General features: G+C 48.0%; 12 protein-coding genes across 17 annotated transcripts; 8 read left to right on the forward strand and 4 right to left on the reverse strand.

The window, feature by feature from the left end:
* Positions 1–8,957: 8,957 nt before the first annotated feature.
* On the reverse strand, positions 8,958–9,665 carry LOC120678206. Its single transcript, XM_039959356.1, has 2 exons — positions 9,559–9,665; positions 8,958–9,459 (listed from the first exon to the last, which is right to left on the reverse strand). Exons 1-2 carry the CDS (start codon positions 9,663–9,665, stop codon positions 8,958–8,960), a joined length of 609 nt encoding a protein of 202 aa, XP_039815290.1.
* A 4,156-nt stretch (positions 9,666–13,821) lies between these two features.
* LOC120678762 lies at positions 13,822–17,901 on the forward strand. Of its 2 annotated transcripts, none has more exons than XM_039960090.1 (3): positions 13,822–14,006; positions 14,252–14,454; positions 14,556–17,901. In XM_039960090.1, exons 2-3 carry the CDS (start codon positions 14,343–14,345, stop codon positions 17,570–17,572), a joined length of 3,129 nt encoding a protein of 1,042 aa, XP_039816024.1. In that variant the 5' UTR covers positions 13,822–14,006; positions 14,252–14,342; the 3' UTR covers positions 17,573–17,901. The 2 variants fall into 2 exon arrangements, with proteins under 2 accessions (XP_039816024.1, XP_039816025.1); XM_039960091.1 differs by having other exon boundaries at positions 14,255–14,454.
* A 949-nt stretch (positions 17,902–18,850) lies between these two features.
* Positions 18,851–28,454, reverse strand: LOC120678763 (RNA cytosine-C(5)-methyltransferase NSUN2-like). 4 transcript variants are annotated; one of them, XM_039960093.1, is made up of 16 exons: positions 28,130–28,449; positions 27,727–27,815; positions 27,171–27,237; positions 26,970–27,085; positions 26,205–26,271; positions 26,035–26,083; positions 25,815–25,900; positions 25,326–25,579; positions 25,187–25,242; positions 24,864–24,949; positions 24,205–24,297; positions 20,467–20,827; positions 20,174–20,332; positions 19,809–20,092; positions 19,449–19,677; positions 18,851–19,379 (listed from the first exon to the last, which is right to left on the reverse strand). In XM_039960093.1, the coding sequence occupies exons 1-16, from the start codon at positions 28,379–28,381 to the stop codon at positions 19,213–19,215; spliced, it is 2,415 nt and encodes an 804-aa protein (XP_039816027.1). In that variant the 5' UTR covers positions 28,382–28,449; the 3' UTR covers positions 18,851–19,212. The 4 variants fall into 4 exon arrangements, with proteins under 4 accessions (XP_039816027.1, XP_039816026.1, XP_039816028.1 ...); XM_039960092.1 differs by having other exon boundaries at positions 19,809–20,332; positions 28,130–28,448; XM_039960094.1 differs by having other exon boundaries at positions 18,856–19,379; positions 19,809–20,332; positions 26,970–27,080; positions 28,130–28,442.
* Positions 28,455–33,363: 4,909 nt separating this feature from the next.
* LOC120678764 lies at positions 33,364–36,790 on the forward strand. The gene is made up of 4 exons (XM_039960096.1): positions 33,364–33,607; positions 33,934–35,001; positions 35,373–35,659; positions 35,972–36,790. Exons 1-4 carry the CDS (start codon positions 33,513–33,515, stop codon positions 36,718–36,720), a joined length of 2,199 nt encoding a protein of 732 aa, XP_039816030.1. The 5' UTR covers positions 33,364–33,512; the 3' UTR covers positions 36,721–36,790.
* A 2,114-nt stretch (positions 36,791–38,904) lies between these two features.
* Positions 38,905–41,941, reverse strand: LOC120678901 (phospho-2-dehydro-3-deoxyheptonate aldolase 1, chloroplastic-like). Its single transcript, XM_039960345.1, has 5 exons — positions 41,430–41,941; positions 40,824–41,101; positions 40,282–40,558; positions 39,937–40,182; positions 38,905–39,324 (listed from the first exon to the last, which is right to left on the reverse strand). The coding sequence occupies exons 1-5, from the start codon at positions 41,859–41,861 to the stop codon at positions 39,037–39,039; spliced, it is 1,521 nt and encodes a 506-aa protein (XP_039816279.1). The 5' UTR covers positions 41,862–41,941; the 3' UTR covers positions 38,905–39,036.
* A 20,151-nt stretch (positions 41,942–62,092) lies between these two features.
* Positions 62,093–63,660, forward strand: LOC120678519 (serine/threonine-protein kinase TAO2-like). The gene has a single exon (XM_039959750.1). The coding sequence runs from the start codon at positions 62,404–62,406 to the stop codon at positions 63,385–63,387; it is 984 nt and encodes a 327-aa protein (XP_039815684.1). The 5' UTR covers positions 62,093–62,403; the 3' UTR covers positions 63,388–63,660.
* A 1,015-nt stretch (positions 63,661–64,675) lies between these two features.
* LOC120678520 lies at positions 64,676–68,389 on the forward strand. 2 transcript variants are annotated; one of them, XM_039959751.1, is made up of 4 exons: positions 64,676–64,913; positions 64,994–65,418; positions 66,673–66,783; positions 67,738–68,389. In XM_039959751.1, the coding sequence occupies exons 1-4, from the start codon at positions 64,706–64,708 to the stop codon at positions 67,921–67,923; spliced, it is 930 nt and encodes a 309-aa protein (XP_039815685.1). In that variant the 5' UTR covers positions 64,676–64,705; the 3' UTR covers positions 67,924–68,389. The 2 variants fall into 2 exon arrangements, with proteins under 2 accessions (XP_039815685.1, XP_039815686.1); XM_039959752.1 differs by having other exon boundaries at positions 64,678–64,877.
* Positions 68,390–72,249: 3,860 nt separating this feature from the next.
* Positions 72,250–73,546, reverse strand: LOC120680015 (protein EXORDIUM-like 2). The gene has a single exon (XM_039961665.1). It carries the CDS (start codon positions 73,494–73,496, stop codon positions 72,495–72,497), a length of 1,002 nt encoding a protein of 333 aa, XP_039817599.1. The 5' UTR covers positions 73,497–73,546; the 3' UTR covers positions 72,250–72,494.
* A 4,015-nt stretch (positions 73,547–77,561) lies between these two features.
* LOC120680141 (putative nuclease HARBI1) lies at positions 77,562–78,764 on the forward strand. Its single transcript, XM_039961759.1, has 2 exons — positions 77,562–77,861; positions 77,937–78,764. The coding sequence occupies exons 1-2, from the start codon at positions 77,585–77,587 to the stop codon at positions 78,392–78,394; spliced, it is 735 nt and encodes a 244-aa protein (XP_039817693.1). The 5' UTR covers positions 77,562–77,584; the 3' UTR covers positions 78,395–78,764.
* Positions 78,765–100,832: 22,068 nt separating this feature from the next.
* Positions 100,833–102,590, forward strand: LOC120677366 (alpha carbonic anhydrase 7-like). Its single transcript, XM_039958521.1, has 5 exons — positions 100,833–100,974; positions 101,302–101,513; positions 101,609–101,986; positions 102,061–102,114; positions 102,324–102,590. The coding sequence occupies exons 1-5, from the start codon at positions 100,872–100,874 to the stop codon at positions 102,420–102,422; spliced, it is 846 nt and encodes a 281-aa protein (XP_039814455.1). The 5' UTR covers positions 100,833–100,871; the 3' UTR covers positions 102,423–102,590.
* Positions 102,591–118,145: 15,555 nt separating this feature from the next.
* Positions 118,146–119,903, forward strand: LOC120677378 (alpha carbonic anhydrase 7-like). The gene is made up of 4 exons (XM_039958531.1): positions 118,146–118,287; positions 118,615–118,826; positions 118,922–119,299; positions 119,374–119,903. The coding sequence occupies exons 1-4, from the start codon at positions 118,185–118,187 to the stop codon at positions 119,503–119,505; spliced, it is 825 nt and encodes a 274-aa protein (XP_039814465.1). The 5' UTR covers positions 118,146–118,184; the 3' UTR covers positions 119,506–119,903.
* Positions 119,904–123,297: 3,394 nt separating this feature from the next.
* Positions 123,298–124,235, forward strand: LOC120677420. Its single transcript, XM_039958580.1, has 2 exons — positions 123,298–124,001; positions 124,076–124,235. Exons 1-2 carry the CDS (start codon positions 123,321–123,323, stop codon positions 124,169–124,171), a joined length of 777 nt encoding a protein of 258 aa, XP_039814514.1. The 5' UTR covers positions 123,298–123,320; the 3' UTR covers positions 124,172–124,235.
* Positions 124,236–140,320: the final 16,085 nt, after the last annotated feature.

Here is a 140,320-nt window from a genome sequence, read left to right on the forward strand (position 1 = left end):
CATTACCTTCATGCAAATCCACCTTGGACTCATCACGATCCACAATATATCCACCACCATAGCCAACTTGGCTTCTAGTGTGACCAAACAATATGCTGAACTGAACCATGGTGTATGTGAACCTTTTTCCTCCAATGAGAAACTAAAAGATCTGTCCACAGTCACTAATATGAAGTGTGGCATAGAATTGAGCCACAATTTCCTCATTCCAGGGACAAGAAAAACTCATGATATCAATCAAATCCATTTCCTGGCAATGGTCATATACATCATCAACTACTTCTTTAAGTGGTGAAGCTAACCCCTTCAAATAATTCCAATCAATCCACTTCACCTCTGTGGTGACATGCTTCTTGGTCATGATGACTGACTTATACCAGTCGGCTTGATGAGGAAACCAAAAGCGAGAATCACCACGAAAGCTACACTCAACCTCAGCTGGATCCTCACTATATCTCAAGTGATCAACAATATTTCCACCCTTCTTATAATTAACCATAGGAGGATCACGATGGTCACGAGTTGGTTAAGCAATAGTGGCCATGACATTCTCAAGATATGAAATATCAATATCATTATCTGGCTCAATTCTAGGATTACTAAGATCAGCTAGAGCAGAGCTAGATTTCCCTTTAGAAGTTCTCCCAGTACCTCTGCCTTGTCCTGGAGAGTATGCTGCACCACGACCCCTTACATTTCTCTTGGTCACCCCCTTCTTGGTGCTTTGCTTGGGCCTTGCGTAGACTTCCTCTTCAGAGCTCCTCCTATAATCATCATCACTGTCTGAATCAGTGAGAGGACCCTTCTTCTTGCTCACTTTGGTTTTCACCATCTAGAGAACAAGATAAGTAACCAAGATTTAGGATATGATGGAGAAAGAATGAAAAATTCAATGAATAAGTAGTTCTTTCCTGGGCATAGCCGGATCATCCGGGTATGCTCCAGATCATATGGACCTGTCCAGGTCCGGATCATCCGGCTCTGCTCAGGATGAACTCCAAAGTCATGAATCCAAGGATTTAGCCAACGAAATCTAATGAAACTCTAGGCATGACCTCTAGAAAGATAAAGAAGATGATTCACTGGAGGAAATCCCCTAGAACTTCCTACATTGAGAGATTGGGGCGAGAGGATTTTGAATGAAATACCTTTGATATTCCCGCGTGAATTGAAGGAGTTCCGGAGGGGTCTGGATCTTCTGAGATGTGGAGAATCAAAGGAGCAAGAGAGCTCGAAGAAATCCCGGTCGAAAAACGAGATCACCGCATGGAGCTTTTGGGGAGAAAAAGTGGCGGTGGTGGAAAAAGAAACAGGGGTTAGGGCACCCCCGCCGCCGGGCCTATATATAGTCTGACTGTCAGGGCCGGATGATCCGGGGTAAGGCCGGATCATCCGGACTTGACTAGAAGGTTTTGGTCGCAGGGGGCCAGATGATCCGAGTCAGGACCGGATCATCCGGGTTTGTGCAGAAATTATTTGGCCAATTGGACCGGATGATCCGAGGTAGGTTCGGATCATCCGGGTTCTACCAGAGAGATTTGCCAATTTAGATGAATTTGATGAGAGACATTTGATCTGAAGTGATAGAAAAAAAAGTATGGACATATAAAAGCCTTAACTCAAAATGATCAGGCACAATCAACAATACATAACAATGATCATTTGAGGTAAGGAATGATCCAACGATCACAACATCAAAAGTTTTGAAAATGACTCACACAAATAGCATTTTTCTCTAGTCTAGGCAACAATACAAGATATGTGCAACATGTCAAGCCAAGTTACAAGAATCCAAGATATTTAGCTCACTCCTAAGAAAATAGAACCTTTTCTCATCGAAGGGCTTTGTGAAGATATCGGCTAGTTGCTTATCGGTACTCACATGACTTAAAGTGATATATCCTTTGGTTTCGTGGTCTCTAAGGAAGTGATGTCTTATGTCAATATGCTTGGTTCTTGAGTGTTGGACGGGGTTGTTGGCTAGTTTGATAGCACTCTCATTGTCACACAAAGAGGGGTATCTTTTTATACTCACAACCAAAGTCACTCAAAGTTTGCCTCGTCCAAAGTAGTTGAGCACAACAAGCACCGGCTGCAACATACTCGGCCTCGGCAGTGGATAGCGCAACGGAATTTTGTTTCTTAGAGCTCCAAGACACCAAGGACCGACCAAGAAATTGGCAAGTCCCCATTGTACTCTTTCGATCAACTTTGCAACCGGCGTAATTCGAATCGGAATAGCCAAGCAAATTAAAAGTGGAGCCCTTGGGATACCACAAGCCAAGGTTTGGAGTTAACACTAAATATCTCAAGATTTTTTTAACAGCTACCAAATGGCATTCCTTAGGATTAGCTTGAAATCTTGCACACATACACACTAAGCATAATATCCGGCCCAGATGCACAAAGGTAAAGCAAAGAACCGATCATGGAGCGATATACTTTTTGATCCACAGAATTTTCATCTTAATTTAGATCAAGATGTACATTCACGGCCATGGGAGTCTTAATGGGTTTAGCATTGGCCATGTCAAACTTCTTGAGCATATCATATGTATATTTAGTTTGACATATGAAAGTCTCTTCCTTTATTTGCTTGATTTGAAAACCAAGGAAGAACTTCAATTCACCCATCATGGACATCTCAAATCTCTTGATCATGATCCTACTAAACTCTTCACAAAACATTTCATTAGTACAACCAAAGATAATGTCATCAACATAAATTTGACACACAAAGAGATTTTTATCTACTTTTTGTGTAAAGAGAGTAGAATCGGCTTTGCCGATTATAAAACCGTTCTTGAGAAGAAATTTCCTAAGGCATTCATACCATGCTCTAGGAGCTTGCTTAAGCCCATAGAGCGCCTTATGGAGCTTGAACACGTAGTTGGGATGCTTAGGGTCTTCAAAGCCCGGGGATTGCTCTACATAGACTAGCTCGGAGAGTGGTTCATTCAAGAAGGCACTCTTGACATCCATTTGATATAACTTGAAATCATGATGAACGACATAGGCTAGCAATATCCAAATTGATTCAAGCCTAGTCACCGAAGCATAAGTTTCACCAAAATCCAATCCTTCAATTTGAGCGAAACCTTAAGCAACCAATCTAGCCTTGTTTCTTGTGACAATGCCATGTTCATCTTGCTTGTTCCAGAAAACCCACTTGGTTCCAATGACATTTTGCTTGGGTCTTGGTACTAATTCCCAAACTTCATTTCTTTTGAAGTTGTTCAACTCTTCTTGCATAGCCATTACCCAATCCGGATCACCAAGTGCTTCATCTACCTTAAGAGGTTCCAAAGAGAAAACAAACGAGTAATGTTCATAAAAACTTGCTAAACGAGAATGAGTAGTTACCCCTCTTCGGATGATCCCAAGAATATTGTCAACGGGATGATCCCGTTGTACACTTTGATGCACTCTTGAATGAGACACTTACGTTGTGGTTGAATAAGTTCACCATCATCATCTCTTTCAACTTGAGCTGCTTCTTCTTGAGCTTCTTCACCTTGTGCTCCCCCTTGATCCATGACATGATTATGATCGCCACCATAATTATGACTTTGATCTTGAGGGACTCGAGAGCTTGATGGCTCAACTCTAGTGGATGATGATGTGTCGTCATTTCTTACTTCAACCGTAGCATTGCACCTTTCTTCTCGTGGCCTTACTTCACCTAAGCCCATCCTCATGATTGATAGATTTGGAGGTTCTTCATCATCTACAAAGCTCATATCAACTTGCTCTACTTGAGAGCCGTTGGATTCATCAAATTTCACATCTACCGTGGTCTCAACAACACCGGTGATTTTGTTGAAAACACGATAGGCATGATCATTAGTACCATAACCAAGTAGAAAACCTTCATCAATCTTTAGTGCAAACTTTGAGCTTTTAGCTTTTTTGTTAAGTATTTAATATTTGCAACTAAAAACTCTAAAGTAGTGCACCTTAGACTTGTTACCGGTGATTATTTCGTAAGGTGTCTTGCCCAAATACTTGTGGATATCCGGAGTCTTGTACTCATCAAGCATGGTTCTTGCGGCTTCAATCAATATCCTATTCTTCCTTTCCACAATGCCATTTTGTTGAGGTGTATATAGAGCGGAGAATTCATGCTTGATTCCTTATTCATCAAGAAATTCTTCAACATTGGTGTTTCGGAATTCTGAGCTGTTGTCACTCCTAATATTCTTGATCTTCAACTCAAATTCATTTTGAGCTCTTCTAATGAATTTCTTGACAATTCCTTGTACTTCGCTTTTGTCATGCACAAAGAATACCCAAGTGAAATGAGAAAAATTATCAACAATAACAAGACTATATTTATTACCGCCAATGCTAATGTAGGTGATTGGCCCAAATAGATCCATGTGTAGAAGCTTCAATGGTCCTGATGATGTCAAGATGTTCTTGGGAGGATGTGGAGCACCAACTTGTTTCCCAGCTTGACATGCACTGCACAACCTATTTTTCTCAAATACAATATTGGTTAGTCCTAAGATATGCCCACTCTTTTGAAGTTTGGTCAAGTTCCTCATGCCAACATGGGCTAGACGACGATGCCAAAGCCAACCCAAGTCAGATTTTGCCACTAAACAAGTCTTGGGATCAATTATTTCCTTAGAGAAATCAACAAGATAGACTTTGCCCTTTAAGTGACCCGTAAAAGCAACAGAGGAATCCTCCCTTCTAGTGACAGTCACACCCTCGTTAGTAAAGAGACAATTATAGCCCATCAAACAAAGCTGTGACACGGACAACAAATTATATCCCAACTTTTCAACCCAATAAGGCTCAAGGTTTATGTACCCAAACTAGTTTGGGTCCTTGGAGGTTAGTATAAGCCATCTTGGGCACCCACACACTCCTCAACTTCCTTGTGTGAGCACCAATATACTTGACCACCATCTTCCCATTTTGAATCACCACGGTGTAGTCAATGGTGTAGTTGCGTGAAATGGGAGGTGACACATTCTTGTTGCTTGTGTTGACCTTCGTTGTGTTCTCAACCTTGTTCTTATCTTGGTCAACACTCGTCTTTGTGTCACGGTGAGCCATGTTCATCAAGTCACCAAGGTTTGGTCCTTTCTTCCAAAGTGGGATGGACTTGCCATTCACAATCTTAGAACCATTTGCATTATTTCCTCTTGTGTGATCAAGTAAATCATGAATGCTTGGAAACCTTTGAGCCATGTTATAAGCCGGGTGTGACTCAAAATCACTCATTGGCTTAAGGTTTCCCTTTCCAATTAGCATGTTCAACTTGTAGATTTGAGCATCTTCGGCCTTGATTGCTTCTTCTAGCTTTGGTAGGTTAGTAACACAAGCATTTATATCATGATTATGACATTTCAAGCACCCTTTGCTAGTGGAGGCATTAGAGTCAAGAGTAGCTTTGGAATTAGACTTGGTTCTCTCCCAAAGAGTGCTATAGTTCACCTCAAGATTTTTGTATATATCTTCAAGGTGTGAATGCCTCTCTTGAAGTTCACTATGAGCATTCTTTAGGTTAGCAAGTGAATCATTTGCTAAGGCATGATCCTTTGACATCCTCACATTTGAGTTATTGGCAAGAGACAAGTCCGTTGCCAATTTCTCAATCTTATCTTTTTCCTTGGCTAAAGATTCTTCTAGAATAAGGTTTCTCTCCTTCTCAAGGATGAGTAATTCTTCTTGTTCTCTAAGAATCTCTTTCTTTTTTTCTAATTTCTCCATAAGTTTTTTAATTTATTTATAACCTAATTTGCCAAACTTCTTTATCATGTTTTTTTTTGAGTTGGGCCTCCTCTTCCTCTAAGTCATTTTCTACTTCACTAGATGTGGAGGTAGGGGAAGATGGAGGGTTGGCATAGTTTGATACCTTAGTCCCTTTGGCCATAAGACACATAGGGTCTTCATCTTCATCATCGGAGAGATTGTTGAAGAGTTTTGGTGTTGATGATGTAGAGAGCAAGCCGTGCCCTTATTGTCGGAGTCATCACTAGACTCCCATTCTTCACCAACATGAGCCTTGCCATGCTTCTTCTTGTACTCTTTGCTCTTTTCTTTGTACATTTTTTCCTTGTCATAACTCTTGTCCTTGCTCTTGCCCTTGTACTTCTTGTCTTCATTTTCATCATTGTCATTGAGATGACAATCCGCTATGAACTGACCCTTTTCACCACACTTATAGTATGTTCTTTGTTTGGTCCCTCTCTTGAAGTTTCTTTTCTTCATGGCCACATATCTTTACGGCTAAGGAGTGGGAAATCTTTCTCCTGTTACACAAATCAAAGCCGTAGCGCGCGCCCTATAGTTTTGAAGCGGAAATGAAATAGTTTCTAGTGATAGGTGCTGCTATGAGTTAGCATAGCCCCAAAGGGCTAGCAACTGGTTCACCAGGAGTATGCAATAAAGGCAAAAGCACTACGAATTATTGATTTAGGAATGGAAATTGAAAGGGGAAGTAGTAGCTAATAAAGCTATCTTTGCACTATTAGACAGTGGGAGCACCCACAGCTTTATCAACCCAGTGGTGATTGATGGGATTAAGTGTAAATTACTGAAATAAACTTCTTGAAGTTTTTGACCATCATGGATATTTCTTCATCGGTGCTATCTCCATCACTTGACTCCACTTTTTTCTTTTGCTTTGGTGGCTTCTCACTTGTTTCAACCGTCTTGCTTGGTTCGGCCTTGAGAGCAATAGTCTTGACTTCATCTTGACCAATTGACTTGGCAACATGTAGAGCATTCATCTCATGAAATTGCAACTCATTCAACAAGTTGATTGGCTTTATCTTTCTATATGATTCTTTGCCTCTAATGTAAGTTGCCAACATTGGATTTTTTGGTGCATATGCTCTGAGCATCTTCTTAGTGACCTTGAAATCATCCCAATCTTTGCTACCAATAGTTTTAATCTCGGTAACTAGAAGAGTGAGCCTATCATGCATTTGTTTAAGGGTTTCATCCTTTTTCATGACAAATGCTTCCAACTCTTCTTGAAGAAGATTCATCTTTCCTTCCTTGACTTCATCATTGCCTTCATGTGACATTTGGAGAGTTTCCCAAATCTCTTTTTCACTTATATCATTCCTCTTACTTTGTTGTACTCCATTGTGCAAAGAGAACTTTTAATGACTCTCACGGCTTGGGCATTGCAAAACAAATCATGCTCATGTTCCGGAGTAACCACTTCGCCTTCTCCAAGTTGAGGCACACCAACACACACAATGGTCCAAAGATGTGGGTTAAGTCCATATAAATGCATTTGCATGTCATCGCTCCAACGTGCATAGTCGGTTCCATCAAAGTGAGGAGGTTTGCCCATTGGAACGGTAGAGAAAGAAAGGTTGGAGGAGTGAAAATTTGAACTCTCATATGTATGAGACATTGCGTGAAAATCTTGTTGACTCTTTTTCTCATTTTCTAACTTCATCTTTTCATTGAAAAGAGCTAGATTCTTCTTTTCAACTCTCTCATTCATCTTCTTCTTTATCTTCTCTTTTCGCTTGGTTGCCCTTTCTTCCTCAGTCATGTCACCTTCAACATCGCTAACTTTGAAGTCACTATCATTGACTTCGTACGCGGAGGGAGCACCACTTTCAAACGTCTCACCGGCCATAGTGTTTTCTCTTAGCGGTTAAACCTTAATCAAGAGATTAGGCTCTGATACCAATTGAAAGGATCGACACTAAATCTAGAGGGAGGGTGAATAGGCCTGTTTAAAAATTTCTTGAAAAACTTGGCAGAAAAACGTCAGGCCCGGATGATCCGGCCCTATGTCGGATGATCCGACAGGGGGAAAGAATCTATCATGAGATTTGAAATTTACTTAGCTTTTGACGATTCTCTTTGAATACAAAGTTGACAAATAAAGTAACCAAAGCCTGTGAATCACTTTAGTACAAGAGGAAAGCAACTAACAAGTAGATCAAGTGAAGATTAGCTCAAGAACAATAAATACAATAATAAATGGAAGGGACACAAGATTTATCCCGAAGTTCAGTCCACAAAGGAGTTACGTCTCCGTTGAGGTGCTCACAAAGAGTAGGATTGCCCTTTAACCCTTTTCCTCACTCAATCAACCACTTAGGAGGATTGAGATGCTCACTAGCAAATGTCCACAAAGGATGGATAATACAAACTTTCGGAGGCTCAACCACAAAGGAATGGAAGCTCACCGGCACCTCTAACCATCTAGGAGCCAAGCTCCAACAGTAACCAACGCGAATCGACGAATCAAGGTTGCTTCAAATGCTTTTTGAGATGAACAAGTGCTAGCTCATGGAGACCTCTCAAATCACACCTAAAATCTCACTTCCTCTCAATCCCTAGGTGTTTTCTTGCAAGAATCGAGCTCTAGGATGGAGAGAAGTGAAGGAATTAATGTTTTGGAGGCATGGTTGGTCGGGGAGAGAGAGAGGAATAAACAAAGGGGGTTAAGGGGTATATATACTCCCACCCCCGAAAGTGACCGTTGTGTGTTTTCTGGTGGTTCCCGGATCATCCGAGGTAACCTCGGATCATCCGGGGTAGTGACAGAATAGGCAAAAACACACTCGAATTCCCAGGTCCGGATCATCCGGTGTAGAGCCGGATCATTCGGCCCGGCCTCTTCCAGGCGCTCACAGAAGTCCAGGTCCGGACCATCCGGGCTAAGGCCGGATCATCCGACCCTGTGCAAAAACTTTGTGCAGAGTGTTTTGTGAGTGAAGTGTTTGACTCTCAAGAATATCATCTCAACAAGAAGCATTCTAACAACCTAAAATTCGATCAAATGCGTCCCCCTTGATAGTATGGTGAACCTATAATCAAATTCAACCCGAAAATTAAAATTAAAACTCCGATAGAATCCACCATGCTTAATTTGAAATTGGGGACCTTCTTTTCATCTTCTTCTTGATTTTCTCATTTTATTCCTGCACACACTTTCTTGAAAGCATCATATCCCCAAATTGTGATTGTCAAAAATCACCAAAATCATTTAGGGGCACAGATGCACTTTCTCCGCCGCCGCCCTTGGAGTTGCTGGTGCTGCCAGCAGGAGAGGAAGCGGTGGCCTGGGTGGCGACGAGGGCAGTCAGTGTTTCCGCCTGGTGCGCAAGGGTGAGTTCCTCCAAGCGCAGGGCCTCCTTAGCCTCTAGGAAGGAGGGGAAGGGTTGGCTCCACCGAAGGTGAAGGCCGATGTTGGCGAAGCGCTCGTTGAGGCCTCGGATGAGGTTAAGGACGAGAGTCCGATTTGAGATGACCTCGCTGAGCGCGCCAAGATCGGTAGCCATCTGCTGGAGATGCCTGCAGTAATCTATGATGGAGAGGTCACCTTGGGAGAACCCGCGGAACTCGGCGTCGAGGTAGAGGGCGCGCGTCTCGCGGTTGCTGAGGAACTGTGTCTCCACGGCAAGCCAGGCGTCGCGCACGGAGATGGTGCCCGCGGAGATGGTGTCGGCGAGATCATCGGAGATGGACCTGAGGATCTAGGACTTAACGATGCAGTCCATGCGCGCCCAGTCAGGTTGGGCAGCAGCAAGAGGGGCGTCGGAGAGGACGTGGTCGTGGAGGGAGAACTTGCCGACAACGAGGAGGAACTGATCCTTCCAGCGCGCATAGTTGCCGGAGACGTTGAGGACGACGGGGATCAAGCCCCGGATGTTCTGGACCGCCACCGCCTGCATGTGAAGGTTGACGATGGCCGCGGCTTCGTGGAGCAGCAGGGCGTGGTGGAGGTCGCGGGGGCCGGAGTAAAGGGGCGCCGTCGTCGTCCCGATCGTCGACGTCGGAGTCAGAGGGGAGAGCAGCGGCGTGCTCGCGCTCGGCACGCGCTAGGGCGTCGCGTGCACGAGCGGCGGCGGCGTCGCGCTCTCTAGCCGCCGCTGCGGCCTCCTCTTCCGCCTCAGCGGCGCGGGCTAGGCAGCCTCGCGCGCCGCTCGGCATTGGGCCTTGGCCGCGGCAGCAGAGTCGGCGGCGGCCTTGGCGGCTTCGGCTTCCGCGGCGGCGGCAGCGGAGGGCGAGAGGGAGCCGGCCATGGATGGCGCAGCGGCACAGCGAGGCTAGCGCGCGCAGGGGAGAGGGCACGGCGCGGCAGGGAGTCGCCGCTCGCGCAGGGGAGGGTGGACGCGGCGCGGGGGAACGCCGGCGCGTGGGCGCTGCACGACGAGGCCGTCACGGTAGGGCAGCAGAAATCGAATCTGGAAAACCCGGACTCGTGATACCATGAAAGTGAATATGGCTGGGAAAATTGTAGATGCATTCCAAAGGCAATGGTCGATTACATATATAGATAAGGAACCCTAGGGGTTTATGGAAATACCACCAATCAAGGGATCCTTGCCGTTTACATGAGGGAGCATCTAAACCTAGGGCCGGCACACACATCCAGTGTGGATGGCGGCCAGGCGCCATGGGCCCTGAAGGCCGAACCAAGCACAGCCCATTACGGGCACTACATAATCCTCTAACAATAGCAACGTCCTGATTTTAGTATCTACAAACTTTGCTGCCATTTGCTAAAAAAAACTTTGCTGCCAAGCATCAAAACCTTTCCAGAAATGAGAAGAAGCAACAGCAAGTGGCCACTAGAATACTTGTTCATCAATGGAAAGTGGGCAGCACAAGTATAGACATCATGCCCAAGACGGGCCGTGTCACTATCCCAGGCAACCGAGCAGGCCACACCACAGACAGCAACTTGTGAAGGAGAGAGATACCGGTGGACCTATACACACCACACCACTAGAATACTTTGGGGGTTGTGTTCTGTCCCCAATAGCCCATAGGCCTACTCAACTATGGGGTTGCACGCATGAGATTTTAGAGAGGCCAAGAATTCAAAAAATAAAAAAATAAAACGAGGTGCGTGATGCAGCGGGCCTAAAAAAGTTTCCGTGAAGCCTACAGAGGCCAAGTCAAGGCCCAGAAAAATGAAGCCCGGTGATGCCTGGATACCGAGCAACCTTTAAGAACGACAGTTCTATCCATCAGTCGGATGTTTTGTTCTGCTATTTTCACTCGTTTTTTACCACGGATGCAATTGATTGGAGATTTGTGAAGTTTGGTGGAAATTGGCAGGCTTTCGATGTTTGGTGGGTTGGTCTGTGTGTTCTTGCGTCGACCTTGTTTCATTCCCTCTGTCTCGTTTTTCTGATTCGGTTGCTTTTGCTCTCGACGACGACGACGACTAAGATGCTACAATTAACCACAACAAATTTTTTATCATAATTTTAGTCTCACATTTCAATAAGATTAATTCGATTTTAAAGGTCGGTTAACCGAAATAATCAAACGGATCAAATCTATTATCTTATTATTTAGTCAATAAACAGAGCCTCCACGTTCGCTCTCGAGGTCTAGAAATTTCCACGTTAATCGGAGAAAAATAAAAAAAATAAAAATGACCTACCACTGCCATTATGATAAAAATTAGCCTAAATACCCCTATGTCTAATTAAAAATTACCCACCAATGCCATTATGAAAACTTAAATATAAAGCAGCATTTAGCTATGTATCAGTGACAAACATATACTATTAAAAAAAATAAAACTAACAACAATCAATCAAAATAAAACGAAAATAAGAATAATTATATGCATAATATTACTAAAGCTCAACAAATCAAATTGTTGTTATAGGTAGATCATTTTGAATTGTTTTAACCAATAATAAGACATAATTTACAATAATAAACATGATGATCAATGGTAAAAAATAGTATAATCTTTAAGTAAGGATACAACGACATGTAATTTTTTTGAATTTTCAATACTAGCTGCGCAAATACGCGGTCTATACATCTAGTTACATAAAAAGGCTAAGAAGGCTAAGGAATATCTCCCTCTCAATTCCGATCATAGCCGCATCATTATATCAGCAGAAGATGGCGCAAGGCACTTACACATTCGTTTAGTTGCGACCACTATGCTAAAAAAGCTCAATATATAACAATGTTATTCCAAATGGTGGCCCAAAAGATATTGACTGTTTCAATATTTCTGAGAGTTTATTTCATCATTTGGTAGTAGCAAAAAGTCGCCGTCAGTTAAAACGTCATCTATATAATCACTAAATTAGACGGTTGCTTTGAACAATATACGATTATTTTTTTCTCAATCCCGAAAGGAAGTACGACTATGGTTAAAGGAGAGCCAATGTATAACGTGTTTGTTTTAGCTAAATAGAGTAATTCTAAAAAATGATCAGCTAATTTTATCATTCATCAATGTATAATATTAAAAATAAAAGGTAGGAATATATAAAAGGAGGAAGACAGGTACATGGAAAAAAACACGTCATGCTTGATGACTAATGCGGCTTAGCTTTCACGGCTGACTCCTCTTCGATTGGGATACCGGGAAACTTGAGGCTCACGAGCTATTCAAATTTGACTCTTTTTTTTTTGTGTGTGACTGACTCCCTAAAAATTTGATACAAGCTCGGCAATAATCAAGTTGAGCTCGAGCCTATCTTGAAGTTTACGAGTTTCAACAATACGAGATTGAGCTATTCGTTAAAGCTCCACTAGCGAAAGAGTGCCTAGCCGGATTGGTTAGGTGGCCTCAGTAGCACTCCTTAGGTTCTGGATTCGACTCCCGGTGGGAGCGAATTTCGGGCTGAGGTTAAAAAAATCCTCTCGCCTGCCTACACACCAAAGCACATAGAAATAGGTCTCAGCTCACTCCGGTCCGCTCTCACACGGGTTACGGTATGGGTTACGGCGCCCCTTGTAAGGGTGGGGCAGGGGTTCGAGGGTTTTCTCGGCCTGCGTGAGAGGTCTTCTTCTTACATTAATGCTCGGGGGCGGCTTGCCCCTCGCAGGTCGAGTTTTTTTTAAAGCTCCACTATTTTCTAAAGTTCGTGAGTTCCAAAAATCCGAGATCGAGGGTATGGGTTACGGCGCCCCTGTGTAAGGGTGGGGCAGGGGTTCGGGGGGTTTTCTCGGCCTGCGTGAGAGGTCTTCTTCTTACATTAATGCTCGGGGGCAGCTTGCCCCTCGCAGGTCGAGTTTTTTTTTAAAGCTCCACTATTTTCTAAAGTTCGTGAGTTCCAAAAATCCGAGATCGAGCTAAGTGATGAAATTAAAGTATTTCTGCTTGCATGGTGTGTCCGTATACAATTCATTATCTTGGTTTATTTTTCAACCATTCTAAGTTAAAATAATATAGTTGGAGACTGAGGCCTTGAAAACCTAATAGCTACCGAGCAATGGGCCCACAAATTAAGAAAGGTACTCCTGGAAATGTAAGGCTAAATTTTCTAATTATTAAATTAAATCCGTCTTTTATATGTCGTTGTATCGTGATCGGGACGTCGGGTAAGCACGCTCCTCTCGCTCTGCTGCCGTCCTGTCGAGCCGCGCTGAGTGTAAAATCGAGTCGAGCTCGAATCTTGGTGGCCCTGTGGTTTTGGCCCTGAGGAGTAGCACAAATTTTGACTGATAATTAGGATACTAAATAATTAATAATAGTTTATAAAACTAATTTCACAATTCCTGTGCTATTTCGCGAGATGAATTTAATGAGGTCTTTGACCGTACAATTAGAAAATTGTTATTGTAGCATTAGTGTAACGAACCATCGATTAATTACTGTCATTAGATTCGTGGCATCCGTAAAGAGATTTTGCAAATAGGCTTTGTTTATTAAGATTAGCACGAGTCACAATTCATTAGCACAAGCAACCAAACGGCCTATCGCGAACCGAGTTCGAGTTTTTTTTTTTTTTTTGGAAGTTAAGCATTTCTTTTAAAAAAAGAAAACTGTTCGAGCTTGGCGGTAGCGTCGGCGGGATCTCAGCCTCCTATCGCCTCGGCTCGGGATTGTGTCGAACACCAGCTTGAGGAGGCAGACCCGCTCGAGCTTGGCTCGTTGACAGCCCCTCCCCCCTCTGTTTTTTTCCCCTTTCCCTTCTCTCTGACTCTCCTCGCTTGGTCTTCATTCCCTGGCGGCCACGACTGGGCGAGCGGCAGCGCCAGTCGCCACGTCCTCGCCCAGCCCTTTGCCGGCGACGAGCATCCACCAGGTATGCCCGCCCCTTCTCTTTGCTTCTGCTGTGCGAGACGGAGCACCCCAATCCCTAACAGAACTATCTGTATTCGGATCCGATCCAGCTACAATATATCACCTACTAGCTTCGATTTCGTTTACAAAAATCATCGGGTGTACTTGTGCACACCCATGTCCCGTGCTAGGTCCGCCCCCGGTAGGGTTACGAGGGGGGTGCCTCAATAACTGAAGGAACTCATGCGCTGTCTTGTTTTTTTTTAGCAGGATATGTGTAACCTTCATTGCTGAGGCAGATTGACTGCTGTGCCTCTGCCTTCTCCAAGTGCCAGGGGCGCAAGGCAAGATCACGGCCATGGAACCTCATAAGCTTCGCTTTGTTAGATGCCCCAGATGCAACCAGCTTCTTGTTGAATACCCCTCCATTCCAGTTTACAAGTGTGGTGGCTGCGGCACTGTTCTCAGAGGTACATATCGTCCCCCTGATTTATGTCCATTTTACCTCATCCTGAAAATTCTATGGTATGGTTTCAAGAGCAATTTGATCATTATCGATTGCATCATGCAGCGAAAAATCGAGCTGTGCCTGTAGCACAAGCTGGCTCGGGATCCGATCAGTGCAACAGCTTTCCAAATAGCCTGCAAGGATCCCCTCAGAGTAGCAAATCAATTTGCTCTGATGAACAGAAAGCTGCCTCCACTGTTGATCAGTCTCGTGAAGCCATGGTTGATGGAAGCGTGCCCTCCACTATTGACAACAATGACCCCTGCAAGGTTGCAATTCCAAAACGAGCAATTTCCGCAGCAAACACTTTAACCCATGATGAGGATCTGAATGAGGAAGCAGGCTCCCTAATTGATGGGAACAAGAAAAACTCAGAAGAGGATATGGTCAAGGAGATACATGACAAAGACAGTGGCGCTGACAGTAGCTCAAATTTGACTGAAAAACTTGACACAAGTGAAAATCCAAATGGTGGTGAAGTAGATGGTTTTGCCACTAGTGATGTGAGTACACTGAATGGGAAAGAAGTTGTTCACAAGGAGGAGAGGCTACAATCATATGAAGGTATGCAAGTTGAATCACATGAAGCCCTGATTGAAGAGTTGGAGAGGTCTCTTTCATTCAGTAGTGATGATGGATACTTTTCGGATGAAGCAGAAAACGTCGGGCTTAGTGACGCTTTACGCAATCAGATGGGTAGCCGCAGATTTATGCTAGGGGTCAAAGTGAATGATGCCTCCCGGAGTGATCCACATGGTCGGTTGATTGAGGAACTAGAGATGTCTTTCAGCGATGCAGAAGAGCCAATGGAGCAGCATGCTGTTCTTGTAGAGAGAGTTCATGGAAATGTGCATGATATGCATCCACAGAACCTAGATGCTGAAAGTGCACATCCATGTGAAGAAAGCCTCTCATCATTAGACGATGGACATCTCAAACACGAACAAACTTCTCATCAAGAAATCAGGCTAATAGGTAATGACAATAAAGTAAAGGAAGAGTGCAATACTGAAGAAAACAGTGCTGCCAACCATGAAGCAGAGGACATTGCAAATAGTTCTAGTGAGAGTGCCAAGGATTGGCAATCCATTGATATTGAAATTGCAGATCCATGTGAAGTGAGCTCCTCTTTATTTGTTGACAGCAATATAAAAGATAATTGTAATGATGCAATGGAAGAGTGCCATACGGAAGATGACAGTACGGCCAACCGTGTTAATGGGAATGCACATAGTATGGTTGCAGATGAGGACATTGTAGAGGTATCTCATGAAAATGGTAAGGATCAGCAATTCACAGATGCTGAAAGTGCTCATCCCTTTGAAGGAAGTGTGTCTTCGATTGATGATGGGAATGAAAAAATTAAGCAAAGTTTTCAACAAAATGACCTGATAGCAGATGTCACTCAAGAAACAGAAGAAGAGTGTTGCATGGAAGATGAAAACGTGAACAGCTATGTTCATGGTATTGAGAATCTGATTATTTCAAAAGACGACATTTCAGATAGACCATGTGGTAATGAAGGGCTAATGGCAGATTGTCGTTATGGAGAAAATAAAGAGAGCCATATGGAAAATGAAAATATGGCTAACACTGTTGATGCGAATGAGAATGTGGCAGCTGCAGATGACCACATTGCAGAGAGAGTTGATAATAATGAAGCCCCTCTTCATTCAGGTGATATGGCTAACACTGATGGTAAGGATCAGCAGTCCCTGGAAGCTGAAGGTACAGATCTAGTTGAAGAAGTCCTCTCTTCACTTAACACCGGACATATCAAATCTGAACAATGTCTTCAACAAAATGAGCTAATATCTGATGGCTCTAAGGAAAAGGAAGATGCTGATATGGTAGACAGCAATGCAAGTGCAACTGTTGCCAGAATTTCAAGCTGGTCATACAAGAGGACGCAAAACAAAGTACCTAGCTTTAATAAGAACAAAGAAGAGATATCCTATGGATATAAAGCTAGTCAACTTCGCCAGGGACTGTCTCTTGATTCTGAAGACTCCAAGTCAATTCAAAACTTTATCGAGTCGCAAATTGATGGCACCTCAAGTTCTCATTCAAGTGGGTCTCCAAGTCAAGGGGTTTTGGTCCACAGGACATCAACCAAATTCAATAATATTGTTAGACATGAGCGCCTCAAAAAGATGGATGAACTAAGAGATCAGCTAAGTAGGCTTTCTAGTGAGAAAATCTCAGAGAAAAGTTATCAGAAGAGAGACCCGGACCCGGAGTACCAGCAACAATCCAATAGCTGCGATGTTGAACAGCATCTCCCAAGCGTTGATGGGGATTCCATTCGAAGCTCCCATGCTCTAGAATCCTATTATGGTCATGGAAGGCCACCAAGGTACCAACCATCCAATTCTTTCTCACCAACCCATACATACCCACACTGTCATTTTGGACACACCCAAACACGCATACCTCACAGCTATGACCCGTGGGAGTTCAATTCATATTATCAATCCTCATATGCGGAAAGCACAATTCTTGACTACGAGTCACTTAGATCAAGCTACAAGGAGCACAAACGAGTGGTGAGAAAGCATATTTTGCGGCCTCTGTCAGGTGCTTCCCCATACACTATCTGCAACAGATGTTTCAATTTGGTTCAAATGCCATCAGATGTCTACATATCAAAGGCCAAGATTGGCAAAATGCAGTGTGGTAAATGCTCCAAGGTTCTTGCAGTATCATTTCCTTCAGTACATCAGGCACATGCAAAGATCAGCGTGGATGTGGTCCAACCATCATACAACCCTAATTGCACAATCCCAACGAATGAGGATATTACTTCTTATTATGCTGAGTGCCTAACAGGGGGTCCTGTTAGTATCAGTGAAGATTATGAAGCATCATACACAAGAAGCTTGCCTACTCAAGCTGGATCTAGTAGCCTTGCTGCCACACAAAGTGCCAAGAAGGTTTCTGACTCGGCACTTCATCGACTCATGGGGTATGATTCAGCAAGCCAGTTGTTACGTCATAGCAGAGTGTTCGATGATGGCTATGAGAGCTTTGAGTCAATGGTGCCAGTTTCTACCAGAGTATCCAGAAGAAAGAACAAGTGAGGTCTTTCTCTGAAGTGTGTAACCTTTGGTCCCCTGCAATTAGGATGGGAGGGCCAAACAATTTTGGGGTATGTTTCAGCCGTACAAGTCTTTCTTATGATCATGAAGACAAGTAGACACCTTGCCTGCAAATAGTTTCAGAAGCTTTCCAGAGAACATAAAGTTATTTGAAGTATTTTAGCCTTTCAAATTCTTTAGTTGTGGTGTACAGACATTACTTATTCTTTCTGTAAATTTTGCCCATATTTCACATCCTACCATTCGTAAAGAAATAACTCCTACATCTTGAAACAAGACTGGGAAATGACAATTCTAGATATTAGCTAGGTTGACACTAAAATGGTTCTTCCTACTGATTCTCGCTTCTTTATTGCAAACTTTTCTCTTTGTATTAGAAATAATACTATGCTTTCCAAAACCGACGGTGGCATGCCACTATGCCAATAAATCAAAGACAGGTTGCACACGAATATCTCTGGTACATGTGGAGATGAAGCGGACTGTCCAACTACCAAATTTTGCTGGTCCATGTGCCTTGTCTGGAAAGACATGCATGATGTGTCTGTCTAATGATCACAGCAGACAAAGTTCATGTTGGATCTGATCGGAGTGGTCAGGATGACTTTGCACAGGCTAATACAGCCAATGCTGATGGTGTTGTGCCAATGTCATGGAAAGCAAGTCAATGCCATGATGCCAATGGGGCCACTGGCCAACAACTTTGATTATTCATGATGAAGTAGTTTCTTTCCAGTTTGTCCAATGAGTTGATCTTGTAAAAGGTAAAAAAAAATTGAAAGGCTAATACAACTGGAAGCAATGGGGCCTCCTGCAAGCCTGGCCATGAACAGCAGCCTGGCGCCCTGGCCTACTGATCAAGAAAATTGAGGTTCAAGGGACTGTTGTGATGGTTCAAAGTTTGGTCTTTCCTTTCTTTTTTGGTTTCTCATATGCTGTATACTTGTAACTTCAGACTCGTCCCAATCGAGCTTCTGTCGGCCATGCCCTAAAGAGGGAAAAAAAAACTTACCGACCTTCAATCATCTTCAGGAAGTTAGGCAGTTAGCTGGGCATTGTCACGTGAACACAGCTGCAGCGGGCCGTTCGCGCATGTTGTTGTTGCGGCCCGCTAGACCACAGCACGGATTTTTTTAATATAAATTTATTTCGTGTTTTGTAAAAATAAATGTTCGAACCAAAATTTGGCAAATCTACGTCGAAGTTGCACTCAGTGCATAGATCAATACTTCATCTATCCAACAAAAAAAAAGGAATCAATTTCATCAAAAAATTGTTTAGCTTTTGAGCTTTATAGCTATATGGACCAGATAACATTGTCAAAGCTTTATAGCTATACGGAGCGAGCTAATATTGTGAAACACAGATAACAGTAGATTTGTTTCTGCATCGGAAATGACTTGTTTACACGCAAGAATAACACAGAACTAAAGATTGTAAGTCAATGGATACTATTTGGATGGCCTAAAGAACTCTTCAGCATCCCCCAACTCTCCAACAGCATGCTGAAGTGCTATGTCAGTTCCTCTGTATACTTCCTTGTAGCTAGAGGTTCTTGATTGCCAGTCCCAATGCTGTAGTCATCTCCCCTGGTCTGATCAATTAATCTTACGACAAGATTTCTAATCTCCCTCCGTACAGGCTTCAAGACCAAAGCGATATGCCATCCTTTCAAGCAGATCCTTCCTATCCGGAGGAGAAACCATGACATTCATAGTCCCCTTCCCTCTCCAGCAAACAATTGCAACTGTGGAGGGATCCTTACAAATAGAATCTACATGCTTATGCCCTGAAAGTTTACAGAAAGTTAGATACCAAGTGATGGTTGCTTTTATCTTTGGATAGGGCATAATAGTACCTTCAAGTAAAACTACAACACAGCAACCAGGCATCAAGGATGCAGCTTCCTCCCCAAATCTAGCGTCAACAAAATAAGCAAAGTTGATGCTTCTGTACTGTAAAAGTCGGTGGAAGTCCAGTGGAGATGCATATAGTATCCTCTTGCTGATGTATGGAAGCAGTAGTGATAACCCCTCGTAGGACAATCTATATGCACATGAACTGCAATCCTTCGATCTATGACTTTCCTGAAAGAGAGCAGGGGCTGAGTACCTCACGATTTGAGTAAAATATGTATTCCAGTGAAAAAAAATTGAGTGTTACTAGGAAATCTTGAATCAGTAAAGAACATCATGCATTTAGAGCACTTTATACTTACAAACATCTTTATACCAAGCGAAACGATCTTAAGCTGCTCACCAACTTCTGTATTCAGCTCCAAAATATTTTTAACCGATTTTGATACATAATATATTCTCCTTGCATTATCAGTACTTCTAGTCACCAGATGACCTCGGAGTGGGAATGATTCCTTGATGCCAAAGAAGGATATTATGCTCTTTATCACCACTTCATCTTTGAAAAATAATACAGGATCGACCCCTTTCCACCTACTTTGCTTTTGCAACCTCATGCTGTCGCCTGATTCTGCTCGACTGCTTTCTACACCATTGAAAACCATTTCAACTTCAGTTGAGTTATCATTTGATGTTTGGTTGTCCATGCTTAAATTCTGTTGCCTACCCAGCACTTCAGCAGAATCGACAACTTTAGAAACAATGTTCTGTTGGCGTGTCAAACTAGTTTTATATAGTCTTGTTTCTGACTCAGGTTCTTTCTGAGGTTGCGCAGTTATGCCTTTTGCAAGTGGGTGCTGAATTTTAGTGCCCTGTATCTGACAGCCTGAAAGAATGTGGAGCGCATTCAAGAATATTAGTGGTCATAATAAGTATGCATATAGGCATATCAGACTATGTTAAACTTTCATGAAAAGTATCAAATGGACTCATCAAAAAGAAATTAAAGCATGTGATTACCGTTCAAGGGAGACAATTTATGAAGAACTGCGATGAAAAATGCCCCACTGTTTTGGTCATGAGGAACAATCCTCATGCACCGATGCAGTGGGAATTTTGAATTCAGTATGTTAGAAGTACAATCAAATTTTTTATTGGTATTGATAGGAAGTCCATCCATATCATGATTATTTTTGCTTGTTTCTTCAATGTTGCAATTTCTTAAGCTGCTCCTATCATCTATATTCACTTCAACATCACCACGCACTGTATGGCTTCCCTCAGTGCCATTACTTGAAGTAAACATGCTTGGCAATACTACATTCTTCTTATCATGTGGAACATCATCATGAGTCTGAAACCAACATCCGCGATCTTGTACCTGCAAGAGTTAGAAAAACAACCACTGAGATAACCAGAACAGAACGAGATCCGGTCACCTTGTACATTGTCAAAATGTCGTAGGGACTAACTGTTTGACTAAAACACCGAGATGCCCAAGGTTGATTCTAAAGAGAATCATAATTTTACCCAAAAAGTAAAGAGTAGCAATTATTGCTCCTTTTTTTTCTTGATAAGAAACAACTATTGCTCCTTGGTGACACAATTGTCAACTTCTAACTTGTAAACAAATTAAAACAATATGTGATGTGAATTGGATCAAAATGCTCATAGTAATATCATACACATAAATAAGTGATGGTATAGGCAGAATATATAGGGGCATCAAGGAAAACATCTCTGGAATCATGTATAAGGTATATGGTATGGTGAAAAGTGAAGAGTGTAAAATAAAAATGAGACACCTGTTCTGACACATGCTCAATATACTCCTTTACGTAAATTACAATTAGTAAACTAAAAATCATCCTATTACCAAAAGCAGTATGTTGCATTTGATAAGTGCCAAAATCATGAATCCAGACATACATACTCACCCCAGGGAAAAAAGAAAATATAATTAAGAATGAGCAACCTTATTGAATAAACTATTAGAGATATGTATAGCTGACTTGTCTTGTACTCTAAGTCTGACTTGTCTTGTACTCTAAGTCTACTTGACTCTTACTTGTACATCAAGCCGTCTCGGCTATATATATGAAAGGTCACCCCCCCCCACAATGGGTGTGTGGTGTTTCCCCCTCTCGCTATCTCTCTACATGGTATCAAGAGTCCGGGCCCTAATTCCCTGGCTACCAACCCCTCCGCTGCCCTAATTCCCGTGCGCCGCCACCCGGCCCGCATGGCCACCACCCCACCCGGCCGCGCCGCCTCCCTGGCTGCGCCGCCCCAGGTGCCGCCTCCCTGGCTGCGCCGCCCCAGGTGCCGCCTCCCTGGCCGCGCCGCCCTCTGGCCGCGCTGCCCCTACGCCGCACCGCTTCCCTGGCCGCGCCGCCCCTAGCGCCGATCAATCTGATCCAGCGCCATGTCGACGGATTCGTCCACCTCGTCGGCGTCCAGCCCTAGCTCCGGCATCGGCACGACTCCCGGCTCCTTCGACTCAGTCCTCCCGGTCTTCATCAATCCGTACGCCTCCGTCAACGTCAAGACCCACGTCCCCATCGAGCTCGACCTCCGGCTGCCAAACTACAACAAGTGGAACGCCTTCTTCACCGCCATGTGCGGCAAGTTCGGCCTTCTAGGACACATCGACGGCACCATCACGTCCCGTCCGACTGATCCCACCTGCTCCGACCGCGGCTGCGCCCCAGCCGCACCCTGCGGGACGCGAGTTCCGTTTCGTCTACAATCGTCGCCCGCCTCCAGCGCACATCAACGGTCCGCTGCCGCCTCGACGATCGTCCACGACTACCTCGCCGTCCCCGATCCCTCAGGCGCGGGCTCTCCAGTCCTCGCCCCGGGTGGTTGTTCCGCGCCCGCCCCCGGATCCACCTCGTCGTGTTGTGACGAGGGCGCAGACTGGCTCTCTTCCAGGGCCTGCTGATCGTCTGACGTACTCTGCCGTCCACGCCTCTCCACTTCCGGCTAACTACCGGAGTGCCCACGCCGATCCAAATTGGCGTGCGGCGTGCCGCGATGGAGGACGAGTACAAGGCGCTGATTGACAATGGCACCTGGCGTCTAGTTCCTCGACCACCTGGTGCCAACGTCGTCTCCGGCAAATGGATCTTCAAGCACAAGTACAACTCCGACGGCTCTCTTGCTCGCCATAAAGCAAGATGGGTCGTTCACGGGTTCTCACAGCAGTACGGCATCGACTACGACGAGACATTCAGTCCGGTTGTCAAACCGGCCACTATTCGGGTCGTCCTCAGCATCGCCGCTTCTCGCGCTTGGCCTATACACCAGCTGGACGTGAAGAACGCTTTTCTTCATGGTCATCTGGACGAGACGATCTACTGCCAGCAGCCGCCCGGCTTTGTCGACCCCACTGCACCTGATCATGTCTGTTTTTTGCAGAAGTCCTTATATGGGCTCAAGCAGGCACCTCGGGCGTGGTACCAGCGTTTCGCCACATACATTCGTGGCCTTGGCTTCGCAGCCTTGGCTACGGATACGTCTCTCTTTGTTTACAAAGAGGGTGCTGCCACTGCTTACTTGCTGATCTACGTCGACGACATCATCTTGACGGCGTCCTCGACGGATGTTCTTCGCTGGCTCACAGGGCTACTCCACTCCGAATTCGCCATGACCGATCTCGGGGATCTCCATCACTTCCTCGGGATTTCGGTCACATGCTCGTCGGATGGCCTCTTTCTGTCTCAGCGACAGTATGCGGTGGATCTCCTCCAGCGCACCGGCATGGCCGAGTGTCACTCCACGTCGACACCAGTGGACACTCGTGCCAAGCTGTCGGCCACAGATGGAGCTCCGATGGCCGGCTCCACCCAGTATCGGAGTCTGGCTGGTGCCCTTCAGTACATGACACTAACGCGCCCCGACCTCGCCTACGCTGTTTAGCAGGTGTGCCTCTTCATGTACGATACACGGGAGCCTCATCTGGCGTTGCTCAAGCGGATCTTGCGATATGTGAAGGGTACGCTGTCTACTGGCTTGCACATCGGTGCTGGTCTAGTTTCCTCCCTCACTGCATACTCAGATGCAAACTGGGCAGGCTGTCCAGACTCTCGGCGATCTACTACGGGCTACTGTGTCTTCCTCGGCGACAACCTGGTGTCTTCGTCCTCCAAACGACAGACTACTGTCTCTCGTTCGAGTGCAGAGGCCGAGTATCGTGCTGTGGCGCACGCTGTGGCTGAGACCTGCTGGCTTCGGCAGCTTCTTCAGGAGCTTCATGCGCCTCTATCTTCGGCGACGATTGTCTACTGTGATAATGTCAGTGCTGTATACATGACAGCAAATCCGGTACATCATCGGCGCACGAAGCATATAGAGATCGATATTCACTTCGTCCGCGACCAGGTGGCTTTGGGACAGGTTCGTGTGCTACGCGTTCCGTCGTCTCACCAGTTCGCGGATATTATGACCAAAGGCTTGCCTGTACAGTTATTTACTGATTTTATGTCCGGCCTTTGCGTCCGGGATCCTCCCGCTCAGACTGCGGGCGGGTATTAGGATATGTATAGCTGACTTGTCTTGTACTCTAAGTCTGACTTGTCTTGTACTCTAAGTCTACTTGACTCTTACTTGTACATCAAGCCGTCTCGGCTATATATATGAAAGGTCACCCCCCACAATGGGTGTGTGGTGTTTCCCCCTCTCGCTATCTCTCTACATAAACACATAAAAATAAGGTAACCAATAGATCAACCATGATATAGATATAAGCACACAGACCTTCCAAGTGCTAAGCCCAGGACGCCGGACCAATTCAGGAAGCTCACTAGAAACATCAAGGAGTTCAACAGAGTTTCCACTTCTTCGAAGGAGCTATATGATTTTGAGATATATGAATAACTTGCAATAAGAATTTATATTACAGAATAGGAATGTAGAAACTCAATAGCAAAAGGTATTTGTAGGTAGCAGCCTACAGGCAAGGTAACTGTATATAGTCAAGTTTTGAAATAAAAATACACAAAAGGAAATAAAAATGCTCTGTAAAACCATTAAGTTGCAAAGATCCAACTCCATGAAGTGGATCAGAGTAAAAAGCTGTTTGTACTCTACAGATCTTCTGAGTTCTGATAAAGCAGTTCAGAATGGGGCTTGTGCTTAAGCTGCCTCAAAAAATCCACATGCATAACCCTGTATCACGGTATGGCATACAAGGTGAATTTTCTGAGGCATCATTTTAGAGTTCTATAAGCTACTGTAATTGCCTTATTATACCATGAGCCAATAAGGCACCCGACAATATATGTCTAACAACTCCAAAAGGTCTTTAACAGTGCAGAGGTTTTGCTCTTTTTAGACTTCAAGTCGCAAGAAAATAACAGCTTTATGTTCAATAGCTAAAAAGTAAGAAGCTAAAGTGGATATTAGATACCTCATACCTCTGCTACAACAGCTTCATTTTCAACAGGATTCATTGAACAGGTAGAATAGACCATCCTTCCACCCACTTTAAGTAATGCAATACCTGATGGAATAAATAAAAATTTGGATATTACGGATTATTAATCTTAACACTTCACATTGTATTTTGCTCCCAAATCATATGCAGTAACATCAATAATTCAATGGTTCATATGATAAACATTACGGGGGAACTATGTAGAAAATTTCGAAGGAGTGTTTAACAACTCATGCTATACTGAGACTACTTGATTCATAGATTGATACCACCGCAACAAAAACAATATTAATAAACCATTACCACGCATAGCAATATTCACTTGCAGAAGATGAAGTTGGTTCCCCATGCCTGAGTTCCTGAACCACAAAAACAGGTTGTTACCTGAGGATAAATATAGGGAAGCATAAAAGCAGCAGACAACAAAAGATCCAGTTCTTACCACTTTCTCCACATTTCATGACCCTTGCGAATAGTCCCATCACCACTGCAAGGAACATCACAAAGTATGCGGTCGAATTCTAAACCTTGTGGCTTGCAGGTATCCTTATAAGCTTCTGAATAATCCTTTGCAAGAGAACAATCGGGGAAGTTTTGTGCTTCATGGTTTGTTACTATTAGGTTGGCGGTGCACATTCTCTTTGTATTATGGATAAGGAGATCACATCTTTGCACATAGAGATCGTTGGCCATCACCTAATCACATAGAGATCGTTGGCCATCACCTAATCAGTCTCACATGAGGAAGTGAGAATGTATAACTGAGGTATTCATTACTAATAAATCTGTGAAAATTATAACACAAATAGTTGTACTAGCTGGATGTAACAAATACTAGAAAATAATGTGACTAAGGTTTCATTTCCAAGAATCAGCCAGAGTTATAAGAATGATAGTTTTAGTGGCACATGTAGCTAAAGGATAAATGTACCAATGCTCCTGGAAGTAGTCCTGGTTCTTTTGATTGGTGAATCATCTCGAGTAACTGGAAAGTTTTAGAGCCTGGAGAAGCACACACTGACAAGGGTAGGCAAATAAATGTGAGTCTATATTATTGGATTATTTCGGCATCAATCCTGAAACAATAAGCCAGCTTCTATAAAAAGCACAAGATATTTGAGATAACAGAGGAGCATAACACATGGACATACTATCAAGAATATGGTGATCAGGTTGTACGTTCAGAAACAATGGTGGAACCTGCAGAAATATATTTTAATTATTGAAAATGAATTAATCTAAGAGAGATTGGAAAAACAACTAAGATATAAGATAACTGAGGTGAAAAGAATTCGTGAGCAAATTGGTACAAGATGCCCACCATGCTAACAGCCTCTTGCCTAGTTATGTTACCAACCTCACTCTCATGCTTTAGAAACTCATGAAAACTGGAATGCACAAAAGAGTGAACCAATAGAGTAGATTAATCAGAGCACATCAACGTAGCAACAGCAATTAATTGTTCAGGACTAGTTTTAAAGTGAAAAAACAATATCGCAAAGCTAACAACAGTGAAAGCAAGCATTGCTAATTCAACGATCAACTGAGCCCCTAACTTCCACAATTCTGTAAGCAGCCTTGATTATCATAGAACAAAGGTGGCTAATTACTGGCTCTATCTCAAAAAATTGATTCACTCTATTGAACTACTTTCCATTATCACTATGAAAACTCCTTAAGAAATATCAACATCAAAATGCAATATGAGATCAGAAATTGAAACCAAAATGAAAGATATGACAGGTTCTGATACCGATAAATGCTCTGTGTATTGCTGAGTTTCCCAGAACAACTTAAGCTTTTTGGAAAACTGGTTGGTCACAAAACCCAATACTATATAATTGTGCGACAAATATTTCCTAGACCAGACAAGATCTATTGGATACTTATTTGATACCTCAATAATTCTAACAAAATATAACTCAGTTTGAAGCCCACTTCAAGCTTGTCTCAGATATATCCACCCCAACCCCAAATCCCTACCGCATATCGACTGATGCAAGCAAGAATGTGTCATATTTGCATTAAATAGACCAACGAAGATTCGTGTCATGGCAAGATTCAAACATCATGCTGCAATCATTACCTCTCAAGTGCCTGATTTTTCCTCAGTTCCTTCCGAGAGAAATTCAGATGCCATGCAAGATTGCCTGGATACCAAGGCAGGGGCCTGATAGCATCTTCTCCATACTCACAGCTAACCTTTGCAATGCATTTTTAATAGTACATTAGAAAATGTCAAGGACCAAATATAGTGGAATTCAATATACAACAGAGGAAAGGCAACCTCACTCTCCAAATATCGCCTAAAATCATTTTCCAACTTTGAGCAGATATCTTTATAAAACTGGCAACTGAAAAGAGAAGTAAAGTGTTAACCTCCAGCTTACATGGTAAGCAATAGTAAAAGATGAATTAATGTATTCATGTACCAAATATGCAAAACCAAATACAGTCATTGTAAGAATAGCAAGATAAATAAAGTTTTGCATAAGCCTAATGTAAGGTTTGTTAATGGCTCTCCTGAAATTACCTTAAAACTGCATGAGTCTAATAGTAAGTAACAACTAAGTGGATGGTTTACAGGTTTTTTTATTCAATGAAGCCCTCGGACATGACTACTTGAATGGCAGATTAACCAGATATACAAGTCATGGAGCAGCCAGCTTTTGATAACCAAAGGCTTTGGGCCCCAGAAGAGGAGAGATGGGCATCAACTCCAAAAGCACACGAATATCATCGTTGACACAGTGGTCCATGCGGAAGTACGAAAACCAAGGAATCAAATAACTAAAGGAAAACCTAACTGGCAACCCTGATTTCATCTGACTAACCAACATTACCAGGCGTTGATCCTGAAAGTCGCAGGCAACGGTTTCCGTAGGACACTCATGAAGGCATCCCACTCCTCCTTGTGGACAATTTGCTGAACCTGCCCACACACACATGCAAGTCAGCAAGTGCAATCACACTCACACATCCAGAAGAACACTATCCTAAAACCATGTTCTTTTTTCTAAGCAATACTATAACTACAAATACGACGACTAAACTCACCTACAAGATTATCAGGTAACCATAGACCTAGGTTACCGAGTGTTTGTTGTTATGTGAACACATTTGTCATTCCTACGGCAACAAATCGTTCCAGTCCCAATAAGCAGTCACCCCAGAAACTGGAAAACTAATTCACTTCTAATCGCACTTCAACGCGTCAAGCTATGTGAAATGAAATAGGTACCGCACCTTATAGTACTCCTCGAAGGCAGCGTTCTCGAGTACTACTGGTGTCTGCCACGAGGATTTGGCATCACCGCCGGTAGCGGCGGCAGCGGCTGGACGAGGAAGGATCCGGGGGCTGTGCCTCCAGAGGCTCTCGAGCGCCTGCGTGAAATGGCGCCCCTGCGGCTTCCTTTCGCTTCCCCCGATACATCGCCTCCGCTGGCCGCCGGCGACGATGCGGTGGTGGAGCGAGACGGGGGTCCTCGAGGCTAACATGGCAGCATTTCGTGTTGGTGGCCTGGTAGGGTTTGGGTTTGGGCCATCGGGGGTGAGGTGGGTAGTTTGGGCCTTTGGGGACTTCGGGTTTGGCCGTTTGGAGCTCGTCCCTCATCCAGATAATGCCGTTGGTCGATGAGATCCTTGTCTGTTTTGGTTGGTGTTTGGTTGGGCTGAAGTCGCTGTGGGATGCAGCTGTGAAAAAAAAAAAAAGCTGATGTGGCCTGCGGTGAAAAGGTTGAAATTTATTTGGTTGAATTAGCTGTGACTGTGTAGGTTTGATATTGAATGCTTGTAATACTTTGAAGTTCTGAAAACTGTTTACATGCAAAATGACCTTAAAATACTGTACTGTTGAGAGATCCACATGTAAATAACTATTTTAGAAAGAAAACTAATTTGTTTAATTTTGCATCCACCATTAGCGTATTGTCCAAATTTTTGAAAGCATTTTGTAAATTCTCTTAACTTTGGGGTTTCTATAAAAATATCATGACACAAAAGTACATACTCCCTCTATCCGGTAAAGACTATTCATTCAACTTTTAAATTTTGTCCCGCAAATACTGTTTGTTTAGATTGTATTAAAGTCCATCTAATTAAAATAATATCAAATATTAAGAAAAAATTGGATTAGAAAGGGCATATAACCAATCAAATGTTTAAGTATATATTACTTTTTCTGATTCCAATGATTTTATTGAGGATATAGAAACCAAATAAATAGCACGGTATTCAATCACAACTGCTATAAGTAATTAGAGGTAAATAGTCATTTTTCACTACTAGTAATAACTGACATTTTTCTAAATTAACTGTCTTTGCACGCGGAGGGAGTATTAATTATAAGTTCTCAACGTTGGCCTCGTTGAAATCCCCAGGGACCCCAACCAAACGCTCACTACGTTGAATCTCAACTCAATGACTTGCAATCAAAGCTCCGTTAATATAGTGCAAATCCATTTGAGTACTCAAATTCTCAAATCCATTGAGGGATGAACCAACTCGAGGGCCCCCCCGCGGGGGAGATCGCGCAATCTTGAAATTTCTTGTACTCCCGCACCAGCCCTACGCCGAGCACCTCGGCGCGGCCGAGGGTGGTGCCGCCGGCCCTTGTCCACCGCCGGAGCCCCTCGCCGGGGGGCCAAGGCAGGCAGCACTTGCCCTACGTGCACCCCATGGACTTGTGGCTAGCATGCGCTTTATGAAGCTTCTCGTAATTTGATTGATTTATTTCTTTCTTTTCTACACGCAGAGGAAGAGGGCACTAGTTTCGAAGAAAATAAAAACAGATTTACTCCACCCCTTTTAACCTTTCAAAAAAGATTCACGAATCTAAAGAAAAACAAAAAAGGAATTCCATTGAATTGTATTTTTATTGATCAATTAGAATTGCCTTCTAGAACGTATAATTGTCTCAAAAGGGCCAATATACATACACTATTGGACCTTTTGAGTAAAACTGAAGAAGATCTTATGCGAATTGACAGTTTTCATATGGAAGATGCATATGCTAGCCACAAGTCCATGAGGTGCACGTAGGGCAAGTGCTGCCTGCCTTGGCCCCCCGGCGAGGGGCTCCGGCGGTGGACAAGGGCCGGCGGCACCACCCTCGGCCGCGACGAGGTGCTCGGCGTAGGGCTGGTGCGGGAGCAGGGGCGGATCCAGCGTGGGTGCTAGGGGGGCTCCAGCACCCCCTACATCCTTGCGCACCATGGAAAACTATAGGAGGTAGGAGGTAGAAAAAGAAGAGGATAAAGAAGAATAGGGGGGCTGAGGAAGGAAGAAGGAACTCAGCCCCCTCTTAATTTCTATCCTGGATCCGCCCCTGTGCGGGAGTACAAGAAATTTCAAGATTTGGGTCTCAATTCGTGAGCCTTTTAGAATTTACCTCCCTAACCTACATATTAATGATTCTGATGAACCCCACGTGTCATTGTGAATGGTGTCAAATTCTGAAAGGCCACTGTAGCCGTGGCGGAGCTCTACCCTGACTCAACGGGGCGGGAGTCCCAGGACGTGCATCTCATTGCCACGTGCTTCGCGAGGGTCCCAAAGCTCCACATCTTCGTCGTCTTCGACGGGCACGGCGCCACGGGTGCCACCTGCGCCGGGTTCGCCGGCGAGGGCTGGGTCGCTGGCCGCGGACCCCACCGCTGCGTTCCGGGAGGCGATGCCGAGCGCCAACACATAGATGCACGAGGCTCCACGTGGCAAACGTGAGGGACCCGTGCGCCGTCACCGGGGTGTGAAGGGCCGACCGGGGATGAAGAGGGCCGGGCGGGGCCAGAGCAGAGCGCTCCTTTTGCACGAATGGTCTTACTTCCACCAGCAGCATGATCAGCATCACCTATTGAACAAAGCTCACATGGTACTGCTTCCGAAAAGGGAGGATGCGCAGAAGCTATGTAACTTTCGACCAATCAGTTTAACTCATTCCATTGCCAAGTTGTTCTTGAAGATTCTAGCAACCAAGACTGGTGCCGAATGATTAAATCTCAAGATCACATAGTGTTTTCATCAAACGAAGGCGTATCAACACAACTCTCCAACTTTTTGTATACACAAAACTGATGCAGAGATCTGCAACGGAGAAAACAACCGGGCCTGTTCCTGAAGTTGGGCAACCAGCTCCACGTTAGTCCTTCTGAATGGTGCAAAAGGGAATTGGTTCAGACATTATACATGCCTAAGGCAGAGAGACCCATTGTCTCCGATGCTTTTCATCATTGATATGGAGCCTCTGCAACGGTTATTCGATATTATTGCAACAACAGATGGCTTGCTATCGCCCATGGGAACACACATGACAAAGCTGCGTGCCAGCCTGTATGCAGATGATGCGTCGGTGTTCCTGAACCCGATCAAGGAGGAGGTGCAAGTGGTTGCGAATATACTGCCTATGTTTGAGCAGGCTTCCGGCTTACACATCAACATTGATGAGATGATGGAAGGGTTTCAGTGTTCATTCAAGAATTTCCCCTGCTCTTATCTCGGTCTGCCTCTACACATAAGAGAACTGAGATGAGTTGATATTCAACTGTTAATTGACAAGGTGGCGAATCGGCTGCTAGCATGGAAAGGGAGCTTCATCAACAAAGCACAGCATTTGAAGTTGGTAAACAAGGTCCTCTCATCTATACATGTTTATTTACTTTTTGATAATGTTTGATCTCAAGAAGTGGGCGATAAAAAAGACGGAAAAAATGAGATGAGGTTTTCTTTGGAATGGCACCTCTGAAGCTAAAGGCAGGCAATGTCTGGCCGCCTAGAAGAAAGTCAAAAGGCCAAAATCATGTGGGGGTTTAGGTGCACTTGATTTGGAGAAATTTAGCAGAGCTCTGTGTCTGCGATGGCTTTGGTACAGTACAGGTGGGTGGATTCTGACCGCCCTTGGGTTACCTCTGTAGTCCCATGCTCAGAAGTTGATAGGCAATTGTTTAGGTGCAGCACATGAGTCGTAATTGGGGATGGCCGAACAGCCTTGTTCTGGGATTCTTCTTGGGTCAGTGGGCATGCTCCAAGGGATATTGCCCCACATCTGTATAAGCTGGCATGGAGAAAAGTGTTGACGGTCAGAGAGGAGGTAGAGATTCAGACTTGGACAAGGGGTTTGTGGAGGATGTCTACAGCCACGAAAATGGCGGAGTTTGTGATGCTGTGGAAGATGGTACAGGAAGTCCAATTTCGGAACTGCCAGACCAGATAGTTTGGAAATGGACAGCAAGTGGGGTGTACTCTTCACAATCAATGTATGATGTTCAGTTCACATGTTCTTATTGCACTTTCAACCGTTAGGCGATTTGGAAAGCGAAGACAGAAGCGAAACATCGTTTCTTTGCTTAGTTGCTGGTACAAGGGAAGATTCAATGAGTAAATAACTTAATACTGAAATTGATAGAATGTCACCCGGTTTGCTGTTTGTGTGATCAGGAATTGGAAACTGCAGCTCATCTTTGCCTGCATTGTTTTTTTTTTAAACCGATCTTTGCCTGCATTGTTGCTTCGCGCAGGAAGTGTGGTTTCTGGTAGACTCATGGTCAGAAGGTTTGATCAGTATTCCGGCGCAAGGGGAGGACATTCAACATTGGTGGAATTCAATGATTCAGAACACAAGTCGTGTGGCTGCCATCATGATATACACGGCGTGGAATGTCTGGTACACTCAAGTCGTGTGGCTGTTCAAGGGGTTTCACAAGCTCCGACTCGGTTGCTAGGATTGATCAAAGAAGAGATGGAGGTTCGTCGACAAGCGTGCGAGGCCCGGGAGGGCGTCTTAGTTTCTTAATGTATCTTTCTTATAAGAGTTTGAGTTGTTTATTAGTTATTATGTAATCACAACTATTGTAAGAACGGCATTATTATGTAATCACAACTATTGTAAGAGCAGGGCCAGCGTATGGTGAGGAAAAAAATCTAAGCGCCTGGACACATCACGTAGGAGCTCCAGAGTCACATGCAGTCTAGCATTTAGTCCAAGCGGTGGAGCTCTATCCAATAAAAAAATCATCTCCATCTCTCTCTGACAGCCCTTAGCACCGGGTGCAAAATAGAGCGGTGGTGCTAGGGTGGTGCTACGGAGCGCCCTCCTCCAGCGTGTGGCAGCAGGAAATCTTTCTCTGGCAGCTCTTAGCAGCCCCCAAAACCGCACGCTGGAGCTGCTCTTATATGATCAAGCAGCACTCCTGCCCTTAATTTCAAAAAAAAAACTCAGCCCCAGTTCTGATATCATCCTCGCCTGCTACGGCGGGTACATGCACACGGCGAATCATATGCGTCGCTTCTAATGACTGCAAGCAAATCAAAAGCAAAAGAGAATCTGTTCTGACTTGCACCCTGCAGCTTGCAGGAAAGGATTCGTTCCAACCTTGTGCTTGAAAGCAAGAAAAGAATAACGAAGAAGCATAATAAAACAGAACTAGTTCCAACCTTGTGCTTCAAAGCAAGAAAAGAATAACGAAGAAGCATAAATAAATGGAACTAGCTAGAATCACGTCGCCCTCTGGCTGCATTGCTAACTGTACTTAGTATATTTTGTTTCTTTAAGTTTGACTGCTGAGCTAGCTGCGGCCGTCTGCAGTGAGCTACTAATTAATACTGCAGCAAGACAGCAACATAGATATATGATGAGATGAGGACGCTGAGGGACAGTCAAGCCTGCGTCTGCGACCTGCGGTGGCGCGAGTTGAACTACCCTCCCGCCGCGGCTCAGGATCAGCAGCACAGGTAATTCAAACAAGAGAAATTTGAGAGGGATGCTAATTTTTTTTTAGTGTAAATCTGCTACCTCTAGAGGTATCGAGAGGTACTAATCAAATTTTACCCTAAAAATTTTGGTACCTCTCAGAACCTACATATTGCAACATCATTTTATGACATAATCAATCTTTTTTATTTGTGCTCTATTTATAGTTAAAAGTTAAAATATTTAACTTAGTATTTTGTTAAAAAATTATTATATTTGGGGACAGAGGGTCAGAGGGAGTATTATATTAGATGTTCTTCTCATGCAAGTAAATTATTGAAATATGCATGTATCTATTGAACTGCAGCTTGGTATCCCATGCACAACATCTGTGGAACGATTGGGAGATCCAATGCTTAGTGTTGGTGAGCTTCTCCCTACAGGTCTTCCTCCTCTTCTCCGCCGTCTTCCGAAAACGGCACCGCTCCGTCGTGCTCAGCGTGCTGCTCTGGCTGGCTTATTTATCAGCGGACTCTGTGGCAGTCTACCTCCTCGGCCGCCTCACGCTCCTTGTGGGTGATGACCCGCGCCACCAGATTGTGCTCTTCTGGGCTCCATTCCTGCTACTCCACCTCGGCGGGCAGGAGACCATGACAGCCTTCTCCATGGAGGATTGTGCGCTGTGGAAGCGTCACCTTCTGAACCTGGCCACCCAGGTGTCGCTGGCCGTCTATGTCGTGTGCAGGCAGTGGCGTGGAGGCACCAAGCAGCTGGTGGCTCCCACAACGCTCATGTTCATCGCTGGGATGACCAGCTATGCCGAGAGGATAGTGGCACTCAAGAGAGCCCAGCCATCGTCATCGATGTCTTCGTCGGAAAGCAGCAACTCTATACATACTTACAAAGAAGACCACGGTATCGCGCACAGAATGAATAAATACTATGACAAGCAAGCATCCATCATTTCACAGAAGCAAGAGAGAAATTTCAGTGAAGTCATGGAGCTTGCCACCTTTGGCTTCAGCCTAGGCTTGGATTTCTTGATGGATGTAGCGAAAGGTTATCTCGCAGATCCAACGGCTTTAATTGATTCTTTGGAAACTGAAGAAATAATGTTGAGCCGTCGATCTTCAGACACGGATGACATGTCATTCAAGTTGGCTGAGATCCATCTCTCATTGATCTACGACCACTTGTACACCAAGTTTGGAGGAAACCTCATGGCAGTGTGCTGCCGCCTGACCACATTTGCCCTAACAAGTATTGCCCTCGTTCTGTTTGTTGTATCCACCAGGCTTGATCACAAGGGGAACACCTACTATGAGACAGCAGACATAACCATATCTTACATATTACTTGTGGGGGCCATTGCATTGGAGATATCATCTGTCTTCCTGTGGCTCTTGTCATCGTATTCACCATGGAAATTTCTACGGTACAAACAAACACACTTGATCCCTATATATATTACTATTGTACTCTATTATTCCATATCTTGTTGTTTAAAACAAGAATTATATTTTTGTTTGTGTAAAGTAGCGTGCGCGCGCATGTGCTATTCTACACCCTAGGTCTGCACCTAGTGATCATTAATTTCTTTCATAATATACTAGCTATCAAAAACTACAAAGATGGCACCTAGTGATCTCACATGCATGTCATGGAATATATGCACATTTTTTTAGTTTAATTATTACTCATATATATATTAGAACGGGGGAGGATAAAATTATATTTTTGGAGAATTTAAATGTCACATTCTTGTGGCCGCATTTGAATGAATGCCCATGGGGTGTATGGATGCAGAACCTCGTCTGGTGCAGGCAGAGTGTTGTACAGCATCATCAAATATCTCGGTCGTCTAGAAAGCAGAGTGGAGTGGTCATGGAAGATGCAACAACTGAACATGGTTGACTGGTGCATCCAGGAGAGACAAACTACTGCAGGATGGCTTGAACGGATGAAGCGTTGTGTCGGCATTGAAGGACGAGCCTGCACCAAGCCTGTCGAAGTATCTGCAGACCTAAAGAATCTAGTCCTTCATAAAATGCTTAAGACATTACGTGGCGCTAGACCTTATTCAATTGCTCCCGGTAAAATTTTCGAAATAGATTTTTTTCATATTTAAAGTATTAAACATATATTAATCATAAAATTAATTAGAGAACTCATCTGTAAACTACGAGAAAAATTTATTAAAATTAATTAATTCATCATTAACGCATATTTACTGTAGCAATTTAGTGTCTAATCATGATCTAATTAGGCTCATTAGATTCGTCTCATAATTTACAAGCAAATTATACAATTGGTTTTCTACTTTATCCAGATTTAATACTCCATGCATGTGCCGCACACATTCGACGTGATAGTTTTGGAATTTTAATTTTTTGCATCTAATCCAGGCATTAGACAGTGGGTGTTGGACTTGACCAAATTCCGTGGCCAGTGGGCTCAAGTGTGGGTTCATGGTTACTCAATTAGCAACAGCAGCCAGAGGAGGCTGCCCCAAGTAGTGCAGCGCCTCACCGAGCTCCTCGCCAAAACAAAAAAGAGGGAAAAAGAAAGCAGTGCAGCACCTCAACGAGCACCTGAGATTAATAGTCAGTTCCAAGATTTGGGTTTTGTGAAGAGTGTTTTTCTTTGGCACCTAGTTACAGACCTATGCCTACTAGAGGATCAGGCTGACAATGACACTACTACTACTACCACCACTACTACTAGTAGTAAGAATTATAAGTTGAAAAGCTCGATCCGGGAGTTATCAAATTACGTCATGTATCTCCTTGTCAAGTGCAAAGCAACGGTCACTCTGTACGATATTGACAGTCTCAGTGGCATTCGACAATCAATGCTGCGTGCTTTCATCAGAAATGACCAACAAGTTGATCGGAGGTATATCCTCGAGAATATCCGTAAGTATGACGACGTGTACGGTGTGTTTGGAAAAGCTAACAGTATCGCATTGGAGTTGATTCAAGTGGGGAAGGAGGAGGAGGGTCTCTGGGACCTGATCGCTATAGTATGGGTTGAGATGCTCTGCTACATTGCCTTTAATTGTGATGCCGCTTTCCACACTAAACAGCTATGCGCTGGTGGGGAGTTTGTCACCCATGTCAAGATGCTTCTCCTCATTCTAGATTTTTCTTTTTAAACACGAACTATGATCAATTCTGTATGTAATTGATATTTCCTCCACTCATGATACAATAACCTTGATGTTTCTGAATATGTCTTCATCTACTAACTTATCCACCATAACTTGTGTCTCTAGCCTTTGCAGTGGCAGACAGAAATATTCTTATCCTATGTTTCAAACAATAAGTCGTTCTACCTTTTCTAAATACATAGCTTTTTCTACGAATCGTCCTGATTTTTCTAGACATACTCCCTTTTTCCCAAAATAGTTGTCATTCTCGCTTTTCGAGGAGTCAATCATTTTCAACTTTGATCAAATATATACAAAAAAATATTAATATTTATAGTACTTAGTATTATTTGATAGATCTTTGAATCTATTTTTATAATAAACTTATTTAGAGATATAAATGTTGTTAATATTTTCTTCAAATGTAGTCAAATTTGAAAAAGTTTAACCGGCACAAATACCATAGCATCAACTATTTTGGAGGGAGGGTTGGAGGTAGTACATTATATCTAGATGCATATCTTCTGCTATGTATCTAAAAAAGTCAGAATGACTTATAATTTGGAATTGAGGGAGTAACTTTGACCAAGTAACTAGTCTACTTGATTCAAGTAAGAAACTGGGAATCTTAAACAATGACCTGCAGACCGTAGAATATTAGGATAAATGTATAGCATGGCTTCTTGCACCACAAATTGTACATCACTTGTATTGCACATTGTACTACATTTGTACATGGCTATATATAAAAGACACCCCTATTACATGGCTATATATAAAAGCCATCCCCACAGTGGGTGTGTGGTGATTCCTTCAATATCTTTCTACTACCTTCATTTCAAATTATAATTCACCTTAACTTTTTAGATACATATATTTTGCTATGCATCTAGACCTGCACTATATCTACATACATGACAAAAATTATATATATTAAAAACCAAAAGGAAATGTAATTTGGAATGGAGGGAGTACATGATATTAGACTCAGACCCAGATCCTATCTCACCCCCACCCTAACCCTAGTGAGCCGCCGACCTAGCCACCGGCGTTTAACATACGAAAACTTTAAATAGAGACACGATAAAAACTTGATTACTGCAACAAAATGAATTACAAATTTTGTCATTGTAACCGAGAAAAAACCTGCAGGCATGCAACAAAATCAAGTATCTTCTCTGCTTTATTATTAGTGGATTTTAACCGTATATACTCCATATGTTGTTCCAGTCCAGCTAGGTTTTGCCAATCTCTTTGCAGGCTCAGCCTTGAGGGGGCGAGGGGGTGGCTGCCCTAGGTCCTAAAAGTAATGGACCCCGTCCTTATGTAGTATGCAGTAGTAAGCAGATGTATACGCCGTAGGTTTTTAGATTCGAGCAACAAAATAATGCATCTTCTCTGCTTTATTATTAGTGGCTTTTAACAGGATATACTCCATATGCTGTTCCAGTCCAGCTAGATTTTGCCAATCTCTTTGCATGCTCAGCCCTGAGGGGGCAAGGGGGTTGCTGCCCCAGGTCCTAAAAGCAATGGGCTCCATCCTCACATGCAGTAGTAAGTAGATGTATACGCTGCAGATTTTTAGATTCGAGCAACGAACCAATGCAGCGCTACTATGCACCCTTGAGTTTCCTATCTTCGCGATTCTATCTACGCATCCCCTCGGTTGTCCCTTGTTTTTCGTGCAATTGGCGTGGACGCCGCAGACACCCACACAGCATGTCGTGGCGGCCGATTGCGATTCACAGACTCATCGCTTGCCCTGGTGCCTTCACACTTTTTGTAGTAGATTTGATACCTTTGTAGTTTATTGCCAGCTAGCTAGCTTTGAACTACCTAGAAGTTTATTAAATTTTTGGAATAATTGTATCACCTATTCACCTGGAAGTTATGATAACTTTATGCTTATATGCATCTTGAAGAAGACATTGGATGAAATCGATATTATTGATATATATCATCAACAACTTCTTTGCATCTTCAAATATTAGATTAGGCTCTTAAGATAATATGTAGAAATTATCTTTTGTGCATAATGTTTGCCGTTGTCAGGACACCTTTTCATTCATATTCAAAGATAATCAACTTTAGCAAGTGTATAAACTGTTAAGACCAACTAGATAGATTGAGTGTATACTGCAGTTTTCGAGGGGGAAAATAGAATTAGTGCTTTATGAGTAGAAGAACCCGTGAAGGTAACTTGCATTTTATTTATATCACAATGGAAATCAAAAGGTTGTCTTGTTTACCAGGACATGCACAAAATTTGACACAGCAACTACAAGAAAACTGGACTGGTCCCTGACAGTGAAGTTATCACAGTTACAGACCCATTGATGGAATGGAACCCATCTGGTTCCCGTTCAAAGGCCATGAGGCGATCCTCCTTTTCCTAAGGCGCTCGGCGATGATGAACGCCATCTCCAGCGACTGTGAGGCGTTGAGCCTTGGGTCACAGTGGGTGTGGTATCGTGAGCTCAGATCATCAAATGTCACAGTGCGTGACCCACCAATGCACTCTGTCACATTCTGTCCGGTCATTTCCAGATGCACGCCTCCTGGGTGGCTCCCTTCTTGTTCGTGAACATCAAAGAAGGAACGCACCTCAGCCTGGTTTGAAGTTTGAACAAAGTAGCAATCAGAGTGAGTCCATTTATTATTCTGCAGTATGATGTTGGAGACGTAGAATTTATTCGGTACTTCTACCAAGCACTGAGTGTGACTATGAGCTCAACTATTTATCTTATCTTTGGCTACTAATTGATAATAATGGTAAAATAGATAGCCGAAGAATGAAACCACTTCATCCAAACAATTTGTAAGGATAGTGGGGCTGGAATATTCAAAGGTCCATGAAAAAGCAATAGGTTCAGACAAAGTTCCCTATCAATCACTTTCAACTTTTTTCAAGCACTTACCATTTCAATAGGATATCTGGATAGAGCCATGGACTTATTGTACTATTTACTCTAGAGACCGGAACAACCAGTCGGTGAAGCTATATTGCCTGTCCCTTGTAAACTCAAATCTGTATACTACATAGGCAATAATCTTTTTCTCGTAAGAACACTGCATAGGCAATCTGGCCCCAAATTCCCACAAAGAGATAATGACTCTCAATTGACTCAACAGAATACAGAGAGGTGGTAACAATGAGCAATATCACGATAAATAGAATTGCAAGAACCAATATTGAAATAGTATTGAAAGCAAAAGAATTACCAAAATTCTGTCGAAGGAGCGAGTTTTGAGTCCACAAGGGGCCTTCATGGTGTTACCATGCATTGGGTCAGTGACCCATGTTACTATCTGGCCAGACCCACGGACAGCACGTATCAGGTGAGGAAGTTTCACCCTCATGTTTTCAGGTCCCATTCTTGTGATGATGGTTATTCTCCCTGCCCTGTTTTCAGGATTCAAGATATCGATCAACCGCACAAGTTCTGCTGGGTCCATCTTGTCACTGACCTGTATTTCATCAGAAGTGAGGGTGAAATGTCTTTTGGAGAATGCTTGAAAAGTGCAGTGTTCGAACAGGAGTTGCTGAGTGTTTGGGCATTATATTACCTTGATACCAAGAGGATTGGCAATACCCCTAAGGAACTCCACATGGGCACCATCAAGTTGGCGAGTACGCTCTCCAACCCATAGGAAGTGGGCAGAGCAGTCATAGTAGAGGCCAGTGGTGGAGTCTTCACGAGTAAGCGCCTGCTCATAGGGAAGAAGAAGGCACTCATGTGATGTCCAGAATTCTGTTGTTGTCATTATAGGGTGATCTAAAGTGAGTCCAGCAGCTGCCATGAATCCCAAAGCCTCGTCAACGCGGTGAGCCAACTCCATGTACCTATTCAGCATTGTTCACAAGTAAACTAAGAATTGGGACAATTGAATAACATGGAGTGTTAAGCATGTTGCAGTCACTTCAAGTAAATCAGGAGATACCTAGTTTCAGAAAAGATTTCTGTTTCTTTATGTAAATAAATAGCTAATCACTCAGACCATCAAATGAACTAAAAAGTGCAGATATCTTTGCAAGAATTGTAGTTATAACTAAATTGCATGAATCAATGGGAATGGAGGTTAATCGCCGTCAATTCAAGGTAACCCACCTATCGCCCTGTTCACAATGTTGTGTGAAGTCAAGGTTCCACTGTGTTACCCTCTGCATTGCAGCATAACCTCCGGTAGCAAATGCCCGCAGCAAATTCAGTGTCGCTGCAGACTGTGAGTACGCCCGTATCAGGCGGTGTGGGTCTGGCAATCTTGACTTCTCATCGAATGTATCACCATTAATATTGTCCCCTCTGTAGCTTGGCAACTTCACTCCATCCCGCTCCTCAAAACCATCTGATCTTGGCTTTGCGAACTGGCCTGCCATTCTTCCCACCTAAACATCCGTGCAATACAGTAAATAACACAATTGTCTGAAACCATAATTTAGGAATACATCCGACACCATTCATTGTCTAACTATATTCCCCTTTCCCCGTATCAACAACAAAAATCCATACCACAAATTCGAAAAATGTTGTTCGATTCAGATTTAACAGACATATCGTGTGAAAGTATTGTCCTTCCATCAATCATACCCCATTTTTCTCTCGGCATACAGTTATTCAGAAATAATTCATACTTCCGACTAGAAAAAACAGAATTTAATTTAAACTTAGAACCTCGTATAGGCATCTGGCCAGTGCTTTGAGGCAATTTAATACCTTGACGATAGGCATCTGGCCTCCGAACATGAGCACGACGGACATTTGCAAAAGGACGCGGAAGGTATCCCTGATGTTGTTGGCGTTGAACTCCTTGAAGCTCTCGGCGCAGTCGCCGCCCTGGAGGAGGAACGCCCGGCCCACGGCCGCCTCCGCGAGTCGCTCCTCGAGGGTGCGCGCCTCCCCGGCGAAGACGATGGGCGGGAACGCCTCCACCGTCCGCAGCACCTCATCGAGCTCCGCCTTGTCCGGGTACTCCGGCTGCTGCAGCGCCGGGCGGTCCCGCCAGCTCCCCACCGACCACCGGCTCGGCGGCCGCGGCGCCGCGCGCACGGCGCGGGCGCGCAGGAGCGCCCTGTGGGAGCGCGGCCGCCCCGGCGAGGGGAGGGCCGGGTTGGGCAGCAGCGCGGGGGTTGATTGCGCGAGTGGCATTTTGGGGAATACGGGCGGTAGGGTCTTTCGGCTGCGGGGATCAGCGGATGGGGCTACGGCGGAATGGGTGCTGGAGGAAGGGTCTCGCGGGAGGTGGTGGGGTTGAACCGTTGAAGTACGCGCGACGCGGCTGCGGGTCCTCCGGGCGGGGTGCTCCAGTTCACAATTCACCCGTTTTTAGATGACTTCAAAATTCTAAAATTTTACAAAATTTTCTATCACATCGAATCTTTAAATACATGCATAAAGTATTAAATATAGCTAAATGTCAGGTATCAGGATTAGGGGCACTCTAATCAGGGGACTAAAATCGCCCTAAAAACGCAAACACATGCTGCTGGGCAACCGGGCCCACGAAAGCATACATGCTCCTTCCAATCTGGAAGAAAGGAAATGACTCAAAGAAGCCCAACACGCGGCCCACGTACGCAGTGCGGCCCATCCGTGCCCCCCCTCGGACCCGCGGGGTGATCTCCGCCTCGCTCGAGGGCTACCCGCCGAAGCCCTCGACCGCGCCCCGCGCCTCCGCCTCGCTCGAGGGTAGCGAGCCTACCCTCGGGGGAGCGGATCATCTCCGCCTCGCTCGAGGGTAGCGAGCCTACCCTCGGAGGGGCGAATCATCTCCGCCTCGCTCGAGGCCACCCCTCGACGAAAAAGACAAACGCCTCATCCGCTCACCCGCCTGCCGTACGGAGGCATTAAATGCCAACCACTCCTCCACAGCGCCCGGGTCTGACGGCGTCAGGCCGCCATTCCCCACAGTGGCTGTGACCGGAGTCTCGTCCGCCAACTCCGGTCACTGCTCCGCCATCCCGGACGCTATGACGACACTGTGGGAACCTGCGACGCAGTGCAAGACGTGCTCGGCACTGCTCCAGCTACTATACTGCCAACTCCCCATACCTCCTTCGTACTTTTCCTTCCCCGGAGCACTCGAACGGCATGGGCACGACCCTCGAAAGTAGCTCCGGCCTTGACCAGGACAAGACCCTGGCATGTAGGACCCTCGGAACGCCGCCACGCCACGCCTGGAGGACGGTACCCCCCACAGCAACGACCACGCCGCCCGCTGGAGCCGCCAGGACGCCGGCGTGGTCTCCGCAAGACCAAAGACGATGCCCAGGACGACTGCCACGCCCGGCGCCATACCCCACAGTGTACTTCCCACAGTGCTCGACCACTTCACCCCCGCGATTCGGGGAGAAGACGACGACTTTCACGATCCCCTGTGCATGTACACCGTCCCTCCTTGTGTTTATAAAAGGAGGAGGCGGGCTTTCCCTTAAGGGGGTCGGCCCATTCGGTAGAACACAACGCTCCGCACTACTCACAGAGCACATGCGCTCTTCTGAGCCCCGATATTAGCACCTGCCTCAATCAACCCCCCCTCTAGCAGAGACTTGGGAGCTTCCCTCCTTCTCTCGCCTCGCTTGTACCCCCTAGTACAGGTACCCCCGGTGCAAGATAGTACAGTGCTCTCGCACACCCCTTTGCTGGACGTACGGCCTCACGGCCGGAACCAGGATAAACCCATGCGTTACTGTGTTGCCTCTTGCATCAACATCTGGAATGAGGAACACGCAGAATCATCACTGGTTGGGTCCGGACCGCCGGGTCAGGACACCGACAGTTGGCGCGCCAGGTAGGGGCCGCTGCGTGACATTTCTCTTTTGTTCCCATTTGATCTCCAGGGATGGCGAGCAGATCCAACCCATTCCCCATGGGCGCCTAGGATCCGCTCCCAGCGGGATACGTGACTTGGTTCGGGAGTCTTGAGTTCAGAGCAACCGGCAACGGTTACCTCATGGAGCTCCTATCGCCCAGACGCAACCCTGACACTCCGACTTCACTAGCTCGGCGCAACAGGCGCTCGGGCCAGCACTCGCGACAAGCGCGCATGGAGCGGCACCGGGCGGCACGCCTCAGCTCCGCCACGTGGGTTGGGATTGCCATGTCGCAGCTCAGCGTCGCGGCCGACGGGGCCACTGCTTCGTCATCACGTGCCTCGGCGTCATCTACGCTGGCACCATCATCGACTGCAGCCCCAGTGCCTCCCAGGGGGGGCGCGACTGCGCCGTCGCCCTTTCCCTTCGGGATGCGCAACGCTGCCACCTACGCCTCTTCGTCCAGCACCAACTTCGCCGAGTACGAGGATCTGCCGGGTCATCACCTCCTGTCGATCCGCAACCTCATCACATCATCTCCTGACGACTCCCACCCCGAGACGGCGAGCTCGATCGCCGACGACATCAGCTTCTTCATGGACAACTTCACGGCCGAGGAAGCCGAGGACTACTCCGGGGTCCACGACCCCGACGCTTTCCGCTCGTTCCAGCTCGCGGTGACTTACTGCCTCACCTGCTCCGAGGACTCCAGCGAGGGGGATTACGATCCCACTCGGGAGTGCTTCATGGCCGAGCTCGCGGACGGGCAAAACGACAACGCTCCGGGCAATGACGGGAACGGCGGGGTAGACGGGCAGGCAAACCAACCAGTGGTGCCGGCCGCGACCCTTTCTTCTTCGTCAAGCTCGGCGGCGCGGCAAGCACAGCTGGCGCAGCTCAAGGAGCTTCAAGCCAAGCTCGACGAGCAGCGTCGGTAGACATAGGAGCTGCGCACCGCACTCGAGAAGCAGTGCACCGCGCGTCGTGCACATGCCCAGGCGGCGGCGCGCATTGCCCGGGAGTGGATCCTAGCCGATGACAACGTCAACAAACCTCCGGAACTGAAAACAGCCAACGAAAAACTCGTCGCTACGACCTACCTACTCCAAGCAATGCCCGAGCCGTCGACGACTTCGGGTCGCAACCTGCGCCGCGAGGCACAGGCGCTCATCAAGCAAGCTGTTGTGCAGCAGGCCAAGAGCTCTGCATCTCGCATGCGCTCGATAGTCCCGAAGCAGCCCGGTGGGACTGCACGGCAGGACCACGATGTTTTGGTGCACACTCCACCAAGAGGGAAGGGAAAGGCAGCCGTAGCACACGGTATGAAGGCACCCTTGGTGCACGACCTCATCGGAAAGACTCCCGCAAGGGAGCGACTCCACGACACGCGCGGACATGCCGGCGATGGCGACGTCCGCAACATCATCAATGGTAGGAAGTACACCCCTCGACGGGGTGGACGTTTCGACCCCGAACACAACAGGGGCCGCCACAAGCTCTCACCACCGAGGGAAGCCCGGCACGTGTAAGCTGGCGAATGAAAACGGCGAAGTCCTCACCAATGCTTGAAACATACAGCAGCTACGTCGCTTCTATCCTTAGAGTTCCAAGCTATTTGTACATCGTTTATACTCGCATTTACGATTTCCCAAAATAATAAAGGAGTATACTTTACTTGTTTATTTTTTGGAACTTTCCGGACCCTTGGGGGCTCGGAGGCGCACGAACACTGAGGTACGCTTGGCTTTACCCTCGGCAAAGCCAAGCCTCCCTCGGGGGCTACTATGGGGAGGGGAACCCTCGAACGTCCCCAAAAAATTGTCAATGTTTTTTCGAAAAATTTCCGTATCTAAGTTTCTCGTATACTTGGAAAAAATGGACGTGAGGCATGAGCAACTACGGTACGGGGCCGGCCGAGCCGTGGGGCCGCCTACGCCTCCGGGATACGGCACCCCCCTCACCACCTCACGCCTAAGTCGCTTATGAACGCGAAATTCCTCGCAGAAGTTTACCAAAGTCGCATACGAGAACACGGAAATAGAGCAAAGAAAATGAGGGCTCGAACGTAGAAGGCCTCGATGGGCCACATTGTCGATTTACAATTACCAATTTCTTACATCCACAAGTACCATTATGATAAAGTACTAACTTATTACATGGTCTCCGAGGCCCAGACTACCTACAGGTTACAAACCTCTCCTTGCGGGTCTTCTACAGCATCGAATTCGGCTATGGGGGGGATGTCGGCTTCCAGCTTCGCGGCCAGGACGGTGGCGAACCCCTCGACGGTGGCGTCGGCATCGTCCATGATGGCCGACGCAGTGTCCGGGCTGGCGTCGTTGGGGGATCACGTACCCCGACGACACTCTCTGGAGGTCCATGATGTAGTGCGTCGAGGCCATGGCGAGGAATCGCAGGACACCAAGGCGGGAGGTGCTCTTGGCGTGCTCGGCGATCCGGCCACCTAGCACTCGCAGGCGGCTGATCACCGAGCTACCAGACACGGCGCCCTCCCCCTCGAGCTCCTGGCACACGCTCACAGCGGTCCGCTCCAGGTCAGTGTATTCAGCCTGCGCCGCCATGAGCGCTGTGTTGACCGCCTCCTTCGCCGCAGTCTCGTCCACTACTCTCTGCCTCAGCTTTGATCAAAGGAACCAAGATATGCCACGATAAATTAGAATCCAACAACAGCGAAATCTCGAGCACTCACCCGCGATATTCTTCTGCGATTCCTCCTGCTGGACTCGGGCGGCCTCCTCGAGTGAGGACAAGGAGTCCTCCTTCTCCTTGAGGGCGGCCTCCGTGTTCCGGATTACCACCTCCTTTTCCTCGAGGGTTTTGCCCTTTTCCTCGAGGGTCCCTAAGAGCGTGGCGACGGTCGCCTTCTCGCGCTGGAGCTCGGCCTCCTTGCCTTGGAGCTTGGCCTCCTTGTGCTGGAGCTCGGCCTCCTTCTGCTCGAGCGCCGTCCTAACACGCTGCAGCTCGGCAGTCTGCGCCTCGGCCTCCTAAGCCTTCTGCTCCGCCGCGGCCCTCTGGACGTCGCGCTCGCAAGCGGTCCGCGCCAGCTCTTCATCTAGTGCCCGCTGACGCGCCCCCAGATCTGTCATCTTCGTGTTGGCGTTGATGTTCTGGAGCACTGTAACATCCCTAGAATTCACTAACCAAAAACCACTCGAATTTAAAAACTATTGCTAAACTAATCTCTCGAGCTCAAGTCCTTAGTCATCTAAACTCCATCTCTTTCCTAATCACCTCCTAATTATTTTTTTTCTCATAATCTTCCAAGCAACCAATCGCCTCCACCTCTCCTGATCTCCCTTCCCTCTAACCTACCAGCACATAGGCATACACACACGTCCAAGCAAGACACAAGCACGACGCACCCCTGCATGCACGCAAGCTCATCAGCTAGGCAAGTTACCCACGCAAGAGTCACCATGCTCGGGCAGCTCACTGCTGCAACCACACCCCTGCAACTCGCACGCCACGCCTCGCCGCGGACCCCGCCGCTCCAGCCTCGCTCACGCTCACAACACACTACGCGCTGCACCCGGCACCATGCCGTGCCACCCCACGCCACGCCTCCACCCCGCTGCAGTCTTGCTCGCCGGCCATGTCGTCTCGTCGCTCGTGCCGTCAACGCTGCCATCGCCTCAGCTACAAGCTCAGCACTGTGTGTGTTGACGCCGGGCTGCTGCACCACACGCCGTCGCCCTTGCTGCCGCTGCCCTCCACGCCTATAAAAGATCGAGGCCGTGCAGAGCTCTGCCTCAGCCCAAAGCTCGCCAGTCCGCTTCGCTCCGCTTGCTGCAGCAGCTCTCAGTCATCCCTCCCCTCCACTCACGAAACCAAGCCCCGGCCATCGACCCTCTTCCTGAGCCACTCTGCACCAAGGTAAGGTCCTAGCAGCTTCTCCACCACCAGCTACACACACCCCCCATCGTTCCCATCCCAACCTCCCACACCTGAGCCGAGCTCGACGAGCTTCTGGCGCCACGGCCATGGCTGTCACGCGGCCGGAACGACCTACGCCTCACATGCTCGAAGTCACCAAAATGGAACGCCCTCGCCCTCCTCTCTCTCCCCGTGCTCTCAGTTCCGAGAACGGTGGCCGGAGCTGCCGCCGGCTCGAGCTCGAGCAGCCCTGCCATGGCGTTGTGGCAGAAAAGAGGAACGCCGGCTGCTGTTGTCTCCTCTGTTCCTCTGAGCATGTATCGGCTTGACTCTATCTGAATTAAATCACAAATGTTGGGCCGTCCAGAGGAAGCTTTCACGCCACACGAGCAGCCCACGCAGCACCTGCTGCACGCCACACCCTTAAATCAATATTGTTTTCTATTTTCGGAATTAATTAAATACTCAACCTTACAACTATAATATCTCATCCATCCGAACTCCGATTCACTTGATTCTTCTTCCTAAATTCATCTAAAATCAAACTCTAATTAATACAACTATATTTGTATGGTATTGATGAATGTTTGCCTTGTATGTTTGTGTTTGCGTGTACAATCCATTCGAATGGTCCGTGTCCTCGGTTTGGACAGGTTACGGTGTGGACATCTCAACTAGATGAGCCACCTAGCCTATGAGATGGATGACTGGTTGGGTTACCTTTAATACTATATTTGTTATTTATTCTAGTTGATTAATGAACCTTCGCATATTAATCTATAACTCCCTCCCCGTAAGGGTGAGGTGGGACTTGCTGAGTACTTTCGTACTCAACCCTTGTTGATCATTTTTTTCTAGAGGATCCTGACTTTGTGCCTGAAGATTACGAGTAGATCGCGTCCGCACCCAAGGTGATCGAGTGGAGCCGGGATGGACGAAGAACTAGTCTTGCATGTCGTTATGCTAGTTGTGATCCTGTGGTTATTCTGTGTAGCGCTGTGTTGTCACTTTACCCCTCGTGTACGTGTTGAATAAAGCTCTGTATGACTCTGGACTCCACTTGATGTAACATGTATTATGCCGGAAATCTTATTCGGTAATTAATACATGGTTTAACCTTGATCTTCGGATCGGGGCGCTTCAGGTGGTATCAGAGCCATGCTTGGCTGTAGGACGCGAACCGGTAGTAAACGATGAACGTAGGAGCCCTAGGATGGTCAATCCTTGAAAATATATTACTCCTTAAACTTTATCCTTGTTATGCTAACCCTACCCTTGAAAATCAGATGGCGGATGACTGGACCACCACCTACTGCATCAACGAAGATGGATTCCCCAGGGTGCTTTATGCTGCCACGGTGCGACTTGGTATTCCGGAACGACCGGAGTACGTGGGTCACGAGTTCGTGGAGCATGGCACCAAAAGTTGTGAGGTCACTATCCATATTGGTGCCAGTGATAAGTACTTGGAGATGCAACCCTGGAGCATCACCGCCACTGGAGCCCGTATGCTTGACACCATTCAACTTGCAGCTCGCAAGGCGCTGCGGTACCTGTGCCAGATGTTTGAATGGCACTTGGGTTCCACTCCCATGAAATACTTTCCACCGCTGGACCGTAGCCGTCCTGCTTGGGCGGCGAGGATCCGCAACCTGGAGAGCCCCGCAGGGACAGAGAAGAACCCCACAGTTGTCGCTATGTCTGGCTATTTGCTTAGCCTCGACGATTTGTGCGATCAACTGCATCAGCGTGTGAGAGATTTAATCCAGCGTGCTGAGGAAGCGGAGTCCCGTTGGCGTAGGGCTAAACTGGCCGTAGCCCAGGCAGAAGCCCGAGCAGCCGAAGCTGAAAGCCGCCTTGCCATGGCCGAAGAGAACCTTAGGGAGCAGGCAGATCGCCACAGTCAGCTCCTTAGGGGTGTCTACCTAGTGGACCCTGCCAAGCGCAAGGAACACCATCCCAGGACTGCCGCGGAGCTGCCAATCCTAGAGGGAATTCCGTTGTATCCCTTGTCCCAACCGCGCAGGAGGATTTGTGAATCAGTGCCGCCCACGCCTCCCGCATCTCCCCGAGATCCCGGAAACAGTGACCCCGAAGACCGTGTTGTAGAGTTCAGTAGCCGAGTCGTCCCGGCCGACCCTTAAAAGTCGAGCCGCGCTATTGTAATCCATCGTGTCATGTATCCCTGCTTGTTTGAATGAATGCTTGTGTGGTGCTTGAATGATTCGCTTGTGTTGTGTGCTATTATTTAGTCTACCCCAGCAATATACTAGGGGAGCCACCTAATCTTGCCCTCCTTGACCGTAGATGTCTCGTCGTTCGAGCCGAGTCCAGGGACTCCATGCTCAGGAAGACGGTGACGAGGTCAACCCGAGAAACCAAGCCCCTCTGAATGCAGCCCCAGAAGCACCAGAAAATGGACAACTACCGCCGCTACCTCCCCGTGCCCCAGCACCCATTGACTTGGCAGCCATACTGCAGCAGCAGAACCAACTCCTTCAAGTTTTTGTGACCACTCTCACAGCTCAAGCTCAAGGCAATCTTGGCAACAATAGACCTTCAATGCAACATAATGGCAATGGCAGCAGAATTGCAGATTTCAACCGCCTGCAGCCACCTAAGTTTGGAGGATCTGATAACCCGATCGAGGCAGATGATTGGCTGCGAGAGATTGAAATGAAGCTCGAAGTGGTCCATGCTGATGACAGAGACAAGGTTTTGCTCGCAGTACAGCAGTTAAGGGGACCAGCCCTTGCTTGGTGGCAGAGTTACCGGGAAATAAATGAAAACGCTAACGAGATGGTATGGGCTGACTTTGTCAAGATCTTCAGAGAACATCACATCCCCAGCAGTATTATGAAGCTCAAGAGGGATGAGTTCAGAAAGCTTCGTCAAGGTGGTATGACTGTAACGGAGTATCTTCATAAGTTCACAGAGCTATCTCGTTATGCACCAGAAGATATCAATGATGACGAGAAGAAGCAAGAAGCTTTTCTTGGTGGGCTTAACCCTGAAATCAGGACCTTGGTTGAAGTCACCACCCACAGTGACTTTAATGCTATGGTCAACAGGGCCATCACCACTGAGAGAAACAGGAAGGCAGAACTCAGTGAGCGCAAACATCGGTTTGAAAGCAAGAAGCCCCAGCAGTTGGAGAAGTTCCAGAGGACCCAATATCCGGCTCACTCAGGCCCAAGGAGCCAGGGTGCCTTTTCATTCAAAGCGCACCCCGGTTCTTTCCAGAAGCTAGCTCAGTCAGCTCCTGTTATGAAGACCCAGAGTACCTTCCGCACCCAACAGTCTGGTGGAAGTCAAGTAACTAATGAGAAGACCTGTTTCCACTACCGCGAAGCCGGACACTACAAGGCCAACTGTCCGTATCTCAATCAGCCCGCCCCTTCTGTTTTCTCCAACTCTGTTCAAGGACCAAAGCAGCCGACTGGAGCCAACCGTGCAACACCAGCTAAGAGCCAGCAACAGTCCTTTGGCAAGGCAAAAGTGAATCATGTGAACGCTGAAGAAGCAGAGGATGCACCAGGAGTGATTCTCGGTGAGTTTCTGGTCCAATCAGCTCTAGCCTCAGTGCTTTTTGATTCTGGAGCATCGCATTCCTTTATATCCTCCCACTTTGTGGAAAAGCATGATATACCTACTATAGCCCTTAGGAGGCCACTAATAACCCGTTCCCCTGGAGGTCATATACCTTGCCACTTAGGTGTCTTAGATATCCCTATAAACCTAAGTGGGGTAGTATTCCTTGCCGACCTAGTAGTCCTTACTTCCAAAGGGATAGATGTCATACTCGGTATGGATTGGCTCACCAAGCACCGCGGAAACATAGCCTGTGCTGAGAGAGCGGTGACAGTCACCAACCGCCAAGGGTTAACAGTCACATGCCAAATCCAGCCTAGCCTGTCAGACTCCATGGTGAACCACATCCAAGCAGAATCCCCAGAAGATGTGACAGTGGTTCGGGAGTTCGCAGATGTGTTTCCAGATGAATTACCCGGTATGCCTCCAGAAAGAGATGTAGAGTTCACTATTGACTTAGTCCCTGAAACCAAGCCTATAGCAAAAGAATGCTTATCGGTTAGCAGCCCCAGAGCTTGCCGAGTTGAAGAAGCAGCTTGAAGAGCTTCAACAAAAGGGATTTATTAGACCCGCTGCTTCTCCGTGGGGAGCCCCAGTGCTCTTTGTGAAGAAGAAAGATGGAAGCATGAGACTTTGTGTGGACTACCGCGACCTGAACGCAGTCACCATCAAGAACAAGTACCCTCTGCCTCGGATTGATGACCTGTTTGATCAGCTGAAGGGAGCTAAGTTCTTCTCCAAGATAGATCTGAGGTCAGGTTATCATCAGCTCAGAGTGCGACAAGAGGACATCTCTAAGACAGCCTTCAGGACCCGTTATGGCCAGTATGAGTTCACAGTGATGCCTTTTGGTCTGACCAATGCCCCTGCCTTTTTCATGACCCTCATGAATAAGGTGTTTATGGAGGAGTTAGATCGTTTTGTTGTGGTATTCATAGATGACATACTGGTCTACTCTAAGAGTACTGAGGAGCATGGACAACATCTCAGAGTTGTGTTGGGAAAGCTCAGAAAACACCAGTTGTATGCCAAGTTTAGTAAGTGTGAATTCTGGTTGCAGAGAGTCAGTTTTCTGGGTCATGTCTTAACAGCTGAAGGAGTTGAAGTGGACCCAGAAAAGGTCAAGGCAGTATCAGAATGGAAGCAACCAACCTCAGCCTCGGAGATCAGGAGTTTCTTGGGATTAGCCGGCTATTATCGGAGATTTATCAAAGGTTTCTCTAAGATAGCCCGGCCTATGACCGAGTTGCTCCGGAAGGACACGAAGTTTGTATGGTCTGAAGCTTGCGAGAGAAGCTTTCAAGAGTTGAAGAGGCGACTAACTTCTGCCCCAGTGCTAGTCTTGCCAGATAATCAGAAGAACTTTGTCGTTTATTGCGACGCATCCCGACAAGGATTGGGTTGTGTGCTTATGCAAGAAGGAAGAGTTGTAGCTTATGCCTCAAGACAGTTGAGAGCACATGAGCAGAACTACCCCACCCATGACTTGGAGTTAGCTGCAGTGGTGCATGCCCTCAAGATTTGGAGACATTATCTGATTGGGAATAAGTGTGAAATCTACACGGATCACAAGAGCCTGAAGTACATTTTCACCCAGTCAGACCTCAACCTTAGACAGAGAAGATGGTTGGAGTTGATCAAAGACTATGATTTAGAAATTTATTACCACCCTGGAAAGGCTAATGTGGTGGCTGATGCGCTCAGTCGTAAAGCATATTGCCATCACTTAGTCACACAAGCCCCAGAGCTGAGTGAAGAAATGAGGAAGTTGAACCTAAGGGTTGTACGCCGCTCTTGCAACTATAACCTTAGTGTCCATCCCGTCCTGGATGACCAGATAAAGGAAGCTCAGATGGAGGATAAAAGATTGGTATGGATTAAAGGTCGCAACAGTGAAGGCAAAGCCCCAGATTTCAGAGTAGATAAAGATGGAGTCTTGTGGTTCAAGAAGAGATTATGTGTGCCTAAGCAAGGTCATTTCCGCAGGACCATCTTGGACGAAGCCCATAACTCAGCCTATTCCATTCACCCCGGCACTACGAAAATGTACTTGGACCTTAAGGAGAAGTATTGGTGGAATGGTATGAAGGGGGATATCGCTCGGTTTGTCGCTCATTGTGATGTGTGCAATAGGGTTAAGGCAGAGCACCAGAAGCCTAGTGGATTACTCCAGCCGTTGCCGATCCCAGTATGGAAGTGGGATGAAGTTAGTATGGATTTTATCACCGGTCTACCGAGAACCCAGAGCGGTCATGACTCAGTTTGGGTGATTGTTGACCGACTCACTAAAGTGGCACACTTCATTCCAGTGCGTACCACTTATGGAGGTGATAGATTAGCCAAATTATATATTGAGCGTATTGTGAAATTGCATGGAGTACCTAAGAGGATTGTGTCAGATAGAGGCACCCAGTTCACTTCGAGATTCTGGAGCAGGTTACATGAAGCACTTGGTACAAAGTTGGACTTCAGTTCAGCCTATCATCCTCAGACTGATGGCCAGACTGAAAGAGTCAATCAGATCCTTGAAGACATGCTAAGAACTTGTGTTCTTACTTATGGCAAAAATTGGGAAGACAGTTTGCCATATGCAGAGTTCTCTTACAATAACAGCTACCAGTCAAGCTTAAAGATGTCGCCGTTTGAAGCCCTCTACGGGAGGAAGTGTCGCACACCTCTCATGTGGACCGAAGTCGGTGACCGCATTATTGAGGGCCCAGATTTTATTAAAGAAGCAGAAGACAAGATAGCAGAAATCAGAGAGAATCTAAAGGCAGCTCAATCCCGCCAGAAAAGTTATGCCGATAAAAGAAGACGTACTCTCAGCTTCGAAGTTGGAGACTATGTGTACCTTAAAGTTTCCCCAATTCGCGGCACACGCAGATTCCAGGTACGAGGAAAGTTGGCTCCACGTTACATTGGACCTTTCCCAATTATCAAGAAAGTGGGAACAGTAGCCTATAAACTTCAGTTGCCAGCAGAGATGTCAGATGTACACGATGTATTCCATGTGTCCCAACTCAGAAAGTGCCTGCGAGTACCAGAAGAACAAGTGGCCCCAGAGACAATCGACCTGCAGGATGATCTCAGATATCAAGAGGTACCGGTAAAAATTCTGGACACTGTGACGCGAAGAACCCGCAACTCAGAAGTCAGGATTTGCCGAGTTCAGTGGAGCAGGCATTCGGAAGCAGAAGCAACTTGGGAGAGAGAAGACGCGCTCCGAGCCGAGTTTCCCAATCTCTTTAGTGGTGAAGCTGAATCTCGGGGACGAGATTCAACCTAAGTGGGGTAGGTTTGTAACATCCCTAAAATTCACTAACCAAAAACCACTCGAATTTAAAAACTATTGCTAAACTAATCTCTCGAGCTCAAGTCCTTAGTCATCTAAACTCCATCTCTTTCCTAATCACCTCCTAATTATTTTTTTTCTCATAATCTTCCAAGCAACCAATCGCCTCCACCTCTCCTGATCTCCCTTCCCTCTAACCTACCAGCACATAGGCATACACACACGTCCAAGCAAGACACAAGCACGACGCACCCCTGCATGCACGCAAGCTCATCAGCTAGGCAAGTTACCCACGCAAGAGTCACCATGCTCGGGCAGCTCACTACTGCAACCACACCCCTGCAACTCGCACGCCACGCCTCGCCGCGGACCCCGCCGCTCTAGCCTCGCTCACGCTCACAACACACTACGCGCTGCACCCGGCACCATGCCGTGCCACCCCACGCCACGCCTCCACCCCGCTGCAGTCTTGCTCGCCGGCCATGTCGTCTCGTCGCTTGTGCCGTCAACGCTGCCATCGCCTCAGCTACAAGCTCAGCATTGTGTGTGTTGATGCCGGGCTGCTGCACCACACGCCGTCGCCCTTGCTGCCGCTGCCCTCCACGCCTATAAAAGATCGAGGCCGTGCAGAGCTCCGCCCCAGCCCAAAGCTCGCCAGTCCGCTTCGCTCCGCTTGCTGCAGCAGCTCTCAGTCATCCCTCCCCTCCACTCATGAAACCAAGCCCCGGCCATCGACCCTCTTCCTGAGCCACTCTGCACCAAGGTAAGGTCCTAGCAGCTTCTCCACCACCAGCTACACACACCCCCCATCGTTCCCATCCCAACCTCCCACACCTGAGCCGAGCTCGACGAGCTTCTGGCGCCACGGCCATGGCTGTCACGCGGCCAGAACGACCTATGCCTCACATGCTCGAAGTCACCAAAATGGAACGCCCTCGCCCTCCTCTCTCTCCCCGTGCTCTCGGTTCCGAGAACGGTGGCCGGAGCTGCCGCCGGCTCGAGCTCGAGCAGCCCTGCCATGGCGTTGTGGCAGAAAAGAGGAACGCCAGCTGCTGTTGTCTCCTCTGTTCCTCTGAGCATGTATCGGCTTGACTCTATCTGAATTAAATCACAGATGTTGGGCCGTCCAGAGGAAGCTTTCACGCCACACGAGCAGCCCACGCAGCACCTGCTGCCCGCCACACCCTTAAATCAATATTATTTTCTATTTTCGGAATTAATTAAATACTCAACCTTACAACTATAATATCTCATCCATCCGAACTCCGATTCACTTGATTCTTCTTCCTAAATTCATCTAAAATCAAACTCTAATTAATACAACTATATTTGTATGGTATTGATGAATGTTTGCCTTGTATGTTTGTGTTTGTGTGACGATAGAATCAATTCCGGAGGAGAATCCGGAGGAACCAGGAGACCAGGAAGCCGCCGCCGCCGACGCGTACGTTAGCGAAGGCAAGTCTCATCAATCCTTTACGTTGATCATGTTTGATCCTAAGTGAGGTTAAATAAAACTTGATAGACATAGGGATGGCATGAGATGAAACACTGAGAGAATGAGAGAAACCACTGAATGAAGCCATGTTGCATGTTGATTTACTGCCAGACCTGCATGTTATCAGACCTTGTTAAATGATGAAACTGGGTTGATAATGAGATCAGGGCAGTATGGGATGTGTCGGTGCATGCGCTACCGTGGTGGTAGACATGCGACCGAGCTCTGTCGTGGTGACATCTCGGGTTTGGTTGGTTATGGTTGTGGCTGCCCTGATGAACCTTAAGGACCGTGTGTTGTGATGCCATCTCACCTAACCTACTTTCAGTACGACCACATGAGCTTGTATGGGCAAGTCTTAGCCTAATCCCACTGGCTAACCTGGTAGTCGTCCGAGGTGGTTATGTTTGGGGTGAGACCTGGATTGGTCAAGACCCGGGGATTTGTGGGCGACTAGTCGGGGTTGAGCCACGGCTGGGTGTCGGCTATGACGGAGCCGTCTCTGGATGGTGAAGTGCGTGTGGGTAAAGCGTGCAACCTCTGCAGAGTGTACAATCCATTCGAATGGTCCGTGTCCTCGGTTTGGACAAGTTACGGTGTGGACATCTCAACTAGATGAGCCACCTAGCCTATGAGATGGATGACTGGTTGGGTTACCTTTAATACTATATTTGTTATTTATTCTAGTTGATTAATGAACCTTCGCATATTAATCTATAACTCCCTCCCTGTAAGGGTGAGGTGGGACTTGCTGAGTACTTTCGTACTCAACCCTTGTTGATCATTTTTTTTTCAGAGGATCCTGACTTTGTGCCTGAAGATTACGAGTAGATCGCGTCCGCACCCAAGGTGATCGAGTGGAGCCGGGATGGACGAAGAGCTAGTCTTGCATGTCGTTATGCTAGTTGTGATCCTGTGGTTATTCTGTGTAGCGCTGTGTTGTCACTTTACCCCTCGTGTACGTGTTGAATAAAGCTCTGTATGACTCTGGACTCCACTTGATGTAACATGTATTATGCCGGAGACCTTATTCGGTAATTAATACATGGTTTAGCCTTGATCTTCGGATCGGGGCGCTTCAAGCACCAAGTCGGCATTGTGCTGCCCAAGCCAGCGCATTTGGGAGTACAGCCAGGTCAGCTCGTCGCTCTTTTTGCGCGAAATGTCCCTCAGCAGCTGCAAGTGGAAGATCGTGAATGAAACGAACAAAATCAAGGCCAAATACAAATGATTCCGGGGAGGGAGCCACCTACCTGGCTGATCTGGAAATCCATCGTTCTATGAAGCTTCAAGGCGCGGTCGAGGTGGCCCAGAATCTGAGAGCCGGCCTCGAACTGCGCCTTCCAGATGGCTTCCTCCTCCTGCTCATTGTGGAGAAACTCTAAGGGGACCCCGAACTGGATGATCGTCCCGTGACGGGGCCCCTCGGACGTCCCCACATTGAGTACCTCCTCGGAGGCCGACGTGAACTCGGCAATCCGGTCGGCGGCTCTGGCCGCAGCAACAGGGTCGATGTCCCTCGAGTCCTCGAACTCCTCACTACTCTCCGGCAGCTGCACCACCGGCACCACGTTCTCCGGCGCCGTTTGCGCCGTCACCGCTACAACAACACCATCGTCCCGGGCCCCCGCAGGCTCCGGGACGTAGGTTTCCTCCACTGCCGGCGCCCTTGGCGCCGACTCCTCCTCCGTGGCGCCCTCGACCCTAGCCCTCGGGGGCTCGAGGACGAGGGTCTCCACCTCCATTTGGCTGGTGAGGCGCTCCTGCGCGCCCCCACCAGTTTCTCCTTCTCCTGCGACCGGCCGGGCGGCGCTATCCGCGTCGCCTCGACCGGCCTCAACTTCGACGTCCGGCCGGGTGGCGTCATTTGCGCCGCCCCAGACGACCTCCCCCTCGGCGTCAGCCTGAGCGACCGTTACAGCAGCGCCCTGGCTAGCGTCGCCCCTGCTCTCAGGCGCTCGAGCCTGTTGGGTCTTCTGGGCCCCTAGAGCCATCGCCTCCTGGAGCCTCGCGGCCTCCGCCATAATGTCCACGACGAGCAGGGGCTGCGGTGCCGTGTGCGGCGTGGCGCGCACCCCGGTCTTGAGGGCCTTGGTCGGCGCAAGCTGGGCTGCATCCCTGGAGATAGCCCCGGAGTTGGTAATCGGGGAAGAAGCGCAGCAGGATTGGGGGGGTCGATTAAACGAACGCGAAGAATAAAATCAAAATCACTTACCCTGACCGGGTGCTCATGCTGCGCTTGCCATAGCCGCTCCTTCGGGCCCGCGGCACATTGACACCTCTCGACGACTGACCCGAGGGCATCATCCTCGGATCGGCCTGGAGACTCGAGGCCGTCTGCGCGGGCGTCTTCGCACTCGCCGCGGACCTGCCGCCACCCGTCGACTCCGCGGGCGCGGGTGTCCTCCTACCCTTCGCCGGTGGAGACGACCCCCGTCCTGTCACGGGCATAGACGATCTCCCACCCACTTCCGGCGTGGGCGACCTTCATCCCACCACTGGCGTGGGCGACCTCCGCCCCGCCCCTACGAGGGGCGGATCCACTAACAACCCCGCTGTGAGCCTCGCATCACCCAGTGTCACGGGCACATCCTCGTCGCCAACCCCTCGATAGACCGGCGGGGAACCCGCGCTAGTCGCCGGCTTGTCGCTGTCCGAGAAGATGATCTCGGCATCCGAGGAGCCCTCCTCCTCCTCGGCGGACTCGGGCGTGGCGGGCCGCGGCTTTTCCCTCCGCGTGTGCAATTTTGCATGCCTTATCATGCTTTTCCTTCCTCTTCCTCTTCTTGGCGGCGGCCGCCTCCGCCGCGTCCTTTTGCTCCTTCACCGCCTCTGCGTGCAGGCGGTTGACTTCGCGTTCCTTCGGGACCGGAGGCCTCGAGGTGTAGCCCCTGCGGCTCACCCCCTGCGAAACGCAACCAAGTCAGAATCAGAGAGTCGGGAGAGGAGTAGCACAAATCGGCACCGAATTGAAACTGGAACTTACCACAGAAAGGTACCCCGTCTCAAGGCGCATCTTGATCTCCCAGAGATCGTTCGGGTTGTCGTGGAACTCCGCCACCGCGTTCTTCACCCTCCGGGCAGCGACGTCACGGGGGAGCAGCACGAGCAACGTCCTCGAGCCCGAGCCTGGGGCCTCGGGGTGAGGTCGAAAATTGGCAGGCTCCTCTCCGTGAGAGGAATCACCCTCTACCGGTGAAGGTTCGCGATGACGGCTGCCGCCGTCAACCCCCTCCTCGCCAGATGCCGCAACGCATCGGTGAGCACCTCGAGCCTGGCCTGATGCGGTGGGGGCGATACCCCCCGAGTCCCACTTCTCTGGCCTCTCCCGGAGCACCTTGTTGGTGAACGCCGGGAGCCGATTGCCGAAGTTGCGCAGGTAAAACCACCCTCGGGTCCACCCGGCGTTGTTCATCGTCATCCTGTTGGGGATGTACAAATTCCTTCGGGTTGGGCGCAAGTGAAGCATCAGACCGCCAGCGCGAGCGAACCTCTTCGACTGGCCCCGCACGTTCTCGATGAAGAGCTCGCCGCGGAACAAATGGATCCATAGATCCCAGTGCACCTCAATCCCCAGATACCCCTCGCAGACAGCGACGAAGACCGCCATCTACGAGATGGAGTTGGGGCCGAAGTTGTGCAGCTCCACCCCGTAGTACTCGCACAGCGCCCACATGAATCTGCCAATGTGGATGCCGAATCCCCGCTCGTGGAGTCGCCCGAGGCTCACGACGTAGCCATCGGGGGGATTCGGTTCGGTCTCCTCCGGCCGCGGGGGAATCCACGCCGGCCGCTCCGAGTTGATGTTCACCTACAGCAGCCTGTCCGCGACCAGCTGCTCCAATACCGCCGCGGTGGCGGTGGGCTTCCCCCACGACAACGGCTCCTGGACATCCGTCATCGCTTCGAACCGCTGAGGGATGCGGGAAGGCAAGCTCTACGGTGGCTAAGGTGCAGTCTTCCGATGCTCTAGAAAACTGTGGTTTTACTAGGTGGGTCGATCCTGCACCAATTGATTCTGTTCAGGAGTTCATCGAGTACCTCCAGATAAAAATCTTTGATCTGGAATGCAAGGTGAACCATTATGAGGAAGTGAGCGAGGGTAACAAAGACGACGAAGATGATGATACCAGCAATGCTGCCGGTTCACATGATGAACCATGCACTATTCCTTACTGCAACTGCCCTTGTCACAAGAAGAAGGGCCCTGCGCCTCCGGCACCACCGCCTGCATCATCTGCAATGGGTGGATCCTGCGGAGAAGGCTCAACACAGTTTGCTACGTGGGGGTACGGCTACTAGGAGTACCCTAGTGCTAGTGACATGCTGCATCGTTGTGTTTGTTGTGTTTTTTTTAAATTACCTAAGTCATGTTAGGTTAGTCCAGAATCTATTTACCGTAGTTTGCAACGGGTTCTGCCATGCCACTGCATGTGTGATATGTGTTTCATTACCGTTGTATTATGATGTAAACTTGATGGTTCAAATTATGTAATGCATTTCTTAGTTGTTATTTGTTATTGTTATATTAATTAAATGTGTGCTTCTTAGTATTCTAGTGACATGAAAAGCTCCGGAAATATTAAGGACAAGTTTAAAGATTTCATAGATTCCCGGCTACAACTGTAAATTAATAGTAAAAGTTATAACACACAGAGTCAAGCTCTCAACTGAAAACATAAACAACTAATTGCAGTGGTATGTGCACGCGACAAGGTAATTTTTTGTTGTATCTAAACCTACCATGCCTTATGGAATGTAAAATGCCGGGATTACATGGTACTACTCTACTAAGTGCACCGAGAATATTTGCCCTTTCTAATTGCTTCGGGCCCGGCTTCCTTCGCACGCGTGCCCTCTCTCGCTTTCTCTCCCTGTCAGCTTCACGTTCCGCCGCCGCCTTACGATCCACCTCCTCCATCCTCTTGCGGATCTCTTCTTGCTCTTTCTTGCGCTTCTCCTCTTGCTGTTCCTCGTGCTTCATTCGGCGCCAATGTTCTGCAGCCCACCTTGCTTGTTGTTCCACAAAGTCCTTTGCCTGCTGTGACTGCACGGTGTCGAACCACTGCATAAAATCACAAAAAGGCGGAGGAGACTTTGTCCAACAAAAGTTAGAATCATAACTCAATGTTAGGTCACAAAGAAAAATAGCGTATGTTGTCTTGCTACCTTGGCCCAGTCTTTGCCGTATCGCTTAGGTTGTTCATATTCGTAGTTCTCACACATAAAGAACCTCATGCCGTAGTCATCTCCTAAAACCTCAGATTGCATGAACTTGCATAACGAACCGCAGAAGCATATTGGCACATCAATTCCTTCAGGTACGGTGGCTTCACACTTGCTCCACGGAATGTAGGTTGATCCTGACGAAGACATTGGTGCTATAGTGTGGTGCGCCAAATGACGAACAATGATTTCAATAATGCACCTATCGTATACCAAATCGATGCGTGAAAATATAGGCACTGTCATAATTCTATTGTCTTATGCTGCAATATCAATAAGGTACTGTCATAATTCTATTCTAATTTATAATTAATTTAAAAACAAGTATGTAATAATACTGAAATTGTAACACTAAACGAGTGTTCTAAGGCACCAAATCTAATTCAGCTAATCCGCTAATTAAATTAAATTAAATTGTTATACAATATCAACGGATTCATACGGAAGTTACAGGTAGATCACAAGTGCGGAATTCGGCAAAGCTTCGCTGTTTTTCTTCCCCTCGCCCCTCTCTTTTTTTCTGAATTTTTAGACTCAAATGAGAAGGAAATGGCGACCAGGGCTTATATAGGGTGGGAGACCCCTGTCGCCCCTGGCCATGTCACCCGTGGGGGGGCGACAGCCCCCTCCCCCCGGCCAAGGACCTCTTTGCAAATTCCAAAAAAAAATACATTTGGGTCCTGTTGCCCGTTGCTTGGGCGACAGGACTCCTGTCGCCCCCAACCGGGGGTTATTTTTAAAATTTTTCAAAATAGATAGAAATTTTAATTTTTTAATATAAAAAAAGAAAAAAGAGCGCCCCTCGACCCCGCCGCGGCCCAGCCTCCCTTGCGGCCTTGCCTTTCCGCAACAAGTTGCGTGCCGCGGATGACTTGCCCCTGTGATCATCACCAGCGACAGCGAGCCACGCGGCCAGGCGGCCACCCCTTCCCGGCTTCCCCGCTTCGGGCTCTCGGCCCTGACGACCGGGCCCTGCCCCGACCCGGCTCCACCGGTCATCGAGACGCAACCGCAACGCGACACCGCGGGAGGCCGCGGCGCTGGCGCGGGCGACCGAGGCACAGCGGCGCCAGTCCAGGGACCACGCGGCCGCGGCCGCCTCTAGGGCAAGCGCGCGGCAGCCACCGCCCGCCACCCCTCGCCCCCGCTCGCGTCCACGTGAGCCGCACCGCCGCCACCACCACCACCTCACCCCCCGCCGCGGCCGATGGCCCAACCCCCACCCAGAAAACCCGAACCGCCCACCACCCATACCCCGCCCCTCCTCGCCTTATCCTCCTCCGCCGCCGCCGCCGCCGCCGCCTCCATCTATTGCGCCCAACTACTCCCCAGCCGCCGCCCGCCCCAGATCTAGATCTGGGATCCCCGTGACCGCGGATGATGGCCGCGGGGGCGCACGACGACGCCGACGAGCCGCCGCGGCGGTCCGCGCTGAAGAAGAGCGCGCCGGCGCAGCCGTGGTCGGAGGTGGAGACCTTCCACCTCATCGACGCGTACGACGAGCGCTGGACGGCGCTGGGGCGCGGCCAGCTCAAGGCGCAGCAGTGGGAGGAGGTGGGGGCGGACGTCGCCGCGCGCGGCGCCGCCACGCCGGGGGTCGCCGTCCAGCGCAAGACCGGGACCCAGTGCCGCCACAAGCTCGAGAAGCTCCGCAAGCGCTACCGCACCGAGGCCGCCCGCCCCGTCACCTCGCTCTGGACCTTCTTCCGCCGCATGGATCAACTCGAGCGCGGGCCCCTCGCCGCCGCCGCCTATCCTCCCCCGGCTGGCTCCCCGAGGGGCGCCGCCTCCGACGAGGAAGAGGAGGAAGAGGAGGAAGAAGAAGAAGAAGAGGAAGAGGAAAACGAGGACGAGGAAGAGGAAGAGCTCGTCCCCCGGAACAACAACACCAGGAGTATCAACGGCATCATCCGGGAATTCGGCAGCGGCCTTGCACCGCGCCACCCACAGCTGCAGCTGCAGCAGCCGCCTTCTTCAATCACGCCGTCCACCGCGCCTCCGCGGAAGAGAGTGGCTTACGAGGCGTTCCAGGCCAAGGCCGCGGCGGCCGCCGCGGCGGCTGTTGCGGCGGACAAGGCCAAGGAAGAGGAGGTGGAGCTGCTTCGCCGCCCCTCTGCACGAGGGGGAGCCAACGCCCAGCTCTCGGCGGTGCTGAGGGATTTCAGCGAGGGGGTCACGCGGCTGGAGCGCCGGCGCAGGGAGATGCAGTGGGACATCGAGCGAGGGTGGCAGGAGACGGAGGCCCGCCACGCCAAGATGCTCCAGGATGCGCAGCGCCAGCTCCGGGACACCGTTGCCGCCTCCTTCGCCCTGCCGCCAAAGAAGGCCAGGAGGGACTATGGCAGCAGCGGCGACTCCTAGCAACTGACGGTTGGTGATCTGATGGTAGGGATCCCAGTTGTTCCTCCTCTGTTCAGGAATTTAGTCGTAGTTCGTATATGGTAGTATTGATTTGCACTAGCATTTTTAAGCTATCTCTATTATGCCTGGTGTCTGTGTTTAGCATTTTTAATCTAGTTCGTATATTGTGAATGGCGATGCTTTTGGACGATGAAGGCTAGTGTAGTTGCTGATTTCTAGTACATGCATCTGTGTTTGTGTTTCCATTTTTCTGTGCTTTGCACTTTGCTTCTATTCTGTGAGAGATGACATACTGCACAAGTGTTCACTGCTGACCGAGAAGTTCGGCTCTTCCATTTGGTGCAATTTGAGCTGAGGGTTGGGCTGACTAAATTGATCCTGACTTCCTGAGCTGGAAAAAGCACAGATGGTGTTCTGTCAGGACTTGCTAAATTGTCAGTATAATGTTGGGCCTGTTTATCATCACAGTTGTGCTTGTGAAAGTAAAGCTTCGATGCTCACAGAGATCCTCAGCACTCAGCAGAACTGGCGATACGTGACTAAGTGACCAACTAAACTACTACGCTCCAGATGCTTTGTGGTGATATAAGAGCCCAGGAACATAATCTCATTCCTGTGTGTAAGAGAATGCTTGCTTTGATGGTACACCAGCCATTAAGAAATTTCAGAAGTTGTTTCCATCGTTTAAGTTGAACCCTTTTCTAGCTAGCTGCTTAATTGTTTCTGTAAAACCTCTGGTGAATTGCTGAGCTAGCCATCTACTTTGTGGAGCATTATTGTTCTCGTATGTTTTTCCTTCGCGTCGTAATCTAGCTCTATTGGAATTTTGCAGAATACTAGAGGGCCTAGAAATTTTAAGTTTCGGGTTAAAAAAGGACTGGGCTCATCTTCTACATGTTTTTAGCTAAGAATGGTTAAATGCTGAGTTGAATTGGAAGGGGTATTAGGGCTTGATCCATTACCACCCCGAAGAACACATGTCGTATCGCTCATTTTAATACAGAACTCTAATTGCAGGATGTTGTTCGAAGTGATCTATGCTGTTCCAACTGAGATTCTGTACATCACATGCCGACTTCAACTGAAATCGTACGTTGCGTTTGCATGAAAAAGTTACGCCGAACGCACCCGAACAAAAAAATAAGTTACGCCGAGCGCAGGCCGCCGATCATTCTGGCCGTCATTGGGCCCAGAGAAAAGCCCAACCGAGTCATTTTGGCCATCATTGGGCCCATATAAAGCCCCACAGAGCCGGCCCAGTCCGGTTTCTCCTCTCCAACCGCACCGCTTGCCTCGTCCTCACGACAGCATCACCCCGATGCTGCTACCGCCGCATCCATGTCCCCTCGCGCCGCTCCGCGCCAGCTCCTCCTCCCTCGGCGCGCGCCTCCGCCCCTGCCTCCCGTTCCCGTCCTCTCCTTCCCATGCTCCGCTCCTCTCCCGAAGCCCTCTTCCCCGATGGCCTCCGCCGCTTCGCGCCCACGCGCCCGGTATCGCACACGGCCTCACACCCACACAACTCCTCGGTTCTGACATTCGCCCCCCCCCCCCCCCCCCCCCCGCACACACACCTCGATTCGAGCTAATTCCGTGCGCCATTTCGCAGGCGAGCCCGTCCGCCGCCGCGGCGCCTTCGGGCTCGACGCGTTCCTCTCGGCCGCGGAGCTGCTCTGCCTCGCGCCGCCGGCAATCTGCTCGCTGGTCTGCGCCGCGCGCCTCGTCTTCTCGCCAAGTAGCGCCGGCGCGGGGCCGCTGCCGCTCGCGGACGGGAGGCTGCTTGTCCTGCAGTACCTGCTCTTAGTGGGCGCGGTGGCGATTGGGAGCCTGATACGGCGGAGGCAGTCGGGGCGGCTTCGCCCGGCGAGCGGTGCTGCGGAGCGGGTGGGGGTGGGATTGGTGGAGAGGATGGAGAAGGTGGAGGACAGTGTGAGGGGCATGGTGGCGGCCGTTGGTGTGCTATCGAGGACCGTTGAGAAGCTTAGCGTCAGGTTTAGGGTGCTACGGAGGACATTGAGGGACCCTATCAGTGAGGTAAGACCGTAAGAGTACTGCTTAATTTCTTAGAGTAACTGCTTGCCTCCTCGTTAGAATTTGGTCCGCCATTATATTTTGGGATAGGACAAAATGTATATTTAGTGCTTGAAACTGGGTGAGTGGGTGCAAATAAGTGGGATAACGAAAATATAGTGTTCCTGCTTGTTGAATTGATACTGATAGCAACTCCATATAAAATGTTTAATGGAAATTGTTGTTGTCCTTGAGTTCTGTCCCCAAAGTTGTACGTCTGTGCTGTGCACTTCATGAGTTCATCTATTAAACAACATATAAACATTGGACATTCTGTGCTATTGACTAATGACTAATTCTGTAAGCTGTGCCAGGCTATCGTGTAACAGAATATTGGCCGCAACCTTGCTAATCAGTTATTGCTTATCATTTGTCAAAGCATAGTGCTAAGGTTTCTTTTGATTCACATTGCTGATGTAGCAGGCATGTATATATTTAGCTCCTTCCTGATAAATGTTAGATGTATGTAAGCCTGTAAGAAACTAAGAACCTGAGATACTTCATAGAGATAATTGCTAAACAGCATGAAGATCACTGCCCCTAGGTTGCTTCTCTTTCTGGTTCCATGTAATAATCGGTTTCGAGGAGTTGTGCAGCAAAATGCATCAGGATTAAGTTTACTGGTTGTAAAATGAAAGCATCTGGCCATATCTTCTATGTGCTTAGGTATCTTCTGTTTGGATAAGTTTGGAGTACATAGCCATGACGCCAGTGTTTGCTTCCTCAATATTATTAGAGATCTCATATCATTAGCTGTTATCAATTTGCACACATAGAGGTGCAAATGAGTGCCCCTTAGGGTATCTATTGCCCCTCTTTAGTTCAAAAAATTGTACTAGTTTCTTAAAATGAGCTCCCACTCTGAAAAATTAGTACAAACTTTTGAACTAAAGAGGGGCGGTGGATACCCTTAGGTGCACCTCTTTGCACCCCTATGCACACATTGCTTTGTCAGAAAGAAAAAATTAACCATGGAAGCTATGCCTATGTCTGCATTCTCAATATAATTAGCTGTTATCTATTTGGACGCTTAGCATTGTCAGGGAAAAATAATGATCTCTCTCCGAGATAATACCAATCATTTGTTTCGGTCATACTTCTTTGAGACATGCCAATCTTCTTGTGATGATTTGTGGTTGATCCTGAATATATCATAGCATGCTTGCACTGCTATAATTGCCTCAGTTTAGCTTCATCTACTATCCTTTTCTTCCATAGACAACAAATTTAGCCCAGAAGAATTCTGAAGCCACTCGTATACTAGCTGCACAAGAAGGCCTTCTTGAAAAAGAAATTGGTGCAATTCAAAAGGTGCTATATGCAATGCAGGTGATGTTTCGTTGCAGCTGCTCTGGCATTTCTCAAAAGCTCAATTTCTTGAGTAATCTCTATTATAAAAATTTGCTGAGATGTAGATTATGGTTGTGCTGTATATAGCACTTTAGTCGGTTATGGCTGGCTGGCAGTATGTTCCATGTTTTGACAAATAATTGCTGATCCTTCTGCTGGAATACTCTCAGTCTTTCACATATGTTATGTATCTCACATTCATATTGTTGACATACGTCTAATAACACACATACCTGTGATAGAAATTGGGATAGGACTGGATAAAAATTTCCCCCCCTCCCATTGCAACTCGTCCACACTTGTTTAGTGGCAATTCATGATAATACTATTGCGATGTTGCCAGCATTTCAAAAATCAAATCTATCTTGTTTGTTATCTGTTGCCAAACTCAAAGGAAATGATTTCGATCCCAAAATGCCTGTATTTTTTATTACACGGTATTAGCAGATAGTAGTCAATGTGCCTTCAGTCTAAGTTGTTCTGCCCCTGTAAGTTTTCTTAGTATTAGTTGAGTTAAAATGTGCTCATTTGGTGTGTATTCAACAAGTTTCGGTCAAGAAATTGTGATCCTTTTCATCCTTGTAGCTATAAAATTTTCTTGACTGGGCTCCATTCAGAACAAAGTTAATGGGTATTTCTATCATTTACATTTGTAGACATAAGAGTTTCTATGCTTACCTAGTTGCGTCCTTAGAATCTTTTCCCCTTCCGAGGAATAATATATCTTATCTTCAGCCCTGAAATTATTCACCCTGGACACTCTCATGCCCAATTAGTGGTTTTTGTTGTCTGCTGAAGACCAGTAGATAATTGGGTTCTTTTCCCTTACTGATACTGCTATGGTAATGATTGATGTCCAATAAGTAATTCCTACCATATCGAGTCAGATCACTTTTTACCTTTAGCTAAAGGCTCGTTATCTATATCCTGCAGGAACAACAGCAAAAGCAACTTGACCTAATCCTTGCAATTGGGGAAGCAAGCACGATACTAGGTGGTGAACAAGACATGTTAGACGGGGGCAGTGCGAGATCTTCCAGCACAGATCCAGCTGCGGAAATAGAGAACAAACAGGCAAAAGTAAGCTCTGGAGCTGTTACTGGCCACAACAAACCCTGATTCTATCATCTGAAATGGAAACAAGAAGCACGGATGGAGTACAGGTTACTTTGGGACGGATGGAGTACAGGTTAGGCCTTAGGTTGTGTTTTTCCCAACATTGAGAAACATGGATGGTTAGCTCCACGGCATAAATGATAAAGCTGGTTTCGGCATTTGGATAGCACTCAGCGAGTACTGGCCAGAAAACTACAGCTTATCATGGGATTTGTACAGGACAAGCTGGCGTGTTCACAAAATTCCGTAACAGATATTTTTGGTGACCTAATGTTTCATTTTGTCATTCATTTCAACTAAATGCTTGCATCACTTTGTACTAACTACATCCGAGTCATTGATGACATCCAAATGTTGGTTGATACAGACATCATCGATCAAGGACTGATTCCGTTCATAGTTAACTTGTGTAAATGTAAAATTTGTAATGATTGGAATAATTCGGTGTTGTCAGTTTGGTTTTCAAGCATGGACGCCTCGCGCCTGTACAAATGTGCACACCTCAACGTTTACTGCAATTGTCTTGTTCGTTAGCAGTACTGCAGCTCCATTTTTTTCATTTCGGTTCGTGAAAGCTGTTCGGTCTCGTCGTGCCCAATGCACTGGAGCGACGAGCGAGATGGGATCTGTTGCCCATTTGACCGGCACTGCAACAAAGATGACCGTACTACCATCAAATTGCGTAGACCCTCCTCACGCCCTCACAAAACATCTAGCGAGCTAGTGCTGGTACAGGTACGAACACAGCCCGAACAGTTTTTGCACACAGGAAAGCCACGAAAGTGATCACCGAAACTCCGGCGATGACATTGCCATTGCCAATTTGGCACACTTTAAAGGTGGCCACAGGCTTTGGGTTTCTTTTCATCATGTGATGCCTCTCCATCGTCCATGCATCCTCCATGCCACTAATAACATTTGCTCACTCCTTTCAGGTCTATAGCCATCACCAATTCGCCATTCTCTTGCAATTGCAAGTCTTGGACCTGGATGGACGTGGAAATTACAGCCGTTTCACGAGCGTGGCCTTGTTTGGATGCGCTAGGAAACTAGCGCGCACACATCCCGAAAAAAGAATTTCGCATGCATGAAGCATTAAATGAAGTCTATTTGTAAAACTTTTTTAGGGACGGGTGTAATTTTTCGCGACGAATCTAATGACAGTAATTAATCGATGATTTGCTACAGTGATGCTACAGTAATCATCCTCTAAACGCGCGGTCAGAGACCTCATTAAATTCTTCAGGGTCACTAGCGCGGGGTTCTGAAGTTGGTTTTGTAAACTGACTTTATTTGACACCGTAATTAGTAGTCAAATGTTTTTACTATTCACTAGCGCTAGAAATCTAGCACATCCAAACAAGGCCCGTGTACTTCAGCAGAGCAACGACAGAGGATGCCCTACGTCAGTACGGCCAACGCCTGCGAGGTTTCTTTATGCGCAATTGAATTGCGAGGCTGTGTTCACTTCCCCAAATTTTCCATCACATCTCCATCCCATCGAAACATTAAATATAGCAAATGACCCATGCATAGAGTACTAAATGTAGATAAATAAAAAAACTAATTGCATAGTTTTGGTGTACGTTGCAAGACGAATCTTTTGAGCCTAGTTAGTTCATGGTAGGACAATATTTACTATAAACAAACAAAAAATACTACAGTGTACTACAGTGTTTTTTCCATGGGAACTAAACTCAGCCCGAGTACTGAACCGGCAGCTGCTCCCCTGCCTTTGACAGCGCCTGTTCAAGGAAATTCATGGCCGGGCGGACAGTACGCGGCCGGTCAGGCACTCATTCGTGGGCCTCAGGCTCCGCCGCAAGCCCCCGATCGCAATGATGCAGCGTGCGTGCCCTGCCTCTGGATCGGACGAGACCGGGGGCATTAACTGGTGTTTCACTGTTGCATTAACCGCCGCGACGTCACTGGTGTTTCACTGTTGCATTAACTGGCATTCAACACATGCGGGGACTAGGATGTGCCTCTGCGTATGCATGGTTAGATCGACCATCAGTACGGTGCTCTCCATCATGGCTGTGATGATTCAAGACTCAAAAAGAGGTAGTACATGCAGGGTACATCTTCGTCAATGATGCCGAGGAATCCCATACCGTAGCATTTGATGCGTGCAGCTACCGTCGCGCTTCGGAGTAACACAATCTGCTGGCTGTGAATCTACGATCAAGATCATCGGTACGTCCTCATCATGACTCTCTTGTCAAGAGGTACCACCACACTACAGAGTACATCTTTTGCAAGTTATGGCAAAGGAAAGGGACACGATGCAGCATACCGTGCCAATGCTGCTGCTGGATTTGCAAGAGACCAGAGCAGTGATCTCACACAGTAAGATGAATCATCACGCATCTGGCTTGAAAGTTGAAAGACGACCACCAATGGTCCTTGATCGCCTTTCCAGAGCAAGGTTTGCGAAAGCCGGAGTCGGTCCATTGCCCTAGCCCCCCCCCCCCCCCACCCCCCCTCCCCCCCCCCCCGGACTCGTTTAGTGCAACAGTGAGTCGTCAGTGACCAGCCGGGCCGATTAGGCAAAGGAAGAAACCCGAGGGTTGGGAGGGACAAGGCCGCCGTCGGGAACGCCACAACGCTCGTCTCCAACACTGCATTCGGCTGGTCTCCAGCCCTCCAATATTTCTCTCTCACATCACTTCAGCTCCAACCTCCAACCAAGTAATACTATTTTTCTCTCGTACCACTCTAGCTCCAGCCTGCCGAACATGGTATATGGGGCCATGGCGTCCCATCCCTCGCCCGCTCCGCTCCCCAGCCGCAGCCGAGGCAGGGGCGCCCGTGATCACGATCGGTGGGCGCGGGGCGCCGGCAGGGAAGGAAGGGGCGCGAGCGAGCAGGCAGCGGGTCGTGGAATACAACTGGCTCTGCGCCATGGATGGATGGCAGGATGGATCGGCCATTGCCATTGGTCCTCGGTTTTCCGGGGAGCAGCAGCAGAGGCGAGAAACCGAGCCGCGGTTCAACATGCGCGAACGCGAATGCATCTGCCACGAGCGAGAAGCTGATGGGGCCATGTGGGCCCGGGTGACGAGTGACGTCGGCAGGCACGCAGGTTTCCCGTGCGGCGGGCGCGCCGGGTTTTTCGAGGCGGCGTCGGGGTCCGAGCCGCGTGCCCCGGGGGAGCCGGACCGCGCCGAACCGGACCGTGCGTGGTGGTACTACGGCCGCTGTACCGCACCACTGCTCGCCTAGCCAGGAAGACCATGACCATCCCTCGCCCCGGTCGATGTACCCACACGCGCCAATCTCCCCCCGTTTCCCCGTGCCAGTGTACCGCTGCTCGGGGGTGGCCGAGTGGGCAACAAAAAAATTCCCAAAGGCAGTGCATGTGGCGTGGGTTGAGCACGGCGGCCACGAGGCCATAGCCACTGTCGTCATGCTTCCTTCCATACACGGGGAAATGCAAGCGAGAGGTGGTGCGCGTGGGTGTGGCCGGGGCCGCGCCCTTCCCGTGCCGTGCGCCGAAACTGAACTTGTTTTCCCAATTCACAGTCTCCCGACTCTTTGCGTTACAGAAAACGGGCGCTGGGTTTTGCTTCCCTACTTTTACTGCACCCTTTTCAAACCCCAAACCAGATTCTCGAGCCGCACCGCGACAAACAAAGCCATGACGCCCACACCAACGCCACGCCGCGCAGCCTTGCGAGGCAAGATTTTACAGCGGGGGGACCGGGGGACGGGGGTGGTGTGTGCTCGGCTGCTCGCTGCCCCTTCGCGCGGACAGGCCACTCGCTGTCGCTGCGCTCTCTGTGTGCCTGTGTGCGCACGCAGCGAAATGATGGAGCCCGGGCTCCGGCTCGGATCGGGGCCAAGTCCGTGCAGCGACGGGACGCCTTCCGTACGCCTCAAGCTTCTCGGGGTCAGCGCGCACCAGCGGGACGCGGGGGCCACCGGTGTGTACCCTCCTCACCCTGCTGCGTGCCGGGCGCCTGCCCCCCCCCCCCCCCCCGCGCTCGCCGCGCCCACACGCCGCACAGTGAAAGATGCGCGGCGCAGCGCGGGCAGGACGCCATCCCCCTGCTGCGATGCTTATCCTGGAGTCCTGTCCTCGCCTTGGCCTTTTCCTCCACCCTTTCCCGTGCTCTGCACGCCGAGCAAACCATCAATGGAGAGCCCCAGCAACAGCAAGCCAACTGTTCACGGCGAGGCTCTCTCTCGATTGGGCTCCCGCGTCTTCTGCGCCACGATGGAACAGTGACGAGAGTTGTGGGGTGTGTTTGTACCGTCTGATGCGTCCAAACATCGCGCAATCAAGCGAAAAGCCGCCACGGATGAACCCATCTTATCACTTGATCGTCAGTTCACCACTGATTCGTGCCGCAGCTGCATTTTTTTCAACTTTTTTTTTCAGGGGGTTTCATTTCAAGTTCGACGCTATCCACAAGAACGAGAACAATGACAGGACGAGATCACGAGAAACCACAAAGGCCGCCACCGAGTCTACCAGCGGAGCTCCGCACCCTTCGATCGTCATCATTTACACCAAGCCAACACCCATTTCGTCCGACCTCTACCTCCGATCCTAGTGTACGTAGCGTCCGCTACACGAGGGTGGAGCACTGCGAGGTCTTGGGGTCCCACATGGCCGGGAGGAGGAAAAGTCGGCCGGCGACGCCGACCGCGTTGTAGCTGGCGCCGGTGGCGGCGTCGACCGGCAGCTGCCCGGGGTACCCCGGGTAGGCGCCCGCGCCGAACACGCCCGTGCACGCCGTCACGGCCTCCAGCGGCGCCTCGGCGGGGCCCTGGAAGAACCCGCCGCCGTACGGGTTGGTCACGGCGCCGGCCAGCAGCGTCGCGAGGTTGATCACCAAGCCGTCCATCCCGACGTCCGCGTTCGGCGCCACCAGCGGCGGCGCCTGCGGGCCGTACGCCGGCTGGTGGAACGGCCACGCGCACTCCCCGGGGCACTGGTCCGCCGAGTTCCCCACCCACACGTACGCGAAACGGCCGCGCCCGCGGGCGGCGGGTGCGGGCGGGGCTCCGGCGCCGTGGGCCGCCACTGGCGCGGCGGCGGCAGCGGCGGACGAGGTGGCCGATGCGTGGAGGCCGCAGCGGGAGAGGCAGAACCCGTCGACGAGGACGTCCGGCGCCGTGACCACGACGGCGACGGAGCCGCGGTGCGGGGAGAGGCGCGCGGCGAGGGCGGCCAGGGAGGCCTCCGAGAGCCGGCGCCCGAGGGAGAGCGATGGGTCGAGCACCTGGCGGCCGAGCGTCAGCCGCGCCGCGCCCGGGTGGTACCGCGCCGTGGTGGCCCACCAGGCCGCCACGGTGGGCGCGGCCGCGGAGGCCGGGGCCACGGAGGGCGCCGAAAGGGAGAGGAGGAAGTCGGCCACGACGGCGCGTTGCGCCGGGGTGAAGCGGCCGTACCAGAGCAGGTTCACGGAGTAGTTGCCCGTGAGCAGCTGGCCGTGGTGGTTGGTCAGCGTCACGGGCGCCGGGGTAACGAGGAACAGCTGCCTCGGCGTGGCCGCGCCGGCGCCGGCGGCCGCGGCGAGGAGGATGAGGAGGGCGGCGAGGCAGCGGTGGGGGCACTGGTGGGCCATCAGCGTGGGCGGGGCTAGGGAGCTTCGATGTGGCGGTAGGGGGTAGTAGGCGAGGTTTTATAGGGGTTTAGCGGGCTGATGTGGCGGAGGGAAGCAAGAGAAGGAAGGGTGGGCATGGTCCACTGGGCCGGGCTCTACTTTTCAGGATTTTTTTTCATTTTCATTTTCGCTTTTATATCAGAAGAAATCATGGATTTCACGCGAATTTTTTTTCAAAACGAGATGGATGCATGTATGAAGTGCTAAACAAATTTTATTTGCAAAACTTTTTCACGGATGGGCGTAACTTTTCGAGACGAATTTAATGAGCCAAATTCTATCATGATTAGCTACAGTGATACTACAATAATCATATCTAATCATTTTATAATCGTATGGTCAAATACCTCATTAACTAGAGCAACTGCTACAGTACTATAGTTGTGGAGGTGGTTTTGTAATTAGACTTTATTTAACACCTCTAATCAGTGGTTAAAGAGGCAAAAAGTTTTAATAATTTTTTTAAAAAAACAAACCAAACACGGCCCATGTTGGAAAATGGAGAAAGTTACACAGACAAAGACACCGCCGTTTTGGAAAGTGAGTGGGCTTGGGTGGGTCCGGGAAAGTGGGCCCCTGGTTACGGGTGGTGGTGGGGCCTGCGTCGTCAGGTGGAAGGCTGGGCAACTGGGGCCAAGGGTTCCTTCCATGAGACGGGGGATTTGAATGGCACGGTAAGCTCATGATGGATGGATGACCGGTTGCTCACTGGCGTGCCTGGGCACCGGAAGCAGACTGTGCACTTGTGCAGCTCTCATGCCGTAAGAGTGTGTTTCAATGTACAAAATAGCCCGTTATTGCCCGCTATTAGTTTTTCAGAAGACCTACCACTACACTATACAATATTTGTCCGCTATATCCGCTAAAAGTTATTTTATAGAATTTAGCGGTAATAAATGTCTGCTATGCCCGCTAAAGATTTATTCAAAAAAAATAAAGAATAATATAACTAGAGTAGATCATAAACAAAACACTGGAGACATAGTTGGCCAATCAAGATATGTGTTAAGTCTATTTTTAGAGTGTTAGACTAATGATTTTTCTAAATTTATATGTAATTATTGATTATTTTATTATTCCGCTAAATGATTTAGCTTCCACTATAATTTTCGCTATAGCTCTTTTAGCTTTTTAGAAGGGATTCCGTTAAATATCTTAGCCCGCTATTTCTTATCTTGGTGTGTTTAGATTATTTGTATTTTGTATTTTTGCGTTTTAGGAAGGGAATCTTCAATATTTGAAGTATTAAATGTAGACTAAGCACAAAATTAATTACAGATCTCGTCTGTAAACTACGAGACGAATTTAAAAAGCCTAATTAATCTATCATCAAAGTATATTTACTGTAGTATTACTGTAGTAATTTAGTGTCTAATCACGTCATAATTAGGCTCATTAGATTCGTCTCGCGATTTACAGTATATTTTTATAATGCGATTTATTTTTTGACTACATTAGTACACCATGCAATTGATTTAAAAAAATTGCATTTTACATTTTGGATCTAAACAAGGCCTAAAGCGGTCCATTACGCAGGGTACGCAGCAGCATCCAAAAATGTGCTAATCTCGCCAACTGCACACCCCTAGCCCTGCAACATTTTCTGTATCAAAATTTTTGGACTTCAAAACTACTGTTCGGACCAATCGATATGGGCTGTGTTTAGTTCCCTTGGAATTGGCATGAAATTTGAAATTGGCATGGAAAGTTGCAAATTGGCAGAAATTTGGCAAAAAAGTTGAAAAATGGCAGAAAAGGTGATGATTGTGTCCGGCCCACGTGGTGCGCGGCCCCCCCGCTCCCGCAGCCAGGCCGACCCTGCCTTATCCTTTTACCCCGGTGCGTCGCCTCCCCCACAGTCCAAACCTAGGTGCCTCGTCTCTCCCCAATCGCCCCCCACTCCACACCCGCTGCCGCCGGGCCTCCCAAATCCGCCGGCGCTTCCCAAATCCCCTGCATCCCCCGCCTCATCCACTACCTCCTCGTCCAGATCCAGGCCGATGGACGGCCAGGACGGCGGTAGGCACAACGGTGCCGACGGCGACGGCGGGAGCTACGGCCATGACGGTGCGTACGGCGACGGCGGATCTGCGTTCCTGGGTGGCGGATCTGCGCACGTTTTTGTTCATGCAAACTCACTAATGCGCACCATTCTGCACCTACTCTATGTTTTTGTTCATGCAAACTCATTAGTGTCCACCATTCCGTTCATTTCGTGCCGTTGTTACCCGTCGTTTAGGAGGACACCGATAGGGGTCAGTGGACACCAGACCTTATCAAGCGGTTTTGTGAGATCTATTGCGGCGTAATGGATACTGGGAACGACAAATGCCTAAAGGGTAAAATGACGCCGCGCGGCTGGGAGGAAATCTCAAACAGGTTTTTGTTGGCAACCCAAATTTATCATGACACTGAGCAATTCAAGTACCTGTTGAAGAAGCTGCGGTTGAAGTGGAACTTCATAGAACAGAAGTTGAGGAAAGGCTCTGGGTTGGGCCGCGGGGGTGGCACCATACCTGAGGCGTCTACGGACTGGTGGAAGTCGGCCACTGCGGTCAGTATTGAAGAGAACACACGCCCAATGCCTTGTTTTATTTTACATTGTATAATGAACAATGAATAAACTAAACTAATGCAGTCAACTTTTTGTAGGGCAACCAAGACTTGATGGCGCTCAGGGATGGGTTTCCTGACTACATAGAGGAGATGGATAAAATGTTCGCTGGCTTTGTTGCTGATGGTTCCACCTCGTATGCCCCTGGGCAACGCTCAGTACAGGACATTACCAGTGATGACGCTGAAGATGAAGAGGAACAAGAGCCAGATGATCAACATGTGGCCACACCTGTTAGCGTTGGTAGCAAGAGGACCAGCAGCTCACGCAGCACACACAGCCTACACAGCACAGCAAGCAGTCCCCATAAGAAGGTAAAGAGCCCAGCAGTGAGGGCCATGTGCGAAAAGATTGGGGGTCTCACTGCAGCAATTGGTGATGGCCGTGAATACTTCAATGACACCCTGAGGCTGCGTGCAGCGCAACGTTAGGCAGCAGAGCAGGCTGCCATCCAGGCAGCGGAGCGGAAGAGGAAAGAGGAGGAGGAGCAGGTGGACCTCATTATCAGTTTGGCCAAAGAGTGTGGCTTCACTGAGAGCAGCCCAGAATAGCTTGGTGTCCTCAACATACTCGAGAATGAGAAGGCCATCATCTGGTTCCTCAAGAATGGTGTTGAAGGAAGGAAACAGACCATCAAAGCCAACGCAAATCGGGTCTAGACCTTCTCAACCATTCATGTATCCTTTGTGTCCGTAGACCTTAGTTTGTGATGGCTGTCTTAGTTTGTGAAGGTTGTGTGTTGGACAACTAAAGCTTGCATGTGTGTTATTTGAATTCGAAAGATGTGTGTTGGGAGTGAGTTGAACTGCTGTGTGTGTGACGATGTGCACTAATGAGGACCCCAATTAGCTGGCAACTTGTCACTGATGTCTTCTTTTTTTGTTGTTATTGTTGCTTATAGGTTTCAGCTCCTACCTTAGGTATGAACACCTCTGAGGGTCAATTGCATGGAGAGGCTGAGGATAGTGAGGATGAGTTTGACGACCTCCTACTAGCCACCCTTAAGCATGAACAGGCTGCTGCCCATGCTGCATTGTTAGGTATGTCCACAGTGGCTATGCATGTTGACAAGTATTTCACCAGATCTAAGTATAGGGTCGTAGAACCGGGTCTAAGTGGTGATGAGTGGGTTAAGAGGAACCTTTGCAATACCCAGGATTGCTATGACATGTATAGAATGACCCCCAAACTATTCTACAAACTCCATGATCTGTTGATAGAACTGTATGGGCTCACGTATAGTGGAAAGTCATCCACAATTGAGGCCTTAGGAATGTTCCTTTGGGTAGTTGGAGCTCCACAATCTGTTAGGCAAGCTAGGAACATATTTCGGAGATCATTGGGAACTGTGCATAACTTGTTTGTGAAAATGCTCAAGTCTTTGGTGAAGCTAGATGATGACATCATCAAACCAAGAGACCGACAGTTTAGAACCATGCATTCGAGACTGGACAACCGTAGGTTTTATCCCTACTTCAAGGATTGTATTGGGGCAATTGATGGCACTCATGTTCCCTGTGTTGTCTCCAAAGATCTTGTGAATCAGTACATGTGCCGTAAAAACTTAACAACCCAAAATGTCATGGCCTGCTGCGACTTCGACTTGATATTCACATTTGTCAATGCTGGTTGGCCTGGTTCAGTTCATGACATGAGGGTATTTGATGATTCGATGAATAAGTTTGGACATGTGTTTCCTCACCCACCTACAGGTACTTAAGTGGCTGTTCTGTCTTTAAACTTCCTAATTACATGTACTTAATACTTACATGTGCTTGCCGGTGCAGGGAAGTTTTATCTGGTAGACTCCGGGTATCCCAACCGTCCAGGGTACCTTGCGCCGTACAGGACCACAAGGTACCATCTCGAAGAGTTTCAAAACGCAGAAGAACCACAAGGTAAAGAAGAGTTGTTCAACTACGCACACTCCTCACTTAGAAACTGCATTGAGCGAGCCTTTGGAGTGCTCAAGCAAAAGTTTAGGATATTGATGGGTATCCCGAGTTATAATCTACAAACACAAACACATATAGTAGTTGCTTGCATGGCACTTCATAACTTCATCAGGTTGAGTCAAGAAAGGGACCGACACTTTGCTCGTTGTGACCGTGATCCAAACTATGTGCCGGTTGCTGCTTCCGTAGAACAGCCACCAACTGAGGAAGCGCCTGTTGTGTTAGATAACCAACAGATGAACGAATTTCGTGATTTGATTGCATTTCAAATGTTTCATGGCGGCCAATAAATGTGTGTTCAAATGCATGGGCACTCAATTAAATCATGTATTTGTAGTTGTAATTTTATGAGGACTTGTTTTTTTCCACTCGGTTTTTGTAAGGGTTTGAAACATTTTTTTATGTTTGTAACAGTTTTGTAATTTTTGTAACAGTTGTGTGTTGAATAAATTATTTCCTTTGGCCCAAGGGCACGGCTGCATGCTGCATGCAGAGTGCGGGCCATTTGCAACAGTTGCACGGGCCATTTGCATGCTGCATGCAGAGTTCAAAACACCATGCACGGCGGCAGTTTGGCCTGACATCCATCCATCCACGCGGAGTGCATGCAGAGTTCAGTCTTTTTTTATCCTCTCAACTGCCGTCCATCATGAGGCCTGACACATGTATACATTTCAACACAAATTTGACACAAATTGAGCAGAAATTTTGGCACCCAATTTTGGGATCTAAACACAGCCATGGTTTTCTGACTTCTGTTCAAGTACTCGAAAACGCAACCAAAAGCCAGCAGAAAACAAAAAAAAAATGCAGCACAAAGCCAGAAGGTTCGTTCGGACCCGTGCTTGTCTGAAAATGGTGAGGGGGAAGCTTCTCCATCTTTGCTCCTGAAACGGGGGTGAGCGGGGGAACCGTCCTCGCAGAAAAGGTTATGAATGGCGACGCACGCCTGTCTCGCGAAAGGATGGGCACGTACATCACCGGAATTCATGACCCGAGAGGCCGAGACGTCAGAAGTCTCCGGGTCCGGAGCGTGGCCTGGCCCTGCGTATTTTCCTCCCAGGCTCCCAGCTCTGCATGTCCTTCCGTCCGTAAGATACTGTGCATAGAAATGGCGAGGTGACAAAAAAAAATGTTACAAAGCCCCAACTACCATTGCACAGTACCCCACTGTTGATGTCCGAAATGATGCTAATCCAGCCCGTTGCGAGGTGGGCTAATCGTGGTCTCGTGCTCCACTGCTCCTACCTGCAGGGCCATGCGGTTCAGGATGAAGCTGTGGAGGAAGCTCATCTCCCAGCCGGACCAGCCCTGTACGACCGGTGTGAGTGGATGATGATGTCCGGCACATTCAGTTAACCTACTCGATCCATGCTTTCTTTTTTTTTATACTTTTTTGGAGAAAAGCTTGTTTCTTGTACTAGAGTAGAACCGACCAAATGCCTTGAGATGAACAAAAAAGATTAAATCCATCCAAAACAAATCTTCAGCACGGGTAGAAACGGAGCACCCCAAAGCCGGTGGCAGCTTTGCAATTTGCCGACATGGAAAGGTTGCATGTGTGTTGGTGCGCGCTCTTTGGCAAAGATTACCGAGGCTGTGTTTAGATGAGGTGAAAAGGGGAGAAAAAGTCACATCAGTCACTGTATCACTTTTTGTTTATTTGTGGTAAATATTGTCCTACCATGACCTAACTAGACTCAAAAGATTCGTCTCGCAACGTACATCAAAACTATGCAATTAGTTTTTTTTATTTGACTACATTTAGTACTCCATATATGAGTTATTTGCTATATTTAATGTTTCGATGTGATAGGAGATGTGATGGATGTGATGGAAAGTTTGGAAATTTAGTGGGACCTAAACACACCCCGAGAGCTTCCCAAGGAAATCTCCGCGTCCATCGAGACCCAGTTTCTCATGACGTGGGCCGCCGTGCTCTCTCGTGCCTGCGGATCGCGGAGCAGCCCAAAATGTAAAACTCCCTCACGGGGCCACGTGTCGCGTCGTCACTTTGCCTGGACAAAAGTGACCCTCTGTTTTTTTTTTCAAAAAAAAGTGACTCTGCAGCCGTGTTTAGAAAAAAACTAGCACGGGTACTCCACCGCACGAATTCGACCAAAGATCCGAGTTTTTGAAAGACTGCCAAAGTGTTTCAAAAGCTGGGAAGATGCTTGTCGCACACGCTGCAAGTCGGCCTGCTGAAAGATGGCATCAAAGCCTCAAAGGCCGTGGCGTGCTCCTCCTGCGCTGTCAAACTTTTTTGTTTTTTTATATGCACTGGTGAGCGTACAGTTCGACGGCGAAGTGTACCGTGACATACGAAATGAAGCATGTATATGGTACTCCGCTCGGGCAGAACCTAGCGCTCCAAAACACGGACGGACGGCAACATGAAACTGAATGATCACACAGGACCAGCAGCGGAGTCAGAGATTGGATCGTGTGTACCGGCGGACCAGTGGTCCAGTGCCTCTGCCCACCCCGGCGACGACGAGTGGGTGCGGTTGCTGCCATTCGACGCCGGTCAGGCGAGGTCGCGTCCCTGCCGGTGGTGTAACACACAGTAAAACCGCGGACGTTCCGTTAGGGATCGGCCGACGGTCCACCAGAGTAACGCTAAGATATTTAGCTAGATGTAGGTCCCGTCGTCATCTCCTCCTTCCTCATTCCCACCTCGACCAGAGACGAGCGCAGCTCGTCCGCTTGCGCCGCTGTCGCCCCATTCCGTCGATCTCCCTCCTTCGGCCACCATACTTCGATTCCTCGCGCGAGAACCTTCCCCGACACCTCCTCCACCTTCCCCAACCCCTAGCCCGGCTTCTCTCCGGCCAGAATCACCCAACCACCGCCGGTCACCATTGGAGGCGCTTAAAGCTTTGCTCCACCATCGATACGTTTCTCCGGTCATCCTCCGCCCGAACCGACCGCGGGAATGGATTTGTGGTGAGTCACTTGTGCCCCCTGGCCTCTTTCCCCCTTCTGTTGTGCGCCGCCGGCGCTGGTGAACCGCCGCCGCCGTGCTTACTGCCGCTTGTCGGGTGGTCTGCAAAAGTGAGTCGCGGACGGTCCGCCTAGGAGGGCCGGACAGTCCGCCGGTCTGGTTAGAAGTTGTCCAGAGACGATGTTGTCTCTGGTGTTTTCGTAGGATTGAACTGCGGACGGTCCGCTATTGGAGAGCGGACAGTCCGCCGTAGAGATCAAAATTTGTCCAGAGACGATGTTATCTCTGGTGGGGTTCGCAGGGTTGAACTGCGGACGGTCCGCTATTATATAGCGGGCAGTCCGCCATATAGTCTAGAATTTTGTCCAGAGACGTTATCGTCTCTGGTGGAATTGGAAGACCCCTGAGACAGTTCCGGAAATTTGAAGTTTTCTTGGGCTAGCAGGATATTATCGCCGGTTTGTACCGGACTTCTCCAAAATTGCTAGGCCCATGACCGAATTGCTTAAGAAAGAGGTGAAATTTGTTTGGGATGACAAATGTGAACAGGCTTTCCTAACCATGAGAAAGTTATTGACGTCGGCCCCTATCTTGGCTCAGCCGGACGTTACTCGGCCTTTTGATGTTTACTGTGATGCATCAGGTACGAGTCTTGGCCACGTTCCCATTTCTGCCTTTGGCTTAGCCAGATATTGCTCTGGCCTTGATATTTTTGGGTAATGCATTAGGTACGGGCCTCGGCTGCGTCCTTATACAAGAGCCTCAAATATATTTTCACCCAGAGCGAGCTAAATTTGCGCCAGAGACGGTGGTTAGAGTTAATTAAGAATTATGACCTGGAGATTCATTATCACCCGGGCAAGGCAAATGTTGTGGCTGATGCATTGAGTTGCAAGGAAAGTTGCAACTGCGTCTCAGCTACAGTTTTGCATAAAAGTTTGTGTAAAGAAATGGAGAAGATAAATTTGGCTATTGTAGCTAAGGGTACTCTTGCTAACATTGTTCTCACTCCAACTCTTCGAGATCAAGTTATTGCGGCTCAGAAGGACAATATTGGCATGGAAAAGATTAGGCAAAGGCTCAGAGAGAATGACCCTCGAGTGGCATGTTTCCATTTAGATGGCGAGGGTGTTTTATGGTTTAAGAACCGGCTGGTGGTACCTAAGGATTTAGAACTCCGGAAACAAATTCTTGATGAGGCTCACCTTTCTAGGTATTACATTCACCCGGGCAGTAACAAAATGCATCAAGATCTCAGGCAGCGGTTCTGGTGGACCAGGATGAAACGTGAGTGTAAGCATCTAGGCCCTATAGGTATGTTTCGGTGATTAATGACAACCATTATTGTGACTAATAAGTTTGTGCAGCTTAATGAATCATTACCGCTCATTTGGTCATATGTCAAAAGAGGCCCCTCAGTAGCTCGCCTTTTTGGTATCTTGATGCCAAAGGGGGAGAGAGTCAGGGGGAGTTGGAGTCAGGGGGAGGGTAGAGATAGAGAGAGCTCGTAGTTATCAGGACTTTGATGTTTTATCTCATTTGGTGTTAGTTCATGGATATGTACATTTGACGCTTGAGTATGCCGTGCTTTGAGACATATCTATGGATTTCGTTTGAGCCGTTGAGCTCCTTGGTTCTCTTTCGAGTTTGCTTGTGTTTATTCTGTCTTATCTTTCTCGCTCTCTCGTTATATTTATTGTTGTGTTGTCATCAATCACCAAAAAGGGGGAGATTATAAGCATCTAGGCCCTCTAGGTATGTTTCGGTGATTAATGACAACCATTATTGTGACTAATGAGTTTGTGCAGCTTAATGAATCATTACCGCTCATTTGGTCATATGTCAAAAGAGGCCCCTCAATTTCGTTATTCAAAATGGCGATCTCGGTATTCAACTCAAATATATAACAAGACTAAGGATCTTTCTTGTCCTAAGTGTCGTAAGATTGAGAAGGACACTTAGGTTAGTATGGGTTTTATAGTTATGTAGTGATCGCACTATTAAGAGGGGTTAAGGTCAAGTAACTTGAGCATGGACATGGTCATTTGAAAATGGATGCACACTATGGTCACTCAGGTTTCTAGAAGTTCAAATAAGTGGTTTTCAACTTATATCTCAAGAATATTTGGATTTCACTCAAGACTCAAATCAGAAAAGTCAAAATCAGAAAAAGTCTATACACCGGTTTAACCGACACTTCCATTTTTCTATACGTCGGTTAAACGCAGTCAGCAGAGTCTGGACAGGTTCTATACACCGGTTAAACCGATGTTGTTTGAATTAACGTCGGTGCATTGGTCCAGAGTTGGTTTTTCCAGGGCATTTCAAGTTCAATACACCGGTTAAACCGACGCTGTTTGAAATGAGACGTCGGTGCAATTGACCAGTGAGATGGTCTTTTCAGGGATTTCAGAAGTTGTACTCACCGGTTAAACCGACGATAGATTTGAGTTAACGTCGGTGCAGTTGTCCAGAGACTTGGTGTTTCAGTTGATCAGTGGACAACTACACTCACCGGTTAAACCGATGATACGTCGGTTAATCTGCCCAAGTTGTAACGGCTAGTTTTCAGAAAGGGCAGTTTACTTTCATCGGTTAAACCGACGCTGGCTATTGGAGGATAGTCGGATTAACCGGCGCTATGTAGTTTTCTGGCAGCTTTTCTCCAACGGCTCTATTCGTGTGAGCTGCCTATACATACCCCTCCAATGGGTCATTTTGCACTCACTTGACACCAGGCAACATTCATACACTCATATATTGTTGAGAGCCATCTTGAGCTTCATCTTCCACACATTTGTTCATTCAATCATTCAAGAAGCAAGACTAAGGACTTGAGTAGAGAGAAGCTTGTGTGCATCCGTTCTTGGTGATCGGTTCTTGCTCAAGTGAAGGCCCTAGCTTGTTACTCTTGGTGATTGGCAGCACCTAGGCGATTTTGGTGATTGAAGGTGTTTCTTCCGGAGCTTTCCAACGATTGTGGGAGTCCAAAGAAGTTTGTACGTGGCTTGAGCTCCACCACGCCGGGATGGTGAACGGAGACTCTTAGTGAGCGCCCTCGTCTCGGTGACTTGGGAGGTGAACAAAAATATCACTTGTTTAGAGTTAAGTATGATTCCTTTAAGATGCTTGCTCATAAAAGTTGCAATGATATGTATTCTCGCTTGAATGTCATTGTCAAGGACATTAATGCCCTTGAAGTTTCTAAAATTGACAGTGGCTCCATCAACCGCAAGATTCTCATGCTCCTTCCGAAGCCCAAGTACAACATTATCAATGCTATGCTTCAAAAGGAGAATCTTGATACGATGGAAGTGGGAGATCTTATGGGCGAAATTCGCGCTCATGAAATGGATATCTTTGGTATGTCTGAAGAGCCAACAACAAGCAAGTCAATTGCTCTCAAAACTAAGGCCAACAAATCTCGCAAGCTCAAGATGACTAAGCAAGAATCAAGCTCAAGCAATGAAGAAAAAGATCATCATGAAAGCTCATCTGATGATGAAGAAGATGGAGAACTTGCTCTCATGATGAGAAAGTTCACACGCTTGAGTGACAAGATAAACAAGAAGGGTTACAACTTTGACCCTAAAAGAAGAATGTTCCGGCCAAGGGAAGATGTCAAGTACAAAACTTGCTACAATTGTGGAGAAAAAGGCCACATCTCTCCCGATTGTCCCAAGCCGGACAAGAGAAAGAAGGACAACAAAAGCAAACATCGCCATGAGTCAAGCGATGATGAAGAAGATGAAAAGAAGAACATGAACAAGAAGCTTGGGAAGAAGAAGAGCCATGACAAGAAGACCAAGCTCTTCCCAAAGAAGAGAGGGCACACCAAGAGAAGTTTCTTGGTGGAAAAATAAGAATGGGTGACCGATGTCTCATCAAGTGAATATTCAAGTGATGAAGAGGACATCGTCACCATCGCCCTCACCAATGAAGAACCACCACTACCTCCGCCTCCCATGTGCCTCATGGCAAAAGGTAACACAAAGGTATGTGAGGTGGATAGTGAAGATGATAGTGATGAGGAGCTTGACCCTTATGAGTTTACTAACCTCATTAATGAGTATACATCCGTCATCAAGAGGGAAAAGGGCAAAGTCAAGATTCTTGAGAGCACTCATGCCAAGTTAGAGCTTGCCCACTCCGACTTGCTTGGCAAATACACTGACTTGCTCAAAAAGCACAACGAGTCACTTGTACTTGCTAAGCAAGTTGAAGAGAGCCACAAAAAACTTAAACAAGAGCATAGGGAGTTGGCTCACAAGTATCAAGAACTTGAATTTACCTATGAAGCAATTGACTCAAATCTTGAGAACTTTGTCAATGAAACCATTGAAAAGGTCAATGCTTCTACTTCATGTGATGACCTACTCATTAATGCAAATGCTACTAATATTGTGCCCGAGCTTACTCCTTCTAGGGAAAAGAAATTGATGGATCAAGTAGCAAGCCTCAAGAGTAGTGTGGAGAAGCTCTCAAGAGGAGAATACATACACAAGGAAATTCTCTTCAACAATGCACGTGACTATGGCAAGAGAGGTCTTGTTTCATTTCCGAAGCCAAATCAAGGCACTACTCCATCTCCGGAGATCAAGACTAGCTTCATCAAGGAAGTTGGTTCATATTGCCAACATTGCCAAGTTACCGGGCACCACACTAGGGAGTGCACCTTACTATCACGCCCTCTTCCCACTTTACCAAAGAATTGCTCTTCAATGTTTCAAAATAACCATTTTCTTTTGAGTAAAGTGAAGGGCAAGGTGAATGCCAAATTCATTGGCAAAATTGCTAAGGAGTCAAAGAAGAAGCTCCCCAAGCAACTTTGGGTCCCAAAATCTCTTGTCACACATGTGCAAGGCCCAAAGCTTGTCTGGGTTCCTAAAACTCAAAAGTGAATTCTCATGTGTGTAGATGAACTACAAAGCCGGTGGGAAACATTGGGTACTTGATAGCGGTTGCTCTCAACACATGACCGGTAATGATAACATGTTTACCTCTCTTGAAGACCCCGGCGATCACGAACATGTCACCTATGGTGATAACTCAAGGGGGAAAGTCTTAGGTTTGGGTAGAATAGATATTTCTAAAGATTTATCTATTTCAAATGTCTTGTTTGTAGAAGCACTTAATTTTAATCTTATTTCTATTGCTCAATTATGTGATCTTGGACTAACGTGTACCTTTGACAAGAATGGTGTTGTAGTAACTCTTGAAGAAGACAAGTCATTGGTGTTCACGGGGTTTAGGCATGGCAACATTTACTTGGTGGATTTCTCTTCAAAGCAAACAAGCACCATGACATGCCTCTTCACCAAGTCATCTCTTGGGTGGCTTTAGCATAGAAGAATTGCTCATATTGGAATGAGCAACCTCAAGAAAGCCCACAAGAGAGGGATGATCACCGGCTTGAAGGATGTCACATTTGACAAAAACAAGTTATGTAAAGCAAGTCAAGCCGGAAAACAAGTTGCAACACATCATCCCATCAAGACGATGTTGTCTACCTCCAAGCCGCTCGAGCTACTACACATGGATCTCTTTGGTCCAACTACATACAAGAGTATTGGTGGTAACCTCTATTGCCTAGTAATCGTTGATGATTTTTCACGCTATACGTGGGTCATGTTTCTAGGCGATAAGGGTGAAACTCCGGAAGTCTTCAAGACATTTGCAAAAAGAGCTCAAAGGGAGTACAACTCCCCAATTGTGAAGATCCGGAGTGACAACGGCACCGAGTTCAAAAATATGAAGATTGAAGAATGGTGCGATGAAGAGGGCATCAAGCATGAATTCTCCGCCACCTACACACCTCAACAAAATGGAGTGGTGAAAAGAAAGAACAAGACACTCATCACTCTAGCAAGAGCAATGTTGGATGATTATGGCATATCTGAGAAGTTTTGGGCGGAAGCAATCAACACGCGCGTGTCATGTATCCAACCGAGTGTATCCCCACCGACTCCTAAAGAAAACTCCATATGAGCTCATCACCAGGAAGAAACCAAATATATCATACTTTCGAGTCTTTGGTTCAAATGCTTCATCTATAAGAAGAAAAGGATCGGTAAGTTTGAGAGTAGATGTGATGAAGGTTTCTTTCTCGGTTATGCATCAAACTCCAAAGCATATAGAGTATTCAATCAAACCTCCGGGTTAGTTGAAGAAATATGTGATGTGGAGTTTGATGAATCTAATGGCTCCCAAGAGGAGGTTGTTGGCTATGACAATGTAGGTGATGAGAAGATTAATGAAGCTTTGAAGAAGATGTCCATTGGGGATATCAAGCTAGAAGAGGTGCATGAAGGAAATAATCAAGGGGGAGGACCTTCCTCATCTACACCAAGCACCTCCACGGCACCCCAAGTGGATGAAGATCAAGAAAAAGATGATCCACAACCTCAAGAAAATGTGCCAACGCCAACACCCCAAGTCCAAGAAGAAGAAGAGCAAATTGTTCCACCACAAGCACAAGTCACCCATGATCCACCCCAACAAGCATCCACGCAAGTACCGCTAGTGAAGCATGGTCGCATCTCCAAGGATCATCCAATTGGTCAAATCATTGGTAGTCCTTCCAAGGGAGTAAAAACTCGCTCTAAGCATGCTTCATTTTGCGAATATTACTCGTTTGTTTCTTGTATTGAACCCACTAGCATAGAGGAAGCACTTGAGAATTCGGATTGGGTGATGGCCATGCAAGAAGAATTGAACAACTTCACCCACAATGAAGTTTGGGTCCTCGAAGCTCCTCCGAAAGACAAGAACATCATCGGCACTAAGTGGGTCTTTCGGAACAAGCAAGATGAACATGGGGTGGTGATATGCAACAAAGCAAGACTTGTGGCAAAATGGTTTTCTCAAGTCGAAGGTTTGGATTTTGGTGAAACTTTTGCTCCGGTCGCAAGACTTGAAGCTATCCGCATCTTTCTTGCTTACTCTTCACATCACAATATCAAGTTATATCAAATGGATGTGAAAATTGCATTCTTAAATGGCGTTATTAACGAACTTGTTTATGTTGAGCAACCTCCCGGGTTTGAAGATCCGAGGAATCCTAATCATGTTTATAGGTTGCACAAGGCACTCTATGGGCTCAAACAAGCTCTAAGGGCTTGGTATGAGAGGCTTCGTGACTTCATAATAATGCAAGGCTTCAAGATCGGGAGGGTGGACACCACATTGTTCACAAAAGACGTCAACGGGGATCTTTTCATTTGTCAAATTTATGTTGACGATATTATCTTTGGCTCAACTAATGATTCACTAAGCCATGAGTTCGCTACCATGATGTCTAGGGAATTTGAGATGTCCATGATCGGCGAATTGACCTTCTTCCTTGGTTTTCAAGTCAAACAATTGAAGGAAGGGATATTCATCCATCAAGAAAAATATACTAAAGATATCTTGAAGAAGTTCAAGATGGATGTGTGCAAACCGATCAAGACTCCCATGGCAACCAATGGGCATCTCGACTTGGATGTGGATGGTAAACCAGTTGATCAATCCCTCTATCGTTCTATGATAGGGTCTTTGCTTTACCTTACCGCATCTAGGCCCGATATAATGTTTAGTGTGTGCTTATGTGCCCGCTTTCAAGCAAACCCAAAGGAATCACACCTCTCGGCTGTGAATAGGATTCTTCGGTATCTCAAGCACACCCCTAGCATAGGCTTGTGGTACCCCAAAGGCTCTAGCTTAGATCTCTTGGGATACTCGGATTCGGATTTTGCCGGAAGCCGTGTGGATCGCAAGAGTACCTCCGGGGGTTGCCACTTACTTGGGCGTTCTCTTGTTTCTTGGTCGAGTAAGAAGCAAAATTCTGTGGCTTTGTCCACCGCGGAAGCGGAATATATAGCGGCGGTGCATGTTGTGCCCAAATCCTATATATGAAGCAAACCCTTTTGGACTTTGGTGTGAAACTAGATAGGATCCCACTCCTTTGTGACAATGAAAGTGCCGTAAAATTTGCCAAAAATCCGGTTCAACACTCTCGCACAAAGCACATTGATATTCGTCATCACTTCTTGCGTGATCACGAAGCTAAAGGAGACATATCTCTTCAAGGTGTGAGATCCGAGGAGCAATTGGCGGATATCTTCACAAAACCATTAGACGAGAGTTCTTTTGTTAGGCTAAGGAATGAGCTTAATGTGTTAGATGCGGCAAACGTCATGTAAGTTACCATGTCATATAGAAAAATGCATAAATATAGGACACTTGTCTAACCATGGTAAGATAGTGATGAGCAAGGGTTTAGCTAGAGGTGGTGGTCCACTTGTTTTCCTCTAGGCTTGTAGAAAGGCTCATCATGAAGAAGCTTCCCGTGGGTTCAAACTTGACAAGTAGATCTTAAATTCTTGTTATGCAATCCTTGTCATATAGATGTGCACTTCATGTTTATTCTTCTTTCGCATGTGGTTGTAGCTTGCACCATCATTGCATGCGTAAGGGTCACAAAGGAGATCACTTGATGAAAATGAGAATTGTTTCATATACAATATCTTAATTCATGAAGAGTAAAAAGAGCAAAGTGTTAGGTGCGTTATTGCCTAATGAGTCATGTCATGATGAGTTTGAAGCTTTCTATCTTCAATATTTCTATGACAAGGCTCATACATTTTATTTGGCGCTTTGTCTCGCTTTGCGGCTTTTCCTTGTATTCGAAAAGAAAAATTATTAAGCTAGTGTGCTATCCTAAATATTTTGAGGGGTAAAGTCGCCTATGCAAGTCCATTAACTTGTGTTTAGTTGAATTTTATAAGTTCATTGGACTTAGCATAGAAGAGTGAGCTGAGTGGGGGGTTTTTGGGTTCACCGGTTAAACCGACATCTAATGAATCTACACCCATCGGTTTAACCGGTGTTACTAAGTTTCTGTCTCAGCTCAGTCAAACCAGGCGTTAAACCGGCGTATGCAAATATCAGAACATCGGATCAACCGGTGAACGTAACACTGATCTGACCTGTCAATCAACCGGTGCTTGCAGCGTTCAACCGGCGAGTTCAAAGTGCATATCGTCGGATCAACCGGCGTTCAGATGAATTTCTGCTGGAGTCTCGGGTGAACTGCACCGATGCAATCAACCGGCGTTCATACCCTAAGCGTCGGATCGACTGGTGTTAAAGGAAAGCGCGGGACCCACCTGTCATATATGTGTCTTATGCCCGCCGCCGGTTTCTTTCTTCCTCTGTTTCCCCCGATTCATCCCGACTCAAGCCGCCGCCGCGCTCGCCTACACGACGCCGTCGCCGCTCCGCCACTGCACCGTCGCCGCCACTCGCTCCACGAGCCACTAGTCCGAGCCACCGCCACCGCGCGTCACTCACGCCGCCCGTGTACCGCCTGCACGCGCACGCGTCGCACACCACCCGCTCCGCGCCGCCGCCCGTACACCAGCGCTTGCCTGCGCCACCCACGCGCCACACCGCTTGCGTTGCCTGTGCTCCCCTTGCGCAGACACTTCGCGCACGCAAACTGTTTGAGGGTTTGCCCGAGCCGCTTTTCGCACCGCTCGCGCGCCACGTTCTGGCCACCGCCAGTCGAGATGGGTCCCGAGAAGAGAAAGGGAAAGGAGGTTGTTGTCGAGAAGCCCGTCCGCAGGCGGACTCGCACAGAGAGAGAGGCCGAGGGGGCCGAGATGGTGGCCAAGGCCGCCGAGGAGCAGGCGTCAGGCCGTGCTCGCCCGTTCGCGATCAGAGAGCATACAGCCAGGGGCAGAGGCCGAGGTATGGGCAGGGTCAGAGGTGCCAGGGCCACCAGGGCCACTACACAGCAGACCGAGGGTGATTCGTCTAAGGGGGAGCCGACAGCTACAGAGTCAGATCACTCAGTTTCAGATTCAGATGCAGCACAGTCAGAGCAGACTCAGGGACAAAGCACACAGGGGTCACCGACTCTACGACGTTCTGGCCGCACTCGGCAGACGTCCCCAGCAGGAGAGTCTTCACCAGCGACCGAGCGTCGCACTGGACCGAGTACGCGAGGAGGTCACCAGCCACAGGAGCCTCGCAGGTCCGCAGCAGCAGCAGCCCGTAGAGCCGAGGCCCTAGAGGCCGAGTGCGCAGTGTTCCGTATGGACACTGTTGTGCGTCTAGAGCCAGGTGTGCTGCTCCAGAACTTGACCAAGACCAATGCGGCGAAGGTCAAGAGGCTCAGGTGGAGTGTTGGAGAGGAGGACTGGTTCCCCGTGACCCGTGACAGCAGGGTCGACCGTAGATTCTGGACACTTCTTCAGGCCAGCTTCTACGAGACCTACCAGAGGCGAGGGCACATGATCTTTCCGCACATGGTGCTTGACTGGGTTTCTCTGAGGACAGCTGCAGGGGGTGCTGATATTAGAGAGCACTTTGCCCACTTCAGAGGTCTGCCCAGGCTACTTCAGATGGAGCAAAACTGGTTCATAAAGGACTGGGTCAGAGTATTCTATGCCATAGCCTGGATCGCTCCTGAGCGCAGAGCCGTACACTTCGTGTTTGGAGGCCAGGTCTTTGGTTTGTCTAGGACGACGATAGCAGGGATACTTGGAGTTGACTTGGTTGATGTCTCTCTGCACGAGATGGTATATGGAGACGCAGATCCACCGCGCAGAGCGATGATTGGCGGGATTGCACAATCTCACGAGGCGATCTCTCAGTGCTTCCGCCAGCCGTTTCCAGCCTCCTATGCCAGAGTACCTAGCTTGCTGACCCCAGAGGCGTACGCTATTCACATGGTACTCCGGAGGACTCTGTTACCGAGGAGTGGCTACCCAGAGGGGTTTACAGGTCTATAGCAGCTACTGCTTCTTCACATACTCACTCACCAGCCGTTTGACATTGTTGATTTCATTTTGGCTGAGATCGAGGATGTGATCACTGACGGGATGGGAGTAGTACGTCAGTTCCCTTATGCTCACTGGATCAGCTATATCTGTTCTATGATTGTACCAGCAGAGTCACCTGTCAGCAGTGTGTACCGTCAGGATGAGGCTCCCCGGTTCCTAGTTTACCATCCGACAGCACCACAGGACCGGAGGAGGGGCAGACAGGCAGAGAGAGCTGCCATGGCACAGTTGTCACCTGAGGCACAGGCCCGAGTGGCACAGGAGGATGAGACACTGCTAGCTGCCGAGGCACAGCTTCCCGGAGGAGATGATGAGATACACTGGTTTGAGCTTGAGTCAGACTCCTCCGAGGATGCCGAGTACTTTCCTGCAGCACCCGCCAGTCACGACCACGAGGCAGGAGGGTCCCGAGAGCCAGCTCCAGAGTCACCGGCAGCTGCTACTGTTACAGAGTCCCAGGTGACTCAGCCGTCCGAGCTTATCTCTCTACTTCAGCAGCTTGTTACTCAGCAGCGAGAGGATCGGATAGCACAGGAGGAGGCCAGGAGAGCCCATGAGGCTCAGCTAGCAGCCATTCAGAGAGAGGCTGCCCGAGAGCGTGCTGCAGCGGAGGAGCGTTTTGTCGGGCTCATTGATCGAGTATCACAGAGGACAGACGCTCAGTTCCAGCAGATGCAGCAGGGCAAGATGGCGATGTTCGGGATGATCACACAGCTGTACACTCACACCGGACTCGCCCCGCAGCAGCCAGGCCTTCAGGGTGTTGGAGTACCTCAGCTTGCAGTCACTCCAGCTCCAGCGCCCACTGCAGCTCCAGCTACTACAGCGACACCGGAGACCATGTTCTCGATGTCCGCACTCCTTGGGTCTGCCGGTCGTCCGCTCTTCTCACCACTGCCAGCGACTACACTCTTCCAGGACTCACCATCGGCAGTGCAGTCAGTCGCCCTCCCCGTCGTACCATATACACTACCTTCAGGGGGAGGAGGAGAGGAGTCTATACTTCAGCAGTCGACACAGCCGGCAGCTTCAGCACTTACTACTTCAGATGTTGACACTTCTTCTGCTGAGCCGGCTACCACTTCTACGGACCCTCTTCCAGGAAGTGCCAGCATGAGAGCCTCCACGATAGCTACACCTCCATTTAGCTCAGACCCTCAGCTCCCGTCCGTCATCGAGGGTTCTCCATTCGACGATGACGACGACGACGACGACGACGACGATCCGGACCGCTTCCTCGCCGTGCCACGATAGCCGGATCAGTAGCTCGCCTTTTTGGTACCTTGATGCCAAAGGGGGAGAGAGTCAGGGGGAGTTGGAGTCAGGGGGAGGGTAGATATAGAGAGAGCTCGTAGTTATCAGGACTATGATGTTTTATCTCATTTGGTGTTAGTTCATGGATATGTACATTTGACGCTTGAGTATGCCGTGCTTTGAGACATATCTATGGATTTCGTTTGAGCCGTTGAGCTCCTTGGTTCTCTTTCGAGTTTGCTTGTGTTTATCCTGTCTTATCTTTCTCGCTCTCTCGTTATATTTATTGTTGTGTTGTCATCAATCACCAAAAAGGGGGAGATTATAAGCATCTAGGCCCTCTAGGTATGTTTCGGTGATTAATGACAACCATTATTGTGACTAATGAGTTTGTGCAGCTTAATGAATCATTACCGCTCATTTGGTCATATGTCAATAGAGGCCCCTCAATTTCGTTATTCAAAAAGGCGATCTCAGTATTCAACTCAAATATATAACAAGACTAAGGATCTTTCTAGTCCTAAGTGTCATAAGGTTGAGAAGGACACTTAGGTTAGTATGGGTTTTATAGTTTTGTAGTGATCGCACTATTAAGAGGGGTTAAGGTCAAGTAACTTGAGCATGGACATGGTCATTTGAAAATGGATGCACACTATGGTCACTCAGGTTTCTAGAAGTTCAAATAAGTGGTTTTCAACTTATATCTCAAGAATATTTGGATTTCACTCAAGAATCAAATCAGAAAAAGTCTATACACCGGTTTAACCGACGCTTCCATTTTTCTATACGTCGGTTAAACGCAGTCAGCAGAGTCTGGACAGGTTCTATACACCGGTTAAACCGATGTTGTTTGAATTAACGTCGGTGCATTGGTCCAGAGTTGGTATTTCTAGGGCATTTCAAGTTCAATACACCGGTTAAACCGACGCTGTTTGAAATGAGACGTCGGTGCAATTGACCAGTGAGATGGTCTTTTCAGGGATTTCAGAAGTTGTACTCACCGGTTAAACCGACGATAGATTTGAGTTAACGTCGGTGCAGTTGTCCAGAGACTTGGTGTTTCAGTTGATCAGTGGACAACTACACTCACCGGTTAAACCGATGATACGTCGGTTAATCTGCCCAAGTTGTAACGGCAAGTTTTCAGAAAGGGCAGTTTACTTTCATCGGTTAAACCGACGCTGGCTATTGGAGGATAGTCAGATTAACCGGCGCTACGCAGTTTTCTGGCAGCTTTTCTCCAACGGCTCTATTCTTGTGAGCTGCCTATATATACACCTCCAATGGGTCATTTTGCACTCTCTTGACACCAGGCAACATTCATACACTCATATATTGTTGAGAGCCATCTTGAGCTTCATCTTCCACACATTTGTTCATTCAATCATTCAAGAAGCAAGATTAAGGACTTGAGTAGAGAGAAGCTTGTGTGCATCCGTTCTTGGTGATCGATTCTTGCTCAAGTGAAGGCCCTAGCTTGTTACTCTTGGTGATTGGCAGCACCTAGGCGATCTTGGTGATTGAAGGTGTTTCTTCCGGAGCTTGCCAACGATTGTGGGAGCCCGAAGAAGTTTGTACGTGGCTTGAGCTCCACCACGCCGGGATGGTGAACGGAGACTCTTAGTGAGCGCTCTCGTCTCGGTGACTTGGGAGGTGACTAGACTCTTAGTGAGTGTCATAACGTGGATTAGGGGTGTGTGCCAACACATCGACACCACGGGAAAAAATCCGGTTGTCTCTTGCCCACTCCTTACTTTCAAGCACTTACTTTCATGCAATTATTTATGTGCTTGACCTTAGAGATCATAGCTTAGCTCTACCTTGCTTAGTTTCATATCTAGTTGTATCTTCGTAAGCTTGTGTAGTTTACTTAGCTAGCCGGTTGGTGAATTGAGCCTTACTAGTATTGCATAGGTTAAGGTTGCTTTACTTCGTTTTAGAATTTTGAAAAAGGCCCAATTCACCCCCCTCTTGGTCCATCGATCCTTACAGTGAGGTCTCCAAATATGTGTCCGAGTGCGATATCTGTCGAAGAGTCAAAGCAAGTCATCTCAGACCTACTGGTATGCTACAACCGTTGGATATCCCTTCATGGAAGTGGGAGGATATTAGTATGGACTTCATTGTTGGTTTGTTTCCCACGTCAAAGGGATATGACTCTATTTGGGTTATCGTGGACCGCCTCACTAAATCCGCTCATTTTCTTACAGTGAAGACCCGTTATTCATCTCACCAATATGCTGAGATGTATATGGCTCGGATTGTGAGTCTTCATGGTGTACCCAAAACAATCATATCAGACAGAGGCTCACAGTTTGTTGCACATTTCTGGGAATAGTTGCATGCATCTTTGGGTACTCAGCTTATTCGCAGCTCCGCCTATCATTCTCAGATCGATGGTCAAACTGAGCGAATCAATCAAATTCTAGAAGATATGCTTAGAGCTTGTGTACTCTCTTATAGCAAGAAATGGGATGAATGACTGCCTTTAGCGGAATTTTCTTATAACAATAGTTATCAAGAAAGCATCAGAATGGCTCCTTTTGAGGCATTATATGGGCGGAGGTGTAGGACTCTAGTGAACTGGTCAGAAACCGGGGAAAGAAATGTGTGCGGCTCTGAGATGGTCAGTGAGGCAGAAGAACAAGTCCGGTTCATATAGGAGAATTTGAAAATAGCCCAATCCCGACAGAAAAGTTATGCGGACAAGATACGTCAGTCCGTCTCATTCCAAGTGGGAGACCATGTTTACTTGCGGGTATCTCCAATGAAAGGAGTCCAACGATTCGTAGTGAACGGAAAGCTCGCACCTCGCTATGTTGGGCCTTTTCCTATCATTGAGCGGTGCGGGCCGGTAGCATATCGCCTGGAACTTCCTACCCAATTATCCGCGGTTCATAATATTTTCTATGTCTCTCAGCTCCGGAAATGCCTCCGTGTTCCAGAAAAGGTGATTGACATAGAAAAGTTGCAACTGGAGCCCGATCTTGTCTATCCGGAGTATCCAATCAAAATTGTTGATCACAAGACCAGGGTCACTCGGAATCAAACCAGTGATTTCTATAAAGTGCAATGGAGCAATCACTCCGAGTGGGAAGCCACTTGGGAAACGGAAGAATTTGTTCAATCCAAGTGTCCGGAGTTGCTTCAAACTTATTGAAGTACCTAACCTTTCGCTCCTGTTTCAATTAGTAACTTCACTCTAAATCTCAGGACGAGATTTCTTTAAGGGGTCAGAGATTGGCTCGTGTGTACCGGCGGACCAGTGGTCCAGTGCCTCTGCCCATCCCAGCGACGACGAGTGGGTGCGGTTGCTGCCATTCGACGCCGGTCAGGCAAGGTCGCGTGCCTGCCGGTGGTGTAACACCCAGGAAAACAGCGGACGGTCCGCTAGGGATTGGCGGACGCTCCGCCAGAGTAACGCCCAGATATTTAGCTGGATGTGGGCCCGGTCGTCATCTCCTCCTTCCTCATTCCCACCTCGACCAGAGACGAGCGCAGCTCGTCCGCTCGCGCCGCCGTCGCCCCCTTCCGTCGATCTCCCTCCTCCGGCCACCATACTTTGATTCCTCGCGCGAGAACCTTTTTCGGCACCTCCTCCACCTTCCCCAACCCCTAGCCCGGCTTCTCCCCGGCCGGAATCGCCCAACCACCGCCGGTCACCATTGGAGGCGCTTGAAGCTTTGCTCCACCATCGATCCGCTTCTCCGGTCATCCTCTACCCGAACCGACCGCGGGAATGGATTCGTGGTGAGTCACTTGTGGACCTGGCCTCTTTCCCTCTTCCGTTGTGCGCCGCCGGCGCCGGTGAACCGCCGTCGCCGCCGCCGCCGTGCTTACTGCCGCTTGTCGAGTGGTCTGCAAAAGTGAGTCACAGACGGTTCGCCTAGGAGGGCCGGACAGTCCGCCGGTCTGGTTAGAAGTTGTCCAGAGACGATGTTGTCTCTGGTGTTTTCGTAGGATTGAACTGCGGACGGTCCACTATTGGAGAGCGGACAGTCCGCCGTAGAGATCAAAAATTGTCCAGAGACGATGTTGTCTCTGGTGGGGTTCGCAGGGTTGAACTGCGGACGGTCCGCTATTGGATAGCGGACAGTCCGCCGTAAATTCTAGAATTTTGTCCAGAGACGTTATCGTCTCTGGTGATATTGGCAGAATGAACTGCGGACGGTCCTCCAAGGAGGGCCGGACGGTCCGCAGTAGAGATTAAAATTTTGTCCAGAGGCGTCGTTGCCTCTGGTAGTATTGCATAGGTAAACTGCGGACAGTCCGCTATGTTGGAGCGGACGGTCCGCCGTATAGATTGAAATTTGTCCAGAGCGGTTGTTGGTTCTGGTGGGTCGGCAGAATTGTACTACAGACGGTCCGCCACTTGGGCGCGGATAGTCCGCAGGGCAGTCCAGTTTGAAGTATAGTAGTTACATCATTGAGCTGCACTCAATTATTTCATATGCATTCGTGTTGCATCCGCCGTTGAGGACGTCGTGTATGAGGTGATAGCGGCACCGCAGGAGCAGCCGGAGCAAGCCCAGGAGGAGAGGCGTGAGAACCCGGCACAAGGCCCGTCTAACCCTAGCTCTGAGCAGCAGACTGAAGGTAAGCCCCGGTGCACATCCTATTAATTTAAATTGTGGCACCTACATATGTATTTATTACAAATGCATTACGTCTAGGAGTTGTTTGAATCCCTAGTTGCATGAACCCTATGTTTTCTTGAGTTATACTTGTATGCATATGACGATAGAAATGCTATGCTAGAAAGGGTTCGGTAAAAGTCGAGTAATTTCCAGTTACTCGCGAGATAAAGGTTATTTCATATTTCCATATATGGGTTACTAATCTTGGAAGTAAGTGAAGAATAGAGTTTGAGACCGGGCAGAGAAAAGTGTAACTCTGTCTGTGTCGGTTAAGGACCGTACCGTTGTCGGCCCTGCTGATCATGTTTGAATTGTACTAACCGCATGCCGGGAGTAGGAGGTAGTCGAAACCGGTAAGCCTAGTACTGTCTCGCTTCGAAAGTACAGAACTTCATCACCACCCCTTGGGGCGAGTTGAGTAGTCGCGGAGAAACGGGATGCATATGTTTACTTTTGGTGGTCTCTCGTTGAGCTCGGCTGACTATATGTAGGTGGGGCGGTTCTATAGTTCGAGACGGGGAGGGGAAGGGTTGGTGCGTGGGGTCCGACGGGGCTTTTGCGTGCCATGTTGGTTAGGACCACTTTGCAAGGATTAAATCAAATCGATTCGCCGTCGGTCGCTCTCGGACATGGGCACCTTGATCACTGCGTCACAGCGTAGTATCAAGTGGGAGTATGTATGGCATATGGTTATATTCACTTGGAAGGTTAGTATATGCTTTATCATGTTTGCTCTAGATATGCCAAATTTAGATGATGGTCAAGATATATAGAATCATGAGTTAAAATATGGAAATAAGGATTCACCTTAGTCGCTTTTTCCGCAAAACTAACCACCAGCCAAAAGCTTTGCATGTCTAGATATGTGGGCTAAGTTATACCCACTGGTCGGGTAAGTCTTGCTGAATATTAGTTGCTTAGGGCTTTTGTTGAAACATTACTGTAGGACACGTAGACGTAGACTTCTGTCCCTGCTGCGCTAAGTTTATCCGCCGGGATGCAGAGGGATGGGAGGTTGTGGGCCCAGACGTTTAGTTAGGGATCTCCCTAGAGTACACTTTTAGGTAGTTGTAAGCCCTTTTCCTCTAGTTGAACCCGGATTTCAGTAATGCAATGTTTGTAAATTATGTATTTATTTAAACTTGGTTTGTAAAAGTTAAGGTAAAGTCTTATGAATATTTGCTGTATTTTTCGAGTTTCTGTCGTGTTTGTACCATCTGCGCTCATTTTCGCGTGGGACTATCGGTGTTGTTTCGATCGGGACGTGGGTTGAGAAAGGATCGCCAAATTAAACTGTTAAACTAATGTACTCAATGTGTTCAAATAACGGCCATTATATTTAATTAGAATTTTAATTTGATGGTGCTGTCATAGGTGGCCCGGAGGGGAGTCCGGTGAGAACGAAAGGCGCAGGCGTGAAGCACGCGGGGTGCGACGAGGAATGGAGGATAACTAGGGCCGCGGAACCCGCGGCGGAGGGCGCGCGAAGCGAGGGGACCCCCCCCCCCCCCCCCCCCCCCCCCGGGCGCCGCGCCGGCCGAAATCATTCGGTTTCTCGGCAAGCTCCGCGACAGAGAGAGGAGCACGTACGCAGACGGTTTGCGTGTGCGGAGCGAGGCACGACGATGCTGCTGCCGGCCTGCCGCAAGCTCCGGGAAGCACACTATTGCATGGCCAGACAAATCCTCTCCCTGGTAGGTCACGATCGAAAGGAATTTTGCTCGCGCCGGCTGGTACAGGGGATGGGAAGAACAAGTGTTTCACCTTTAAGGCTTTAAGAAATCCCCAGAAAAGAAATTGTCAAATTGTTATCGAAAAGAGGAAATTCCTGAGAGAAAAAAAATCAGTAGCGTAACGGCTTGATCTCTAATCGGGGGTGAGAAATCCAAACAGTGGCTACAGTGGTCAGCTGGCTGTAAGTAGCACAGTCGAGCTCAACCTCTACTAATCCAGGTGTGGCAACTGCAACGGTACATGTTGTAGGTCCCTGCCAAATGGAACATGCTGGCCCAAGGAGTCCAGTGGGCACGCATCAGCAATCCCAACGGCAATCAACCGTTGGATGAGTTGTGCTACTCTTGCTAAAAAATAATTTTACATGCATGAAGTATTAAATAAAGTTTATTTGCGAAATATTTTCATAGATAGATGCAACTTTTTGTGACGAATCTAATGATGGTAATTAATCCATGATTTGCTATAGTAATGCTGTAGTAACCCTCCTCTAATTGTGTTTCACGGTAATTAATCCATGATTTACCACTATCCGGTGAGTTTCACCGTGAGTTTTATAGCGTTAAAATCTATGCCACATCACCAATTTTACTGATATGGCGAGGAGATAAAGAAGAGAGTTTCATAGGATGAGAGATGACTTTCATTCCATATATAAAACTCAGCAGGTACAGTTACCTAATTCTTAGTCGATCAGTCTTGTTAACTGTACACACCGAGACAGGCATAACTCCAAAGTCTTAGCACTGCAGTCCAGACAAGAAGCCTACTACTAGCTCGTGGACCGGGCCGGCCGGACTCGAAGGACCAGCGCAACTGATGGTCTGCAACATGCTCGAGTGGATCGACCACTATCCGCAACGTATATACGGCTCTTGATCGAGGACAGCAGGAGAGAAGCCCGCCGTGCATGCGCATCATGCGTGTGCGTCGTGTCTACCTACGTACGACGGCGACGGCGACTCAGCGACGCCGACGCGGGCCGTCCGCGTACGGTCCCCCTCCGTCTCCGACTCTCCGTACCCGGCGGCGACCATGGAAGCGCACGCGAGACAGCAACGCGCCTAAACACGGCAGAGGAGCGGAGCGCGTCATCAGCTTCCTGCGGCGTGTACCATGCGTACGTGCGTGCGCGCCCTCGCCGTCCTCGTGCTCGGCCCAGGTTTGTTTGACGCGCGCAGCCGGCCGGCCTCTTGCTGACGGGAAGAGTCCAACTCCGATGAGCCTCCCTGCTGCCATTCATGTGATGCGGCTGCGCCGCCCCCGGTCTGCATGCCCCAGTAGTGCATATATATACCCCCACTGCACCCTGCTCGTCCCAAACCACCTAGCTCAACGGCCACAAAATTAAATCTTGTCAAGGAACAGCATGGATGTTGTTCTAGCTCGGTGCCACCTCCGCCATGCCGTCGGGGCGCTCCTCGCCGCCGAGTTCCTGCTCTCCGCCGCCGTCAGGGCGCAGGATGAAACAGGCCAATATACTTGAGCTCGATCGATCGAAAGCATGCTGGCGTCAATAATGTCTTCTTCAATCAGTCGTGGTCCCACACCATGCGTGCTCGTGCTCGTGCACCTATCCATATCCACTATGCATGCATAGTAGTACTTCCTCTATTTCAAATGATTAATTTTGGATTTTCTGTTCAAATTATTAGTTTTCGATTTTCTAGATACATATTTTTTCTATGCATATATATAATGTTTAGATGCATAGTAAAATTAATATATCTAGAAAATTTAAAATGATTAATAATTTAGAAAAGTTAAATTCATATATAATGTTTGGTGGTTAATTGCAGACAACGAGCGCGAGTTCAGCTACAACCGGAGCGCGCCGAACGGGCCGGATCGCTGGGGCGAGATCAAGCCGTCGTGGGCCAACTGCAGCCGCGGCCGGATGCAGTCGCCCATCGACCTCTCCAACGCCAGGCCGGAGCGCTCCCTCGGCTTCCTCAACTACTCCTACCGCCCCGCCCAGGCCACCATCGTCAACCGCGGCCACGACATCGCGGTGAGCCGCCGTCGTCGCCACCACTCCGCCGCCGCCGGGCAGCGCATGCACAACAATTAACAATGGCCTCCCGACACTCTGCGTCACTCTCGCAGGTGATGTTCAAGGGCGACGCCGGGAGCCTGGTGATCAACGGCACGGCGTACCACCTGCGGCAGCTGCACTGGCACACGCCCAGCGAGCACACCGTCGGCGGCCGCCGCTACGACATGGAGCTGCACCTGGTGCACGAGTCCGCGGCGAACAAGGCCGCCGTGATCGGCGTCCTCTACAAGGTCGGCCACCCCGACCGGTTCCTGCAGACGCTGGAGCCCGCCATCAGGCTCATCAAGGAGACGCGGGACATGGAGGTGCCCATCGGGGTGGTCGACCCAAGCGGCGCCCGCGCCACCGGCAGCGTGTACTACCGCTACATGGGCTCCCTCACCACGCCGCCCTGCACCGAGGGGGTCGTCTGGACCGTCTTCCAGAAGGTAAACCGGTTGCTTGGCTCTTGTGGTGGACTGGTGGTCGCGTCCTCAAGCTTCCTGGTGCTCTATTTGTGCAGGCTCGCCACGTGGCCAAGTACCAGCTGGAGCTTCTCAGGGATGCGGTGGATGACGTAAGAGTCGATCTCTCGTTGGCCTCCTCGTCGTTCCTTCCTCTAATTTTCACAAGCCTGTCGAAAATAAAAGATTAAGACGGCGTAGCTAGAATAATAAAATCTGGTAAAACCGTAAAAGGCGGTGTAAGAACGGAATCTGGTTTTGGTGTTTGTGAGCTTGATTGACCGAGTGCCTTTCTTGCGTGTGTTCTTATCAACTTCTGCAGGGCAATAGGGAGAACGCGAGGCCACTTCAGGATGTGAACGGCAGAGACATCAGCGTCTTCCGGCCGAAGCCCTGTGTACTGGGTAAACAGTACTACTAGATGGTGATGCATGGGCTGATCGATCGACAGGGATACCACAGTAGTGTGTGGTAGCTTGTTATGCATCTTGGTAGACGGCGAACATGTCTTGTGCTTCTCTCTACTTATGTGTCTTGGCTGTAGCAGGACTAAATAAAACACGGGGTCATTTATGTTCTCAATTTCTCATTGATTGACCTCGCATGCATGCTCAGAAGAAAATAATAATTTACGTGTCCATCATGTTGACGTGGAGATCGATTTGATCAAATGGTGTTTTTGTCTTGCCATTTTAGGTTCTCCTTCAAGATTAATCACGTGGCATGCCACTGTAGTTTATTTTACTATTGTTTTTAAAAAAAATTACACGTATAACTCAGACACTCACGACACCCACACACTTACCCCTATAAACGCAAATCCTACTCTACGAGCATCTTCGAAGACTGAACCGATAAATTTTACTATTTTTGAGTTATTTGATGAGTGCTGAACTAGTAGAAATATGATCATCCAACAGGCAGAATGCAAATGATTTCAAATAATCATCATTAAGTAGGGAGAACTTAATTGGGCCATCCAGTCAATAAATAGCTGATTGGTTGTCTGGATCTCAGCTAAGCCAGGCTCTCACTATGCAACCAGTGCACCGCGCCATTTTCTTCTGAGTCAGTGATGCACCGCGCGCACCCAGGCCCGCATGGTACGCTCAATTCTAGCGTTCCTCTCGAGCCGGTTCGTGGGCTGCTTTTGACAGTCAGGTCCGGTACCCCATGCAGATAATCAAACGGATCTAGATTGCACCCTGCGAGCCTGGCCAGAGGTGGATGCGGGCAACCAAGCCTTATAGAAGCGATGTAGAGCAGTACGATGGCAGGCAACCAATCAGCTGCTCTTCTCAATCATGCTGCAAGAACGCAGAGAACCAAACAATATCCTTCAACCTAGGCAATGAGAGCCTATAGCTAGCTCACCGGTGCGGGGCAGGCTGAGCCCGTGCGTGGAACCAACCATGCCCTAACGGTTTTGCCGATCTGCTCATGACTATTCCGAGAAACACTCAGGATTGTACTGTAGTATATTGCTCGGTACTGATGCAAATAGAAGCGTTCTAAAAATATATGCAAAAAGAAGCAAGAACACGAATGATTCCCATCACTACAGGATTCCGGCTATTTGCCGTGTGCCGAAGATCCCAAAACACACGGCATCTAAGTTCGCCGTGCGCGGCCCACGGCGAAGCCGCGACGGCGACCAACCCTGACGGCAAAGTCGGCTTCGCTGTGTGTCTTTTATCGGGCACACAGCAAAGAACTTTGCCGTGTGCTTAGGCCGGCACACGGCAAAATAAAGAACATGACGGCGGGGCAGCCACGGGTGACGGTAACGGCACGGGGAGACGGCCGGCACCCTGGACACACGGCAAATAATGACATCCGTCAGGCCCCCAGACGGGCGCCTGACGGCAGAAGAACGTTCGCCGTGTGCCAGACCTATGGCGCACATCGAAGATAGGAGTTCGCCGTGTGCCACACACGGCAAACAATGACGGCCGTGAGGCCATCACACGGTCCCTGATGGCAGAACTGAGTGTGAGGCACGTGATTCATGTTCGCCGTGTGCTTGCGGGTTGACACACGGCAAAACGCCACGTTCGCCGTGTGCTAGGGCTTGGCACACGGTGAAGAGCGCGGTTCGCCGTGTATGTGGTGTTTGTCGTGTGTTTTCTTGCAGACACACGACAAATCATTTCTTTGTTGTGTGCCCGATAAAATGCACACGGTAAAAATTCTGGCACACGGCGAATTAGCGTTTTCCGGTAGTGCATTGTCTCCTTACATATCAATCGAGGAAGGGAGGAAATGTTTACCCACGAATCCATGCCGGGAGTTCTCATGAAACTTTTATCTACCTCTTGTTCCTCCTCTTTTTCACGTTGTGTGCCCACTGATTCAGATACAGGTTAGTTAGCACAATTCAATCCACCCGTGCCAGCTCCACAAACTCCGGCTCTAGAAAAATATGGAGCTAGAGGTCGTCAGCTCCTTGAATTTTGCAGAGCTCCTCAAGAAATGCTCTAAAGAACAATTTTGTACATTTCTTATGAAGTTGCAGGGTAATTACCCACCTTTGCTTCTCGTTACAACGTACGTTTCCTGAAATAGGTTAGTTCATTAGCTCCATATTTTTTTTCCTACAATTTTAGGAGCTGAAGCTAAGTTATCGGCCAAACAGATTCATCAACTCCATGTTTTTTCTAGATCTAAGAGGAGGAGCTATTCCATGGTGAAGTTGGTGGAGCCTAGCTGGATTTTGTGAGTGGAACTTTTTCAAACAGATAAGTTAAGTAGATGTGGAAGGTAGGGAGGTTATTACTTATTAGTGATGACAAGTGAGATGCTGGAAGTTTAAGCTTTTTGCTCCAGTGGTCCCTTCCATGAAATTTGCACGAATATTAAAGCAACTATTTAATTAATTTTATTTTTTCCACCTAGGTACTGTTTGGGCTCGGCCCTGTCCATAACCTAATTAGGCATGATCCATATCCATCTAAGAAGCATCTGATCCGTTCTCATCTCCCGTTCATCTTCAATCTCAATCTCCCTACACCACGTCCCTCACCCTTGCCTCACGTGCTGACGTGCAGCTGCCCCCCGCCATAGATGCTGGCGCCTGTACCGTTTAGCACCGGTACCAGTGGGCGTCTCTCCGGATGCCTGATGCCCCCGTGGCGGCTGGCAGCAAGGCTGCGCTCGTGCCATCGGCCATCTGTGGTGGTAGCGGGCCTCCGGCGGGGCGTCACATCAGCGAGGCAAGGGAGGCCATGGAAGAGGCGGTGCGCATGCGACACCGGTGCAGGTGCCAGCAGCTATGGCCGACCTGCTGTATGTGAGGCGGGGTGAGGGGAGGGACGTGGTTGTTACTACCCTTGGCCGCCGGCGATCGCCGGGACGTGAGCACGCACAAATGGCGGATAAGTTGGGGGAACAGAACGAGGACAGGTTGTCCTCTCCGAGTTCGTTTCTTCAATTGCAAAATATGAGTTCTCCTCTTACACGCGGGTGGCTTTATGCCCCACGCTAACGGCCTCCGGCCCACATTACAATTCCCGTTTCTTAAGCAAAGAAAGCGTACAATATAATACTACGTCTCTCCTTAGCTACAGCTCATCAGTCATCGTGGCGTCGGCCATGACATTGCCCCCCCCCCCTTCAGAGGTTGCTTGTCCCCAAGCAACAACATTTGGAAAACGTTGCTTGACGACGTAGTAATCTTCCCATGTAGCGGACGACTCGGGTAGGCTGGTCCACTTCAGAAGAACCTGTGGAATGGCTTTGTTGCCCTTCTTCACCAACCGCATTTGTAGGATCTTCTCAGGTTACAGTGTAGTTGCACTCAAATCAGCAAGCTTAGTGATATCTGAAAAGACTGGAGAATGATCAGGGGTGAAGGGTTTGAGTTGCGAAACATGAAATACCGGATGAACCAAACTGCCAGGTGGAAGATCCAGGCGGTAGGCCACAGAACCAACTCGCTCCAACACAGCAAAGGGGCCAAAGTACTTGTAAGCCAACTTTGGATAAGGTCTGTTCACCACTGAAGCTTGAGCGTATGGTTGGAGTTTCAGTAACACTTGCTCCCCCACCTGAAACATTCTATCAGACCTCTTACGGTCAGCTTGATGCTTCATTCGAGTCTGGGCAATAGCCAGCTATTCCCTCAAAAGAGTAGTATGAGTAGCCCTTTCTTCCAGCATCTCTGTGACTGACAAATTAGTAGTCTCTGTCAGCACTGGCGTAGCACCCATGTTGGGATCATGGCCATACAAAGCTCGAAATAGAGAACACCCCAATGATGAATGCCAAGATGTGTTGTACCACAGCTCTGCTAGGGATAACCAGGACTTCCATTTGTGAGGAGTATGATGCACTACACAGCGTAGATACATCTCCAAACATTGGTTAACTCTTTCGGTCTGACCGTCGGTTTGATGTTGATATGCTGTACTATAGAGTAGTTTAGTATCCAGCAAGGTGAAGAGTTCTTTCCATACTGAACTCAGAAATATTCGGTCACGATCAGAAACCATGGTTCTAGGTACTCCATGCAGTTTCACCACTGAATCCAGCAAACATTTAGCCACTTTAGTAGCAGTAAAAGGGTGTTTGAGTGCCAGGAAGTGTGCATATTTAGTGAAACGATCAACCACCACCAAAATGACATTGGAGCCCCCTGACAATGGTAATCCCTCTATGAAATCCAGAGATATATCCTGCCATGCACCTTGTGGAAGGGGAAAAGGTTGGAGAAGTCCTGCTGGATGAGAATGCTCATGCTTGGCTTGCTGGCAAATTGTGCATTGTTTGACAAAGTGTTCAACATCTTGTTTCATGCCTTTCCAATGGAATAGCTGTTTGACTCTGTAATAAGTGGCCTGAATGCCAGAATGGCCTCCAATGGGGCTGGAGTGTAGTGCAGTAATAATCTTAGTTCTGACTGCTGTATTCTCTCCAATCCAAATATGACCATAATATCTGATGAGGCCATCCATCAAGGAATACCCCTGAGGATCAGGTGAGGCTAGGGTCAGCTGAGTTAGCAGAGTTTGAGCATTTGCATATGTGACATTGGAATTTAGAACCTCCTGCAGCCACAAAGGTTTGATTTCAGACACTGCTTGAATTGCCATTAAGTGTCCCACTCGAGATAATGCATCCGCAGCTAAATTTTCCTTGCCTTTCTTGTACACCACTCTGAATTGTAAACCCATCAAGTGAGTCATTGCTTTCCTTTGCAAATCAGATTGCAAATTTTGTTCAGAGAGATAAGATAAACTCTTGTGGTCAGACTGGATGATGAATTCCTGTCTCTGCAGATAAGACCTCCACTTCTCCACAGCCATAATGAGTGCAAGAAATTCCTTCTCATAAATGGACAGATGCTGGTGTGTTGGCCCCAAAGCCTTACTCAAATAAGCTATAGGACGACCCCCTTGCATCAAGACAGCACCAATACCAGTTGCACAAGCATCAGTCTCTACCACAAAGGGCTGGGAAAAATCAGGCAACTGAAGTACAGGTGTTTGTGTCATAGCCTGTTTCAGAGCACAGAAAGCTGCAGTGGCTTCTGTTGTCCAGAGAAATTGTTTCTTCCTTATGAGTTGAGTCAGTGGTTTGGCAATAATGCCATAGTTCTGCACAAATCTCCTATAATACCCAGTCAAACCCAAGAAACCCCTTAACTCCGTGACTGTAGTGGGTAATGGCCAAGTCTGCATTGCCTGAGTTTTGGAAGGGTCAGTAGCAACTCCATCCTGGGAAATAATATGACCCAAATAGTCAATCTGTGACTGGGCAAAGGAACATTTGCTCATTTTCAGATAAAACTGATGGAACTTGAGCTTTTCCAGCACTGCTCTGAGGTGGTGTACATGCTCATCCAAAGTCTTGCTATAGATCAAAATATCATCCAGGAAAACAAGTACAAATTTTCTGAGAAAAGGCTGCAAAACCTCATTCATAACACACTGAAAAGTAGCTGGTGCATTAGTGGGGCCAAAGGGCATGACCTTGAAATGATAGTGCCCATGGTGGGTCTTGAAGGCAGTTTTATGCTCATCCTCAGCACACATACGAATCTGATGATAACCAGCTGTCATATCCAGCTTGGTAAAATATTTGGTGCCCACCAATTCATCCAAAATCTCCTCTATAATAGGCAAAGGGAACCTATTCTTTATAGTCAGGCATTTAGTTTCCTGTAATCCACACAAAATCGCCAACTACCATCTTTCTTTTGAACTAACAAGACAGGTGATGCAAAGGGAGAGGTACTGTGTGTAATCAAACCAGCTGATAATAGTTCTTTAACCTGTCGTTCAATCTCATCTTTGTGCAAAGGAGAATATCTATAGGGTTTTGAATTAACTGGGGAAGCATTGGGCACAAGAGGAATAGTGTGATCATAGGTCCTAATAGGTGGTAGGTTAACAGGTTTTTGAAATACTTCAGAAAACTCATGCAGCAAAGACTGAACAGGTGCAGGTATAGGTAAAGCAGAAGTAGTGTCCAGAATGTCCACAATAGCAAAAGCACTGACCTTATTTCCTGCACAGAGCTTCAACAACTGGCGAGCTGATAGCTTCCCCACCCCTAGAGCTGGTGGAGCAATCCCTTGCAGCTTGAATGATTTACCCAAATCCTGGAACTCAATAGTTCTGTTCTGCCAGTCACAATGCATTGGACTATGGGCTTGCAACCAATCAAAACCCAGAATGGCATCATAAGCACCCAACTGAAGGACTTTCATGTCAGATTTTAATGTGTGCCCTTGGCACCACCAAGTAAAACCAGGAACCCATTGGTCAGTAACCATAGTATGACCATCAGCTGTCTGTACTTGCAAGGGAACCGTTGGTAGTGGAACAATACCCACTTGAGAGAGAAAGTCAGTATTGACAAAACTGTGAGAACTCCCACTGTCCACCAAAATCAACATAGTTTTGTTCTTCACTTTGGCTTGCAGCCTAATGGCATCAGATGCTTCAATGCCAGCCAGGGCATGAAGGGATAATTGACCAAATGCTGTGGGAAGAGAATCCTCATCAAGTAATTGTTGAATGACTTCTTCAGAGAGAGGTATGTCCAAATCATTAACTACCAATGCATTAACTTGAGCTTGTGGCCTTTTAGTACAGACAGCTACATGTGCTGGAACAAATTTCTCCCCACAGTAGAAACACAAATCATTAGCCTTGCGATATTCCCACACTTTCCGTAAGCCATGATGAGTGAGGTCCCAAGATAGATTGAGCAAGAGAGGCTTAGACGCCACACTAGCATTTACTTCTGCGGCGTACCATGGTATGTTTATGTACTTGTCCGTAGAGATTTAGCATGTTTTTGAGTTCGAATCATTCCAAAATTTTTGAAAACAAATTGTATATATGAATGCACTATAGATTGAGCAAGAGAGGTTTAGACGCCATATACTAGCATTTACTTCTGAGAAGTATTGCAATAGTATTCTATGGCGTACTACTACGATAGTACTCTGTTCTAAATTGTAAATCATTCCAACTTTTTAAAGTGTCAAAGTATTTCAAGATTGATCAAGTTTATACAATAGAGTTTTCATATTTATATTATTAAATAAGTATCATTAGATTCTTTGTTAAATGTACTTTCATAGTATATCTATTCAGTACTATAAATCTTTGTAAATTTTTCTATACTTTTGGTCAAACGTAAAAATAGTTTGACTCTCCAAGAAAGTTGGAATGACTTAAAAATTGAAGTAGAGGGAGTAATACTACAGTATGCTATTTGAATGATAGTAGGATTTCATGATGGTACATCACCGTACAACTCTTCGCGGAAGTGGGCAGTGAAGCGCCACTATCGCGAGGATAACAACCCAAACCCACACAACGATATTAATTACGAAAAGGGGGTCATCAGAGTCTTGCGCCATTCGGAACCTCCTGCGGGTGACCCTAATCCACATGCAAGGTTGGGTGCAGGACGGAACCTCTACTCAACGTCTTCGGGAACGAAGTCTGGGTCTTCCTCTGTAAAAATTAAGAATGGGGTGAGTACAATCGTACTCAGCAAGTCCAACCACACCCACGGAAGGGGATATAAAAAGAATATAATGCATCAGTTACATCAAGGATAAGGCTGGGGTTTATCTTGCGGAAAGCAATCTTTTATGCATGGGTTCATTTGAAAGAAAGGATTTTCAAATCAAGTTTTCTTTGTACTGAGTAAAACGTAATGTTAGCCCACACATGACCCAAATTTTAAGCTGCTACCGGACTCCTCATCCGCCGTAGCACACGGCACAACTGCCGGACACATTACCAAAACAACTCACGCCAACCCATCCCAAAATAAACACTACTTATGTGACCGCACCGTAACTCGCCCAGTACCGTGGGCACGGCTATTCGAATAGGTTTTAACTCTGCAGAGGTGTGCAACTTTACCCACAAGCGGGGTACCACAGCCCGATCATCGTAGTGTCGGTGTAGATCCCAACAAAGCCATTACCCACCTTAGCTAGACCTGACTAGCCATCACGGGATCCACCAATGGGTCATTGACGTATCACAGAGGTTTTAACCGGGGCATAAGTCACACAGAGCTAATCCCTTCTCCTTGATCACCCGTTGCTCTCAGCTCTCCTGATGGCTATCTGACTAACTAGTGGGGTTTATGCTAAGCCGTTGCCCATTCAACAGTCGAGTGGTTTGCACGATAGTGGAGTTAGGTGAGATGACACACCAACTTGGTCCTTAGTGGTGACAAGATGGATATCTCCCCTCCTTGGTCTGCCACACAGGCACGAGCACACCAATCGGCAAATCACACAGAAATGACATCCATCCCGTCTAAACTCATCTTTCGAAATTCCATATTTCTCCCTTCCCACACACTCACATATTTTCTTTATAAAACGAGTTGTATTATAAGGTCCTAAGCGTTCTAGCAGCGATTAACGTCCAAACAAAACACATTCAGACATTAATATAGGTGGTCAAGGAATGGTTATAACAAATCAAGGGATGGCTATCCAACCATGTTTTCAGCAGGCAAAACATATGCAATTTTTATAAAACAGGCCAATAGGTTGTGTTTATAAAAACTAGGATAGAAGCATGCATCAAGGGATGGGATTGAACTTGCCGTCTTCAAAGCCTTCCGGGAGGTCCTGGTCGATGTACTGTTCTTCGGGTTCGGGGTCGCGGAACTGGTCCTCGTTCACTTGTTCATAGTATTGTTCGTCGACGGGTTCTCCCTCGTTCACACCGTGATCTATGACGCACACAAGCAATCACACATTTAGGAAGAAGAAATAAAAGTTTTATCGTTGAGCTCGAATTAGAAACAATTAAGATATGGAGATAGGAGTAATATTTTAGGGCGGTTTCTTAATGGCATGGCCAAAATTATGTTAGGAATGGCGTGGTAAAGTTACAGGTCGATCGGGAGTCGTTTGGCGCATGAAATGATAGGTTAGAGAGGGATTTAGGGTTAAATAAGGGTCCAGGGGCTTATTTGTAAATTGTCTGGAATAGAAAAGGACTTAGTTGTAATTTCTAGAAATATTTGGGGCATACTAAAAGGTGTGGGGGTTTATTTTGAAATATAATAAAGGGCAGGGATTCATTTGCAAAAAGGTAAAAGAGTGGAAGGGCTCTTTATAGAATAGAGGGAAGGGGAGGGGCCTTTGGGCAATTTTGCCCCTCCTTCTTCTACCTCCCATCAGGAACAGAGGAGGGGGAGGTTGGGGCGCCGGCGGCCGTGTGGCCGGCGTCCTGGGCCACGGCGGCAGCTGAGGGAAGGGGGAAAAGGGGCAGGGCGGCGCCGGGGACCGATTCCCCTCCTCAATTTCAGAGGAGGGGGCCTGCAGGGGCGGCGCCACGGCAGCGAGCGGCGGCCTGCGGCCGGCGTGCGCGGCGGCAGTGCTGCGGGGCTCGGCGGTGGTCAAGGAGAGGGAAGAAGCACTAGGGGACCCTGCGGAGTCGGGTTCCCCGCACACCTTGGGTGGGGGTGGCTCGTGGACGGCCCTCCACGGCGGCGGGCGGTAGCGGACAGGGAAGCTCGTGGTGGCGGCGCTGCTGGCTGAGAAGGGAGGCACGCGGTGGCGGAGGCGGTGGTGGTGGCCGGGAGCTGCGCGGAGGTGCTACTTATAGGCCGGGAGAGGCGGTGGAGAGGGCGGGTACGTGGCCGGCCGGCGAGCTCCGAGAACGGCCATTAATGGCGCTCGGAGTCGTCGCGGCGTCGTGGAGCGGCGGCGCGATTCGCGGTGGCGGTGCAGGTGATGGGATGGCTCGAGCGGCACCGAGGAGGACGAGCACGTGGAGGGGCCCGGGGCCCTGTGCTTGTCGCCGAGCGGCGAGACGGCGGCCCTGTGCTCTGCGGCGGCGCGAGCAGCGAGGCGCACAGGGAGGCGGTGCTGAGCGACGGGAGGCGCGGCGAGGCTCGGGGGCGCGTGGAACGCGTGCTGCGCGCGCGTGGACAGGCAGTGGCGAGCGGAGCAGTGCGCGGCACGGGCGGGGCGCGCGTCGCGGTGGCGAGCGGGCTCGGCGTGTGCTGCGGCGTCGGGCTAGCCGAGAAGAGATGCGCACGCGCACGCGGTCGGGAGCAGGGGCCAGGGGGCGTGCGCGCGTGGAGGAGGGGCGGCGCGGCCCGAGCGGCGCTCGGGGGGGGGTGCATGGCAGAGGAGAGGGAGGAAGGAGAGAGAGAGGAGGAAAAAGAAAAAGAAAAGAAAAAGGAAAATGAGAAAAAGAAAAAGGAAAAAGGGAAAGAGAGAGAAGGAGAGATTCGCGCCGGCGCCGATCGCGGCGACGATCTCGACTGCACGCGCACGCGCGCTGGTCGGCATGACACGCGGAACGAGGCGGAAACAGGGAGACGGGATAGCGATTGGATGCCGGGACTGGTTTTACGGGCGACCGGGAGATCGGTCGGGAAACAATTTCGAAAAGTCTGAGCTCAACGATTTGAAAAGAGATTTTGAAAATTATTTTTAATGTGTGATTTAATTTGGTGAATTTTTCGGGATGTCACAGCTCATGATCGAGGACAGCAGGAGAGAAGCCCGCCGTGCATGCGCATCATGCGTGTGCGTCGTGTCTACCTACGTACGACGGCGACGACGACTCAACGACGCCGACGCGGGCCGTCCGCGTACGGTCCCCCTCCGTCTCCGACTCTCCGGACCACTATGGAGAACCGATCCAATAAATTTCTGATCTGCTTGTAGTCTGTTAGGTGTACATCGTATCATATCACTACTAGATCGTAGGTTGCTACAGCTTTGTTGTGCTACGCATGCTGCAATACTGCATGCATGCTAAACTCTAGTCTTTTCTCTTCTTTTTTTTTTCTTTTTCTTCTCTATGTTTTTTCTTTTTTATTTCTTTCTTCCTTTTCACTTTATTTTTAATCTAAATGTAGATAATTCTCCCACAATCTGTCTATCTTTCTTTATCTCCTCTTGGTTTATTTTTCTTATATCTATTCCTTTCCTTATTTTTTTCTTTATAAGTTTGTGGATATTTATTTTTTGTACATAAAAATTGTAAAAATTACTGAAAAATTGGTGTGTGAAATGTTTTTTATATACTAACTTGTTTACAATGTGTACATATGCTTATAAAAATATTTTTTACGATGTAGATGCATTTATCTTTTTTTTTAGAAAATGGATATGTCTCCTGCCTCTGCAGCCGCACACAGCCAAGTTTTTACAAAATTCTCAGCAAACAAGCTAATAAAATAGAGAGGACACAAACGACTTAAATGAACTAAAAGCAAAGTCTATTATTGCTTCTCCATCCATTGTTGGCAAAGATATCCAAGGCGACGACCTTTAATGCCTTGCTTGCCAAACAGACAGTTTTCCTTGTATCCTCACGCTATAGCTGGGACCAGAATCGCAGCCAGTACGCTCCCCGAAAGACTGGCTGCATAAATAAGCTAAATATTTTTTTCTCAAAAATTAAATCGTTACGTGTACACCATATTGCCCATATAAGAGCTGCAGCCCCAACAAAAATCAATCTTCTTTGTTTCATACTTATGCATGTTAGCCCATTCCTAAACATATGTGTCATTGATTTTTGGTGGGGTTAACCCAGTAGCTACCTGAACAACTCTCCAAATGATCTTAGCATGTTGACAATCATAGAAGAGGTGCTAAATTATTTCATTATGGTCACAGAAGCAACATTTTTTACTCCCAGACCAGTTTCTCTTAGCTAAGTTGTCCTTGGTTAAAATAACACCTTGTTGAAGGTACCAAAGGAAAAATTTTATTTTTAGTGGAATTTTCAGCTTCCATAAAAATTTATTAACAAAGGGTGTTTCCTGATTCATCAGGTACTGATACATAGACTGTACTGTAAAATTGTCATGTCTATGCAAGTCCCAGGTAAAAATGTCCCTCCCATCGGAAAGCTGGTAAGCAGATATTTTAGCTACAAGGTTATTCCAGGCAGTCATTTTATCTTCAACCAAAGTTCTTTTAAAAGAGATATTCAATGGCGCTCGATTCATAACACTTGCCACTGTAACATGAGGATAATAGACTATATTATATAGGTTGAGAAATTGCTCTTTAAGTGGTTTAGAGCCAACCCAAATATCCTCCCAAAATCTGGTTTGTGAACCATTTTTTATCTTAAATGTTCCGTAGCCCAGAAAATCTTCTCTAGATTAAATTACTTATCTGTGTATAATTAATTTGTTCGCAATGTCAAATTATTTATTGGCTTTGTGGATTAAATTATTCCGTGGTGCTAAGTCATTTGTTCGTGATATTCATTTTTCATTATTTATCCTATACAATTAAATGTTCACAATATATAATATTTTGTTCATTATATATTATTATTTTTTGTTATATTTAAATTTTTTGTTCATGAAAAATAATCGTTTGTTCATGTTGTTAAAATATTTGTTCCCCCTTACTAAAATTTAACAAAATACTTTTTTAAAATATCGTGCAAACATAAGCAAGTGTGATCTTATTTTGAAGATCTTATCATAAAAAAGATAATGGTACAGTCCAAATTTAATTTGGATGCTTGATTTAATACTTATAATTTTTTAAATTTGGAATCTACGTGCATGTAGGTGATGCTACCATCGCTGTCCTTACCTGCGGATATAGAATCTCTCCACGAAAGTCATAGTTTGCGGAAACAGTCTGTCTCAATCATTGGACCTAAGTACTGCCCAAAATACTATCCACACCACGGTGGTCCGTTTCAAGTTCACGAAACCATCACGGAAGCGATGTATAATCGCGCCCTCTCGGCCTCTCCTCTCCCTCCCTCCCTCCCTCCCCTCTCCCCAAAACTCCACACATGCCTTCTCCTGTTCTCCCGATGTCAGCTACCCTCTAGTCCTTTTCATCTTTTGCCTCTCGCCTTCTCATCCCTAGCTGCCTCCTTTTCCGGCTCTCTAGTTGCTAGTCAGGCACACAAAATGCATTTGCTGCATACAAACGGACACACAAAACACATTTTTTTTCGAAACGAGGCCCATCCCGATTCCATTTCAATGAAATTTAATTACATAGTCAGGTAACACGGAGTCACGGACACATGAACAATATGTTGCAGTGCTACATCACTTAGCCCCTTCGGTGGACTTCGGCACGTTCAAAATATGGGTGGAGGTAGATGGGCTGCGCGCAGGATGCCTAAGAAAGTAAGGTGCTAGAAAAGGACTGGACTCCCTGGAAGCTGCGCAACCGGTGCGTTTTCGATGGCTGCCACCCGAACACCCACCTTGTGCCGCCCAGGAGATAAACGAGCAGAACACCTTATGGAAGATGGCTGGGGCAAAGGCGCTGCGAGCTGCTGGTAGCCCTGCTAATGGGTTGGAACCCACATCATACCCAACCCCACCCAAAATTAATATATTTAGATACCCAACCCCACCTAACCCAATTAGTTAATTTCTCAACTTTAACCAACCCGCCCCATTATAAACGGGTAACCCATAAAAACTCATGGGTTCTACTATGCAGAGGAATTTAGTGGTTCTACACTTAATGTGGGGACCACATATATGTCTAGCCACACTACTTTGCACAGAGTATCTGTCAGTAATATTGACTCATCTCTAAAAATTTCAGTCAATTTTGATAAAATTTTATAGTGTGAACGCGAGATTTTTATTCTAGGGTCCGGCTCTTGATGTGGAGTCCACGTGTAGTTCTAGCCACGCTGTTTTGCACAGAGTAGCTGCCAGTCGTACTGAGTCATCTCCAACAAATTTCAGTCAATTTTGATAAAATTTTATAGTGTGAACGCGAGGTTTTAATTCCAGGGTCCGGCTCTTCATGTGGGGCCCACAGGTAGTTCTAGCCACACTGCTTTGCACAAAATAGCTGCTAGTCGTACTGAGTCATCTCCAACAAAATTCAGTCAATTTCGATAAAATTTTCTGATATAAACACGTGGTTTTAATTTCAGAGTCCAGCTCTCACGTGGGACCCACATTTATATATAGTTATACTATTTTGTAAAAAGTATCTATTTCAACCTACCCCAACCCGTCTCAACCCGCATTTATATAGAACCCGCCCCGACCCACCCCATTAACTAATACAACCCATTTTAACTTATCCAAACACACTCCATTTCAAAACCCACCCCATAAAACTCATTTCAACCCAACCCATTAGCAGGCCTAGCTGCTGGCATATCTGTTAGGCTGAAGTGTGTGTGGTTGTTTATTTCATACTTAGATGTGAATGTAACAAAAAACTAATCCAAGCCGTGGTCTCGGCATTATATTTTAGATTATATTTCTATTTATTAATATAACAATGCCTAATTTTTCTACATGTTCAAGAAACAAAAAAAAAAAGATAAAGGGTCTTCTATTTCCGTAAGCCATGATGAGTGAGGTCCCAAGATAGATTGAGCAAGAGAGGCTTAGAAGCCACACTAGCATTTACTTCTGCGGCGTACCACGGTATGTTTATGTACTTGTCCATAGAGATTTAGCATGTTTTTAAGTTCGAATCATTCCAAAATTTTTGAAAACAAATTGTATATATGAATGCACTATAGATTGAGCAAGAGAGGTTTAGACGCCATATACTAGCATTTACTTCTGAGAAGTATTGCAATAGTATTCTATGGCGTACTACTACGATAGTACTCTGTTCTAAATTGTAAATCATTCCAACTTTTTTAAAGTGTCAAAGTATTTCAAGATTGATCAAGTTTATACAACAGAGTTTTCATATTTATATTATTAAATAAGTATCATTAGATTCTTTGTTAAATGTACTTTCATAGTATATCTATTCAGTACTATAAATCTTTGTAAATTTTTCTATACTTTTGGTCAAACGTAAAAATAGTTTGACTCTCCAAGAAAGTTGGAATGTCTTAAAAATTGAAGTAGAGGGAGTAATACTACAGTATGCTATTTGAATGATAGTAGGATTTCATGATTCCGCCAAAGAAGCAGCTTGCGTGGAATATAATGTTATCGACAGCGGGTTAAAGAGAAATGTTCTAAGGCTGATCTTAATGGTGGTTTCACGGTGAGTTTTATAGTGTTAAAATCTATGCCACATCACCAATTTTACTGATATGGCAAGGAGAGAAAGAAGAGAGTTCTATAGGATGAGAGATAACTTTCATTCCATATATAAAACTCAGCAGGTACAGTTACCTAATTCTTAGTGGATCACAACTGATGGTCTGCAACATGCTCGAGTGGATCGACCACTATCCGCAACGTATATACGGCTCTTGATCGAGGACAGCAGGAGAGAAGCCCGCCGTGCATGCGCATCATGCGTGTGCGTCGTGTCTACCTACGTACGACGGCGACGGCGACTCAGCGACGCCGACGCGGGCCGTCCGCGTACGGTCCCCCTCCGTCTCCGACTCTCCGTACCCGGCGGCGACCATGGAAGCGCACGCGAGACAGCAACGCGCCTAAACACGGCAGAGGAGCGGAGCGCGTCATCAGCTTCCTGCGGCGTGTACCATGCGTACGTGCGTGCGCGCCCTCGCCGTCCTCGTGCTCGGCCCAGGTTTGTTTGACGCGCGCAGCCGGCCGGCCTCTTGCTGACGGGAAGAGTCCAACTCCGATGAGCCTCCCTGCTGCCATTCATGTGATGCGGCTGCGCCGCCCCCGGTCTGCATGCCCCAGTAGTGCATATATATACCCCCACTGCACCCTGCTCGTCCCAAACCACCTAGCTCAACGGCCACAAAATTAAATCTTGTCAAGGAACAGCATGGATGTTGTTCTAGCTCGGTGCCACCTCCGCCATGCCGTCGGGGCGCTCCTCGCCGCCGAGTTCCTGCTCTCCGCCGCCGTCAGGGCGCAGGATGAAACAGGCCAATATACTTGAGCTCGATCGATCGAAAGCATGCTGGCGTCAATAATGTCTTCTTCAATCAGTCGTGGTCCCACACCATGCGTGCTCGTGCTCGTGCACCTATCCATATCCACTATGCATGCATAGTAGTACTTCCTCTATTTCAAATGATTAATTTTGGATTTTCTGTTCAAATTATTAGTTTTCGATTTTCTAGATACATATTTTTTCTATGCATATATATAATGTTTAGATGCATAGTAAAATTAATATATCTAGAAAAGTTAAAATGATTAATAATTTAGAAAAGTTAAATTAATATATAATGTTTGGTGGTTAATTGCAGACAACGAGCGCGAGTTCAGCTACAACCGGAGCGCGCCGAACGGGCCGGATCGCTGGGGCGAGATCAAGCCGTCGTGGGCCAACTGCAGCCGCGGCCGGATGCAGTCGCCCATCGACCTCTCCAACGCCAGGCCGGAGCGCTCCCTCGGCTTCCTCAACTACTCCTACCGCCCCGCCCAGGCCACCATCGTCAACCGCGGCCACGACATCGCGGTGAGCCGCCGTCGTCGCCACCACTCCGCCGCCGCCGGGCAGCGCATGCACAACAATTAACAATGGCCTCCCGACACTCTGCGTCACTCTCGCAGGTGATGTTCAAGGGCGACGCCGGGAGCCTGGTGATCAACGGCACGGCGTACCACCTGCGGCAGCTGCACTGGCACACGCCCAGCGAGCACACCGTCGGCGGCCGCCGCTACGACATGGAGCTGCACCTGGTGCACGAGTCCGCGGCGAACAAGGCCGCCGTGATCGGCGTCCTCTACAAGGTCGGCCACCCCGACCGGTTCCTGCAGACGCTGGAGCCCGCCATCAGGCTCATCAAGGAGACGCGGGACATGGAGGTGCCCATCGGGGTGGTCGACCCAAGCGGCGCCCGCGCCACCGGCAGCGTGTACTACCGCTACATGGGCTCCCTCACCACGCCGCCCTGCACCGAGGGGGTCGTCTGGACCGTCTTCCAGAAGGTAAACCGGTTGCTTGGCTCTTGTGGTGGACTGGTGGTCGCGTCCTCAAGCTTCCTGGTGCTCTATTTGTGCAGGCTCGCCACGTGGCCAAGTACCAGCTGGAGCTTCTCAGGGATGCGGTGGATGACGTAAGAGTCGATCTCTCGTTGGCCTCCTCGTCGTTCCTTCCTCTAATTTTCACAAGCCTGTCGAAAATAAAAGATTAAGACGGCGTAGCTAGAATAATAAAATCTGGTAAAACCGTAAAAGGCGGTGTAAGAACGGAATCTGGTTTTGGTGTTTGTGAGCTTGATTGACCGAGTGCCTTTCTTGCGTGTGTTCTTATCAACTTCTGCACGGCAATAGGGAGAACGCGAGGCCACTTCAGGATGTGAACGGCAGAGACATCAGCGTCTTCCGGCCGAAGCCCTGTGTACTGGGTAAACAGTACTACTAGATGGTGATGCATGGGCTGATCGATCGACAGGGATACCACAGTAGTGTGTGGTAGCTTGTTATGCATCTTGGTAGACGGCGAACATGTCTTGTGCTTCTCTCTACTTATGTGTCTTGGCTGTAGCAGGACTAAATAAAACACGGGGTCATTTATGTTCTCAATTTCTCATTGATTGACCTCGCATGCATGCTCAGAAGAAAATAATAATTTACGTGTCCATCATGTTGACGTGGAGATCGATTTGATCAAATGGTGTTTTTGTCTTGCCATTTTAGGTTCTCCTTCAAGATTGCATGCCACTGTAGTTTATTTTACTATTTTTTTTAAAAAAATATTACACGTATAACTCAGACACTCACGACACCCACACACTTACCCCTATAAACGCAAATCCTACTCTACGAGCATCTTCGAAGACTGAACCGATAAATTTTACTATTTTTGAGTTATTTGATGAGTGTTGAACTAGTAGAAATATGATCATCCAACAGGCAGAATGCAAATGATTTCAAATAATCATCATTAAGTAGGGAGAACTTAATTGGGCCATCCAGTCAATAAATAGCTGATTGGTTGTCTGGATCTCAGCTAAGCCAGGCTCTCACTATGCAACCAGTGCACCGCGCCATTTTCTTCTGAGTCAGTGATGCACCGCGCCACCCAGGCCCGCGTGGTACGCTCGATTCTAGCGTTCCTCTCGAGCCTGGTTCGTGGGCTGCTTTTGACAGTTAGGTCCGGTACCCCATGCAGATAATCAAACGGATCTAGATTGCACCCTGCGAGCCTGGCCAGAGGTGGATGCGGGCAACCAAGCCTTATAGAAGCGATGTAGAGCAGTACGATGGCAGGCAACCAATCAGCTGCTCTTCTCAATCATGCTGCAAGAACGCAGAGAACCAAACAATATCCTTCAATCCAGGCAATGAGAGCCTAGCTAGCTCACCGGTGCGGGGCAGGCTGAGCCCGTGCGTGGAACCAACCATGCCCTAACGGTTTTGCAGATCTGCTCATGAATATTCCGAGAAACACTCAGGATTGTACTGTAGTATATTGCTCGGTACTGATGCAAATAGAAGCGTTCTAAAAATATATGCAAAAAGAAGCAAGAACACGAATGATTCCCATCACTACCGGATTCCGGCTATTTGCCGTGTGCCGAAGATCCCAAAACACACGGCATCTAAGTTCGCCGTGCGCGGCCCACGGCGAAGCCGCGACGGCGACCAACCCTGACGGCAAAGTCGGCTTCGCTGTGTGTCTTTTATCGGGCACACAGCAAAGAACTTTGCCGTGTGCTTAGGCCGGCACACGGCAAAATAAAGAACATGACGGCGGGGCAGCCATGGGTGACGGTAACGGCACGGGGAGACGGCCGGCACCCTGGACACACGGCAAATAATGACATCCGTCAGGCCCCCGGGCGCCTGACGGCAGAAGAACGTTCGCCGTGTGCCAGACCTATGGCGCACATCGAAGATAGGAGTTCGCCGTGTGCCACACACGGCAAACAATGACGGCCGTGAGGCCATCACACGGTCCCTGACGGCAGAACTGAGTGCGAGGCACGTGATTCATGTTCGCAGTGTGCTTGCGGGTTGACACACGGCAAAACGCCACGTTCGCCGTGTGCTAGGGCTTGGCACACGGTGAAGAGCGCGGTTCGCCGTGTGTGTGGTGTTTGCCGTGTGTTTTCTTGCAGACACACGACAAATCATTTCTTTGTTGTGTGCCCGATAAAATGCACACGGTAAAAATTCTGGCACACGGCGAATTAGCGTTTTCCGGTAGTGCATTGTCTCCTTACATATCAATCGAGGAAGGGAGGAAATGTTTACCCACGAATCCATGCCGGGAGTTCTCATGAAACTTTTATCTACCTCTTGTTCCTCCTCTTTTTCACGTTGTGTGCCCACTGATTCAGATACAGGTTAGTTAGCACAATTCAATCCACCCGTGCCAGCTCCACAAACTCCGGCTCTAGAAAAATATGGAGCTAGAGGTCGTCAGCTCCTTGAATTTTGCAGAGCTCCTCAAGAAATGCTCTAAAGAACAATTTTGTACATTTCTTATGAAGTTGCAGGGTAATTACCCACCTTTGCTTCTCGTTACAACGTACGTTTCCGGAAATAGGTTAGTTCATTAGCTCCATATTTTTTCCCTACAATTTTAGGAGCTGAAGCTAAGTTATCGGCCAAACAGATTCATCAACTCCATGTTTTTTCTAGATCTAAGAGGAGGAGCTATTCCATGGTGAAGTTGGTGGAGCCTAGCTGGATTTTGTGAGTGGAACTTTTTCAAACAGATAAGTTAAGTAGATGTGGAAGGTAGGGAGGTTATTACTTATTAGTGATGACAAGTGAGATGCTGGAAGTTTAAGCTTTTTGCTCCAGTGGTCCCTTCCATGAAATTTGCACGAATATTAAAGCAACTATTTAATTAATTTAATTTTTTTCCACCTAGGTACTGTTTGGGCTCGGCCCTGTCCATAACCTAATTAGGCCTGTCCATATCCATCTAAGAAGCATCTGATACGTTCTCATCTCCCGTTCATCTTCAATCTCAATCTCCCTACACCACGTCCCTCACCCTTGCCTCACGTGCTGACGTGCAGCTGCCCCCGGCCATAAATGCTGGCGCCAGTACCGTTTAGCACCGGTTCCAGTGGGCGTCTCTCCGGATGCCTGATGCCACTGTGGCGGCTGGCAGCAAGGCTGCGCTCGTGCCGTCGGCCATCTATGGTGGTCGCGGGCCTCCGGCGGGACGTCACATCAGCGAGGCAAGGGAGGCCATGGAAGAGGCGGTGCGCATGCGACACCGGTGCAGGTGCCAGCAGCTATGGCCGACCTGCTGTACGTGAGGCGGGGTGAGGGGAGGGACGCAGGGTTCACCTTACCGGTCGGTAACCGGCGGTTACCGCCAAAATTTCCCGATACCGCTACTAGGCGGTAATTCATACTAGCGGTAAATTTTTAAAAAATTTGCCGAAATTTAAAATTTTCAAAAAAAATTGAAATAAAAAAGAAAAAAATATGGTAAGAAAGTAGAGATGACATATATCATTCTAATATAGAACATGTTCAAATGTTTGACTGTTTGGGCACTCAAAAAAATAAAAAAACTTTCGGAACCCGTTAACCCGTTAACCCAAAAGCGTATTTACCACCCCACCGACACCCCATCGATCTCGTGACAGCGCTAGAGTCACTTCCCCTCCCCTTTCACCCCTTTCACCCCGAGCTGAGCCCCAGGGGCGATTTTGCCGCCTGCCGCCGTCGATCTCGGTTCATAGGCGTCGTTTATCGCCGGTAGGGGCGGTAGCCGAGCGGCATCTGCGGGAAGCGCTCGCGCTGCTGCCGGCCTGCCGCGGGCGGCAGTAGCCGTCGGTTTAGCGGCGAATCCCGCCGGTAGCGCGATGATTTTCGGTGGCGGCAGCGGGATGCGCCGCTCGGGGTGGCGGTCCGGTAGCGGGATCCTCTAATCCCGAGCGGTATTTGGCGTTTTCCGAGCGGAAATCGGCGCGTGGATCCTATTGCCGGTATGATGGACCTCTCATTGTATAGGCAACAATCACCTATTCGCAAGTGGATGGAGCTAGGGAGGTCCAATGCAGCGCCGGCTTTGGATGAGGATTCTGATTTAAGTGACACCCCAGTTCCTAGCACCATCGTTACAGATATTGCACGTGATATTCCAGAGCTACGGAATTTGGATGTACGTGAATGGGCAGAAGAGACTATTGGTGACACACATGTTGGTAAGAGGAAGACACGTGTTGGACCATCGGATCGGCAAAGGAAGAAAGGAAAAAGACAGGATGACATTGAAGAGGAAGAATTTAGAACAGATGACAGCACACCTGATCCTAGTGTCGGTGATGATGATGATCATGATGATGGGGGTGACGACAGCAGCACCGATGGAAGTGATGATGGGATTGGCAGTGGGGGATATGTAGGCGGAGGTGGCGGGGGTGATGATGTAGTTGGAGGTGGAGAGGGTATGAGGTTTACCGGGGAGAGCCAGTTCACTCATGCCACACAAGATACGGATCATGGTGCACCTAGCTCACAACGACAGACTAGAAGCAGTGCACGTCATCCTATTCCCCGTGATGATGATAGCTCTAGCTCAGTGAACACAGACTATACTTATCCACACTATCCATATGACCAACCATATGCATATCCATCACATCGAGTACCCTATTTGCCACCCCCCTATGTTGGCTATACAAGCACCAACATGCAAGATGCTTACAATGTGCAGGTAAATGGCGGTTTAGCAACTAGTTTGTATTATTTTTATTGTTTCATCAAAATTTCATCACGTTCAATACACAGGCTCAAGGATATGCGACATATGGTGCCTATGGCGCATATGGGGCCTATGGAGCCTATGGCAATAGCTCATATCAACAGGATGAGACTGAAGAATAAACTTCATGTGGTATGTATCGTGTGAACTACTATGTATTATGTATATTAACGTTGATGGTTTGTAAGGACAACGGTTGTGATGATTTGTATGGACTATGATTGTGATGACTTGTATGGACTATGGTTGTGATGATTTGCATGGACTATTGTTGTGATGATCTATATGGACTATGGATGTGAATTTCTATTTTTATGGATATGAACTTCTATTCTATGTATGTGTAAATGTTATATAATTGTTTGATATATACCATCAGTAATGATAATAACAAAATTACGGTGAAATGCTGCCAAAATTTTTAATTTTCCAAAGTCATACGGTGTTTACCGGTTAAAATTGACGGTTACCGGTCGGTAAACATCGATTACCGGTCGGTAAACAACGGTGACTGGTTTTTTTGAATTTGAATTGTCATTTCGAGCGGTTTCTAGCAGTTTCCGGCGATTTACCGCCGGTTTACCGATACTGCTAGTTGGCGGAAATCGCTTTACCGTCGGTAAGGTGAACCCTGGAGGGACGTGGTGCTAGGAGATTGAGGTTGAAGATGACGTGAGATGACATATGAGAACGAACCAGCTGATTCCTAGATGGATATGGATCAGGCCTAATCAGGGCAGGGGTAGGGCTAGGCCCAAACAGTATTTAGTTGGGAAAAAAATAAAATTAATTAAATAGTTGCTTTAATATTCGTGCAAACTTTCTTAAAGGGACCACCAGAGAAAAACTCATAAAATAAACTGCTCCTTTTCATACGATAAATTTAATAAATCTTTTCTATTATGTAAATAGTATGTACCACTCCTTTGCAATCATAAAAAAGTATTAACTATCCCTTAACGACTGTGCAAAGTGCAAACCAAACAGCGCTCCTGCGGTGGGTCCACTACGGGATTTCAATTGTTTGTTGTGACCACGGGCACACGGCAAAGACAAGAATACACACGACAAAAAATTTGTCGTGTGCAACACACGACAAACCGTGCACGACATAAATGGGCCAGCAAAGAGAAGTTTGCCATGTGCGGCACACAGCAAACACTTTACCGTGTGAATTTTTGCGCCCACTGCAAACAAATTTCGGAAAAAATAAAAAAAAATAGCCTCACCTTCCGCCGCCGCGGCCGAACCTTGCGCCACCGCTGCCGGAGCTCACGCCACGCCGTCTGCCGCTGCCTCGCCCACGGTCCCGCCGCCTGGAGCTCGCGCCGCCGCTGCCGGAGCTTGCTGCCGGTGGAGGGGCGGTCCCAATACGCCGCTGCTGCTCCTCACTACCGATGAGGGCGAGCGGAGGGGGTGGGGAGGGGAGGCAGAAGAGGGGCTGCCCGGCCTGGCGCGAGGGTGAGGAGGGTGCCGCTATGGAGGGAGGGAGGGAGGTGGCCAGGAGGTAGGAGAGGACGCGGCGGATCTGTGGGAGGAGGGTGCCGGTTAAGTATTGCGTTGGGGGGCGTTGTTTGCCGTGTGCTCTGATCTGAGGTACGCGGCAAATATTCCCCTTTTCCGTGTGATCACGTTTTGTCGTGTGCTTCTTGTCTAGGCACACGCCAGACGTTGTCTTCGCCATGTGTCATTTTTTTTTTGCTGTGCGTTCTTAGTTCGTACGACAAAAAAAATTTACCGTATGTTCCAAAATTGCACACGTGCAAAAATTTGGACACACAACAGACTGGCCGTTTCCAGTAACGACGGAGGGAGTCCAGGCGCAGGCGGGGGTCTTCCTAGTTTACGGTCAACCGTAAGGACTAGTTCCTTACTGTCGATCTTCCGACAGCGAGTTTTTTTTCTTTTTGAGTAAGTTTTTGTTGTTTTGTGATAAAAAAAAATTTGAAAAAATTTCAGGAAAAATTTTCGAGAAATAGAAAAAAAATTTAAGAGAGATTTGAAAGGGCAGAAAAAATTTCAAGAAAAACTTTTTTGCAAAAGTTTTTTTCTGTCGCTCGAAGATCTCGGAAGGACAAAAAGTTTTTGGCAGAAATAGTTTTTTAAAAAAATTTGCATTAAAAAGAAAAAAGAAGGGCGTCAAAAAAATTGCATGAAAAAAAGAAATAAAAATCCGGATCTGGGGGCGGCCGGCGTTGGGGGCGAGCGCCGGCCTTCCCTGCCGACCCACCGCTGCCGGCGAGGGCGAGCGCCAGCCCCGCAGCACCGCGTGTCCCGCCGCGCGTCCCGCCTCCCGCAGAGGTCGCGCCTCCCGCCGCCCGCTACCTCCCACCACCGGCCATTCGGCCCCGCCGCACCTCCGTTCGCTGCCAGTCATGGAGCAGGGTAAGGGAGCGGAGAGAGGAAGGAGGGGGAAGGGAGCCGTGGGCGCGTCAGATCCAGAATTCCAGATGCAGAAAGGAAAAAGTGAAAGGGAAAGAGAGGGGGAGGCGAAGAGACAGTGGGCCCCACACACGTGGGTAGAAAAAATCGATCGCTGGATGGGAAAAGTTACAATCGGTTGTAGTTTCAGCATTGGGCGCAGAGGGGACGAAATCCATTTCTTTTTTTTAACCTAATCCACTTCTTTTTTGACTAGTATCGTGCCCGTGCGTTGCTACGGGCAGCAAAAACATTTCCATCGCAATACATAATGCATGGGTAACACCTTATTGAAATATACAATAATCAAGAAAATTAATCTCATGATGCCACAGGGGTGGAAATAGTTCTCAATAATTATCACTTACACAAACAGAGAGTGGAAATGGCACAATCATAGCATAAAGGGTAGCAGCTAGTTGATTCAGGAATCATATCTTACATGTTGATGGTAACACAACAAAGATTGTCTAAGTGAACACACGTATTATCCATATACAAACATGGAATCATTCATGTATAAGAAGGGCATCCATCAGCATCATATACACATCAGATTCTGAATGAAGATACGGTTGTAATTTTCCACTATACATATATCCACTTGTTAAAACATCATCTCTAGGGTGTCCAAAACAAATCAAAGAAGGGCATCCATCAGCACATTTCGACAATCCTGATACCGAACACCGGAAGAGTTGCGGGAAATCAAAATTGGTATGCAGTTAACAACCGACGAGTTCACACATCGGAGAAAAATAAATCGCATTTCTCCAATAATGAGTATACTGACCAGAATGTGAAGCATTTTACTGTTGCTACCAGAAAATGCATAGTACAAATTTACCCATTCTCTGCCTCTTGCTTTGGAATATTGAAGATATAGCTCAAGCCTATGAAAACTGAATACATGTAACAGGATAAATTAGCAGATAACTGGTCCTCCGCTCCTATCCACCTGCCCATGAGCTCTGCAGTTTCTTGCATATTATTCTTGAAGAGTTAAAGCAAACTTAGTTTCTCTGCATGTAATTCAAACAATTGGCATTTAAACTCACCAAAACATGTGCAGGTAACGGCTTGGCCAAGTTTTGGAGTCTTGTTATATCATTGATCTTGTCCTTCTCCTCAATGGAATTAGCATAGTCCAATTGGCCAAACTGAGTACAAAGACTGTAATTCCTAGCAACAACTTGTGCTGCATGTGAGAGTGGCAAGTGTACAGTAAGGATGCAACAAATCATACCTGCGTACTACCAGTGTACCACTCGGGCTGCAGGAAAGTTGCCTTGCTGAATGAACACATTATAAGTTGCTAATGATAAGCTATATAGGGCAACAAGATTGCTAAATACTGTAGCAATATGTGGAAATATAGATTGTGAAAATTAGACTGCAATATCTTTATAGTGTTATTATTGCCCAGAGAAGTAATGTTCAGACATATAAATTCACAATAGCCTTAAGGAAACATCTTCAGAAGCAACATGCACAAGAGATATCACAAATGCTATTAAATTGTACTACTTTGTGTTGTGTCAGGAATTGCTAACATCACCGTTCCACTGGAATTGCTAACATCACTTTAGAGAATAGACGAATTATGAAATTGTCAAACCTTATGTTTTAAAGTAATCCATGTTACTCATTAATTTGTCAAGGTAAGATGCAAGTCTCAATTTCTTTATCCTGACATCATTTTAAGATATCAAATGAACATTGCACCAAGCAGGTCTGATTTTCTATAAAAAATAAAATGGAACGCAGATATCAGCTCCTGCTAATTCTGATTCAGCAAAGCAACAACCATAATGAACAAAACCTCTGCTTGTCTAGCATGTTGCCATGTTCAGCTTGCAACGAACCACGATCAGTGGCGTGTTAAACTGGAGTCAGGCATATTAGCACAACACAAATTACAATGGCAACCAACTAACGGGTCATGAGCCATTTAGGGATGTAGCAGTGGTAAACTGCTGTATACTTAAATCAGGCTTAGATATATGCTACATCCAAAATCTGTGCACCGACAAGGGAAAAAACAGTCACGACGATTGATGCAAAACTCATGGGCCACCAATCTCAATAGAAATCCCTAACACTCTTCGTTGACCTTGTATGCACCCATTCTTTAGCCCTAAAAGCAGCAAATCAGGAATAGTACCTTCATGGCTGCATCCAATGTGTGAAGATCATAGCCAGGTTGCGTTATTTGAGTCACAATGAAGATCATAGCCAGAAATAGTACCTGTTATGAAGGAGTATTGTCATTATCTCAAGTTCTTATAAACGAAGTACATTCTGTGTGTCTCCGTGCCCTATTAAATTTCTATCAAAAACAGCTATATTTTTGTATCATGTGGTATTAACACAAAGCCTAGAACCTCAAGCAAGAAACCTCTAATTGCATGGACATTTTTCATCTAATAATTTCATGTGTGTTGGCTTTAAAATGAAAAGGCATCAGACGCATGGTCTGTCGTGTAAGAACTTACTAATTTGAAGTCCAAACTCATCTAAGCCTAAACGATGTATCTGACACATAGCTGTCAGTGTCGGACAGTGGGTGCAGATATGATGCATTGTTCACGGATTTGGATGAATGCTCTTCCTCATACACAATTGTGAAGGGGGCCGAGCATCTCCATCCTTGTCATCCACATCACCTGTAGCTTCAAATCACCACGTCTTAAATGGATTGTCGTTGGAAACAGATGCATAGTGGAATGAAAACCAGGTAGGATCCGCTGGAGCAATCAGCATACCAGGAGGAGGTTGATCGATGCAGGCGAAGGACACACCTCCTGTTTATGGTGTCGGCACGCGCTGGAGCGACGAAGACCAGAGACGGATCGACAATGTCCAGAGTAGCGATTCCACTGATCAGAACTACACATCACTACAACTACTAAGGAATACAGGGCCTGCAGTGTCGTACCACGGATACTCAAACATAACAACAGAAAATAGATAAATGGACGTGCAGCTCCATAGGGCTTTAATCGAATCTGACCAGGCAGGTGCAGGCAAGGAGGACAGGGCATGCATACAGTATAAGGATAGATGTACAGAATGCAGACTGGAGGAAGAGGGTAGCGACCTGTATTTGGAACTTACGGCGGAGTGGCAGAGGAGGCGTCGATTCCTGTAGATCCGGCCGCCGGCTCACCGTCGTGGCCGGGTGTGGCCGCGGCCGGAGGCGAGGAGGCCGGATCCACGCCGGTCTGGCTACCTCGGCGCTGGTGGCGGCAGTGGGGAAGAACCCACAGTCGGAGGCACGGCGTGGGGTAGAGGGCATGAGGGAGGTGGTGCGGAGGAGCTGGCCGAACCGCTCGGAGGCGGGGGAGGGGGCGTGACCTCGCGCGGAGAGCTGGTGACTGCCGCTTTCGAGCAAAGGGAGGCCATCGTGAGGGGAACCAGCAGTCTCGCGAGAGTGACTGGGGCGGTGCCGCGGTTTCATGTCGATGGTGAAGCGGAGTCCAGTGGGGAGGGGATGGCGCGACCGCGGCGGCGCGCTGGGGAGGCGAGCGGCTCGAGGGTCGGGGCGGAGCGATGTCACGCGCGATGCGGCGGACACGGTGGAAGAGAGGCGTGAACCATCCAGCTATGCAAGCGTGAGTTGTAAACATGGTTGTGGCGGGCCACCGCACAGTGTCTGGCCTCTGAGTATATCTACTCATGCCGTGTACGAGAAAAGACAGACTTGTATTCGCTGAAAAGTAATAGAGGACGAGATCCGGATCAGGGTCCTTCCCCTCCCCCAAGTATTCCCTTCTCTACTCTACCGATTCCTCGCGTTCACGTCGCCGGCGACCGCCGCGGCCTAGGGACACGACAGTTGGTATCAGATTCGGGCGATTCATCGCCGCCGCTACTGCTCCACCGATCGATTCCGTTCCGGTCAGCCCATTACTTCGGTGCTCGACCTGCTCCGCCGTGAATCACGCGATTCCGGCGTCCTCCGCCTCGCTCTCCGACGACGGTCGTTAGCGGCCACCGCAAATCGCCGGTTAGCCGTTCCGGCGCCGTCGACCACCCACTTTTCCGCGCCGCTTAGGTCTGTAGTGGAATCGATCTACCGAGGCGGCGGAACTGTGTGGTCTGCATCACGGGCGCGACATCGAACGCTTCGGTGCTGTGCGTGGGTTCCGTGGCGTGATTGCTGTACTCCGGCGGCTTAGCAACCCTGCTCGAGCCTCGTTGAGGTGCCTCAATTCGAGTTGTGGTAGCTTTGTTTCCGGTGCGGTCACCACGACTCCCCCTAAGCCCTCCGTGCAGACCCAAATCATCCTCGGTCGGATGGAGGAGCACATCCAGGCTGAGGACACTCACTGGGATCAGGTTATGGAGAGCTTAGATCTTCTCTTCGCGCGCGTCACCGATATCAGTCGTGACCAGCAGCAGATCCGTGCTCAGTTGGGTCAGCACACCGACGTGTTGCAGGGGTATGCACAAGCCCAAGAGGTTCTCACGCAGAAGGTGGACGCTGCAAGTCAGGCAGTTGCGAAGTTGACTCCTGATTTCGTGGGTTTCGATTCGGCGCGGCAACCTTCTTCTCCGCAGCAGGGTCCTTCAGGTGAGAACAATTACCAGCGCAACCAGTTTCATTTTGGCCGTCCGAATCATGATCAGTCGGGGGGAATCATAATTACATCCCTAAGCTCTCGTTTCCGTGTTTTGATGGTCGTCATCCTAAAATCTGGCGTGATAAGTGCATGGATTATTTTCATATTTGCAATGTTTCTGAGTATATGTGGGTCACGACTGCTTCGTTACATCTGGATGATAATGCGGCCCAGTGGTTTCAAATGTACAAGCTAAAACATGGGGGGGTTGGTACTTGGTTACAGTTTGTACAGGCAGTCGAAGATCAGTTCGGTTTAGATGATTATAGAGCAGCCCTAGATGAGTTGTTGATGCTCAAACAAAGTGGCACGGTGGAAGAATATGTTACTGAGTTTGAGTCTTTGTAGTTCCAAGTCTCTATGCATAATCCTGGTTATGGAGAATTATTTTTTGTGGCTCAATTCATCAAAGGGTTGAGAGAGGATATTCAATCGGCTGTGCAGCTTCAGCTACCTGATAAAGTTAACAAGGCCATTCTCCTAGCTAAGATCCAATAGAAAATGATTGACAGAGGCAAATATAGAGCACAGAAATCCGTGTATCAGGGCAAACCTCAGAATTTTGGTGGGAAGTCTGATGGCAAACAACACTTGCAGACCTCTGCATTGTGGAAAGAAAGACAGGAAAGGGACTATAGGAAGGCACATGGACTATGTTTCTATTGTGCTGAAAAGTTTGAACCAGGCCATGCAGACAAATGTCCCAAAAGACCCAAGTCTCAGCTCAATGCTTTGGTGGTGAATGATCTGGATGTTCAATTAACTGATGAAATATTGCACCAACCAGCTGTTGAAGATTCTTTGCAGCAAGAATTCAGTCAGCTATCACTGAATGCTCTTTCCTCTGCAGTCGGTTCTGAATGCATACAAATTCGGGGACGAGTTCAGAACAAAGTGTTTCTATTGTTGCTGGATAGTGGTAGTTCCAACAGCTTTGTCAGCTCTGCATTTGTGCTCAAAGCTGGGCTCTCCACTATTTCCACCAGTCCACAACAAGTCAGATTGCCCAATGGGGAGGTTCTTATCTCAGATCGACTAGTTCCTTCCTTGACTTGGTGGTGCCAGGGCCACACAATCTCAACTGATATGAGAGTCCTAGATTTGGATGTGTATGATGGCATATTAGGATATGATTGGCTTAAATTGCACAGCCCAATGACCTGTGATTGGACTAACAAGCAAATTCGGTTTCAGCAGGGAGATACACTAGTTACTATTCAGGGAATGCAATCCCCACCTTTACAACTGTCTCCATTGTCTGCAGACAAATTGGTCAAATACTGCAAGGGCAATGATGTTTGGGCTTTTGCCATGGTGGAAGCTTCAGATTCTGTCACACCTACAGAGGTTCCTCCTGCTGTACAGTCATTACTGGCCACCTATTCAGATTTGTTTCATGTGCCCACTACTCTTCCTCCTTCTAGAGTTCATGATCATGCCATTCCATTACTTCCTGAGGCTGTTCCTGTCAATGCTAGGCCTTACAGGTACTCTCCCACACACAAGTCTGAAATTGAGAAGCAAGTGAAGGAGTTATTGGCAGCTGGTCTGATCACTCACAGTTCTAGCCCTTTTGCCTCTCCTGTGCTTTTGGTGCAAAAGAAGGATGTGTTATCGCCATAAATTAACAGGATTAATTTATGTGCCGAAAGCAAGATGGGCTTAAAGCAGAAGATCAAGAATACTTATAAATCGGCTCCTGCGTGAGCATCTGGGCCACATGGGCCGTGTATCTTTAGATTTAGTTTAAGATTAGAGATAGAGTCCAATCGGGACAAGATTAGTTTAGATTGTTTCCCAAATCTCCAGACTATAAATATGTACCCTTTGTTATTCGTAAAGAGAGAGCGTCATCACGTCTCGCAAATAACAACTCTCGGCGCATCGCCACCCCTAATCCTAGGGTTTCATCCAAGTAAGCGTCATGCTGCCCTGATTGCTTCTTGCGATCAGGGCAGCATTGTTCTTATTTTTACCTTGGTATTACTCGTACTGAAGCGTTTTTTATGGCGAGTAATGCTAGTTATCCTGATGTTCGTAGCATGGCTTTTAGTAGATCTGTTGTGCTTCGTTGCTTATCATCTACGAATATCATGTTGTCTCTGTGCAGTCACGTTTCAATCTTATGCTAATTCTTATCGCATAGAATTAGTTGCACAGAGGCAACACCCTGCTTCTTTTAAGTTTAATAGATCCGATCTGTTATGGTTTGCTCTTATTCTTAAGAGTTGGCGTAATATTTGCTAGGTTAGGCCTTGCAAATGGATTGTATGATCCGGTGGTGTAATAGATGCTTTATCTTAGCCTTGATAGGGATTGTTCTGGGAATCGGCTCTTGCTAGTTCTTAGGCCTCTGTTTTGGGTTATGGTTTAGTTGTCTGTTATGTTCGCTAGGCCTAGTCACGTGTAGGATGTTTCGATCTAGCGGTGAAGCTTTTACCATCGTGGATTAGATTAATTAGATTTAATTGAAGCAGTTTCTGTAGTTATTTGCTTTGTTTATCACATCTGGATGCAAACAGATCCCATCTGACACCGAGACTCGATCGGCTCTTTAAAGCCGATGCAAGAGTCGTCCCGGGGAGCCGACCACGGCTCGGACTTATGTTTACACGTGTCTTTGTACGCAGGAAACTGTTCGGAGCACGTTCGCACCCTCCTGATCGGGTATAGGTCAGGTGGCACGCTCGGCTTTCCACACATTCTCCGGGCGCGTGACGGAATTGCGGGCCGTCGACGAGGGAGCAGTGCCTACCAGCGCCCCAGCAACCTCCCGGCTCTTCGTGTTGCCCGTCGCTGCTCGCCGGTGGGTTTCGACCGACAACACATTCTGGCACGCTCGGTGGGACCCTTCTCGCCAACAACGTCCACTGCAACAATGACTGGAGCTCAAGATCAAGAACCCGCTCCCAAGCCCGTCACGTATGAAGAGCTCTCTCCTGAACACAAGAAGAAGTATGATGAGATCAAAGCTCTCATGGAAGCCGATCTCATCGGCTCTTTTGAGAGGACCCGCAACCATGGCATCAGATGGAAGGGGGTTCTCACCAGAAGGCGCTCTCGACAATGTAGATCTGTCTATACCATCAGAAGAGCACACCAGGGCCCTGCGTCAGGAGATGAACTACATGATGGCCCATTCGCTTCATCGACACTCTCAGAGCCTGATGAACGAGCTTGAGCGCATGGTGCACCGCGTTATCCAGGAAATAATCAAGAACCAGTACTCTCCATCGGGGCCAACCCTGGGGAGTCACACAGAGGAAGCTGCGCTGCATTCTAGACCGGTATTGCCGTTCTCATTTGCGGCCCCAAGACCACAAAATTCGCCGATCTACGTCGTCCACAAGATCGGCGTCGATCCTGGAGAAGGCCAGTTCCTCACCGAGCCACCCAAGGAGATCCCGCACGGCTACACGTGCGCCTACATCCCTGACAGCGTCAATCCAACACGCTCGATGCAGATGGTAAACCCAGGAGCTTCTGGAGCAGACGCGGAGAAACAAGCGTGGCTGGCAAAGTACGCTACTGGGCCGAGTGCTGAGCCATCGGCCCCAGGAGTTCTTAGTGTGGAGCAGGTCAGTGCAATACTGAGAGACCAGTTCGGCATCCTGCCCAAGAGGAAAGCGATCGGCTATTTCAAGCCATATCCAAGCGACTATGACTTGATCCCACTGCCACCCAAGTATCGGCTTCCTGAGTTCACCAAGTTCAACGGGTCAGGAGGAGCCAGCTCCATCGAGCATGTGAGCCGATACTTAACGCAGCTTGGGATGATTTCAGTGTCGGATCCGTTGAGGGTCCGGTTCTTCGGCCAATCCCTTACAGGCCCAGCTTTTGGATGGTATGCATCACTGGCTACAGATTCGATCCGAACTTGGAGGCAGCTCGAAGATCAATTCCATACCCAGTACCACTCGGAGGCTGCTGAAGCTGGAATTGCCGACCTCGCCCAAGTCAGGCAGAAGCGAGGAGAGACTGTGTCAGAGTACATACAGCGCTTCAGGGAGGTCAAGAACCGATGCTACTCGTCGCACATCACAGAGAAAGAGGCAGTCGATCTAGCTGTCCTGGGACTTGCTAAGCCGATCAAGGATACGGCTTTTCAGTTGGAGTTCACATCTCTGGCGCACCTGGTGCAGAAGCTCACAGCATACGAATATTACCATCCCGAGCTGTACCAGGACAAGTTCAAGCGCCATGTAAACATGGCCCAGGCGGATGAATCTGACGACTCTGGCGAGGAGCAAGAAGTGGCTGTGGCAGAGTGGACTCGGGGGGCAAGCCCTGTCCCATGCAAGTGGGTCAAACAGCAGGGGCTTGTGAAGGATTTCGACTTCGACGTAACCAAAGCAGAGCAGATATTTGATCTGCTCCTCAAGGAAAAACAGCTGAAGCTCCCAGAGAATCACAAGTTACCGACGGCACAAGAGCTGCAGGGGAGACTGTACTGCAAATGGCACCACTCGTTCACTCATGCCACGGGTGAATGCAAGGAGCTATGTCGTCAGATACAATCGGCTATCGAGCAAGGCCGATTAATCCTGGCTCAACACACAATGAAGGTTGACACGAAGCCTTTCTCTCAAGTTAATGTCGTGGAGCTGTCAAACTTCGGATCCGAGGGCCAGGATCTGGCATTCCAGATCAACATGGTGGGTCCTATGCGCCGCCATGACAAGCAGAGGAGAGAGGCCGCTTCTGGCAAACGACCGCAGGATGAACACGAGCTGGAGCAGCGACATGTGACTGAAGAGCAAGTGCGTCACATCCGCAACCAGCTTCCGACTTCTAATCGGCTTCTGGAAAAGTACCAGTACCAGTACAAGCTGCGCCGCCGGTACGAATCGGAAGAGGATGAGTACGAGCACCGCACAGGAAGGACACTGGGGAGACGCCAGGCTATACGCGACCACTGGCACTGCCCGTTCTTCAGGTATTGCTGGAACTCCGGCATGAGCCGATTGCCTACTATAGATGATTGCTTGGAGTGCAGGCCTCGAGGGCGCCAACTGGACGAGACATCGGTGTTCCGGCGCTTAGGGCCCAGAACACGTCAAAATAACCATGTGAGGCGCCCATCCAGGAGTGATTCCGAGCCAAAAGAGGAAGACAGGTACCATCACCCACGGTGGTGTCCTGACGGGCTTAATCGCTCGCAGAAGCGTAGAGTGCAGTGCTTGCGCAACCTGGAAGAGGCAGAAGCAAAGTACCTCGACGTGTTGAGGAAGGCGCGTCCGGATCTCGCGGAGCAAGTCAGGCGACCACGAAGGGAGGAGAGGCGCCCTCCAAGGAAGGAGTGGCGCCCCAATCAGACAAAAGACGATGAGAAGCCATCGGCTGATGTGAACATGGTGTTCGTGCTCCCATCGGAGTTTCAGGCACCCCAACCGGAGGAATTGGCCATTGCGCAGCTGGATCTCGGCCCGCGGCCAATCATCTTCGAGAAGCCCAAGGAGAAAAGCTACAAGCACTTGAAGGGATTGTATCTCAAGGGCTTCATCAACGGCAAGCCTGTGAATAGGATGTTGGTCGACACTGGCGCCGCAGTCAACCTGATGACGTACTCTGTGCTGCGCCGATTGGGTCGTTCTTCTGCTGATCTGATCAAGACCAATGTGATGCTTAATGACTTCAACGGACAACCATCAGAAGCGATGGGGGTTCTTAATGTGGAGCTGACAGTTGGCCGCAAGACGATCCCGACTTCGTTCTTCATCGTCAACAGCAAGAGTACATATACGGTATTGCTTGGGAGGGATTGGATCCACGCCAACTGTTATATCCCTTCCACAATGCATCAGTATCTTGTCCAATGGGACGGCGATAAAGTGGAAGTGGTCCCTGCAGATGATTCCAGCGAAGTCTCGCTCGCAGACATGAATGCCTGGGACACGGAAGGACAAGAGCCGATCTCAGGGATCGCCCTGGAAGACTGTGATCGGATCGAGGCGACAAAAAACGGACTAAGGCTGGTCTTATCCACTGGCCTCACAGAGTAGACGCATCTTGGCATGCCACGGGATGTGATAGAGATAGAGAGGCCGGTCCCGGCGACCGGCCCCAAAAAATAGAAAAATCTTGTTTGGGTTCGGAATTGTTACATCATGTACACACGATGGTCTGCTCTGGCAGTTGGCCACTCATCGACTATTTGATTTCGAATGATAATGGAATTATGGAGGTGGCCAGCCCGTGCGGTTGGCCAAATAATTTTTCTGGTCATCTCCCTGTGTTTGCCGCTGATCTTGTGGATAACGAAGACTCGCCTGCGTTCGTAGCTGGTTTTTCAGACGACGGCAAACTAGGATACGAGTTCACATCAGCTGACGATTTGGAAGAGGTTGACATCGGTCCTGGGGATAAGCCACGACCGACATTTATCAGCAAGAAGTTGGATCCGGTCTTGCGTGAGGAGATGATTGCATTACTGAAAGAGTACCGGGACTGTTTTGCATGGGACTACACTGAGATGCCCGGTCTGGATAGAAGCATCATCGAGCATCGGCTCCCGCTCAAGAAGGGGTTTCGGCCATTTCAGCAACGAGCACGTCAGATGAAGGCCGAAGTCCTAGAAGAAGTCAAGAAAGAGGTGGAGAAGATGTTGGATGCTGGGTTCATCAGGCCTTGCCGTTATGCAGAATGGATCTCCAGTGTGGTACCGGTGCAAAAGAAGGACGGCCGATGGCGTGTCTGCGTTGATTTTAGAGATCTCAACAGAGCGACGCCAAAGGACGACTACCCGATGCCTGTTGCAGAGACATTGATCAACGCAGCTGCCGGCCACAAGATGATGAGTTTTATGGACGGTAATGCCGGCTACAACCAGATCTTCATGGCCCCAGAAGACGTGAACAAGACCGCGTTCAGAGTGCCGGGCGCGGTCGGCTTGTTCGAGTACTTGGTTATGACCTTTGGACTGAAAAATGCCGTTGCCACGTACCAACGTGCCATGAATTACATTTTTCATGATCTTATCGGCAAATTGGTAGAAATCTACATTGATGATGTTGTGGTCAAGTCCAAATCAGCTGGGAGCATTTAGAAGATCTGCGCAAAGTTCTGGAACGGACTCGAAGGTTTGGGCTCAAAATGAACCCAAAGAAGTGTGCCTTCGGCGTACCGGCCGGTCAATTTTTGGGATACCTGGTGCATGAACGGGGAATCGAGATCAGCCTCAAGAGTCAAGAAGCTGTGAAGACAATGAAACCACCTACTACGAAGAAAGAATTGCAGAACCTCATCGGTAAAACTAACTTTGTCAGACGATTTATTTCTAATCTGTCTGGACGCATTGAGCCGTTCATGGGTTTGGTGAAGATCAAATCCGATGATGAGTTTCGCTGGGGGCAGAACAGCAGCAAGCTTTTGATGAAATCAAAGAATATTTGTCAAAGCCTCCAGTGTTGGTTCCTCATCAGCAAGATAGGCCGTTTTACGTGTACCTATCCGTGGGTGACACTTCTATTGCTTCGGTGTTAGTCCAGAAGCATGACGGCCAGGAGAGGGTGGTTTTCTACCTCAGCAGATGCATGTTAGACGCCGAGACCAAGTACCCTGAAATCGAGAAGCTTTGCCTTTGCTTATACTTTACATGTACAAAGCTTCGTCATATTTTGCTCTCGGCGGAGACAATTGTCATATGCAAATCGGATGTCATAAAGCACATGCTGTCGGCTCCTGTCTTGAAAGGCCGACTTGGAAAATGGATGTTTGCATTATCAGAGTTCGATATTCGGTATCAGCCTGCGAAAGCAGTCAAAGGACAAGCACTGGTGGATCTTGTTGTAGACAGGATCAGTACTGATATTGCTGCACTATTTATTCGTGCTTGGGCTATGTTTTTTGATGGATCGGCTTGTGATGATGGATGCGGTGTGGGAATTCTGTTGGTGTCGCCTCGTGGGGCGACTTACTCCTTTTCCATCAGAATGACTGCCCCATGCACCAATAATTTGGTGGAATATGAAGCCGTTCGAAAAGGGATGGAATTACTCCTCGAAGCTGGAGCAGAAGCGGTGGAAATTTTTGGAGATTTGAAGTTGGTGATTTCTCAGCTCACGGAGGAATATAGATGTTAGAGCGAGGCTCTTTTCCCAATATGGATGCAATGCCGTGAGTTGATGTCACAATTCAGGTACATCAATTTCCACTGGATACGCAGAACTCTGAACAATGAAGCCAATGAGATGGCACAGATGGCTTCCGGGTACAGGGAAGCAGCCAATGGAGTTGACGTGGAGGTTCAATTTCTAGAACACGGATACTGGAGAGCCGATATCTTCAATTACTTGAAGGATTCGGCTCGGGGGGCACCCAGAAGGATAAGACTCAAGGCCATGAAGTATGTTCTGATAGGGGATGACATGTTCTACAGGACCTTGGAAGAACTACTACTTAAGTGTCTGGGACCTTCAGAGTCAAATCGGCTCTTGCATGAGGTTCATGAAGGAGCCTGCGGTACTCATCAATCGGCTCATAAGATGAAGTGGCTGATTAGGCGATCGGGTTATTACTGGCCCACTATGCTTGAAGATTGTTTCAAGTATTACAAAGGATGTCAGGCATGTCAGAGGTTTGGCAAAATGCAGATAGTGCCGGCATCAGTGATGAATCCTATCATCAAACCGTGGCCATTCAGAGGTTGGGGCATGGACATAATTGGACAGGTCAACCCGTCGTCTAGCAAGGGTCACCAATGGGTCTTAGCTGCCACAGATTATTTCACAAAGTGGGTAGAGGCGGTGCCCATGAGGTCAGTAGCATCGAGAGATGTGATCAGCTTCGTCAAAGAACACATCATCCATAGATTTGGGATCCCTCAGACCATTACAACCGATGGAGGATCGGTCTTTATATCAGAGGAATTCAGGAAATTTGCCGATGACATGGGGATTAAGTTGATCAGATCATCTCCATATTATGCCCAAGCCAATGGACAGGCTGAAGCATCCAACCAGAGCCTCATCAAGCTCATAAAGAGAAAGATCGATGAATATCCTAGGCGCTGGCATGAGGTGTTATCAGAAGCTTTGTGGGCATATTGTATTTCATGTCATGGGTCCACCAAGACATCGCCGTACCATCTAGTCTACGGCCAGGATGCTGTGCTACCATGGGAGATCACGGCTGGATCAAGGCGTGTTGAGTTTCAGAATGATCTATCAACTGAACAGTATGCAGCCTTGATGAATGACAACGTGGAGGACCTGACAGAGCTAAGAC

Source organism: Panicum virgatum, chromosome 6N, assembly GCF_016808335.1.
Source record: "Panicum virgatum strain AP13 chromosome 6N, P.virgatum_v5, whole genome shotgun sequence".
NCBI lineage: Eukaryota > Viridiplantae > Streptophyta > Magnoliopsida > Poales > Poaceae > Panicum > Panicum virgatum.

Excerpts from the sequence above, each read along its gene's own strand:
- LOC120677420 (XM_039958580.1), top strand. The coding sequence starts at position 123,321 with ATGGAGCTAGGGAGGTCCAATGCAGCGCCGGCTTTGGATGAGGATTCT. Across the intron at positions 124,002-124,075 it reads AAGATGCTTACAATGTGCAG|GCTCAAGGATATGCGACATA; the intron begins GTAAATGGCGGT and ends TTCAATACACAG.
- LOC120678519 (XM_039959750.1), top strand. The coding sequence starts at position 62,404 with ATGATGGCCGCGGGGGCGCACGACGACGCCGACGAGCCGCCGCGGCGG.
- LOC120678206 (XM_039959356.1), bottom strand. The coding sequence starts at position 9,665 with ATGCAGGCGGTGGCGGTCCAGAACATCCGGGGCTTGATCCCCGTCGTC. Across the intron at positions 9,460-9,558 it reads TTCCTCCTCGTTGTCGGCAA|GTCCATCTCCGATGATCTCG; the intron begins GTTCTCCCTCCA and ends CTAGATCCTCAG.
- LOC120678762 (XM_039960090.1), top strand. The coding sequence starts at position 14,343 with ATGGAACCTCATAAGCTTCGCTTTGTTAGATGCCCCAGATGCAACCAG. Across the intron at positions 14,455-14,555 it reads CTGCGGCACTGTTCTCAGAG|CGAAAAATCGAGCTGTGCCT; the intron begins GTACATATCGTC and ends TGCATCATGCAG.
- LOC120677366 (XM_039958521.1), top strand. The coding sequence starts at position 100,872 with ATGGATGTTGTTCTAGCTCGGTGCCACCTCCGCCATGCCGTCGGGGCG. Across the intron at positions 100,975-101,301 it reads CAGGGCGCAGGATGAAACAG|ACAACGAGCGCGAGTTCAGC; the intron begins GCCAATATACTT and ends GGTTAATTGCAG. Across the intron at positions 101,987-102,060 it reads TCTGGACCGTCTTCCAGAAG|GCTCGCCACGTGGCCAAGTA; the intron begins GTAAACCGGTTG and ends CTATTTGTGCAG.
- LOC120678901 (XM_039960345.1), bottom strand. The coding sequence starts at position 41,861 with ATGCCACTCGCGCAATCAACCCCCGCGCTGCTGCCCAACCCGGCCCTC. Across the intron at positions 40,183-40,281 it reads CCAATCCTCTTGGTATCAAG|GTCAGTGACAAGATGGACCC; the intron begins GTAATATAATGC and ends GATGAAATACAG. Across the intron at positions 39,325-39,936 it reads GCTCCTTCGACAGAATTTTG|GCTGAGGTGCGTTCCTTCTT; the intron begins GTAATTCTTTTG and ends ACTTCAAACCAG.
- LOC120677378 (XM_039958531.1), top strand. The coding sequence starts at position 118,185 with ATGGATGTTGTTCTAGCTCGGTGCCACCTCCGCCATGCCGTCGGGGCG. Across the intron at positions 118,288-118,614 it reads CAGGGCGCAGGATGAAACAG|ACAACGAGCGCGAGTTCAGC; the intron begins GCCAATATACTT and ends GGTTAATTGCAG. Across the intron at positions 119,300-119,373 it reads TCTGGACCGTCTTCCAGAAG|GCTCGCCACGTGGCCAAGTA; the intron begins GTAAACCGGTTG and ends CTATTTGTGCAG.
- LOC120678763 (XM_039960092.1), bottom strand. The coding sequence starts at position 28,381 with ATGTTAGCCTCGAGGACCCCCGTCTCGCTCCACCACCGCATCGTCGCC. Across the intron at positions 27,086-27,170 it reads GGCGATATTTGGAGAGTGAG|GTTAGCTGTGAGTATGGAGA; the intron begins GTTGCCTTTCCT and ends TGCATTGCAAAG. Across the intron at positions 19,380-19,448 it reads TGTTGTAGTTTTACTTGAAG|GGCATAAGCATGTAGATTCT; the intron begins GTACTATTATGC and ends GTAAACTTTCAG.
- LOC120678520 (XM_039959751.1), top strand. The coding sequence starts at position 64,706 with ATGCTGCTACCGCCGCATCCATGTCCCCTCGCGCCGCTCCGCGCCAGC. Across the intron at positions 65,419-66,672 it reads TGAGGGACCCTATCAGTGAG|ACAACAAATTTAGCCCAGAA; the intron begins GTAAGACCGTAA and ends TTTCTTCCATAG. Across the intron at positions 66,784-67,737 it reads AGGTGCTATATGCAATGCAG|GAACAACAGCAAAAGCAACT; the intron begins GTGATGTTTCGT and ends TATATCCTGCAG.
- LOC120680015 (XM_039961665.1), bottom strand. The coding sequence starts at position 73,496 with ATGGCCCACCAGTGCCCCCACCGCTGCCTCGCCGCCCTCCTCATCCTC.
- LOC120680141 (XM_039961759.1), top strand. The coding sequence starts at position 77,585 with ATGCATTCGAGACTGGACAACCGTAGGTTTTATCCCTACTTCAAGGAT. Across the intron at positions 77,862-77,936 it reads GTTTCCTCACCCACCTACAG|GGAAGTTTTATCTGGTAGAC; the intron begins GTACTTAAGTGG and ends TTGCCGGTGCAG.
- LOC120678764 (XM_039960096.1), top strand. The coding sequence starts at position 33,513 with ATGAGGACGCTGAGGGACAGTCAAGCCTGCGTCTGCGACCTGCGGTGG. Across the intron at positions 33,608-33,933 it reads GCTCAGGATCAGCAGCACAG|CTTGGTATCCCATGCACAAC; the intron begins GTAATTCAAACA and ends ATTGAACTGCAG. Across the intron at positions 35,002-35,372 it reads TCACCATGGAAATTTCTACG|AACCTCGTCTGGTGCAGGCA; the intron begins GTACAAACAAAC and ends GTATGGATGCAG.